This window comes from Rhinolophus hipposideros (assembly GCF_964194185.1).
Source record: "Rhinolophus hipposideros genome assembly, chromosome: 19".
Taxonomy (NCBI): Eukaryota; Metazoa; Chordata; class Mammalia; order Chiroptera; family Rhinolophidae; genus Rhinolophus; species Rhinolophus hipposideros.
In genome coordinates this window covers 28,395,116-28,539,163 of record NC_138065.1, presented here as the reverse complement: position 1 = coordinate 28,539,163, position 144,048 = coordinate 28,395,116, and the positions used below count along the sequence as shown (strand labels likewise).

The following is a 144,048-nucleotide window of genomic DNA, read 5'->3' as shown; positions in this document are numbered from 1 at the left end:
GATTTTGTGAAGAGTTCCACATAGCAACCACAAGAGGGAGATGTATTTTAGGTAAAAAGTTTGAAGTAAAAATGGAAATGAGAAAATTTCTAGGGACGTAGCCTAAACTGAGGCACTGAAGATCAGAATAAAAAAAAAAATAGAACCAAGATATCACAGTTAGTTTTCTTGTAGTGACACTTTGAACCTGAGACTAGGAAGAGAAATTTTTTAAAAAGTAGACCACTGATAATGATATACCCACGTGTGAAGAAAAATATTAAAACACAGCCAAGGACAAAAATAAGATCACTTGGTGTCACAGAAGGTAAGAAAGATGATTCCAATGGGGACAAAAGAGGTACCTATATCAGAAACTGTTGGGGAGAAAGGGAGCTTAGAAAGGGCTGTTGGATTTGGATTTAATAGGGATTATCAGATAATTTGGGAAAATGAGAAGATGAAATGAGAAAAGTAAAATTAAATAATGATTGTTATATCAAGTGAAGCATGGTGCTTTCTCAAACTTCTTGCCATTTCTTGCCCCAAAAGATCCTTTAGGGCTATGAATCAAACATTACTATTCATAGGATTATGGATAGTCAGGGTTGGAGGAAACATTTGACCATTGCTTGGCCAAAGTCTTGAATATCCTCTGCCACATCCTGATATTGTGACCCATGCTCTACCACCTCCAGTAGTGGGAACACCTGGTTGTTAGAAAGTTATTGAAATGAATCAAATATCCATCTTCCTGTTATGGCCCCCCTCTATTCACTTCTCACCCCTACTAGTTCCATTGTTCTAGATGCAGCTAAGCGAAACAAAATATAATACATCTATTTAAAAAATCCTACAAACTTTTAAAACATTTATTTTTTTCCTCCTACAGTACTCCTAACCTTCCTTTAATTATCCAATTTCTTTTTTTGTCCTTTCATTCTTTAAAAAAAGATTTTTATTAAAATATAACTAACATACAATATTACATTAGTTTCAGGGGTAAACTATAGTTTTTCAATATTTATGTACCTAAAGAAGTGATCATCATGTTAAGTTTAGCAACCACCTGACACTGTATCAGCCTATCACAATATTATTAACTATATTCCCCATGCTGTACATTACATCCCCATAACTTACTTGTTTTGTACCGGAAAATTTGAACTTCTTATTCCCCTTCACCTTTTCTACCCCTTTTTAAAATTTTTCAATTACAATTGACATTTAATATTATTTTATATTAATTTCAGGTGTACAGTATAGTGGTTAGACATTTACATAATTTAATAAGTGATCCCCCTGTCTAGTGTAGTATGTACCTGGCTCTGTACATAAGGATTACCATATTATTGACTATATTCCCTGTGCTTTACTTTACATCCCCATGACTGTTTTGTAACTATCAATTTGTACTTCTTAATGCCTTCACCTTTTTCGCCCTGCCCCTCAATCCCTCCCATCTATCACCCCAATAAATCTAGTAATATATCTGACTAATATATCAATAAATCTGACATGATGCATAGTTATTACAATGTTATTGACTATATTCCTTATATTATACCCTACATCCCCATGACTACTATGTAACAACCAATTTGTACTTCTTAATCCCTTCCTCTTTTTCATTAACCCCTGAACCCCCTTCTAATCTGGCAACCATCAAAATATTCACTGTATCTAGGAGTTTGTTTCTGCTTAGTTTGTTTGTTTATTTTGTTCTTTAGATTCCACATGCAAGCAAAATCATATTGCATCTGTCTTTCTCTGTCTGACATACTGCACTCAGCCCAATACTTGACCCATCCATGCTGCCACAGATGGCAAGAACCCATCCCTTCCATGGCCAAGCAATATCCTATTGTATCTATGTATCACCCCTTCTTTATCCATTCGTCCATCGATGGATACTCAGGCTGCCTTCACATCTTGGCCAGTAAACAATGCTGCAATGAGAATATGGATATATATGTCCTCTTGAAGTAGCATTTTGAGTTTCTCAGGATAAAAACCTAGAAGTGGGATTACTAGGTCCTTCTTTGAATCTTGTTATAGACTTTAAAGTCTATTTAGTCTGGTATAAGTATTGTTACCCCAGATTTTGTTTGTTTGTTTGTTTCCATTTTCATGAAATATCTTTTCCATCCCTTAACCTTCAGTCTGTGTGTGTCTTTTGATTGGAAGTGAGACTCTGGTTGGCGGCATATGTAAGGGTCTCGTTTTCTTATCCATTCAGCCCCCTATGTCTTTCGATTGGAGCATTTAATCCATTTACATTTAAAGTAACTGTTGATAGATATGTAGTTATTGCCATTTTATTATTCATATTGTGTGTTTTTTTCTTCCTCTTAAAGCAGTCCATTTAACATTTCTTATTATACTGGGTTGGTGGTGATGAACTCTAGGTTTTTCTCCTCTGGGAGCTCTTTATCTGTTCTTCAATTCTAAATGATAGCTTTGCTGGGTAGAGTAATCTTGGTTGTAGGTCCTTGCTTTTCATCACTTTGAATAATTCATGCCAATCCCTTCTGGCCCTTAAAGATTTTGTTGAGAAATAAGCTGACAGTCTTATGGGAGCTCCCTTGTAATTAACTGCTTTTCTTTTGCTGCTTTAAAGATTTTTTCTTTGTCTGCAACCTCTGGCATTTTAATTTTGATGTGTCTTGATGTGGATCTCTTTGGGTTCATCTTGCTTGACACTCTGTGCTTCCTGGGTTTGTATGTATATTTTCTGTGCCAGGTTAGGGACGTTTTTTGTCATTATTTCTTCAAATAGGTTTTCGATTTCTTGCTCTTTCTCTTCTACTTCTGGTACCCCTGTGATGCAAATTTTGGTACACTTGATGTTGTCCCAGAGGCCCCTTAAACACTACCCTCATTTCTGGGGGTTTTTTTCTTTCTTTTTGTCATTCTGTTTGGGTGTTTTCTGATACCTTAACTTCTAAATCACTGATTTGATCCTCTGCTTCATCTAACATACGGTTGATTTCCTCTAATGTATTCTTCATTTCAGTTATTGTAGTCTTATTTCTGACTCATTCTTTTTAATGTTTTCAATCTCCATTTTTATGTTTTCTATCTCTTTGTTGAAGTTCTGAGATCATTGAACATCCTTATAACCAGTGTTTTGAAATCTGTGTTTGGTAGTTTGCTTGTCTCCATTTTGTTTTGTTCTTTTTCTGGAGCTTGTTCTGTTCTTTTATTTGGGACATGTTTCTTTGTCTCCCCATTTTGGCTGCCTTCCTGTGTTTGTTTTTATGTATTAGGTAGGACTGCTATGCCTCCCAGTCTTAGTACAGTGGCCTTATGTAGTAGGTATCCTGTGGAATTCAGTAGCACAGTCTCCCTAGTCACCTAGGCTGTGCACTCTAAGTGTGTCCCTTGTGTGGGTTGTGTGTGTGTCCTTCTGTTGTAGTTGAGCCTTGGTTGCTGCTGACATGTCAATGGGAGGGATTGAACCTCAGGCTCATTGGTTGTGAGGACTGGCCATGACTACAGTGGAAGAGCTGTTGTGCAGGGGCTGACCCCACAGAGCAGGATTCATTTCAGCAGGGCTCTGGTGCTGTGCTAGTCTGTGCTTCAGGTGTGTCATCCTTGGAAGTTGCTGGGTGATGCTCCAGCTCGGTTCTACCTGGCTACCACGTGTTCCAGCACTGGGGCCTCATGAGAGAGGCCCTGTTGTAAGCCAAATTTAGCTGCAGCCTGTGCTGTGCCTGGGGCTGTCTGGTATAAGTCACAAAGCAATCTGCAAGTGGACACCTCCTGCACTGGGCTTGGAGATGCCTTGAAAGGTCAAACTGTGAACCAAGGTTGGCCGTCACTACTGCCGGGATTAGGACTGCTCAGCCAGATGTATGGACATGCCAAAGGCAGATACTTTATTTGGCTTTTCTGAACATTTGAGAGATTTTAGGAAAGTTCTCAACATGCGCCGAGACAGGATGTTTGTAAAAAAAAAAAAAAAAAGCCACTGGAAGCAGCTTGGGTGGGTCTGCAAGTTGAGCGGGATGGGCTCTCAAGGAATCATCCAGGTGGGGCGAACAGTGTTAGCCAGATTGATGGAGACTCAGATATAGCAGCGAAATGAGTCTGCACACCAGGGTGAGCGTGGGGCTCAACAAAGAAACAATGAGAAGCTTCTGCCAGCTCCTCTGTCAAAAAGAAAGCTGTCCCTCCAGCCCTCGTTCTGAAGCCAAGCAACTCAGTTTCCCCAACCCACCCCCAGATGTCCCTGTTGCCTCTCCAGCTGCTGCCCCAGTGATGGAGCTCAGAGCCAGTGATTCCATCAGTGAGTAAGTCCATGCATGGTCCCTTTAAGAGGAATGTCTGAAACTCCAGCTGCCCTACATCTCACTCAGCCACAATTTCTACTGGTTTTCACAATCAGAAATTATGGGGACTTCTCTTCCTGGCACTGGAACCATGGGCTGGGGAACCTAATGTGGCACTGGGATCCCTTGCTCCTTCCAGAGGAACTTCCACAGCCAAGATATCCCTCCCAGTTTTTTTTAAGAGGGTGCACCTCACAGTGGCCCATGTGGGTATCAAACCAGCAACCTTAGTGCTATTAGCACCATGCTCTAACCAACTGAGCTAATGGGCCACTCATCCCTCTCAAATTTTAAAGGTCACATGCAGGTGTGGGACCAACCTGTTCTCTGTCTCCATCCCTCCTACAAGTCTCAAGGTGGCTTTTTCTGTATGTTTTTAGTTGCAGGACTATGATTCAACTAGACTTCAGGTGATTCTCAATGAAGATTGTTCTGTAGTTTAGTTGTAATTTTGATGTGGTCATAAGAAGAAGCAAGCACAAAGTTTACCTACTATACCATCTTGACTGGAAATCTCCCTATTTTCTTTATAATAGACAAATTGCCCCTTCTTGCTTTCAGCATTTTTTGCCAGATATATGTGTGTAAGTGGGTGTGACGGGGATTTGGTAACAGCTTTGCAATAAGAACCAGAAGGGCTCTAGTGGGATTCTTAAGTTCTAGTGTTCTAATTGGTGTGCTATTCCATCTCTGCATAGTATCTACTGAAAGCCTGTCTGAGAACTGTGTTTCATGTTTCCTTGAGGTCTCACTGGGATCCCTAAGATGGATTGATGTAGTATCATAGCAACTCTTTACTTCCAATCATAGAGAAGGAGGAATCACAAATGATTTAGTCTTCAAAAAGGTACTCTTAGCCTAGAAAGAGTTTAAGTCAGCTGGGAAAATGAAGGATCAAATAGATCTGAATAAAGTGGTAAAAGGGAGATGGAGAAACAAAGGAAAACAGTGGTAAACTAAAACTGAGAATATATTTTAAGAAATATAGCCTCAAACACTTAAATAAGTGGTAGGAATCTTAAGAGTTCTTTTAATCTAATCCCTGACGGAATGTAGGCATCCCTCCAAGTGGGGTCACTTTAGCTAGAGTAACATTCCTGGCCTATCTCCACACCCCATTCCTCACTCACTCTAGCTCATGAGCTGTTTTGTGACTTTGGGAAGATGAACTGAAGAAGCTCAACTCAGCCCCTGCTGAGCCCCTTCTCTTGTCTACTCACAGCTGCTCACAAGGGCAGGCTGTCCTCTTGTTGGGAGGCTTGGGATTGCCAACTCATTATGGCCTCCTCCATCTTCCCCTACTCCTCTTTCTCCCTTGTCCCTCATCATCATCATTATAATGGTAATAGTAGCCAACATTTATGTACTACTTGCTAATTGCCAGGCATTTTCCTGAGTGCTAATCATGCTAACCACTCACCTGAAGCCACAGTTGCCAATCAACTTCATCAGTAATAGAGCTGATTCTTTTTCTCCATCTATATGACTTCAGCCTATCTCAAAATTGGTTCCAAACTCAGAAACAGAAGAGCAGGTATCATTTACTTCCCCCTCCCTAAAATCCCAACACTTTCTCTAACTCCCTGGTTAAGCATTCTCCAAGCCTTCCCTAAATTCTCTCCCATCATAGCTTCACATGTTCCATTTTAGAGAGCTCATTAAAATCTTTCTTCCAGAAATTTGCCTGTTTTCATCCTGGTTGTTCTCTCTGAATGGTCTAATTCTTCTTCCATGTGATAATTTTTCAAATATCTGAAAATAACTCATTTCTATATGACTTTTGAGTGTGGACAAGTCACTTGACATCACTAGGTTTCATGTCTTCACTAGTGCAAGTGAAGTATTGAGAAAGCAAACAAGATGGTTCCTAAGGAGGTGTCCTTTTCCTAAAATTCTCTTGTATCTAAGTCTCCTTTTTTTTTTTTTTTTTTTTTTTTTTTTAGTTTTCTATTACATGACACATGCCCCTTCGGCTCTCCTGACTACTCTCTTCTAAATACAGTCCTGTTTGTCAATGTCTCTTTTAAAAAAAAATTACTTATGTATAATTAATATAGAGTCTTATACTAGTTTCAGGTATACATTATAGTGATTCGACATTTATATACCTTATGATGTAGTCACCACACTAAGTCTAGAAATCATCTGTCACTATGGTGCCAAGTTATCACAATATTATTGACTGTATTCCTCTTCACTTTTTTCACACACCTCCCCACTCTGGAAATCATCAGTTGAGAAAAACAAATACCATGATTTCACTTATGTGTGGAATGTAAAAAAATAAAACAAACAAACAAAACAAAACAAAAATTGACTCATAAAAACAGAGATCAAACTGTCAATTGCCTTTTAAAACTTGCTGCTGAAGTAATATTTACAATAACCATGATATGGAAGCAACCTAAGTGCCCATCAATAGATGATTGGATAAAGAAGATGTGGCTCATAGGAGAGTGACGTCATAGGAATGGTGGCAGCGGGGCACATTTTCTGAGTTCTCCTCGGGATCTTATTACAAACGGGACATAGAACCCATCAAACAACTCTTTGCTCATCACGCAGAACAGCTAAGAGACTCCTAAGAGACTCGTGGAAGGATTACTTGAAGGTGCGCAAATTGGGCGAGCAGGGGAAGAAGGAAGGGAGTGGAGTGGAAACGCGCAGTCTTGTGGTGGAATCAGGCTGGCAGCGGCTGCGGCAGCGGCGGTAAACCGCAGCTCTAAAGACACAGGGAGATATAGAACACGCAGAACAGCGGGGAGACTCGTGGAGGCATTTTCTGAAGGTGTGTGCGGAATGCAAGCAGGAGAGGAGGCAGGACAGCGAAGTGGAAGCGCGCCCCCCCACCCCCACCCCTGCGGAGCCGAGGCCAGCGGCAACCGCCGCCGAGGCGCCCAGGACAACTGAGCGCAGACTCGTGGAAGGTTTGCTTTGGAGTGCGCTAGTTAGACAAGCGGGGGAGGAGAGAGGGGCGCGCAGTGAAAACACTAACCCCCCCACAGCAGAGCCCAGGCCGTACAGCAACCGCTGCGCTGCGCGCCTCCCAGGACTGAGCGGAGACTCGCGGAAGGTTTGCTTTGAGGTGCGCTAGTTGGGCGAGCGGGGGAGGAGCGAGGAGGGCAAGAGGAGCGTGCCCACAGGAGCAGCGGCAGGCAGCACCTGAGGCTCTAGAGTCCCACGGGAGCCCAGGGTGCAGCGGAGAGCGTAGGGTCCAGGACGTGGGCTCTTTCCCTGCGTCCCACAGCTGATCGCTCCCGCCGGGGCGGGCAGCTCGTGGGCACTAGGGCAGACAAAGAACTCAGACGCCACACCTGGGCCCCTCACCGCGCTTTTCGAATCCTCCCCCCGCCCTTCCAGAGACTTAAACTGACCCCTGAACTGAAGAGTAGTGTCAGATTACAGAGGGGCGTCTGTGCTCAGGCGCTGGGAAGATTGGCAGCCAGCTCCGACCTTCGGAAGAGGCTGGGAGGAGGGGATTTCCCCTGGACGAGGAGAGAGGAGACTCCCACACCTCCAGCCACCACCTTTTCAGGCCTGCGGGAGGAGTGTGACGTGGCTGGCCTGGGAGGGAGAAGACCCCTCCATCCCCAGCCCCCACCCTTTCTGGCTGGCCTGGGGCGGGGCAAGGGCAACCGCGGAAGCACTCCCTCAGTTCAGCAGTAAGCGGCAGACGCAGCTCCCGGCTTTCAGCAGCTTAGAGATCTCCCACCCGCCGCCTCCCACTCACCCATGGAAGGAGGGCCCTAAGACTCAGGAGTACTGGGCACAGGGCTGGTGGAGCTACTCTCAGCGTGCATTTGTGCAGGAAAGGACAGAAACTGCATGGTCTCTCTGAAAACTGTCATCCAGACCCCTCAGCCCCTCGCATTTAAATCTACACTCCCAAACTCACTCTGGGTACCAGGTGACTAGCGCTGCCTGCGAACTAGGCAGGGAACTCTTTGGCACAGCGGAGGACAACCTGGAGACTACTTGGTGGGCTTAACCCAAGACTGGTGCTACTTTATGTTTTGTTTGGCTTGGTGGTTTCCTTTTTTCTTTTTTTTCTTTTCTTTTTTTTTTCTTTTTTTTTCTTTTTTTCTCTTTTTTTCTTTTCTTTTTCTTTTTTTCTTTCTTTCTCTTTTTTTTCTTTTCTTTTTCTTTTTTTCTTTCTTTCTTTTCTTCTTCTTTTTTTTTTCTGCTTCTTGTGATTTGCTTTCTTCTGTCTTTATTTCTTTGATATCTTTGCCTATGTTGAGTGGGGATTGTTGGTTGTATTTTACATGTGAATGTACTTGATTTGTTTTCTTTGTTGTTGTTGTTGTTGTTGTACTTGGTAACTTGATTTGTGCTGAAACTGCCCTAACAGGGCCCAGCTTAAGAGGCACAAGATTCAACATATCCAGAAGCCAACTCTGGACCAAACCAGAGTACTACCGGGTTTGACCTAAAAGTCACACACCCAGAGGGAATTCTCTGAAGGCACAAGAGCCCATAGTGGCCAAACCTCATTTAAGTGGCCAACCCTCACCCAGCAGAACACCCTGCGGTGGGCAGAGCCAAGTTTCACAACTAGACGGCCTAGGAGTTAAACCCACCTACTCACAAGCAAAAAGCAATTAAAGTTCTTCTTGAACAGGATGATATACTAAACACACGAACCACCTGTGGAGCACATGCAGAGAAGAACGAAGTAGTCCAAGTCAAATATAAAGGACACATAATACATAAGATAACCCAGCAAGAACTAAGAGCTCTAGGGGATCTTCCTACTACATCAAAGCAAGCACAGAGAGTCAGTCACAATGGGGAGACAAAGAAACATGTCCCAAATAAAAGAACAGAAGAAACCTCTACAACTGGAACCAAATGAAGCAGAGGTAACCAACATGTCAGAGACAGAGTTCAGGACACTGGTGATAAGAATGTTTAAGGAGCTTAGAGAAGACATAAAGAAAGATATAGAAATCATAAAGAACAACCAGTTAGAACTAAAAAGGATGTAGAAATCTTAACGAACAACCAACTAGAACTAAAGAACACAATTACCGAAATTAAGAACTCACTTGAAGGAATGACCAGCAGGTTAGATGAAGTAGAGCATCGAATCAGCGACTTAGAAGACAAGTTAGCAGAGATCACTCAAACTGAACAACAGAAAGAAAAAAGAATAAAAAACAATGAAGATGGGTTAAGAGACCTCTGGGATAACATCAAGCGCAACAACATGCGCATCATAGGAATACCAGAAGGCGAAGAGAAGAAGCAAGGGATTGAGAACATATATGAGGTAATAATGTCCAAAAACTTCCCTAACCTGACGAAGGAAACCACATACAAGCCCAGGAAGTGCAGAGAGTTCCAACCAGGATAAACCCAAACAGGCCCACACCAAGACACATTATAGTTAAAATGGCAAAGCTTAAAGACAAAGAGAGAATCTTGAAAGCAGCAAGAGAAAGGCAGAAGCTTACATACAAGGAAACTCCCATAAGACTATCAAATGACTTTTCTACAGAAACATTGAAAGCCAGGAGGGAGTGGCAGGAGATACTCAAAGTGATGGAACACAAAGGCCTACAACCTAGATTGCTTTATCCAGCAAGGCTACCATTTAAAGTTGATGGAGAGATAAAGAGCTTCCCAGAAAAGAACAAACTGAAAGAATTTATTACAACCAACCCAGCATCACAAGAAATACTAAAAGGACTTCTGTAAATAGAAGAAAGATGAAAACAATTTACTACAAATCTAAAAATGGCAATAACTATGTACCTATAAATAATCACTTTAAATGTAAATGGATTAAACGCTCCAATCAAGAGACATAGGGTGGCTGAGTGGATAAGGAAACAAGACCCTTGTATATGCTGTATACAAGAGACTCATTTCAGATCAAAAGACACACACAGGCTGAAAGTGAAGGGTTGGAGTAACATATTTCATGCAAATGGAAGCAAAAAAAAAGCTGGAGTTGCAATACTTATATCTGACAAAATAGACTTCAAAATGAAGAACATATTAAAAGACAAAGATGGGCACTATATAATAATAAAGGGATCAATCCGACAAGAGGACATAACCCTAGTAAACATCTATGCACCTAACATAGGAGCACCTAAATATATAAAACAGGTACTGATGGACATAAAGACAGAGATCAACAGCAACACTATCATAGTAGGGGACTTCAACACACCTCTGACAACAAGGGACAGGTCCTCCAGACAGAAAATCAATATGGAAACAACAGCCTTAAATGATACTTTGGAGCAGTTGGACTTAATTGATATTTTCAGAGCATTTCACCCCAATGCTGCAGAATACACGTTCTTCTCAAGTGCTCATGGAACATTTTCTAAAATAGATCATATGTTAGGACACAAGACAAGCCTCGATAAATTTAAGAAAATTGAAATCATACCAATTGTCTTCTCTGACCACAGTGCTATGAAATTAGAAATGAACTACAGGGGAAAAAAACCAGGAAGATACACCAATTCATGGAGGCTGAATAACATGTTGCTAAATAATGAATGGGTCAAGCAGCAGATCAAAGAAGAAATCAAAAGGTATCTTGAGACAAATGAGAATGAGAACACGACGACCCAAAATCTATGGGATGCTGCGAAAGCAGTCCTAAGAGGGAAGTTCATAGCACTGCAGGCCTACCTAAAGAAACAAGAAACATCACTAATTGACAGTTTATCTTCACACTTAAGGGATCTGGAAAAAGAACAGCAAAATAAACCCAAAGGGAGCACAAGGAAGGAGATAATAAGGATCAGAGCAGAAATAAATGAAATAGAAACCAGAAAAACAATACAAAAGATCAATGAATCCAAGAGTTGGTTCTTAGAGAAGATAAACAAAATTGACAAACCTTTAGCCAGACTCATTAAAAAAAGGAGAGAGAGGACCCAAATTAATAAAATCAGAAATGAAAGAGGAGAAGTGACAACAGACACCACAGAAATACAAAAAATTTTAAGAAACTACTATGAGCAACTATATGCCAACAAATTTGACAACCTTGAAGAAATGGACAATTTTCTAGAGGCGCACAACCTTCCAAAGCTAACTCAAGAAGAAACAGAAAGCCTGAACAGTCTGATTACCACCAGGGAAATTGAATCAGTAATCAATAATCTCCCAACAAACAAAAGCCCTGGACCAGATGGCTTTACAGGTGAATTTTTCAAAACGTTCAAAAAAGAATTATCACCTATTCTCCTCAAGCTCTTCCAAAAAATCCAGAAGGAAGGAAGACTCCCAAACACTTTTTACGAAGCCACTATCACCCTGATCCCAAAAGCAGACAAAGACACCACAAAGAAAGAAAACTACAGGCCGATATCTCTAATGAACATAGATGCAAAAATTCTCAACAAATTATTAGCAAACAGAATTCAGCAATACATTAAAAAGATCATACACCATGATCAAGTGGGATTCATCCCTGGTATGCAGGGGTGGTTCAACATCCGCAAATCAATTAATGTGATACACCACATTAACAAAATGAAAAATAAAAATCACATGATCATATCAATAGATGCAGAAAAAGCATTTGATAAAATACAGCAACCTTTTATGATAAAAACCCTTAAGAAAGTGGGAATAGAGGGATCATATCTTAACATAATAAAGGCCATATATGACAAACCCACAGCTAACATCATACTCAATGGGGAAAAGCTAAAACCATTCCCCCTAAGATCAGGAACAAGACAAGGTTGCCCACTTTCTCCACTTCTATTCAACATAGTGCTGGAAGTTCTAGCCACAGCAATCAGACAAGAGAAAGAAATAAAAGGCATCCAAATTGGTAAGGAGGAAGTAAAATTATCATTATATGCAGATGATATGATACTATATATAGAGAACCCTAAAGACTCCACCAAGAAACTATTAGAACTGATAGATGAATTTAGTAAAGTAGCAGGATATAAAATTAATATTCGGAAATCAGTTGCATTTGTATATACCAATGATAAAATAGCAGAAGGAGAAATTAAAAAAACAATTCCATTTACAATTGCTCCAAAGACTATAAAATATCTGGGAATAAATCTAACCAAAGATGTAAAGGATCTGTACTCAGAAAATTATACAACACTGAAGAAAGAAATGAAAGAAGACATAAATAGATGGAAACACATTCCATGTTCATGGATAGGAAGAATTAATATAATTAAAATGTCCATACTGCCTAAGGCAATATACATATTCAACGCAATTCCTATCAAACTACCAACGACGTTTTTCACAGAAATAGAACATATAATCCTAAAATTTATATGGGACCATAAAAGACCCCGGATAGCCTCAGCAATCTTGAGAAATAAGAACAAAGTGGGAGGTATAACGATACCTGATTTCAAACTATACTACAAGGCTACAGTAATCAAAACAACATGGTACTGGCATAAAAATAGATACATAGATCAATGGAACAGAATAGAGAGTCCAGACGTAAATCCATGCCTATATGCCCATCTAATCTACGACAATGGAAGCAAGAATGTACGATGGGGTAAAGATAGTCTGTTCAATAAGTGGTGTTGGGAAACCTGGACGGACACATGCAAGAAAATGAAGCTGGACCACCTCCTTACACCATATACAAAAACAAATGCAAAATGGCTTAAAGACTTAAATGTAAGATCTGAAACCATAAAATATCTAGAAGAAAATATAGGAAGAAACTTCATGGACATTACCCGGAGTAAGATTTTCACTGATATATCCCCTCGCGCGAGCGAAGTAAGAGAAAAAATAAACATGTGGGATTACATCAAACTAAAAAGTTTTTTCACAGCAAAGGAAACCATCAATAAAACAAAAAGGGATCCTACTCTATGGGAAAAGATATTTGCCAATGATATATCTGATAAGGGATTATTATCACAAATCTATAAAAAACTTACTCAACTCAACTCCAAAAAAACAAACAACCCAATTAAAAAATGGGCAGAGGACTTGGGGAGACATTTCTCTAAAAAGGACATACAGAAGGCAAGAAGACATATGAAGAAATGCTCAACCTCACTAACCATCAGAGAAATGCAAATAAAAACCACAATGAGATACCACCTCACTCCAGTCAAAATGGCTATCATCAATAAATCAACAAACAACAAATGCTGGCGCGGATGTGGAGAAAAGGGAACGCTAGTGCACTGTTGGTGGGACTGCAGATTAGTGCAGCCACTATGGAAAACAGTATGGAGGTATCTCAGGAATCTGAAAATGGAACTACCCTATGATCCAGTAATTCCACTCCTAGGCATCTACCCGGAGAAATCCAAAACTCCAATTCAAAAATCTGTATGCACTCCTATGTTTATTGCAGCACTTTACACAATAGCCAAGATATGGAAACAACCAAAATGCCCATCGGTAGATGACTGGATTAAGAAGCTGTGGTACATTTATACAATGGAGTATTACGCAGCCATAAAGAAGAAAGAAATCTTATCATTTGCAGCAACATGGATGGATCTAGAGAACATTATGTTAAGTGAAATAAGTCAGAAAGAGAAAGACAAGTACCATATGATCTCACTTATATATGGAATCTAAAGAAGACTATGTGAATGAACTAATCAGAGTCAGTTTTGGGGACGCAGAGAAAAAACCGAGAGTGGTTAGATGGGTGTGTGGGAGGGGGTTGGGGATAAGGGGAAAGGTGAAGGGATTTGGAAGCAGCTGGTAACCACAAGATGCCCTCAGGGTTTTTCTTTTGAAAATTAATTTGGGGAAGGTATTCTATAATGTTGTAAAGATTTTGTTGGGTATCCGATGGACATGCGTCCTATTTGGGAGACCACCTCAGGGATACTGTGGATACCTGATCATGGCATTGTACATCAGAAGCTAAACATTAATGAATGCCAACTATAATTTTATATATATAATGTGATGGTTCAGTGTGAGGTCGGAGGGATAGTGGATGGGGGGAGGGGGGTTCACAGTATGAGGGATATAAATGATGAACGTCTAAGTATTACCTTGTTTTGTACACCTGAAACTAATAAATAAATTAATTAATAAAAAAAAAAGACTCATTTCAGATCAAAAGACACTCACAGGCTGAAAGTGAAGGGTTGGAATAACATATTTCATGCAAATGGAAGCAAAAAAAAAAGCTGGAGTTGCACTACTTATATCTGACAAAATAGACTTTAAAATGAAGAACATATTAAAAGACAAAGATGGGCACTATATAATACTAAAGGGATCAATCCGACAAGAGGACATAACCCTAGTAAACATCTGTGCACCTAACATAGGAGCACCTAAATATATAAAACAGGTACTGATGGACATAAAGACAGAGATCAACAGCAACACTATCATAGTAGGGGACTTCAACACACCTCTGACAACAAGGGACAGGTCCTCCAGACAGAAAATCAATATGGAAACAACAGCCTTAAATGACACTTTGGACCACTTGGATTTAATTGATATTTTCAAAGCATTTCACCCCAATGCTGCAGAATACACGTTCTTCTCAAGTGTACATGGAACATTTTCTAAGATAGATCATATGTTAGGACACAAAACAAGCCTTGATAAATTTAAGAAAATTGAAATCATACCAATTGTCTTCTCTGACCACAGTGCTATGAAATTAGAAATGAACTACAGGGGAAAAAAACCAGGAAGATACACCAATTCATGGAGGCTGAATAACATGTTGCTAAATAATGAATGGGTCAAGCAGCAGATCAAAGAAGAAATCAAAAGACATCTTGAGACAAATGAGAATGAGAACACGACGACCCAAAATCTACGGGATGCTGCGAAAGCAGTCCTAAGAGGGAAGTTCATAGCACTGCAGGCCTACCTAAAGAAACAAGAAACATCACTAATTGACAGTTTATCTTCACACTTAAGGGATCTGGAAAAAGAACAGCAAAATAAACCCAAAGGGAGCACAAGGAAGGAGATAATAAGGATCAGAGCAGAAATAAATGAAATAGAAACCAGAAAAACAATACAAAAGATCAATGAATCCAAGAGTTGGTTCTTAGAGAAGATAAACAAAATTGACAAACCTTTAGCCAGACTCATTAAAAAAAGGAGAGAGAGGACCCAAATTAATAAAATCAGAAATGAAAGAGGAGAAGTGACAACAGACACCACAGAAATACAAAAAATTTTAAGAAACTACTATGAGCAACTATATGCCAACAAATTTGACAACCTTGAAGAAATGGACAATTTTCTAGAGGCGCACAACCTTCCAAGGCGAACTCAAGAAGAAACAGAAAGCCTGAACAGTCTGATTACCACCAGGGAAATTGAATCAGTAATCAATAATCTCCCAACAAACAAAAGCCCTGGACCAGATGGCTTTACAGGTGAATTTTTCAAAACGTTCAAAAAAGAATTATCACCTATTCTCCTCAAGCTCTTCCAAAAAATCCAGAAGGAAGGAAGACTCCCAAACACTTTTGACAAAGCCACTATCACCCTGATCCCAAAAGCAGACAAAGACACCACAAAAAAAGAAAACTACAGGCCGATATCTCTAATGAACACAGATGCAAAAATTCTCAACAAAATATTAGCAAACAGAATTCAACAATACATTAAAAAGATCATACACCACGATCAAGTGGGATTCATCCCTGGTATGCAGGTGTGGTTCAACATCCGCAAATCAATTAATGTGATACACCACATTAACAAAATGAAAAATAAAAATCACATGATCATATCAATAGATGCAGAAAAAGCATTTGATAAAATACAACAACCTTTTATGATAAAAACCCTTAAGAAAGTGGGAATAGAGGGATCATATCTTAACATAATAAAGGCCATATATGACAAACCCACAGCTAACATCATACTCAATGGGGAAAAGCTAAAACCATTCCCCCTAAGATCAGGAACAAGACAAGGTTGCCCACTTTCTCCACTTCTATTCAACATAGTGCTGGAAGTTCTAGCCACAGCAATCAGACAAGAGAAAGAAATAAAAGGCATCCAAATTGGTAAGGAGGAAGTAAAATTATCATTATATGCAGATGATATGATACTATATATAGAGAACCCTAAAGACTCCACCAAGAAACTATTAGAACTGATAGATGAATTTAGTAAAGTAGCAGGATATAAAATTAATATTCGGAAATCAGTTGCATTTGTATATGCCAATGATAAAATATTAGAAGGAGAAATTAAAAAAACAATTCCATTTACAATTGCTCCAAAGACTATAAAATATCTGGGAATAAATCTAACCAAAGATGTAAAAGATCTGTACTCAGAAAATTATACAACACTGAAGAAAGAAATGAAAGAAGACATAAATAGATGGAAACACATTCCATGTTCATGGATAGGAAGAATTAATATAGTTAAAATGTCCATACTGCCTAAGGCAATATACATATTCAACGCAATTCCTATCAAACTACCAACGACGTTTTTCACAGAAATAGAACATATAATCCTAAAATTTATATGGGACCATAAAAGACCCCGGATAGCCTCAGATATCTTGAGAAATAAGAACAAAGTGGGAGGTATAACGATACCTGATTTCAAACTATACTACAAGGCTACAGTAATCAAAACAGCATGGTACTGGCATAAAAATAGACACATAGATCAATGGAACAGAATAGAGAGTCCAGACGTAAATCCATGCCTATATGGCCATCTAATCTACGACAATGGAAGCAAGAATGAACGATGGGGTAAAGACAGTCTGTTCAATAAGTGGTGTTGGGAAACCTGGACAGACACATGCAAGAAAATGAAGCTGGATCACCTCCTTACACCATATACAAAAACAAATTCAAAATGGCTTAAAGACTTAAATGTAAGATCTGAAACCATAAAATATCTAGAAGAAAATACAGGAAGAAACTTCATGGACATTACCCGGAGTAAGATTTTCACTGATATATCCCCTCGCGCAAAGGAAGTAAGAGAAAAAATAAACATGTGGGATTACATCAAACTAAAAAGTTTTTTCACAGCAAAGGAAACCATCAATAAAACAAAAAGGGATCCTACTGTATGGGAAAAGATATTTGCCAATGATATATCTGATAAGGGATTAATATCACAAACCTATGAAAAACTTACTCAACTCAACTCCAAAAAAACAAACAACCCAATTAAAAAATGGGCAGAGGACTTGAGGAGACATTTTTCTAAAAAGGACATACAGAAGGCAAGAAGACATATGAAGAAATGCTCAACCTCACTAACCATCAGAGAAATGCAAATAAAAACCACAATGAGATACCACCTCACTCCAGTCAAAATGGCTATCATCAATAAATCAACAAACAACAAATGCTGGCGCGGATGTGGAGAAAAGGGAACGCTAGTGCACTGTTGGTGGGATTGCAGATTAGTGCAGCCACTATGGAAAACAGTATGGAGGTATCTCAGGAATCTGAAAATGGAACTACCCTATGATCCAGTAATTCCACTCCTAGGCATCTACGCGGAGAAATCCAAAACTCCAATTCAAAAATCTGTATGCACTCCTATGTTTATTGCAGCACTTTACACAATAGCCAAGATATGGAAACAACCGAAATGCCCATCAGTAGATGACTGGATTAAGAAGCTGTGGTACATTTATACAATGGAGTATTACGCAGCCATAAAGAAGAAAGAAATCTTATCATTTGCAGCAACATGGATGGATCTAGAGAACATTATGTTAAGTGAAATAAGTCAGAAAGAGAAAGACAAGTACCATATGATCTCACTTATATATGGAACCTTAAGAAAAGACTATGTGAATGAACTAATCAGAAACAGTTTTGGGGACACAAAGAAAAAACCGAGAGTTGTTAGATGGGTGTGGGGGGGGGGATTGGGGATAAGGGGAAAGGTGAAGGGATTTGGAAGCAGCTGGTAACCACAAGATGGCCTCAGGGTTTTTTTGAAAATTAATTTGGGGAAGGTATTCAATAATGTTGTAAAGATTTTGTTGGGTATCCGATGGACATGCGTCCTATTTGGGAGACCACCTCAGAGATACTGTGGATACCTGATCATGGCATTGTACACCAGAAGCTAAACATTAATGAATGCCCACTATAATTTTATATATATAATGTGATGGTTCAGTGTGAGGTCGGAGGGATAGTGGATGGGGGGAGGGGTTTCACAGTGTGAGGGATATAAATGATGAACGTCTAAGTATTACCTTGTCTTGTACACCTGAAACTAATAAATAAATAAAAAAAAGAAGAAGATGTGGCTCATAAATACAATGGAATATCACTCGGTCATAAAAAAGAATAAAATCTTACCATTTGCAACAACATGGATAAACCTGGAAGGTATTATGCTAAGTGAAATAAGTCAAACAGAGTAAGACAAATACCATATGATCTCACTTATACATGAAATCTATAAAACAAAATAAATGAACAAACAAAACAGAAACAGACCCATAGATACAGAGAACAAACAGATGGTTCTTAGGGGGAGAGGCTGAGCAACTGGGTAAAAAAGGCAAAGAGATTAAGAAGTACAAATTTGTAGTTGCAAAACAGTCATGTGGATGTTAACTAAAGCATAGGGAATATAGTCAATAATATGGCAATAACTATGTATAGTGCCAGGTGGGTACTAATCTAATTGGGGAACAGGAGATCACTTTGTAAATTATATAAATGTCTATATAAATGCACTATGCTGTACATCTGAAATTAATATAAAATAATATTAAATGTCAACTGAATTGAAAATAAAAAAGAAAGTAAATTTTAAGAAAATTTTAATAAAAAATAAAAATACATTTTCACAGAATTGGGATATTTTGACCATAAATTGGATATCATATGTAAGAATTGTTATTAATTTTCTAAGGTCTGATCATGGCATTGTAGTTTTTTTTTAGTGTAAGACATCAGTTGGAGAAGCTTACTGAATTGTGAGGATTGTTGGACAAAACAATTTCTTTTTGCTATGGAGGCTCTTCTAGAGTCCAGCCTGTCTTACCAGCCTATACTATCACCTAAGTTTCACCTACTTTGTCCTTATTCTCAAGGTCTTGTTTATGGCAGGATCTCTCTTCTATTGGTTTGTACCCCAGACCAGCCTCCTACCCCTAAGCTATAGGTTCTGTGCTCTTCTATAAAGGGCACATTTCTCTCTGGAATTCAGTTCATGGAGGGGTTTTTGCATACACCACTCATTGTATGTCCCATAGAAAAGTATGATTTTTATTTTGGTTTTCTTATTGATAGCACAGAACAGGACTTTCATACCCTCCTACATCATATCAACAGAAAAAGTCTCAAAACCTAGTATCTTCTTGATAAAAGTACACTAGTTGTCTGGCAGCATAAGGATGAAAGACAGAGATAAGACAGTGGAGACACAGGAGATCAACACTTGAGTAAGATATAAATCTAGAATTTTTAAAGACGTAGACATGAGACCAAGCAAGAGTTTCAAATAGAAAGGGAAGAAGGAGAATTCCTACAGAGAAAAATGAAGGAAGAGAATACAAAGTCAGGTTTTCATCAGTTCTTGGCAACTTTATATTCTTTCTTCCTTCTCAGTGCAACTAACATATTATAGAGATGTGTTTTTTCACATGTAGTAATTACATGTTTTAGGAAGACCTGCTTGCTAAAACTGTGAAAATAATCTGATTTAATCTTGTGAAATGAATTAATTTGGGAAATTCCATTTTTATTTTCTATCTTTCCTCAGTCCCAAACTACTGCCTAGTTCACTATACAAAGTCTAACAATTAGGTTTGAGAACTCATACTAGAAAAAGTGCTACATACCTCATTGCTGAATATCACTGTGGTCCCCTTCAAAGTACTCCCCTTGGGAAGCTATGCACTGACACCAGCACCTAGTCCACCCTTCAAAGCAATTTGGAACTCTTTTTCTGGAATGTCCATCAGAACTGAAGTTGTATTACCCTTGATGTCCTGAATGCCATCAAAATGTCTTCCTTTCAATATTTCCTTTATCTTCAGGTAAAGAAAGAAGTCATTGGGACTGGATCCGGTGAGTATGGAGGGTGTTCCAATACAGTTATTTGTTTACTGTCTAAAAATTCCCTTACAGACAGTGCCATGTAAGCTTGTGCATTGTCGTGATGCAAGAGCAATAAATTCTTGGCGAAAAGTTCAAGCCATTTTTGTCTAACTTTTTCACACAGCCTTTTCAGCACTATCAAATAGTAAACTTACTTAACTGTTTGTCCGGTTGGCACAAATTCATAATGAATAATTCTTCTGATATCAAAAAAGTTTAGCAACATTGTTTTGACTTTTGATTTGGACTGGCGGAACTTTTTGGTCGTGGAGAATTAGCTGACTTCCATTGTGCACTTTGACGCTTTGTTTCAGGGTCGTATTGGCACACCCATGTTTCACCACCAGTGATACCATGGCCCAAACCGTTATCTTGCTTCTCCAAAAGGTCTTGACAAACTTTGACTCTCCTTTGCTTTTGTTCATTGGTGAGCTCCTTTGGGACTATTTTTGCACACACCTTTCTCACGCCAAGATTTTCAGTTAAGATTTTCCTAACTGTTTCTCTATCGATGTTTACTTGGTTTGCTATGCTTCTCACAGTCAGCCACTAATTTTGATGCACAATTTGACAAGTTTTTGTAATGTTTTCATCAGTTCTGCTTGTTACTGGCCACCTAGACCTCTCTTTATCCGCATTCTCTCCCCTCAGAAAAACATTGAATCTATTTGTACACTGCAAATTTCTTCATGGCATTATCCCCATAAACTTGGACAAACATGTCCCTGATTTCACTTCTACTCTTGCCAAATTTAACAAGAAATTTAACATTTATTTGTTGCTCTAATTCAAGCTCACACATTCTCACAACAGCATACAAAAACACGCAACAACAATAATGATGGCCACTCAACAAGACACCACCACACATCGACATGAACACAGCTGTGAGGTGTAGTCACACAGCAACCTAGCAGTCTGTCCCCTCCAATCTTTCCTTAGGGAAAGGTGACCCTGCGGGATTGTCCCTCACTGGGGTTGAGTTTATGCTACTCTAAGTCTCCATGTTTGGTCCTTGTAAGCAGGGTCTGCAGTCAAAGATGGGGAGATTTCTCACGGGAGAAACAACCTAAGCCAGACGGGGCCCCCCCAGGACCCCCATGAGCTAATGTAAAGTTAGGAGGTAGCTGTGCCCCTCCTCTTCTGAGAAGCTGCTGAGGCATGCCTCAACTATTGTCCTTTACCCTCAGGTGTAATGGACCCATTAGAACAATAGCATCTCGCCCCTCCTGTTTGGCTCATGGGAGAATCTTATCTTGTGAGACTTGTTCCCCCAGGGATTGTATGCACCACACCTTGGTCACTTGGGGGATGGTATGCATCTGTTGCTTTGGGACGATTATGGGATTTGGAATGAATGATTATTGTATGGTGTAAGAGTTTCGCAGACCCTGCCCCTAATCATGTGATTTGTATTGTAAAAAATCAATAAATACCCACGGTGACCGATTAGGGGCTCCAGTCCCTTGAGGCTGTGAGTCCCTTGGTCCTCTGTGATTTAACTATATTTGAGTCTCTGTCTCTTTATGATAGTTTAACCCTCGCCGCCTCCCTTGCCTTCCCATGGTTTGTGTTGTGCAGGACGCAACAGTGAGACACTGATACACCAAGGTTATGAAACCTTACTGAGCTGTTTGTACAGTGCTGCCAATGTAAGCACACAGTGGCAAGTTTGCAAACTGAATTGTCAGACCTCATACCTGCATAAAGGCACTCAATTATTCAATATAGAACAAGTATATATGGAGAATGATGAACAAGATTGTGTAATTAATGAACCCGAAGGCTCAGGTAACCTAGAAACTAACTAGCTGACTGTAGGGACCTGGCCCACAGGCAGATGTGTTGGCAGGCTGTCAAAGTCTCCCAGTTCCATGGGAACGCTGCTTATCAGACAGCCATTTCTGTACAATGGAGGGCAGTCGAGGTCTCCTAGCTTCTTGGGACACTGTGTACATGAAAGCAGGTCTGCAGAGCCTGCCAAATGATTTCTCCCACAGAATGCCCTTTGTTTTGCTCTACCTATATAACCCTGCTTCTTCTCTGCCGGTGTGTGGATCACTACCCCTCAGCCAGCCACCACTAGAGACTCTCCCAGTCAGAAAGCCTCAATAAACCTATGTCATGCACTCAGCCACCTGGTGTGTTGTTTGGGATTGCAGTTTCTCAGGCACAAATCTTAGAACACTGTCTGAACACTGGCGGAGGGCTCCTGTAAGGGGGAAAGGCTGTACATAATCTTATTTCACCCCAAGTCTCAGGGACTGGCTCCTCAGCTTCCTCAGCACTCCCCAAAAGAGCTGGGTTCAAGTTAAAATTGCTTGGCTTTGGGGCTGAAATATTTAACATATTACCATCCCTGACACCTCACACATAAAAAAGGCCTTTGTTATCTTCTAACAGGGAGTGGGGGGGGGCTCTATTAGAGAGTAATCCTGTGTTTCCTTCAGTTCAATCATAATATAATTATATATTATACACATTATATACATAATTTATGTAACATATAATTATATAGAATACAACTATTACATAAATAATTTTGTATAACAGAATTACATGTAATTCTATTGTGTACTATTATACAACTATAATTATATAATGTTAGTTGCTACCATTTATGAAGCTCCCGTCATGACAGCATATTCTTCCTATTCCCCATCCCCACCATCTTTTGCCTAATAACACTAACTTACTCTTCAGATCTGGCTCAGCTTGATTGTCAGTTCCTTCAGAAAGCCTTCCCCACACTCTCCCAGTTCCCCATATTTTCTCTATTGAAACACTTATCATACTATGTTGGAATTGTCTCAACAAGAGGAGAGATCAATTGCTTTGCTGCTCTTTATATTGCCAGTGCCTAGAATAGTGCCTGTCACATAGTAGACATTCAATAAATATTTGTTGAATAAATAATTAATTAATGCTAGACACTTTATGTTATATAATAGGAAAAAACACCATAATATATAGACCAATGTTTCCAAAATCAGTTAGTTTACACTTCCTTTTTAAAGCGCTGATAGGAACAAAAAAACTCAAGTGAAAATGACTCTGCTGGAAGTGTGCCATTCTAGGCACAGACCCTGGAAGAAGATGGCTCAGCACTACTTATGGATCTTGCTCCTTTGCCTGCAAACCTGTAAGTTATGACCCTTACTGATTCCTGCCTAGTTTCCTATTAAATTTTAGAGATTGTCCTTAAGGAAGACATTGAAATGTCCTTTTGATCTGTTTTAACAGAAACACCATGGGTTTCAAAAGGAATCCAACTGGATGAGGGGAGACTTAAGATCCTAATTGTTTTTCAGCTTTAGAGTTTATATTTCTGAATTTTGTCTGTGTTCAGTCTCTAAAGACCTGAGACAAACCCTTCTGCTCAGGAGAATCAGCATTTGGTAGACCCACTCAGAAAGCACAACAAAAGAATAAAAATCCAAAACTTTGAATAACTTAAAAACAGTTTCGTTTTAGCATTACAATGTGTTGTATAGTTTTTGACAGATATATATGTCCTTCCCAATTTTATTTCATTGCTCTATCAGATTATAGCGGTGCATTACTATAATTATCATTTTAAAAACTTCATCTCTAGAAGCTCCCTTTATTTTCAAAGCACATTCAGAGCGATTGTTCTGCTCTATCTTCCAAAAATTCTCTAAAACAAATGAGGAAACAGGTTATTTTCCCTATATTACAAATTCATTAGGCCTCAAAAAAATGGAGTATTTGAACTAAAAACTCTGTTTTTCTTACTTATGGCTTAACAGTAAACTATAAAGGACAGATGAATATTATTTGTTGTTAGTACAAAGAAAACTATGGAACACTAACAGTTCTGGGAGTGTTTTGTCATTGTATATATTATTTCATTAAATCTAAACAATTGCCCTGTTTATATAAATTTGACTATGTTTGGCACTTCTAAACATACTTGTATTATCTCTTACCAGCTCTGAAAGTGCACTAGCAAATTCCTGGCATGAGTTAGAAAACAGAAATCTAGTGGGTTAGGATTTCCTGAAAAGGTAGAATAAATGCACTTTCTGGTCTCTCTAGTTCTCTTGACCATTTAAAGTTGTAGCTCTTTTAATTTGATCTTCATGGAGATTGCAACCACTAGGCAAGCCAAGTTTTTGGAGTCTATGCTACTAACCCTGACATGGCAGATAGAAAATGCAAGTAGATAGGGAAAAGAGTTGGAAAGAACCTAAGTGGAAATCTAGGGATGTCCCCAATCTTCCAGAGAAGGGTGGCGTTTGCTATCACTTAATATGCAAAGCATTCTACAATTTTTATGCCTACATTCTCATGTGATCCATACTAAAACCACTGCAATAAGCAAGATAGATATTATTAATCCTATCATGCAGAAAAACATACAAATTAAGATTAAGTTAAACAATTTCACCTGAAATTTTACAACCTAAAATTGGTAAACCTGATAATGGATATTGGTTTCTCTAATCCCAAAGCTATAGTTCTTTCTGCTCCACACTTTTTCTGACCTCTTCACTCGTTAAGTTTTCAAATCCGTGATGCTCTTCAAGGCCTAACACATGCTAAAAGACGGCTGTATGATACACTTGCTTTATTTACTGAACCTGAAATTGAAGTTGTCAAATCAACTAGTAATGAATCATTCATTCATTAGCTTTGTGACGTTGGGAAATTTATATAAGCTCAATCTGTTGTTTTGACTTCAAATTGGGGAAACTTTTTTATTCCAGTAGTTGATACATACTACAGTAGGATTGTTTTGAGAATCAAAATGATAATTCATATATAACACTTGGCATAGTACCTGAATATAGTAAGTGCTTAACAAATATTAGCTAAAGCTATTGTTTTCCACACTCACTTTTCCCATAGTATTAGGAAGAGCCAGGGCTTTATTGTACAGAGATCCTGGGCATGGCTACTCTGTTTGGGATGATCCAAGGAACATGAGCAGGAGAAAAGGTGTTGGGAGTTTGAGCTCAGGTGTGGGTTGTTGGGGTTCTGGAAGAGGAAACCAGGCGTGAGATATTCATTTTGTCAGCGACCCATGAAATCAGGGGTGGAGGCTTATTTTTGTAGAAGTAAAACCAGAAGTACTTTCACATACATTTTCCTTTGCTGAATGGATCTGTTTGCCACTTAAAGGTTATTCCACAAACATTTCCTGGCAAAGGTGGTTCCTTATGTTTAGTATTGGGCTTATGAATCAACACTGATTTCATGCACTTGCCTGGAACTCAGAGCAGTTGAAGCAGTGGAGAAAGGAAGTTAGGAATCCCCCTTTTCCCTTGAAATCACTGAAATAAGAGAAGTCTGAGTGTGTGAACTCATGCCTTTCCATGTTGGAAAATTTTTCTCTAAGAACTAAGACTCAGAGGCTTATGTTCTGATCTCAACTTTCTCATCATGACTTGTGAACCCTGTTACTCTGGCTGTCCCTCCAAGTATCCTACCAGCCACTCACCTTCTAGGTTAGAAGACAGGAGAGCCAACCACGTTTGTTCCATGACCATTTTCCTCTACATGGGAAATGTTTTCTATACATGCAATTTTAATTCTTCCTTTTCACTATATCTTTCTTGCTTCAGTTTCTTCAACCCTTTCCCTTGCTCTCTTCTCCTCTCTCTCGTCAATAATAGTAATAACTAACCATTTATGGAGCAAATACTACATGTCTGGCATTACTCTAAGTAGTCTACATTTATTAATTTATTTAATCCTCACAATACCTTATGAGATGGGTACTATTAATATCTCAAGTTTACAGTTGAAAACATTGAGACACAGAAGACTGGAGGTCATTTAGCCAAAAAGTGGAGGAAGTAGGATTTGACTTTTTGTGTCTCTAGATTTAACCACTGTCTTTACCCACTGCAAAGCTGAAGGAGAATAAAATGTTGTCTTTACTATTGATTTTTACATTTGGGGATTTCTCAGTGATAATTTATTCCCAGCAAGACAGAGGTATTCAGGGAGAGACTGAGACTGTCTCTACACCCACCTGTAGAGGAGGGTGGGATTGGTGGGCAGACCTTCACCAATAACAAAAGTTTAGGCATGCCAACAAGGCAGAATATCCAAGTAAAAGACCATATCTAGACACTGTTCAAGCACCATTCACATCAATATGATTTGCTTTAACCTGAAGTACCTTCTTAAAAATAAAAAAGGGTCCAATATCAACAAGGTCTTGAGTTCTATCTAATATTGAGTACAGTCGTGGAGCATTTCAGCAGTTGATACTTAAAAGTCCAAGAAGTAGGGGCGGACAGGTGGCTCAGTTGGTTAGAGCGCGAGCTCTGGGCCAATGGGGCTGCTGGTCCAATTCCCACATGGGCCAGGGAACTGTGCCTTCCACAACTAGAATAAAGTCAATGAGTTGCCGCTCAGCTCCCAGGTGGCCAGGTGGCTCAGTTGGTTGGAGTGCTAAAGGCTCTTAAACACAAGGTGGCCGGTTTGACTCCTCGACTGTCGCAAGGGATAGTGGGCTGCATCCCCTGCAACTAACAACAGCAACTGGACCTGGAGCTGAGCTGTGTCTTCCACAACTAAGATTGAAAAGACAACAACTTGACTTGGAAAAGTCCTGGAAGTACACACTGTTCCCCAATAAAATCCTGTTCCTTTCCCCAATAAAAAATAAAATAAAATAAAATAAAATAAATAAAATAAAATAAAATAAAAATAAAATAAAATAAAAAGTCTAAGAAGTGAGTAGGCCCATCTGGATATCTGTCCATGAATAATTAAGCCCCGTCCATCATCCTGAGTGTTAGAGACAGAATTTCATGCCTGGAGAAGAGTCCTGGCAGGAGCTACTTGCCATTGGTCCAAAGTCCTTGCAGAGAAAACCTTCGAGACAAACATAAAGTCTCTGTACTAGAAAGAGTTTGAGCAGATACTCAGAAAGGGCTCAAAAGCAGAAGCCCAATCATAGAAATGGGAAAATATATTCTATACTTGAGTATCAGCTCAAAAATCCAGTTTCCAAATAGGCTGGGAAACTTGCATCCTTGTGATAACACAGGACTCTAGTAGGAGGGAGTGAAGACCCAACATGTCAGCTTGATAGTCGGAAACAGCCTTAGAGATCATGGTGACTGACAAAAAAGCCAGAGTGCCTTCACAGTAGGAACCCAAAGGTTAGTCCCTGGCCACTCAGGATACTCAAAAATTTCCTGAAACAAAACTTTCTTGTCTTGAACCTCAGAGAAGTATGAATCTGCAAGTTTGGAAGTAACTAGGCTCATTTAGGTGGAAACTGGAAAAGAAAGAGGTATGAACAATCAGTTTGGGAACTGAAGTAGTACCTACATTTTTTTGTTATACTCAATTTTTATTATATACCAAGAGAGGGAAGTAGTGATAAAAAAGTGAGTTGCCAAGATCTTATCTCTGTTTTGAGAATTAGTGGTTGTTTTGAAGAAGCAGATTCAAGTCAACCCAAATTTCAATAAAGGTGATACAATGTGTGATAAAAAAACATGGTGAATGCTTAAATTTAAAAAAAAAAAACAAAACAGATGATGTCATAGAAATGATGGCATGAGGTGAGCCTCTTGAAATCTCCCCTGGAATTTACAACAAATTGAACAGCTATTCCACAAAGGACCCCTGCACAGAACACAGGCAAGACTAAGAGATGCACAATTGAAATCATCTAAAGGTGGACAAATTGGGAGAGGGAAGTGGGAAGTGCACAGATGCAGGCCATGCAGGTGCATGAAGCAGACTGAGCTTGGAGCTCCAAGCTCCCTTCATTCTCGAGCTACCACAGTGACTGGAGAGGGAAGAATTCAGAATGCTAGCACTCCCCTTATGGCCCACAGTCCCACCTGAGCGATCAGCATATAATACAACTTAACCTAATGCGCTCACGGCAGAGACCTCAGAGCAAAGACTGAGGGAAGAAGGGTGAAAACCGAGGTTGTCAAGCTTATGGAAGCTTAGGCACAGAGCTAAGATGGAAGCCTTAGGTACAGAGCCCAGCCAACCCCTCTCTACCTCCTTCACCCTCCCACTGCTAAAAGCAGAATGGTAGCACTGTCACATCAAAAGAACAGAATATTTCCAGTTCTGAGAACTGCAGCATGCAGCCAGACTCACAGCCCAACTAGTTCTGGTGAAGGGCAGGGAGTCCTGGGTGCAGCACAGGCTGTGCTGGTAGTTGCTGCCATTGCTCACAACCCCACCCTGTTCGCACCCCCACATATCTGGGCAGATCCCTGCTGGACTAAACAGAGCCACTGAAACACACAGGCTCTGGATCTGGTGCAGGAAGAGCTTTGGAATTTCAGAAGCTTTCCACATCCCCCAACGGAGGCAGTGCCCTGAGTCCCAGGCATCCTGCTCACAGAGAAGAAGCCCACTTTCCATGGAATGCTCCCATTGTGTGAGAAGCTGGAACAGTGCAGAGAAAATGTAACGCTACAGCATGAGAGAGAATTAAAGGCTGCAGTTGAAAAGAAAATAAAGTATTCTACCAACACCTACAGGCAAGCAAAGGATAAACCTCTTCCTACCAACCTGTTGCAGAACCCACTCCTGTGGATGCCTAGGAAAAGAAATAATAATTTACTAACTGACATGAATAACCAAGGTAACAAGGCAACTAAGAAAGAAAATGAAAACTCTCCAGAAAATGAACTTAAAGACATGGAAATATGTGACTTAATGACAGGAGAATTCAAGATTGCAGTTCTGAAAAACCTCAACAAGATACAAGAAAAAACACACAAGCAGGTTAATGAACTCAGAAACACAATCAAAGAACATTTCACCAAAACGAACATTTCACCAAAGGGTATGAAAATTTAAAAAAGAACCAAATAAAATTTCTGAAGATTAAATACTCAAATAAAGAAATGAAGAATGAAATAGTCAACTTAAGTAATAGAGCTGACCAGATGGAGGAAAGAATCCTTGACATCGAAGATAGAAATCTGTAAATGACACAGATGAAAGAAGAGAGAGACTTGAGAGTTAAAAGAAATAAAAGAACTCTACAAGAACATTCTAATTCTATCAAAAAGAGCAATATAAGAATAATGGACATACCAGAAAGAGAACAGAGAGAAGGGAACAGAGAGTATATTCAAACAATAACCAATGAAAACGTCCTAAACATGTGAAAAGAACTGGATCCTCGAATCCAAGAAGCAAATAGAACACCTAATTATCTCAACCCCAACAGGCCTTCTCCAAGGCACATTGTATTGAAGCTGTCAAAATTACCAACAAAGAAAGAATCCTCAAAGCAGCCAGGGAAAAGAAGACGGTAACCTACAAAGGAAAACCCATTATGTTATTATCAGACTTTTCAGCAGAAACTCTACAAGCCAGGAGGGAGTGGACTCAAATATTCAAACAATTGAAAGACAGAATATTTTTTTCTTTTATTTTTTCTTTTATTTTATTTTTTTTTAATTTATTTATTGGGGTGACAATTGTTAATGAAATTACATAATTTCAGGTGTACAATTATGTATTACATCATCTATAAATCCCATTGTGTGTTCACCACCCAGAGTCAGTTCTCCTTCCATCACCATATATTTGATCCCCCTTACCCTCATCTCCCTCCCCCCACCCCCTTTACCCTCCGGTAACCACTAAACTATTGTCTGTGTCTATGAGTTTTTGTTTCTCATTTGTTTGTCTTGTTTTTGGTTTACATACCACATATCAGTGAAATCATAGGGTTCTCTGCTTTTTCTGTCTGACTTATTTCACTTAGCATTATACTCTCAAGATCCATCCATGTTGTCACAAATGCTCCTATATCATCTTTCCTTAACGCCGAATAGTATTCCATTGTGTATATGTACCACAACTTCTTTATCCATTCATCTATCGAAGGACATTTTGGTTGTTTCCATGTCTTGGCCACCGTAAACAAAGCTGCAATGAACATTGGAGCACCCGTGAAAGACAGAAATTATGAGCCAAGAATAATACATCCAGCAAAGATATTCTTTAGATATGAAAGAAGAATAAAGACTTTTCCAGACATTCAGAAGCTGAGGGAATTTTCTAACACACAACCTGCACTACAAGAAGTACTGGAGGAGGCTGTTTGATTAGCATAAATAGGGATAATTTGTGACAACAAAAACATAAAATGTCTGAACCAGCATAAGGGAATGGAGAAACTAAGCATGCTGAAGAAAATGGAATACTCTAAATATGAAACTTTCTTTTAAATAAACTTAAGGTAGCCACTCAAAAAAAAATCCAGAAATGAAATGTAAAACATAATTAAAGAACAGAGGGAAAAACCATAGAATACCACCACACTGAAAAAATAGACAGCAACGAAAAGGCAAAGAAACAATGGAAACACAGTCCTACCGGAAAACCAAAGATGGAATGATAGGAAATCCTCCTATATCAACAATCACCCTAAATGTAAATGAACTAAACTCACCAGTAAAAAGGCACAGAGTAGAAGATTGTACTGAAAAACTAAACCCAACCATATGCTGCCTCCAGGAGACACATATCAGCTACAAGGACAAATATAGACTTAAAGTATAAGGGTGGAAACTGACATTCCCAGCAAATGGTATCCAGAGAAAATCAGATGTAGTCATATTGATATCAGATGAAACAGACTTCAGTATAAAAAAGGTAACAGAGACAAAGATGGACATTTCATAATGGCAAAGGCGACTATACAACAAGAAGACATAACAGTCATCAATATTTATGCCCCCAATCAGGGAACACTGAAATATGCCAACAACTGCTAACAGAACTAAAGGGAGAAATTGACCAAAATGCAGTTATACTAGGAGACCTAAATACATCATTGACAGCTATGGACAGATCATCCAAACAGAAAATAAATTTTAAAAATATCAGCCCTAAATGACACATTTGATGAAATAAACATAATTGACATCTATAGAGCACTTCATCCTAGAACATAAGACTATGCATTTTTTTTCTAGTGTACATGGAACATTCTAAGGATACACCATATACTGGGACATAAAACTAGCTTCAGCAAATTTAAGAAGATTGTAATCATCCGAAGCATACTCTCTAATCACAAGGTTTTATAATTGGATATCAACTGCAAATATAAAACGGGAAAAACCACAACTATGTGGAGATTAAATAAAATACTTTTAAGGAAAAAATGGGTCAACATAGAAATAAAAAGAGAAATCAAAAAATACGTAGAAACAAATGAAAATGAAAATACATCCTACCAAAGTGTTTGAGATGCAGCAAAAGCAGTTTTAAGAGGAAATTTATATCATTACAGGTCTACCTCAAGAAACAAGAAAAATTTCAGATAAACAACCTCACATTACACCTTAAAGAACTAGAAAAAGAACAAATGAAACCGAAAGTCAACAGAAGGAAGGAAATAATAAAACTCAGAGCAGAGCTGAACTAAATGAAATAGAGAACAAAAAGACTATAGAAAAAAATTAATGTGACAAAGAGCTGGTTCTTTGAAAAGATTAATAAAATTCACAAACTCTTGGCAAGACTCGCTAAGATAAAAAGAGAAAAGACACAAATAAAACAAAATCAGAAATGAAAGAGGGGAAGATATCACAGATGCCACAAAAATACAAAGGATTATCTAAGAATACAATGAAAGACTATATGCCACAAAATTTAATAACCTAGAAGAAATAGACAAGTTCTTAGAAACATATAGCCTTCCTAGGCTGAACCATGAAGAACTGGAAAATCTGAATAGACCAATCACCAGTAATGAAATTGAATCAGTCATCCAAAACCTTCCCAAAAGCAAAAGTTTGGGACCAGATGGCTTCACTAATGAATTCTACCAAACCATCAAAGAGGATCTAATACCAATTCTGCTCAAACTCTTCCAAAAAATTGAAGAAGAGACAGTACTCCCTAACTCATTTTATGAGGCCAACATTACCCTGATACCAAAACCTGGTAAGGACAACACAAAAAAAGAAAACTACAGACCAATATCTCTGATGAATACAGATGCAAAAATCTTAAACAAAATTCTAACAAATCGAATATAACATTGCGTTAAAAAGAATTTACATGAGGACCAAGTGGGCACAAGCATGTTTCAACGTCCGCAAATCCATCAATGTGATACATCACATAAACAAAATAAAGGACAAAAATCATAGGATTATATCAATAGATACAGAAAAAGTGTTTGACAAGATACACTATCCATTTATGATTAAAACACTTAATGAAATAGGTATAGAAGGAAAATAACTTAACATAATAAAGGTCATCTATGAAAAGCCCTCAGCTAATCTCATAATTAATGGTGAAAAACTGAAGCCCTTTGCTCTACGTTCAGGAACATGACAAGGCTGTCCCCTATCACCTATGTTTTTCAACATAGTGTTGGAAGTCCTCGCCAGAGCAATCAGGCAAGAGAAAAAAATAAAAGGCATCCAAATTGGGAATGAAGAAGTTAAATTATCACTCTTTGCAGATGGCATGATGCTATATATAGAAAACCCTAAAGACTCCACCAAAAAGCTATTAGAAACAATAAACGAATACAATAAAGTTGCTGGCTACAAAATCAAAATACAAAAGTCCATTGCATTCCTATATACTAACAATGAAATCTCAGAAAAGAAATAAACAAACAATTCCTTTTGCAACTGCAACAAAAAGAATACCTAGGAATAAACTTAACCAAGGATGTGAAAGACCTATATGCTGAAAACTATCAGACATTTAAAAGAAATTGAAGAAGACACAAAGAAATGGAAAGATATTCTGTGCTCATGGATTGGAAGAATCAACATAGTTAAAATGGCCATATTACCCAAAGAAATATACAGATTTAATGCAATCCCCATCAAAATCCCAATGGCATTTTTTAAAGAAATAGAACAAAAAAAAACGCCACATTTTTATGGAACCATAAAAGACCCCAAATAGCCAAAGCAATCCTAAGAAAAAAGAACAATGCTGGAGGTATCACACTCCCTGACTTTAGCTTGTACTACAGGGCAGCAATAATCAAAACAGTATGATATTGGCAGAAAAATAGACACACAGACCAATGGAACAGAATTGAGAACCCAGAAATAAACCCACATAAATATGGACAGATAATTTTTGACAAAGAAGCCAAAAACATACAATGGAAAAAAGACAGCCTCTTCAATAAATGGTGCTGGGAGAATTGGAAAGCCACGTGCAAAAGAATGAAACTAGACTGCTATCTGTCACCATGTACCAAAATTAATTCAAAATGGATCAAAGACTTAAGCATAAGACCTGAAACAATAAATTACATAGAAGAAAACATAGGTATTAAACTTATGGACCTTGAGTTCAAAGAGCATTTTATGAATTTGACTCCAAAGGCAAGGGTAATAAAAGCTAAAATAAATGAATGGGACTATATCAAACTTAAAAGCTTCTGCACACCAAAATAAAACCAAAAAGCCCATCAACAAAATAAAAAGGCAACCAACCAAATGGGAGAAGATTTTTGCAAACAACACCTCCAATAAGGGGCTAATATCCAAAATATATAAGGAATTCATAAAACTCAATAACAAAAAAATAACAGTCCAATTAAAAAATGGGCAGAGGACCTGAAGAGACATTTCTCCAAAGAGGACATACAAATGGCAAATAGACATATGAAAAAATGCTCAACATCACTCACTAATCATCAGAGAAATGCAAATAAAATCACAATGAGAGATCACCTCACCACAGTCAGAATGGCTATCATCAACAAGACAAATAGCAACAAGTGTTGGAGAGGCTGTGGAGAAAAAGGAATCCTCATACACTGTTGGTGGGAATGCAGACTGGTGCAGCCGTTATGGAAGGCAGTGTGGAGGTTCCTCAAAAAATTACGAATTGAATTACCATATGACCCAGCAATCCCTCTCCTGGGTATCTACCCAAAAAATCTGAAAACATTTATCCATAAAGACAAGTGTGCTCAAATGTTCATTGCAGCTTTATTTATGGTGGCCAAGACATGCAAACAACCAAAGTGTCTTTTGATAGATGAATGGATAAAGTAGTTGTGGTATATATATACACTATGGAATACTATTCTGCTATAAGAAAAGATGAAATAGTATCATTTGCGACAACATGAATGGAGTTTGAGATTATAATGCTAAGCAAAATAAATCAAACAGAAAAAGTCAAGAACCATGTGATCTCACTGATATGTGGTATATAAAACTGAAAACAACAAAAGAACAAGACAAACAAATGAAGATACAAAAACTCATAGACACAGTGGTTACCAGAGATTAAGGGGGAGGGGAGTGGTAGATGAGGGTAAAGGGGTCAAATATATGGTGATGGGAAGAGAACTGACTCGGCAATGAACACGCAATGTGATATATATAGATGATGTGTTACAGAATTGTACACCTGAAATCTATGTAACTTTACTAACAATTGTTACCCCAATAAACTTTAATTTAAAAAAATTATTACACTAAAAGACACATTGCTATTAATCTCCCTCAGTATACTCCCCTTGCTTCGATCACACTTATCCTATCATTTTTGTCAGTTTCTGAAGCAGTTTTGGAAGTCCTCTTTCATGAGTGTCTTTGGTTGCACTATCATGGCTGCCTTGATGTACTGAATCATTTTGACATTAGGGAAGAGCCAGAAGTCGCACAGTGCCAGATCTAGTGAATAAGGTGGATGTGGACACACTGGAATATTTTTATTTGACAGAAATTGACATACCAGAAGCAACACATGACACAGAGCATTGTCATGATGATGGATGAAACAATTCGCCCATTTCATATTAATGTGTTGTTCGTGATCCATGATTTATGGCACACTTTAAAACACACTTTTGCTCAACCATGGCTCATACCCAACTGACTACACTGAACAAATTGAAACTTGTCACACACTGTTACTAAGGTTTGATTCCTCGATTCCTGCCTTTTCATTGGATGGCACTTGGCAGCAGCATTTACCACATTTTGAGACCACAGTGGTTAACATTCACTGTATTGTTTGATCACACCGCATATAAAGTTAAAAATGTAGCAGAATATACTATTGTATGGGGGTGGTAGTTTTCGTTCCTTAAAACCTCATGACCAAAGACTTTCCAGCCTCGTGGAGAATGAGGCTGGAAAACCAGCTACTCAACCTTTTGCTTTTTTTTCTCTCCGTTTCCCTTCACTCAGTATGGCTGGTTATAAACAACTCTTTTGAGTGCCACAGGATGCAGCTATCTTCCAGGCCTGCAACTCAGGGAGGTTCCATCATTATTTATTGATTTAGGAGGCAGTGGCTAAGATAAGAGGAGGGGAAGGTTAGCTAGTGCCATCCCCCCATAAAAAACAACAATAACAAAATACTTAGAGGATCCTTTAAAAAGGAGAGGGTTTAGGTAGCTGTTAAGCAACAATACACTCTTCCTCATATCCACTCTCATTAATAGATATACGTTGACATTCTTTAACATTTCCTCAATATTTCAACTCTTCTTTGTCCCTTAAGAATTGCTTGGGAGTATGATTTTAATCTCTGTAACAGTGCTTCTTTGTTTTATACAACAGGTACATAGAGTGTCTAGTATATGCCAGGCACTTTTCTAACAGTTTTATAAATATTAATTCATTGAATTTTCAAACACTTCTATGAGGTAAGTGCTCCTGTTAGCTTCATTTTAAAGCTGATGAAACTGACGCAGAGAGGTTGCTAACTTTCCCAAGGTCTTGTGGCTAATACATGACAGGGCCAGGATTAAACTCAGGTAATATGACTCTTTATCACTAAGCCATGGAGCCTCACACGGGAGCAGACAGAGGGTGATCCTCATGGCAAGACCCTCTATGGGGTCTCTAGATTCTTCTCCATTGGTATACACATTTGAGAGCACTTTCACTTCATTTCATCCTCATAACTCATCAAGTGAAAGGGCACATATTTTTTATTTAATTTACCAACTAGAATCCTGAGACAGCAGGTAGGTGATTTATTCATGTCATTTAGCAAGTTGGTAACAAAGACTTAACTAGAATATGTTTCTTGATCCTTAGTTCAGGACCCACATTCTGAATCCCCATCTTGTGTACCTATGCAAAAAACAAACTTTTTTGCAAATAGCATGAGAATATTGAATGGAAAGAAGTTACATTTAGCCAACTGTTTCTTCTTGTAAATCAGATCATAGCCTGAACTTTCCACAAGATACAGGGACCCGTAAACAGTTCTTTCTTGCGCTCACTCTTTCTCATGCTCTGAGTTTTTCTGCCTTGCTTTTTGTTGCTAGAAAAAGTTAATTGGAGAAAAAGCTGATCAAAATGGCGGTGGGAGGTGAGCCTCTGTAAAGCTCCCCAGGAATTTACAACTAATCAAATAACAATAACTCCAAAAAGGACTCCCTGCACAGCAGACAGGGAAGACGAAGAAGCCCACCACTGAATTCACCTAAAGATGGGAGAATCACGGGAGCGGGGAGGAAGGAAGGGAAAAGTGCGGAGACGGAGCCACACGGACACAGGACGCAGACCTAGCTCAGTGCTCCGAACTCACTGCATCCCGGAACTACCACAGCTGTGGGAGAAGGAAGAACTCGGACTGCTAGGGCTCCGCTTACGGCCCACAGGGCTGAGGGGGCAGCATATAACACGGCTAAACCCAACACTCACGGCAGAGAACTCAAAGAAAAGACTGAGGGAAGAAGGCTGAAAATGGTGGTTTAAGCCCTCACTGCTGAGCAGAGGACGAAAGCCTTGGGCACTGAGACTAGCTGCCCCCTCCCGACCCTCCCAGAGCTCACCCCGCCCCCACCTGCCCAGTGCTAGAAGCAGAACAGTAGCAGTGTCAGATCAAAAGAACAGAATATTTGCTGTTCTGAGAACTGTGGACTGCAGACACAGATTAGCAACCCAACTAGTTCCGGCAAAGGGGAGGGAGCTGTGGAAGTGGGACCAGCTGTGGTGGTGGTCGCCGCCATTGCTCTGGGCCATCTCTCACAACTCACCCCGCCCCTAAGCCCACCTATCTGGGCGGATCCCTGCAGTAGTAAACAGAACTGCTGAAACATACGGGCTCTGAATCTGGTGCAGAAAGAGCTTTGGAACTTCAAAAGCTCTACGCATCGCCACATGGACCTGGTGCCCTATGACCCAGGCGAACTGTTAACAGAGGAGAAGCACATTCCCCAGGGAATCCTCTCATTGTGTGAGAAACTGGAATAGTGCAAAGAAAACATAGCACTACTGTGTGAGAGAGGAAAAAAAAGGTTGCAGTCGGAGAGAAAATAAAACATTCTACCAACAAATATTGGAAAACAAAAGAAAGACCTCTTCCTATCAACCTGTTGCAGAAGGCAGTCCTGTAGATGTCTAAGAAGAGAAATAACAAATCAATAATTGCCATGAATAACCAAGGCAACAAGACAGCTCAGAAAGAAAGTCAAAAGTCTCCAGAAAAGGAACTTAAAGATACGGAAATATGTGACTTAAATGACAGAGAATTCAAGATGGAAGTTCTGAAAAAAACTCAACAAGATGCAAGAAAACACAGAAAGGCAATTTAATGAACTCAGAAACGCAATCAAAGAATAACATGAGCATTTTACGAAAGAGATTGAAATTTTTAAAAAGAACCAAATGGAATTTCTGGAGATTAAAAAATCAATAGAAGAAATTAAGAATGAAATAACCAGCTTAGGTAGTAGAGTTGACCAGATGGAGGAAAGAATCAGTGATATCGAAGATAGGAACCTGGAAATTCTACCTGGACAGAAACAGATGGAAGAAGAAAGAGACTTGAGACTTAAAAGAAATGAAATAACTCTACAAGAATTTTCTGACTCTATCAGAAAGATCAATATAAGAATAATGGGCATACCACAAGGAGAAGAAAGAGGGAAGGGAACAGAGAATATATTCAAACAAATTGTCCATGAGAACTTCCCAAACTTGTGGATAGAACTGGATCCTCGAATACAAAAAGCAAATAGAACACCTAATTACCTCAATCCCAACAGGCCTTCTCCAAGGCACATTGTATTGAAGCTGTCTAAAATCAACGACAAAGAAAGAATCCTCAAGGCAGCCAGGGAAAAGAAGACGGTAACCTACAAAGGAAAGCCCATTAGATTATCATCAGATTTTTCAGCAGAAACTCTACAAGCCAGAAGAGAGTGGAACCCAATATTCAAAGTATTGAAAGAGAGAAATTATGAGCCAAGAATAATATATCCAGCAAAGATATCCTTTAGATATGAAGGAGGAATAAAGACCTTTCCAGACATATAGAAGCTGAGGGAATTTTCTAATACACGACCTGCACTACAAGAAATACTAAAGGAAGCTATTCGACCACCATCAACAGGGACAATGTGTGGAAACCAAAACATAAAATGGGGGAGAGTAAAGGCCTGAACTGGAATATGTCAATGGAGAAAGTAAGCGTCCTGAAGAAATGCTCTAAATATCAAACTATCTTTTACATAAACTGAAGGGTAACCACTCAAAACAAATCCAGATATGAAATATATACTGTAATAAAAAAAGAAACACAGGGAAACATCATAGAATACCACCACACAGAAATAACAGACAACAACAAAATGGCAAAGAAACAATGGAGACACAGCCTTACCAGAAAACTAAAGATAGAATGACAAGAAATCCTCACATAACAAAAATCACCCTAATTATAAATGGACTGAACTCACCAATAAAAAGGCACAGAGTAGCAGATTGGATCAAAAAACTAAATCCAACCATATGCTGTCTCCAAGAGACACATCTCAGCTACAAGGGCAAGCATAGACTCAAAGTAAAAAGGTGGAAATTGACACTCCAAGCAAATGGTACCCAGAGAAAAGCATGTGTATCCATAATGATATCAGATGAAACAGACTTCAGGGTGAAAAAGGTAACAAGAGACAAAGATGGACATTTCATAATGGTAAAGGGGACTATACTACAAGAAGACATAACAGTCATCAATATTTATGCCCCCAATCAGGGAGCACCAAAATATACCAAGCAACTACTAACAGAGCTAAAGGGTGAAATTGACCAAAAAACAATTATACTGGGAGACTAAAATACATCATTGATAGCTGTGGATAGATCATCCAAACAGAAAACAAATAATGAAATAGCAGCCCTAAATGACACATTAGATGAAATGGACATAATGGACATATATAGAGCACGTCATCCTAAAACATCAGACTATACATTCTTTTCAAGTGTACCTGGAACATTCTCAAGGATAGACCATATATTGGGACATAAAATCAGCCTCAGCAAATTTAAGAAGATTGAAATCATACCAAGCATATTCTCTGATTACAAGGCCTTGAAATTGGATATCAACTGCGAAAAGAAGGCAGGAAACAACACAATTACATGGAGATTAAACAACATACTTTTAAGGAACGAATGGGTCAAACAAGAAATTAGAGGAGAGATCAAAAGATACATAGAAACAAATGACAATGAAAATACATCCTACCAAAATTTGGGATGCAGCGAAAGCAGTTTTAAGAGGGAAATTTATGTCATTATAGGCCTATCTTAAGAAACAAGAAAAATCCCAAATAAATGACCTCATGTTACACCTTAAAGATCTAGAAAAAGAAGAACAAGTGAAACCCAAGGTCAGCAGAAGAAAGGAAATAACAAAAATCAGAGCAGAACTAAATGAAACAGAGAACAAAAAGACTATAGAAAAAATTAATCTGACAAAGAGCTGGTTCTTTGAAAAGATTAACGAAATCGACAAACCATTGGCTAGACTCACTAAGATAAAAAGAGAGAAGACACTAATTAACAAAATCAGAAATAAAAAAGGGGAAGTTATCACGGACACCACAGAAATACAAAGGATCATGCAAGAATACTATGAAGGACTATATGCCACCAATTCAATAACCTAGAATAAATGGACAAGTTCTTAGAAACATATAGCCTTCCAAGGCTGAACCATGAAAAACTGGAAAATCTAAACAGACCGATCACCAGTAACGAAATTGAATCAGTCATCCAAAACCTTCCCAAAAGCAAAAGTTTGGGACCAGATGGCTTCAGTAGTGAATTCTACCAAACCTTCAAACAGGATCTAATACCAATCCTGCTCAAACTCTTCCAAAAAATTGAAGAAGAGACAGTACTCCCTAACTCATTTTATGAGGCCAACATTACCCTGATACCAAAACCTGGTAAGGACGACACAAAAAAAAAAACTACAGACCAATATCTCTGATGAATACAGATGCAAAAATCCTAAACAAAATTCTAGCAAATCGAGTACAACAATGCATTAAAGAGATTATTCATCACAACCAAGTGGGGTTCATCCCTGGGGCACAAGGATGGTTCAACAAATGCAAATCCATCAATGTGATACATCACATAAACAAAATTAAGGACAAAAATCATATGCTTATATCAATTGATGCAGAAAAAACATTTGACAAGATACAACATCCATTTATGATTAAAACACTTAATAAAATAGGTATAGAAGGAAAATACCTTACAATAATAAAGGCCATATATTACAAGTCCTCAGCTAATGTCATAATTAACAGTGAAAAACTGAAGCCCTTTGCTCTACGTTCAGGAACACACAGGGCTGTCCCCTATCACCTGCTTTTCAACATAGTGTTGGAAGTCCTTGCCAGAGCAATGAGGCAAGAGAAAGAAATAAAAGGCATCCAAATTGGGAATGAAGAAGTTCAATTGTCACTTTATGCAGATGACATGATGCAATATATGGAAAACCCTAAGACTCCACCAAAAAGCTGCTAGAAACAATCAACAAATACAGTACAGTTGCTGGCTACAAAATCAACGTACAAAAGTCCATTGCATTCCTATATACTAACAATGAAATCTCAGATAAAGAACTACAAAAGACAATTCCCTTTGCAATTGCAGCAAAAAGAACAAAATACCTAGGAATAAACTTAAACAAGTCTGTGAAGGATTTATATGCTGAAAACTATAAGACATTTTTGAAAGAAATTGAAGAAGACACAAAGAAATGGAAAGACATTCCGAGCTCATGGATTGGAAGAATCAACATAGTTAAAATGGCCATATTACCCAAAACAATATACAGATTTAATGCAATCCTCATCAAAATCCCAATGGCAATTTTTAAAGAAATAGAACAAAAAATCATCAGATTTGTTTGGAACCACAAAAGACCCTTAATAGCCAAAACAATCTTAAGAATAAGAACAATACTGGAGGTATCTCACTCCCTGACTTTAGCTTGTACTACAGGGCTACAGTAATCAAAACAGCATGGTATTGGCAGAAAAACAGACACATAGACCAATGGAATAGAATTGAGAACCCAGAAATAAAACCACATAAATATGGACAGATAATTTTTTACAAAGAAGCTAAACACATACAATGGAAGAAAGACAACCTCTTCAATAAATGGTGCTGGGAGAATTGGATAGACATGTGCAAAAGAATGAAACTGGACTGCTATCTGTCACTATCTACCAAAATTAATTCAAAATGGATCAAAGACTTAAGCATAAGACCTGACACAATAAACTGCATAGAAGAAAACATAGGTACTAAAACTTATGGACCCTGGGTTCAAAGAGCATTTTATGAATTTGACTCCAAAGGCAACGAAAGTAAAAGCTAAAATACATGAATGGGATTATATGAAACTTAAAAGCTTCTTCACAGCAAAAGAAACCATCGATAAAATAAAGAGGCAACCAACTGAATGGGAGAAGATTTTTGCAAACAGTGCCTCCGATAAGGGTCTAATATCCAAAATATACAAGGAACTCATGAAGCTCAACAATAAAAAAACAAAGAACCTAATTGAAAAATGGGCAGAGGACCTGAAGAGACATTTCTCCAAAGAGGACACACAAATGGCAAATAGACATATGAAAAAATGCTCAACATCACTAATCATCAGAGAAATGCAAATAAAAAACACAATGAGATATCACCTCACCCCAGTCAGAATGGCTGTCATCAACAAAACAAATAGTCACAAGTGTTGGAGAGGCTGTGGAGAAAAAGGAACCCTCATACACTGTTGGTGGGAATGCAGACTGGTGCAGCCATTATGGAAGGCAGTGTGGAGGTTCATCAAAAAATTACGAATTGAATTACCATATGACCCAGCAATCCCTCTCCTGGGTATCTACCCAAAAAATTTGAAAACGTTTATACATAAAGACAGGTGTGCTCCAATGTTCATTGCAGCTTTGTTTACAGTGGCCAAGACATGGAAAAAACCAAAATGTCCTTCGATAGATGAATGGATAAAGAAGATTGTGGTATATATACACAATGGAATACTATTCGGCGGTAAGAAAAGATGAAATAGGAACATTTGTGACAACTTGGATGGTTCTTGAGAGTATAATGCTAAGCGAAATAAGTCAGACAGAAAAAGTAGAGAACCCTATGATTTCACTAATATGTGGTGTATCAACCAAAACAACAAAAGAACAAGACAAACAAATGAGAAACAAAAGCTCATAGACACAGACAATAGGTTAGTGGTTACCAGAGGGTAAGGGGGATGGGGGGAGGGAGATAAGGGTAAAGGGGATCAAATATATGGTGATGGAAGGAGAATTGACTCTGGGTGGTGAACACACAATGGGATTTATAGATGATGTAATACAGAATTGTACACCTGAAATCTATGTAATTTCACTAACAATTGTCACCCCAATAAATTTTTTTTAAAAAAAGGTAATTGGGTCAGCAGCCAGTAAAGTATTCATTTTTTCAACAAACATTTAATAGTCATCTACTCAGTTGCGAGGGAAATGGTAGTGACAAAAACAAAGAGTCTTCATTCATGGTCATTATATTCTAGTGGGGTGGGGGCTGTGGAAGACGATAAATAGATACATACATACAATGCTTTCATAGTGATGCTATGAGGAAAAATAAAGTAAAGCAAGGCAATAGAGAGTGATGGGAGGGGATGGCTACTTCAAACATGGTGATCAGAAAACCTCCCTACGATGAGATGACATGGGAGCAGAGTTTCACAGTAAAGGAGTGCTGGAAAGAGTGTTGTTGAAAAGGAGAACAGCAAATGCGAAATCTCTAAGACAACAGCCAAGTGTTTCTCGCCTGTTTGAAGAAGGAGGAAGCCAGTGTGGTTAGAGTGAGGGAGGGAGACAGGGTAGGAGATGAAAGAGCAAGGGAGGGGCCAGAACAAGTAGGGCTTTAAATGATGATGGCAAAGAGTATGAAAAGAGACTAGGGAGCTCCCCATAACTCCAAGTGGACATTGTCTTTGTTTTTAATAGAATCTAAAGAGAACTATGAGGTTTTAGGTCTAATTGCCCTCTTCATTGTCATAAATGTTTTATATTTCAAAATATTTTTAAATTCTACCCAATACTTCTTTAGTAAGTTCCTCCTGCTCAACTCTGAAGAATTTCTCTCTCAGTTAAAGTCCTCCTACCCCATTAATATTTCTAACCCAGAGAAAGTTTCTGATTTTTTCCCCAAATACCTTTCTTTTTCTCATAATTTCTATTGCCTTCTTCCAGTTAGTGGTTTTTGCCAGCTACTTTTTCATGAAATGAACATTTGTAAAGTCCATCCATACACATGGATTCATTAAGGGAAACAGGAGTTACTATCTAATGCACAGAAAGGCATATTAGGCTGGAAAAGATGCCAACTTTCCTTCCAGGACGGGAAGGCCACCTCCAATAAACAGCTTGTCCACAGTGCTCTCTGTCCAAGCTGGTGTCATCCTTCCCCTTGGGTTCCCTCTCACCATAACTATCTAGGGGGCATAATGAAGGTATTTTTCTATTTATGCCCACACCCTAGGGTTCCATTCTTTTTTTGCCTTTGCTTCTCTTCAAGAAGCATTGCCTTTCTCCTAACCTTCCCTTCTGTGTTCTGGCATATGACAGGAAACTACACTCACTGAGAGATGCTATAAATGTGGGTCACCTCTTCTTCACTGAGCTCTCAAGGCTGCTCAGCAATCCTTTCATTCCCTTAATCAATCTTGGGTAGACTCCCTAGGGTGTTCCTTACAGTAACATTTCCTCAAAATTTGTACATTCATCAAATAATAATAGTAACTACCATTTGTATGTGTCAGGCATTTTGCTAAGTGCCTTATCTTCTTAACTGTAGTAATAGTTATCCATATTTTAGAGGTGAGGAACTTGAGGATCACAGAATGGTAATAATTTTCTCAAGATAATGCAACTAGGTTCAAAACCTGTGCTCCTAATCTTTTTACTTCCTAGCTAGTCCCACCCTGGCCTCTTTACACTTGTCAGATAGTCTCACCTCCTACATTGCTAAAGAGATGAAGGCCATCAAGCATAAGTGTCTTCTATTTTATCCACTCTATTATAAAGTGTCCACTATGTATCAAACACCTCTGTCTGTGTTCACAACAATCTATGAGGCAGGCACTATCATATCCCATCTTGTAGTAAAGTGAGACGAAGTCTCAGTAAATGGCAGGGACTGAGCCTGGCTCAAATCTGTGTTCTCTTCACCTCACCAAGAAGACCCTTCTTCTATTTCCACCTCCAATACCACCTCAAAACAGTCTTATCTTTTCACTCATCCTTTCCTTTTTCCCTTCCACTTCAGAAGAAGGTATGACCCTACCTGATTGGAAACCTATGCATATACCCTCCACTGCCCATTTACCTTCCATCTTTAGTTCCATAACAGGTATTTAGTGGCCTTTGTATAATGCACAGAGCTGGATCTGGGGATTTGAAGGTAATCTCCCTGAACTCAACTCATTCACAGTGCCCAGAAACAGACACACGGGTTCATAACTAGCACACAATTTGGCAAGTACTACGAGAAAGAAACACAGAGTTGCAGAGAGCCCATGAGTAGGAGCAACTAACCTAAGACAGGGCCAACCAGGGAAATCTCTATCTGCTGTCCCTTCATACCACCCTTCCCCACCAGTCTCTTCTATTTTGAAAAAAAAATCAAATAAATTAATTTTACTTGACTCTCTTGCTACTGTTCTATATGATCACCTGTCTTTCACTGTCAAGCTTCTTCACTTTCTTACCACCTATTCTTTCCTCAACCCTCTACACCCTGGCCTCCATTTGAATCATCTTACTTGCACTGTACTTTCAAAGGCCATCAATAACCTCCTAATAAACAAATCTAGGGGCCATTTTCAATCTTTATCCCACTTGAACACTCTGAATCAATTAGAAATCAGTAATAACCCCCTTCTTGAGACTCTTTCTCCTCTTGGGTCCCATGGCACTGTCCACTATTGGTGCCTGTCTTGACACTTGGTCTATTCAGTTTTTTGTTTGTTCATTTGTTTGTTTGTTTGTTTAGTGCTTCTTCTATAACTGAGCACTGTTCACAAGGCTCAGCCTTGGACTTCAGCCTTACTCTTCCTGAATGACCCTCTTCTCTTCAATCATCTCTCTCCACTTCCATTTGTTTGATAGCAAGTGACAGAGACTCAAAAATAACAATGGCTTAAAGAAGAAAGAAATTTCCTGTACATGTAAAAAATGTCCAGAGTTGGCAGTTCCATGAGTAGAATAGTTCACATGGTCATCAGGGATCCACACTTTTTCAATCCACCATTATCAGTACTTGGCTTCATCATCTTGATCCAAAACGTCTGTCTGAGATCCAGCTGCCATGACATTCAGCCTGCAAAAAGCAACAAAGAGATGAAGAAAGCAAAGTCCCCTATTCTTAAAGATACAAAAGTTATACACAACACCTATTTTCATTCCATTGACCTGAACTTAGTCATATGACCAAATTAGCTAGTAGAAACCTGGGCAATGTAGTCTTTATTCTTGGTGACTACATGCCCTGATGCAAATTAAGGATTCTTTTACTAAGAATGAAGGAGAGAACAAATGTTGGAAAACAACTAGAAGAATTGGCCACAGCCCCCCCCTTCCCAAATACTTCAAGCCCATTCCCTCTCCTTATTTTCTATCCTTCCAACTGTTTACTTGGACAGTCCCTCATCATCCTAAATTTAATATTTCTAACACTAAACTTGTCTTCTACTTTTGACTTTGTTCCAAAATAAACTGAATAGATTTTCCACTGACATGAAGTAGACTCTCAAAATATATTGTTGAACAATTGAATTCTATTAGATGCCTCCTTATTCCTTGCCTTTCTTTGTGCTATCTCTCAAATTTAGCCTTTTTTTTCCATTCCCATTATCATCCCCCAGTTAATGCCAAGACGGCTATGATAGCCTCTGAAATGGTTCTCAAGCCCAGCTTCTCTTTCCTCTTATTCTTCCTACACATCATTACTATATTACTATGATCCTAAAACATCATTTTAATCTCCATCCTCAAAAACTTTAATAGCTCCGCTCTGCCTGTGATGTAGATCTCAAACTCAAGGCTGTCCTAAATCTAAACCATATCTCTTTATATCTCCAGCTTTATCTCTCTCTACTCCATTATGTAAATCTATACTCATTTGAACTACATCACATGTTCTCCTGCTTCTAAACTTTTATTCAGGACCCAAGGACCTGAGAAACCCATCCTTTCCTTTTCTATCCAGCAAAATTCTACTTGTTTTTCAAGGTGTCCCTCAAATTCTACTTTCTTTAATAAATTTTCTCTAACTTCTACAGTTTAAAGTAATCTCTCCCTTCTTTGAATTCCTACTGCAATTACTGTTTCTATCATTCATTTGAATTTGTCATTTACTACCTTATATTGCAAAGGAGAGTTATGTGTATGTGTGTATGTTATTTTCTTAACCAGATAAGAAAATCCTGAAAAAGGCAGGGAACCTATCTTTGTCATAGACTTACATAGTGCATTTCATGGTAAGTCCTCAAGACTTGTGCCACAAGTTCTCTCTGAAATTGGGTTTTCCTAAGGTCACCACTTAAACGCTAATGTTTAAGTCCTTTCAGCACCTAGAAAACTAAATATTTGGGTTGGTTGATATAGAGATTCTTAAACAAACAAACAAACAAACAAAAACAAAACCTGAAGTTTTTAAGAGAAAAATAAAGTCCACCAAGTGGAGTGATACCTAAAACTATCTTCCTGGTCTTTACTTGAATTAGCCCTCAATAAGGGTTCTTTATACATTCTTCAATATGGCCTTGGTGTCACCAAGGCCATCATAGGGATATACTAGGGAAGGCTTCAAGGGCATGTACCAATTATTATGATAGTGACAAAAAAACATGATAGGGATGATTCTCATCCTCATTATTGTCATTATCAACCTCAGAACTAATATTTATTTTGCCTTGATGGTTAAGGAAGAATTTCCACTCATATATGATTTGCTAATCACTAATTAGATAAAGCAAAATTTGCAGCTATTATTTCCATTCTATGAATGAAGAAACTAAGACTCAGAAAGGTTTTCTAATTTTATTAGGGTTATCCAGCTCATAAGTGTAAGTACTAGAACTTGGGTCTTCAACCTCCCTATCTTTCCACTACATGCTATGGTTCTGCAGCTGCCAATCTCACACTACAGATGGAATGTTTGAAGGTGGCGGAATCTTTATCTTATGCCTGTACAAACCTGTGCTTTTTCTCAGCAATCCCTGAATTCTAATCAATGACATCAGCAGCACAAATAGCAGCAGGAACTTCCCACAGCTTATTCTATCACCCACCCTTTCTGCCTCATCACCCTTTGACACCCCAGCATCACTTTTTGAATGACTTGCTATGGAAAATATGACAGACTTCAAAAATAGCGATGCACAACAACCATTTTGTGGCTGCAAAACTGCTCTAATACTAAGAAGGTCCACCTTTGCAAACTGCCTACACACTTCCTGAGGTTTAATGAGAGAACCCACCAGAAGTATAAGTCTATGAAACCTACATCTCATCCATCTTCTCACACCTAACCTGAATCCAAAGAGCAGAATGGCAATTAGGCACTAGACCCTGACTTCAGAAAAGCCTTAAGGTAGACATGGGAGATCTGGCACCAGGAGCAGCTATGTAATTTGCAGAACCCAGTACAACATGAAAATGTGGAGCTTCTTGTTCAAATAATATTAAGAATTTCAAGATGGCACAGCAGCATTAAGCCAAGTTCAGGGTCCTTTTTAGCTCAAGGCTCTGTGCAACTGCACAAGTCACGTAACCATGTCTGGGACTACCAGGGATTCAGGCTGGGACACTCCACGTGACCCTCTATGAGACTTCATCAACCCAGTGGAATAATTTACCTGGAGAGAATTAATGTTCAAGAGAATGGATTTTGGTAAACTTACTCCTGCCACTGAAGGCAACCTTAGTCTCTCCTGTCCCCCAATGGTGTGTTCCTTCTGCACTTACCCCTTATCACTCATCACATTGTATTATTTTTCACTTATATACACACCTGTATCCCTTAAGACAGCAACCATGTATTATTTGTTCCTGAGTCTATAACACAGCATCTGGCAAATAGTTAACACTTAATAAATGTTTGTAAATGAGGGTCCTTAGTCTCACCCTCCCCGCAGGGCCCTGTTACATCTCCCTCTGTACTTAGCCCACACCATCAAGCCTTGCTGAGGTGGTCCTCTTAAAGGAAAATCTCAGTTGGTCTGAAAGGAAAAAGGTTTATATTCACAGCCACTGTGTTCATTAAAGGCCTACTGGGCTAGAGGGCAAATGTGACCTTAGTGAGACAGCACCAGCAGGTTAAAAAATCCCTTCGCTTTTCTGACACTTCAAAATGATGTATATTCTCAATAAACCATTTTCTTGCCCTCTTTATACCAAGCCCTGGATAAATTTTAGGGTCAGCCTTAACCCATTTATGTGGAAAACTTACATCGTCCTCTTTGGGGCTTACACATAGCCAATACTCATCAGAATGACCCTGTTATTGTTTATGGTTGATACCCTTACTGATGGGTCAGTGCCTGTGTCTACTGGTTATTAAATGTTTTGAATATCATCCATGGTGGCTCAAAACTCTACTTCTAAATAAATAGAGCTAAATGAGAATAACAAAGTAATGAAAGGAGAAAATAACATAATTATATTGCCTTTCATTTTATGAGTTATGTATTAAATCAGTTTATCTTCCATTAGGTGATGGAGAAGAAAATAAACCTTTCATTCTTGTTTCCATGTCAGATTTTTAAAATACTCATCCTTTAGCTTTTACTAGAAAGTATTCCTGAATTCCCAGAACAGATCAAGTTCCCTTGCTATTCTCTCTCAAAGCACTATATATCTCTCTCATAGCACGTATATATTTTGTATCTAATCAGTTGTGGTTATCTGATCCACAATGGTCTCTTTAACTAAGTTCTGGAGAAAAGCAACTATATCTATTTTTATTCACCATTGTATCCCCAGCTCCTTACATCATGCTTAAAAGAGTACAAACCTTTGTATTATAAATTAAGTTAATAAATACCTGCCATTGTATTCTGGATACAAAGCTTACCTTGGCAAAGGCGTGTTCTGACAAAGCTTACCTTGAATAATAAATACATGTATTCATTCATAAGTATATGAGTGAATAAATGAAACTTACTTCAGAAGTTGTTCCAAGAGATTATAAGCAAAACAGAAGTGAATTCCATTTATTAATTTGTCCCAGAAATATATACTAACCACGCATTATAAGAGATTGGACAATTAAGTTTGCAAACTCATCCTAGAAAAAGCACTACATACCTCATTGCTGAATATCACTACGGTCACCTTCGAAGGACTCCCCTTGGGAAGCTATGCACTGACACCAGCACCTACTCCACTCTTCAAAACAATTTTGGAACTCTGTTTCTGGAATGGCCATCAGAGCTGTCATCATATTGTCCTTGATGTCCTGAATGTCATCAAAATGTCTTCCTTTCAATATTTCCTTTATCTTTGGGTAAAGATAGTCATTGGGAGCCAGATCAGGTGAGTAGGGAGGGTGTTCCAATACAGTTATTTATTTACTGGCTAAAAACTCCCTCACAGACAGTGCCGTGTGAGCTGGTACATTGTCGTGATGCAAGAGCCATGAATTATTAATGAAAAGTTCAGGTCGTCTAACTTTTTCACACAGCCTTTTCAGCACTTCCAAATATTAATAGTAAACTTGGTTAACTGTTTGCCTAGTTGGTACAAATTCATAACAAAAAATCCCTCTGATATCAAAAAAAGGTTAGCAACATCATTGAAACAAGTTCATGAACTTCATTGTCAGACCTCATCTGTCAGGTACTCTTCCAGAGACTGGGGATATGTAGTAGTAAACAAAAAAGACCCCTCAAAATCACCAACTTGGGGAGTATTTACTCAAGAGTTTCTAAAGCACTCTCTACCTATATTTTCCAGGAATAGAGGCATAGGTGTAACTTTCTTTTTGAGAAGACTACAGTAGCCATCCCAGGCTCTTGCCCCAGCTCTTCCACCACTTAGATATATGACCTTGGAAAAGAAAGGCATTTAATATCTCAGACCTTGTGAAGGCTTATGGTCCTCATCTCTCAAATCCTTCCTAGCTCTCAGAGTCTGTAAGTCTAAATAAACATATTTTTAATGAAATGGATCCCTGGAAATTCACTGGGAAATTTTGTTTTTCTGTCTGTACCTGCCGACAAGACGAACAGTCCCTGAAGTGGGGAGTGAGGATTGAGAAAAAAGAAGAGAGACAAAGATGGGATCCGGAGGGCAGGCAATTCTAAGTAGACTGCAGCAGTTCTAAGTAGACTGCCTCAATTCTAAGTAGAATGCCTCACCCCAAGTTTATTTTTGCAGCTTATATACTGTGGGCCTCAAAAAAGTAACAGAACTGTCTGCAATCTAATAGTTACAATGTTTAGATAAACAAGGGGGTGTTTCCTGGTCAGCTCCGCACTTCCTGACCTTGTCAGTTTCTGTGTTCTCAAAGTAGCAAGTTTTGCCTTGCTGGGAGCACAAACCACTCAAGGAAGTCAAAGGTTCAACGTTACACAAAACAACATCTGCTAGCACTTCAGCACGGTTTCCCACATTTTTCGATGAAAATCCTTTAGAAAATTTAGCCATCATAATATATTAAATGTATCTAGAGTAGAATGCCAAAAAAATAAATGGCATCCTCAAGAAGTTGGATGATCTGCATCCATGGGAGCTTCTGAGGGAGACTGAAGCCTGGGGAGACAGGGAACTCTAAAAGGTGCAACAGCCAAATGGCTATGGTTTTCTATCTATGTCCTCAGGTCTGGAAGCAGCTGGAAGCAACACAAACATCCTCACAGTGAATGGGATTCTAGGGGATCCAGTTAGTTTCCCCTTGAATATCCAAGAATCACAGAAAATTGCCAACATTGCTTGGGTGAATTCCCAAACATCTGTTGCTCTTGTAGTACCAAGAGACCCAGGAACAGCACCCCAAGTTACTGTGACCCACCAAAATTATCAAAAACGAATAAACGTCTCACATGAGAACTACGACCTGGAGATCAGCAATCTGAGGATGGAAGACGCAGGGATCTACAAAGCCGACATAAATATAAAAACCCCTGAAATGAAGGAATTCACCACCATCACCAGGAGCTACAACCTTCAAGTCTATCGTAAGTTGTGGGAAGATAGAGGGCTTGTTTTTTATTTTTACTTTGCAAATTTGTTATTAAAAAACATCTATATTTTTGAAAACTGGGTACCCTAAAATTTTTTATACTTGTAAATATTTATATAACTACAGATTAATATTTATAAAAAGGATGTGGCTTTTCTTGTTTTTAGCTATGTAATGTTCCATCAGCAGTTTTTCCCGTGCTCTTGCTTTTTTTTTCTATAAAACGTGAATTATCATCCTATTCACTTCCCATAGTTACTGTGAAAATCAAGTGAGACTGTATGCAAAGTACTTTAAAATAATTTTGAAATAATTACAGATGCATAGAAAGGTGTAAAGACAATGTACAAAGATGTTCTGTGCACTGTACCCAACCTTTCCCAATGGTAATGTCTGACATAACTATAGTACAATATCAAAACAAGGAAGTTGACATTAATACAACAAATTGAGCTTATTTAGATTTCACCAGTTACACAGGCACTCATTTATGTGTGAGTTTATGTGTTGCTCTGAACAATTTATTCACATATATAGATTCATGTAACCACTACCACAATCAAGATACTTAATTGTATCATCAGCAAGAGTCCCTCATCCCTTTACAGTCACTCATTACCACCCTCTTTTCCCTTCCAAATTCCTAGGAGACATTAATCCATTCTTCATATCTATAATTATGTTATTTCACAAATGTTTCTTAGATAGAATCATGCAGTATGCGTGCTTTTGAGAATGGCTTTTTTCGCTGAGTATAATTTCTTTAGTCATCCTAATTATTGCAAGTATCAATAGTTTATATCTTTTTATTGCTGGATGGCATTCCATGGCATAGATATACTAGTTAGTTTAACCATGCACCTATTAAGAGATATTTTAGTTGTTTCCAGTTTGGGGCTATTGTAAATAAGGCAGCTATGAATATTTGTATACAAGTTTCTGCCTGAAATAAGTTTTTTGTTTCTCTGAGATAAAGGCCCAAGGGTGAACTCATATGGTAAATCCATTTTTCTTTTTAAAAAAAATTTTATTGTGATAAAACATATATAACATATAAACATATAAAACATATATATAACATTTAATATTTTAACCATTTTAAAGTGTACAGTTTAGTGGCATTAAGTACATTCACATTGTTGTGCAATCATCAACCACTACCCATCTCAGAATATTTTTCCCCCTTTTAAAAGATTCTACTTTTTTAGAGCAGTTTAATGTTCTTATAAAAATTTAGTAGGAAGTACAAGGAGTTTCCATGTACCCCCTGCCCCGCCACATCCACAGCCTCCCCACTATCAACATCCCCCACCAGAGTGGTGCATTTGTTACAAATGACAACATACATTAATGAATCATTATCATCCAAACTCCATAGTTTACATTACGGTTCACTCTTGGTGTTGTATAGTCTATGAATTTTGACAAACATAATGATATGTATTCAGCATTATAGTATCATATAGAAGAGTTTCACTGCCCTAAAAACCCTCTGTGCTCTACTAATTCATCCCTCCCTCACCACAACTCCTGGCAACCACTGATCTTTTTACTTCTCCGTGGTTTTGCCTTTTTTTTTTTTTTTGAGAGTGTCATGTAACTGGAGTCATACAATATAAAGCCCTTTCAGCTTGGTTTCTTCCACTTAGTAATATGCATTTAAGTTACCTCCATGTCTTTTCATGGCTGGATAGCTCTCCCCAGAACTCAGAACTTTAAAAGTGATTTTCAGTTTTAAAAGAATTGCCAAACCATTTTACATTCCCACCAGCAATATATGAGTGATCCATTTTCTCCACTTCCTCTCCAGTATTCAGTGTTATCACTATTTTTCATTTTGGCCATTCTGATGGGTGTGTGGTATCTCATTTTTTTAAAAGATTTTTATTAAAATATAGCTAACATACAATATTATATTAGTTTCAGGAGTGCACAATAATTATTCAACATTTATATACTTAAGGAAGGGATCATCATGATAAGTCCAGCAACCATCTGACACTACAACACTATCACAATACTATTGATATATTCCCTATGCTGTACAGTACATTCGCATGACTTATTTGTTTTATACCTGGAAATTTAAACCTCTTATTTCCCTTCACCTTTCCCCATCTTTTTAAATTTTTCAATTACAGTTGACATTCAATTTTATTTTACATTAATTTCAGGTGTACAGCATAGTGGTTAGATATTTATGTAATTTAACAAGTGATCCTCCTCACTTTTTTATTTCCACTTCTTCCGCCGCCGCACACACACACACACACACACACACACACACACACACACACTTCGGTTCAAGCCGTTGTTTCTCAGTCTAGTTGTGTAGGACACAGCTCCCTGGCCCATGCTGGTATTACGAGCCTTGCACGCCGTTGAGGCAGTCAGTCACCGTTGGCTGCTCATAGCAGCTCTTGCCAGCTGCCAGCCGTTCACTATGGCTGCCGGCTGCCGGCCACTCGCTGTAGCTCATGCTGACCTCCGGCTGCTCATGGAGCCCAGCTACAGGGAGAGCCATTGTTCACAATCTTAGCTGTAGAGAGTACAGCTCACTGTGGAATCTAACTGGCAACCTCAGTGTTAGGAGCATGCCTCTCCAACCACCGAGCCAGCCACTGGGCCAACCCCACTGGACCAACCCCGCCTTCACCTTTTCAACCATGCCCCTCAAACCCCCTCCCATCTATCACCCCAATAAATCTAGTACCAATCTGATACCATAAATTGTTATTACAGTATTATTGACTATATTCCTTATGCTATGTTCTATACCCCCATGACTACTTTGGAACAACCAATTTGTTTCTCTTAATCCCTTCTCCTTTTCACCCACCCCCAACCCCATTCCCATATGGCAACCATCTAAATGTTCTCTGAATCTATGTGTTTGTTTTGTTTATTTTGTTCTTTAGATTCCACTTATAAGTGAAATCATATGATATTTGTCTTTCAATGTCTGACTTACTACACTCAGCACAGTACCCTCTATGTCCTTCCGTGTTGTTGCAGATGCAAGATTTTGTTCTTTTTTATGGCTGAGTAATATTCCATTGTATATATGTACCACTTCTTGTTAATCCATTCATCCATTCAGGAGCACCCAGGTTGCCTTCATATCTTGGCTTATGTGAAATAATGCTGCAACGAACATATGGATGAGCATGTCCCCTCGAAGTAGCATTTTGAGTTTTTTCAGATAAATACCCGAAAATAGGATTATTAGGTCCTTCTTTGTATTTTGTTATAGCCTTTGTTTCAAAGTCTATTTAGTCTGGTATAAGTATCATTAACCCAGCTTTTGTTTGTTTGTTTTCATTTTCATGAAATATCTTTTTTCATCCCTTTACTTTCAGTCTGCGTGTGTCTTTTGATCTGAAGTGCATCCCTTGTAGGCAGCATATGTAAGGGTCTTATTTTCTTATCCATTTAGTCACCCTATGTCTTTTGATCGGAACATTTAATCCATTTACATTGAAAGTAATTGTTTGTTTGTTTTTTTCCCCTATTAAATGTTTTATTTGAATATATGTGTGTATATATACATATATAATGTATATTTTATATTATATTCAATACTCATAAAAATTTATATTTATATATACACTTGCTTTTTTTAACTCCACCTAGACCTTTTTGATGGTCTCTTTGCTTTCTCATATTTTAATTTTACCTTTTGATTCTACAAGTATATTGAATATATTTTTTATATTATGCATTCGATAATTCCAATAATTACAGTAATTTTTGTTCTGATTGTGAAATTTATTTTTTATTTGGTAATTATAGCTTTCATTTCACCAAGTAAAGCATTTTACAATTGATGATCTACAAGCTAACTAAGCAGCAGAACAGAAAAAATAATTGTGCTTCTTTACTGTTAGTTAGATTTTAGTTTCATCATGTGATAATTGTTTCACAGGCTTACTTTTTCCCCTATACTTTATTTTTTTTTATTTATTTATTAGTTTCAGGTGTACAAGACAAGGAGGGGGGCTCACAGTGTGAGGGATATAGATGATGAACGTCTGAAAGTAATTGTTGATAGGTATGTAGTTATTGCCATTTTATTATTCATATTTGTGAGTGTGTGTGTGTGTGTGTGTGTGTGTGTGTGTTAAAGAAGTCCCTCTAGATTCCTTGTAAAACTAGTTTGGTGGTGATGAACTCCTTCAACTTTTTCTTGTCTGAGAAATTCTTTATCTCTCCTTTGATTTTAAATGATAGCTTTGCTGGGTAGAGTAATCTTGGTTGCAGGTCCTTACTTTTCATCACCTTGAGTACTTCCAGCCAATTCCTTCTGGCCTGCAAAGATTCTGTTAAGAAATCAGCTGGCAGTTTTATGCAAGCTCCACTATAGTACTTAACTGCTTTTTTCTTGCTGCTTTTAAGATTCTTTCTTTGTCTTTAAACTTTGGCATTTTAATTATGATATGTCTTGGTATGGGTCTGTTTTGGTTCATCTTGTTTGGGATTCTCTGCACTTTCTGGGATTGTATGCCCATTTCCTTTGCCAGGTTAGGGAAGTTTTCCATCATTATTTTTTCAAATAGGTTTACAACTTCTTGATCTTTCTCTCCTCCTTCTAGTACTTCTATGATGGGAATGTTGGTGTATGCTTGATGTTGTTTCAGAGGCCCCTTAAACTCTTATCGTTTCTTTAGATTCTTTTCTCTTTTTGCTGTTCTGTTTGGGTGTTTTCTTCTACATCACTGATTCAATCTTCTGCTTCATTTAAGCTACTGTTGATTTCCTCTAATGTAGTCTTCATTTCAGTTATTGTAGTCGTTATTTCTGACTAGTTCTTTTTTATATTTTTTATCTCCATTTTTATGTTTCCTATCTCTTTGTTGAAGTTATCCCTGAGATCACTGAGCATCCTTATAACCAGTGTTTGGAACTCTGCATCTATTAGATTGCTTGTCTCCATTTTGTTTAGTTCTTTTTCTGGAGCTTTGTTCTGTTCTTTTATTTGGGACAGGTTTCTTTGTCTCCCCATTTTGGCTGCCTCCCTGTGTTTGTTTATATGTATTAGGTAGGACTGCTATGTCTTCCAATCTTAGTAGATTTGCCTTATGTAGTAGGTGTTCTGTGGGGCCCAGTGGCACAGTCTCCCTGGTCACCAGAGCTGAGTGCTCCAGGTGTGTCCCTTGTGTGGGTTGTGTTTGCCCTCCTGTTGTAGTTAAGCATCGGTTGCTCTTTGCACATCAATGAGCGAGATTGACCTTCAGGCTGGGTGGTGTGAAGATTGGCCATAACTACAATGGAGGAGCTGTGATGCACAGGCTGAACCTAAAGAGCAGAGTTCACTTTAGCAGGGCTCTGGTGCCTGCCCTGTCTGCCCGTTGGGTGTGTCATCCTTGGAGGCAGTCAGGTGATGCTCTAGCCCAGTCCGAAGCTGTCCACTAGGTTTGCCAGCCCAGGGCCTCCTGTGAGAGACCCACTATAGGCCAAGGTCAGCAGCAGTCTATTTCCTACCCAGGGCCACCTGGAATAGCCACAAAACAATCCAGAAATGGCTGCTACCTGAGCTATGCTTGGAGGCCAAGCCACAAACCCAATGTGGCTGTTGCTAGTGCCAGGCTTAGGGCTGCTCAGTCAGAGGAACATGACATGCCGAGCCAGATGATGCTTGTTTGGATTTTGTGAGCATTTGAGAGATTTTAGGAAAGTCCACAGCATGAACCAAGGCAGGTGGTTTGTGTGGAAAAGCCACTGGAAGCTGCTTGGGTGTGCCCAAAAGTTGGGTGGGGCAGGGTCTGAGGGAATAACTTGGGCAGGGCAGATAAAGGTGATAGCCAGTTTGCTGGAGACTCTGATATGGTGTCTGCTTGCATTTGCATGCAGGGATGGGGAGGGTTCAGCAAAGAAACAATGATTTTCCCAGGCTCCTCCCTCTGGGAAAAAGCTACCCCTCCAGCCCTCCCTGTAAGTCCCTGGCACCTTCAAGCTACTGCCACAGTGTTGGAGCTCAGAAAGAATGAGTCATCAGTGATAAGTCCATGTGGAAGCCCCTTAAAAGAGCACCTAGGGTTGCAGCCACTCTCAGTCTCAGCCACAATCTCCACTGGTTTTCACAACCGGAAGTTATAGAGACTTCTCTCCCTGACACTGGAACCCTGGGCTGGGAAGCCTGTTGTGGGGTTGGGACTCCTTGCTCCACTGGGGGGAACCTCTGCAGCTGAGATATCCCTGCTGATTTTCAACGGTCACACATGGGTATAGGACTAGCCTGCACCTGGTCTCCGACCCTCCTACTGTTCTCAAGGTAGCTTCTTCTGTATGTTTGTAGTTGTAGGGCTTTGGTTCATCTAGACTTCAGGTGATTCTCAATGATGGTTGTTCTGTAGTTTAGTTGTAATTGATGTGGTCCTGAGAGGAGGTGAGCACCACATTTTCTTACTCTGCCATTTTGACTGGAAATCCTCTCATTTTGGTTTTTATTTGAATTTCTCTAATATCTAATGCAAAGTACTTTTAAAAGGTAAAATATTAGAACTAACATCATTATTTAAATTTCCACAATTCAAAGTGAGGTCTGTGCCCTGGCTGCATCAGCATCATCTGAGAACTTGTTGGAAATGCAAATTCTCAGGGCCCCACCCCTTACCTTTGGTTGTGAAGCCCAAGAATCTGTTTATTAACACTCTCTCTGGATTATTCCTATGTGTGCTAAGGTTTGAGAAGCACTAATCTAGAACTGCCCTAGATAATGAACAGATAATCTACTATGGTAGCCATTAGCCACATATGGCTCTTGAGTATTTGAAATGTGGTGAATTCAAATTGAGATGTGTTGTAAGTGTCAAATACGCACCACATTCCAAAGTCTTAGCACAAAAAAAGAACATATTTTTATATTAGTTTCAGGTTAAGATAGCATTTTCAATATATTCAGTTAAATGAAAATACATTATTGAAATTAACATCACCTGTTTATTTTCACTATTTTACTGTGGCAATTAAAAATTTTAAATTACATAAGTGTTTCACATTTTATTTCTATTGGGCAGCTCTAATTTCTAGCATAGAGAATATTTGAGCCATGTCTCAAGGATTTTACTGTCAATTTGCCCCACAGCATTAAAACTACAGACATATGGCTAATCCATGTTGTGATAGATGCAATTCAGGAACATAGTTAATCCACTAAAATTTAAATTCCATAAAGTCAGGGCCTTTGTTTATGAAACTCATCACTGTATCTCCAGCACCTACACTGTCAGGAATATAGTGGGTGCTCCAGAAATATTTTTTGAATAGAAGAATGAATCACAATAGTCCCATGTCCTACACAGTGCCTGACAATTGTAAGTGCTCAATTAATATAGCATGATTGAATCAGGTTGTATTTGAGTGGAAGGCATAGCAGAAAGAGCATTAATGTTAGAATTAGGCCTCTTGCCAGGTGTGTGACCTTGAGCAAGTTGTTTACCCTCTCTGGGTCTAAATTTCCTCATCTATAGAATGTAGACTATAATAGGTGGGATTAAACTATATGGTTTTAGTTGAGCTCCTAGTACAATGAATGCCTTAAAGTAGATGGTGAATAACTAGTAGTCACTGTTAATTTTTAAACCCTTCGGCCTCTCTTAAATTGTATTTGTAAAGGACTTCCTAGATGAAGAAGGATTTGAATTGGACACGAGTGACATAGTCAAAGAACTATACCCAAGTGTGAACAATTTAGAAAATATTTAATTCATTTAAGAACTTTGGTTGAGAAAATAAAGAGGGTGTTAAATTTTTAAATGTTTGTTTTCATCCCTTTATATATGTATTTTAACCCACTTGATCTTTGAGAGGTGTTGTATTATTTGCAATTAGGGCAGACCACTGTAAAGTCTTAGAGAAAGCTGTACTGCCCACATAACAAAATCTGTACTTTTTGGGTGTTTAGCTGAGAAGATAAAGAGAAGGGCACTAACATTTATTGAACATTGTCTATGTGCCTGGCAATCTACCACCTAATTTTTGAAAATATATAAAGATTATACATATTTAAGCGATATATGCAGAAACAGAGCAAAAGATAATAAAATGAAAGGCAACTCTCCCTTCTCAGAGACTATGGCCATACCACCCTGAAAGCGCCCGATCTCGTCTGATCTCAGAAGCTAAGCAGGGTCAGGCCTGGTTAGTACTTGGATGGGAGAGATAGTCACTACTGCTAGTTTATTTTGTCTTTTCCATAGATAATTAATGTACACACAATCACAGGTGATAGATAGATGATAGATTAGATAGATGATAGATAGATAGATAGATAGACAGACAGACAGACAGACAGACAGACAGACAGACAGATAGATAGATGATAGATAGATAGATAATAGACAGACAGATGGATATTAGAGTGGTCTTCATATATAATAGCTCATTTAATCCTCACAACAACCCTAGCAGTAGAACATTGCTATCCTCATGTTATAATTGAGGGAACTAAAGCTCAATGAAACTGTAAACTTTCTCCACCATGCTACAGTTAGAGAGTAGTGGAGCCTGTATTCTGAACCAGGTCTCCAATAGTTTCCATAGTCTTTGTCTTAAAAGGATGAAGTCCTGTCTGTCACAACTCTGGCCTTCTCTGCCCAACAGCTTTGTGCAGGTAACATCTCTGTTCCTGCTGAGAAAAATGAGATGGGATCCTATTTTTCACCTCAACAGCCCACAAAAAAAGTCTTTCAAAAAATAAGTAAACACCAAGCACAAATACAAACATTCTTGTAAATCAAGTTTCTAAAGAAACATACACACACAAACAAACACACAAAATTCGGTTCATTTTGCACTATACATATCTATAGCTATTATTGTTATAGCTATAAAACTTGCTTAGGAGTTTTCCTGCCAAGTTATCACTAATTCTAATCAGGAATAGATAAGAGACTCTTAAAACTAGGGTTTTTGGTTAAGTTGGAATTGAAAAAAATCTCATGTACTCCTCCAGAAGTACAAACAACTGGTTCCTATATTTACACTGCTGAACGTATAGCCTTTATAAACTACATTAATTAGAAAGTTATGTGCCAGTTCCTTTTGACTCCTTTATTCCCTTTCTCACGCAGATGGGGTGGAAGGAACAAATCCCATCATAGCAGCTTTGACAAAAATGAACTAAACTTATCAACTCTAAATGTAGTCACTTTCTTATCTCCTGATAAAAGATGTTCCCCTTTATTCTGCCAGCTCCAGATCTAGACAGTTTAAATAAATTGTTCTTTGGTAACCCTTTGTTAGCCTACAACTTTTACAGTTTACCTTTTGATTGCTTTAATGAAAACATTTTTTTTTCATTTTTTAACTTTTATTTTTATTTTTATTTATTTATTTTTTTTATTTATTAGTTTCAGGTGTACAAGACAAGGTAATACTTAGACGTTCATCATTTATATCCCTCACACTGTGAACCCCCCTCCCCCCATCCACTATCCCTCCGACCTCACACTGAACCATCACATTATATATATAAAATTATAGTTGGCATTCATTAATGTTTAGCTTCTGGTGTACAATGCCATGATCAGGTATCCACAGTATCCCTGAGGTGGTCTCCCAAATAGGACGCATGTCCATCGGATACCCAACAAAATCTTTACAACATTGAATACCTTCCCCAAATTAATTTTCAAAAAAACCCTGAGGCCATCTTGTGGTTACCAGCCGCTTCCAAATCCCTTCACCTTTCCCCTTATCCCCAACCCCCCCACACACACCCATCTAACAACTCTCGGTTTTTTCTTTGTGTCCCCAAAACTGTTTCTGATTAGTTCATTCACATAGTCTTTTCTTTAGATTCCACATATAAGTGAGATCATATGGTACTTGTCTTTCTCTTTCTGACTTATTTCACTTAACATAATGTTCTCTAGATCCATCCATGTTGCTGCAAATGATAAGATTTCTTTCTTCTTTATGGCTGCGTAATACTCCATTGTATAAATGTACCACAGCTTCTTAATCCAGTCATCTACCGATGGGCATTTCGGTTGTTTCCATATCTTGGCTATTGTGTAAAGTGCTGCAATAAACATAGGAGTGCATACAGATTTTTGAATTGGAGTTTTGGATTTCTCCGGGTAGATGCCTAGGAGTGGAATTACTGGATCATAGGGTAGTTCCATTTTCAGATTCCTGAGATACCTCCATACTGTTTTCCATAGTGGCTGCACTAATCTGCAATCCCACCAACAGTGCACTAGCGTTCCCTTTTCTCCACATCCGCGCCAGCATTTGTTGTTTGTTGATTTATTGATGATAGCCATTTTGACTGGAGTGAGGTGGTATCTCATTGTGGTTTTTATTTGCATTTCTCTGATGGTTAGTGAGGTTGAGCATTTCTTCATATGTCTTCTTGCCTTCTGTATGTCCTTTTTAGAAAAATGTCTCCTCAAGTCCTCTGCCCATTTTTTAATTGGGTTGTTTGTTTTTTTGGAGTTGAGTTGAGTAAGTTTTTCATAGGTTTGTGATATTAATCCCTTATCAGATATATCATTGGCAAATATCTTTTCCCATTCAGTAGGATCCCTTTTTGTTTTATTGATGGTTTCCTTTGCTGTGAAAAAACTTTTTAGTTTGATGTAATCCCACATGTTTATTTTTTCTCTTACTTCCCTCGCGCGAGGGGATATATCAGTGAAAATCTTACTCCGGGTAATGTCCATGAAGTTTCTTCCTGTATTTTCTTCTAGATATTTTATGGTTTCAGATCTTACATTTAAGTCTTTAAGCCATTTTGAATTTGTTTTTGTATATGGTGTAAGGAGGTGGTCCAGCTTCATTTTCTTGCATGTGTCTGTCCAGGTTTCCCAACACCACTTATTGAACAGACTGTCTTTACCCCATCGTTCATTCTTGCTTCCATTGTCGTAGATTAGATGGCTATATAGGCATGGATTTACGTCTGGACTCTCTATTCTGTTCCATTGATCTATGTGTCTATTTTTATGCCAGTACCATGCTGTTTTGACTACTGTAGCCTTGTAGTATAGTTTGAAATCAGGTATCGTTATACCTCCCACTTTGTTCTTATTTCTCAAGATTTCTGAGGCTATCCGGGGTCTTTTATGGTCCCATATAAATTTTAGGATTATATGTTCTATTTCTGTGAAAAACGTCGTTGGTAGTTTGATAGGAATTGCGTTGAATATGTATATTGCCTTAGGCAGTATGGACATTTTAACTATATTAATTCTTCCTATCCATGAACATGGAATGTGTTTCCATCTATTTATGTCTTCTTTCATTTCTTTCTTCAGTGTTGTATAATTTTCTGAGTACAGATCTTTTACATCTTTGGTTAGATTTATTCCCAGATATTTTATAGTCTTTGGAGCAATTGTAAATGGAATTGTTTTTTTAATTTCTCCTTCTGCTATTTTATCATTGGTATATACAAATGCAACTGATTTCCGAATATTAATTTTATATCCTGCTACTTTACTAAATTCATCTATCAGTTCTAATAGTTTCTTGGTGGAGTCTTTAGGGTTCTCTATATATAGTATCATATCATCTGCATATAGTGATAATTTTACTTCCTCCTTACCAATTTGGATGCCTTTTATTTCTTTCTCTTGTCTGATTGCTGTGGCTAGAACTTCCAGCACTATGTTGAATAGAAGTGGAGAAAGTGGGCAACCTTGTCTTGTTCCTGATCTTAGGGGGAATGGTTTTAGCTTTTCCCCATTGAGTATGATGTTAGCTGTGGGTTTGTCATATATGGCCTTTATTATGTTAAGATATGATCCCTCTATTCCCACTTTCTTAAGGGTTTTTATCATAAAAGGTTGCTGTATTTTATCAAATGCTTTTTCTGCATCTATTGATATGATCATGTGATTTTTATTTTTCATTTTGTTAATGTGGTGTATCACATTAATTGATTTGCGGATGTTGAACCACACCTGCATACCAGGGATGAATCCCACTTGATCGTGGTGTATGATCTTTTTAATGTATTGTTGAATTCTGTTTGCTAATATTTTTGAGAATTTTTGCATCTGTGTTCACTAGAGATATCGGCCTGTAGTTTTCTTTTTTTGTAGTGTCTTTGTCTGCTTTTGGGATCAGGGTGATAGTGGCTTTGTCAAAAGTGTTTGGGAGTCTTCCTTCCTTCTGGATTTTTTGGAAGAGCTTGAGGAGAATAGGTGATCATTCTTTTTTGAACGTTTTGAAAAATTCACCTGTAAAGCCATCTGGTCCAGGGCTTTTGTTTGTTGGGAGATTATTGATTACTGATTCAAATTCCCTGATGGTAATCAGACTGTTCAGGCTTTCTGTTTCTTCTTGAGTTCGCCTTGGAAGGTTGTGCGCCTCTAGAAAATTGTCCATTTCTTCAAGGTTGTCAAATTTGTTGGCATATAGTTGCTCATAGTAATTTCTTAAATTTTTTTTGTATTTCTGTGGTGTCTGTTGTCACTTCTCCTCTTTCATTTCTGATTTTATTAATTTGGGTCCTCTCTCTCCTTTTTTTAATGAGTCTGGCTAAAGGTTTGTCAATTTTGTTTATCTTCTCTAAGAACCAACTCTTGGATTCATTGATCTTTTGTATTGTTTTTCTGGTTTCTATTTCATTTATTTCTGCTCTGATCCTTATTATCTCCTTCCTTGTGCTCCCTTTGGGTTTATTTTGCTGTTCTTTTTCCAGATCCCTTAAGTGTGAAGATAAACTGTCAATTAGTGATGTTTCTTGTTTCTTTAGGTAGGCCTGCAGTGCTATGAACTTTCCTCTTAGGACTGCTTTCGCAGCATCCCATAGATTTTGGGTCATCGTGTTCTGATTCTAATGAAAACATTTTTTAAATGACTTTTAAAGAGGTTTTAACTTTTCACCATGAGCATTTTAAAACAAAAAACTTAAAGAAAACACACATACACCAGAAAACAAAGCCAAAATTTTTTTTTGAAGATTGATGCAGTGGTGTGCTGATAAATGTTCAACTGGTTCTCAACGGGTATTTGTGTGTATATATACCCTAAATATATAAATTTTATTGACATAAAGGATGTGTGGCACACAATTTCATAAAAGACAATAAAATACACTTGTTTTCAGTGGGATTTATAGATGATGTAATACAGAATTGTACACCTGAAATTATGTAATTTCATTAACAATTATCACCCCAATAAATTTTAAAAAAAATAAATACACTTGTTTTAACTTTAAACAAATGTTTATTACACAAAGGTTGTCATAAAGTTGGATATTTCTCTACTGCGTACACAATTATTCTTTCTATCCACAGAAAGGCTGCTTTTTAACTTCTCATCAGTTGATAGCAAGCACTAAAATCCTTATTTTAACAGAATAATAGTAAAAATGCCTCAGTGATTTAACTTGAAAGGAGAGGCTGTGGAAAAAAAGGAACCCTCATATACTGTTGGTGGGAATGCATATTGGTGCAGCTGCTATAAAAGGCAGTGTGGAGGTTCCTCAAAAAATTAAGAATAGAATTACCATATGACCCAGCAATCCCTCTCCTGGGTATCTACCCAAAAACTCTGAAAACGTTTATCTTTAAAGACATATGTGCTCCGATGTTCATTGCAGATTTATTTACATTGGCCAAGACATGGAAAGAACCAGTGTCCTTTGATAGATGATTGGATAAAGAAGATGTGGTATATATACACAATAGAATAGTATTCTGCCATAAGAAAAGATGAAATAGTGCCATTTGCGACAAAATGGATGGATCTTGAGATTATTATGCTAAGCAAAATAAGTCACACAGAAAAAGTCGAGAACCGTATGATTTTACTGATACGTGGGCTATAAAACTGAAAGCAACAAAGGAACAAGACAAACAAACAAAGAAACAAAAACTCAAAGACATAGACAATAGTTTAGTGGTTACCAGAGGGTAAGGGGAGAGAGGAGTGGTAGATGAGGGTAAACAGGGACAAATATACAGTGATAGAAGAACACACAATGGTGAGCACACAATGTGAAATATAGATGATGTATTACAGAATTGTACACTTGAAACCTATGTAACTTTACTAATCATTGTCACCCCAATAAACTTTAATTAAAAATAAAAAAGCAGGGGCCAGCCCAGTGGCTCAGGTGGTTGGAGTGCCACGCTCCTAACACCGAAGTTGCTGGTTCGATTCCCACATGAGCCAGTGAGTTATGCCCTCCCCCCACAGCTAAGATTGTGAACAAAGGCTCTCCCTGGAGCTGGGCTGCTGTGAGCAGCCAGTTGCCAGCGTGAGTGGCCGGCAGCCATCGTGAGGGGCCAGCTGCCGTGAGCTGCGGTGAGTGGCCGACCAACGACCAGCCAACCGACTGCCTGGGGGGGGGGGGGGGGAGCACAAGGCTCGTAATACCAGCATGGGCCAGGGAGCTTTGTCCTACACAACTAAACTGGGAAACAATGGCTTGAACCGGAGTGGTAGAAGAAGGGGAAAAAACAAAAAAAAGCAGTACATTGGTAGACAGTTCTTGCACTTAGTTATTAGAAATGTACAAATGTCTTTTTATTCAAAAATACAAAATAAATTATCTGTATGCAGGGACAATGACAGCAGTAAACCATTATATGTTGTCAACTGAAAACAGTAACTGATGGTTACAGTGATTTTTCTTAAACATCAGCCAGCCTTCAGTCACTTCCTTTAACTGACTTCTCTGAAGTTATAGGTGAGGAAGCCTTGATCTTCCTCTCACAGATCTCATTAATATTGGTAAAGCACTATTATAGGAATTAGAACATGCCATCATTCATACCACCTCCCATTCCACCCATTCCCAGGTGCTCTACGCTTTCAGAAAAACTTCTCTAGTAACAAACTATAGAAATGATCCTGAAAGTATAGTCTTTACAATAGTCTTTATTGTAACTGCTATACAGCCAATTGTTCTCACAGAATGCTTCCATTGATTTTTGTTAAACATTTATAAGTTTGATAAAAAAAAATACGGTGGATGTTTAAAATTTTTAAAATGTATTACAGTAAAAGATATATTGCCATTAATCTCCCTCAAAATATTCCCTCTCACTTCGAACACACTTATCCCATTGTTCTTGCTACTTTCTGAAGCAGTTCTGGAAGTCCTCTTTCATGAATGTCTTTAGTTGCACTGTCATGGCTGCCTCCATGTCCTCAGTCGATTCAAAACATTTACCTATCATGGTCTTTTTAACTTTGGGGAAGAGCCAGAAGACACATGGTGCCAGATCCAGTGAAAAAAATGGATGAGGACACATCGTAATGTTTTTATTTGACACAAATTGCTGTACCAGAGGCAATGTATGATATAGAGCATTGTCATAATGGAGGAGGAAACCATTTGCCCATTTTATGTTAATGTAATGTTTAGCGATTTACAGCACACTTTAAAACACACTTTCTCTCAACTATAGCTCACACCGAACTGACTGCACAAAACACGTTGAAACTTGTCACACACAGTTATTAAGGATAGATACCTTGCTTCCTGTATTGAAGATCGCTGCCTTTCCTTTGGATGGCACTCAGCAGCAGCATTCACCATATTTTTTGATGACAACAGGAAGGCTTTGTGACACACATCACTTCTGGTATGGAAATTTCTGCCTAATAAGAACATTGCCGGGGCAGGCGTGTGGCTTAGTTGGTTAGAGCGCAAGCTCTGGACAACGGGGCTGCCAGTTCGATTCCTACATGGGCCAGCGAGCTGCGCCCTCCGTAACTAGAATGAAATCAATGAGCTGCTGCTCAGCTCCTGGGTGGCTACATAGCTCAGATGGTTGGAGCGCCGGCTCTCAACCACAAGGTTGCCGGTTCAACTCCCACAAGGGATGGTGGGCTGTGTCCCCTGCAACTGGACCTGGAGCTGAGCTGCGCCATCCACAAATAAGACTGAAAGGACAACTTGAAGCTGAATGGCACCCCCCACAACTAGGATTGAAAGGACAACAACTTGACTTGAAAAAGTCCTGGAAGTACACACTGTTCCCCAAGAAAGTCCTGTTCCCCTTCCCAAATAAAAAACAGAAACAAAAAACAGACTTTCATGAAGAGAATACCATATGAGTATGTGATTAATGGATCATGAAAACAATTATTAAAAAAAAAAAAAGAATATTGCAGTGTGTCCTCATCATCCACCTTATTCACCCGATCTGCCACCGTGTGACTTTTGGCTCTTTCCCAAAGTCAAAAGGTCCATGAAAGGTGGATGTTTTGAATTGATTCAGGACATCAAGGCAGCCATGACAGTGCAGCTAGAGACACTCACGAAAGAGGACTTCCAGAACTGCTTCAGAGAGTAGCAAGAACAATGGGATAAGTGTGTGCGAAGCGAGGAGGAGTATTTTGAAGGGGATTAATGGTAATGTGTCTTTAACTGTAATAATTTTTTTTATTTAGACATTCACCGTATTGTTTGATCACACCTTATATATCCCTATCCAACCTACAGTTGCAATTCATGAATGAGCCAACATGAATACTGGTTGATGTTTTCATTTAAGTTAATTAATAAGGAAAAGATGTCAATAAAAACATATATATTTGAACTTCACTTGTTTGTCAATGATGTGAGCAACTTCTTTGCTGAATTGGATAGTGGGAGAATACATCCTAGTTTGTTTTCTTGGTTTGGGGGTTTGGTTTTTTGCTATTCACAATGTAACGGCTACAGACAGAATGTAATTTTAAGTTTAATCCACTTTAGTAACCTTTCCTCCTTGCTTTCTTAAGTTTGGAGTAGCAATCAACAAGGCAGTAAATCAAGCCCCAGTTCGTAGCATTTGATAATTCCTGTGGTGTAAATACTCCTACCATAACTGATTTTTTAAATTAAATTTATTGAGGTAACATTGGTTAATAACACTATATAAATTTCAGGTGTACATCTTCATAATACAACATCTATATACACTATTGCACGCTCACCCTCCAAGTCTAGTTTCCTTTCATTGTGCGTTTAAATCCCTTTACCCTCTCACCACCTCCTTTCCCCTCTGGTAATTTCCATTCTGTTGTCTGTGTCTGTGAGTTTGTTTTTGTTTTGTTTTGATAGTTCGTTTGTTACTTTTTGTTGTATATTCCCACATATGAGTGAAGTTATATGGTTTTTGTCCTTTCCTGTCTTACTTATTTTACTTAGCATTATACCCTCAAGATCCAGCCATGTTGTCAAAAATGGCTGATTTTAAGACATGCAAAGTTGAAAAAGAAATTTTCCTTCAAACAATCCAGACATGACTTGGGCAGAGAGTAAATGTTAGTTGAATTAAAAAATTTTTTTCACTAAAAGAGGTTGTCTGCATAATCTAGTTCAACTATTTTCTGGGGAAAAAAATAACAACTCTTGGAAGTGAAAGAACTGGTCTGGATGAAGCTCCAGGTCTTCTGATTTCCACATCAATGCTAATTCCATGGCAATAAGCAGGTAGAAAAAAAAAAAGACATGTAAAGTTTGAAAGACTTCCTACATCATTACAAAGGACAGATACATAGATGTAAATAACTTCTATAGAGCATAGATAATGGTAAATTGTAAAAAAAGAAAAAAATGATGCGTTTTGAGTATTGATTAGCTTTGTTTTTAACATATGATTTCTTTTATTGTAAGTTTGTATATTTTGATTTGTAATGATGTCTGTGTTTAACAAACATCTTGAAAATTTAATAGTTGTTTCTCACAAACTGATATAGGCCAGCTCCAGCTTACCATTGGCTAATGTGTTTTCCCCTCATAGGTAAGCTAGGGAAGCCGAAAATTACTCCGAGTTTAATGACATCTGTGAACAGTACCTGTAATGTCACACTGACATGCTCTGTGGAGAAAGAAGAAAAAAATGTGATATACAGTTGGAGTCCCCTGGGGGAAGAAGGTAGTGTCCTTCAAATCTTCCAGACTACTGAAAACCAAGAGCTGACTTACACGTGTACAGTCCAAAACCCTGTCAGCAACAATTCTGACTCCATCTCTGGCCAGCAGCTCTGTTCAGGTAACCAGCTCTGTCCATCTCTCCTAGAGTTTCACAAATCACTCTGAAGAGCTGTAAGACCTGAATGTGGGCCTCATTCTCCAGGGCAATATGCCTCCCTTATGCCAGGCCTTGTCCCCACGGGCTTCTCCCAGAAAGCCCTGGAAAGTCCAAAGTCCAAAGCCTTCTGAGAGATGCCAGGCATTTCAGTGTGTGCTGAGGTAGCCCCGATGGGTTCCCTGATTCCATTTGTAATCCTGACTTTTAATAATCCCTCAAAGCTTTGGTACTCACCCGGGGGGCACCCAATTTTGATAGTGCCTATTGAATGTGGACAAGCTTACGCAGCATCTTGCACCTATTTTCTGATCATCTCACAGCATCTTCCATTTCCAGGTATCACAATGGGCCTCCATATTCGCCATGTGGGGTTGCTGAGTGGACTGGCTGTGCTCTCTCTGTTTATATTCATTCTACCGTCAGTGCTTTTGTTCCTTTTGTGCAAGAGAGAACAAGGTAGGATTTTCCAATGTGGAAATGCACCATCCTTCCTGGGACTGAAATCATTTATCCAACTTGGTGTAGAGAACTTCTTTGTCCCAGGGAATCTACAAACCCCACCCCACAATCTCCCAGAATGATGGCCCTGAGGACTGTATTACATCACCCTGTATGGTCTTCAGAATCTGTTTATGAGATCACTAGTATCTGATGGAGCCAGCGTTTGGGTTCCAGTTTAGCACTGCATTAACAAGCTGTGCTTCATTAGACATGTGTCTTTACCTCTCTGGCTCAGTGTTCTCACATGTGAAAAAAGGTTTGGACCAAAGGGTCTTCAGTGTCACTTTCAATTCCATCATATTTGACTATGACCTTTGGAGAGTCATTGAGGGTCATGTACTAATTTTGTATTCCATGGTTGTCACATGGATGTCCTTCGGGATCCCTCTGGATCATTCTGTAATTGCTCCATTCTCAATTCAGAAAACCTGATCTTAGCACCCTAGGAGATCATTGCATCCTCCTATTCCTCCTAACCCTATCTTTACCCCAAATCTTCCTTTCCCACCAATCATAATAACAAGCTTGGACTTAGAGAGGCTCTACCTCTGCTTCCATGTTATTGACTCTCCTTTGGTCTGACTCCTCTGGTTCCTAATTGAATACTTTCAGTAAGAAACCTGGTAAGTTCTCAGCCACAAGTTTTCCTAGATGACTATTGGGAGAGATGAATTCACAGCAGAGTGGTTAAGACTAAGTTTGTGCTTTGCATGCAGTCTGGGGTGAAGGTCCCAGCTTGACCATTTATGGCTACCAGTTATTTTTTCACTCTCAGTTTTCTCAGTTATAAAATAGACTTAATAATAGGGTTGCTGCATATATTCATTAAGTGGGTTAAATGGAATTACACATATAAACTACCAGGCCTGGGCCTGGTACTCAGTATATGTTAGCTACTATACTTGTAATCGACAGGCCCGGGCTTGGCCTCATAATGAAAAGTTACACAACCTGCTCAGGCAATAGGTGATCTTCAGAGTTCCACAAAGTGACATCTATCTTTAATCCCTCCGGGCCTCTTGGGAAGGAAGAAAGACTATTTTTTATCTATAAATGAGATAAGAGAGTGAGCACACTCAGTCTGACTCACTCACCAAGTCTGAGTCAAGGGTTGAGACAGAACTAAACTCTGAAACGTTGGATCCTTATGATATTGCTCAGCTCAGACCTGTTATGTGTAGATACATTAGTACCCTGCAAAATAAAGGCCCCAAATTCTGGCTATCTCTTTTCAACTTGACCTTAAAATGTTCCACGTTAGGAGCAAAAAATAGGCGTACACTAGGATGAATGTTTCTGCCACCCCACAAATTATTAAAAGTAAGGACTTATCTCTTCTGTCTATTTTTTCCTGTGGCCTCACACAGAGCCTGGTACATAGAGGAAGCTTAATAAATGCTTGACTGTGAATCAATCAAGGAAGCCACACATGTTTGTGGAGTATCTGCTATGTGCTTAACACTGAGGCTATAACAGTAATATATGCACCAGAAGAATCCAACACAGTGTATAACAAGAGAGAATCAATCTAGTTGAAAAAGCAAGACCCTCACATGAAAAGACAACTAACCAGGCAAGGGCAGTCAATGCTAAGTGCCAGAGACAATAAGACAACACTGGATGGAATTGGGGAGAGTCTTTTTAGCCTAATGTGGACTCTAGAGTAGAAAAAGATTTCCCACTGAGCTCTGGGTGAGGCTTGAGCTGGGTGCCTCCCATACCACATGCAATCCCTAAAAAAGGGACATAAGGTCCAAGCATCCATCTCAAAAGGATAGGAGCCATTTAATCTCTTAGGGCTTCATCTTAAAAAGAAAACATTAGAACTGATCATTTCTAAAAATTCATCTGCCTTTCACATACTGTGGTTGTTTATTTGTGGCACAGATGCTGTCTCGAAGAACACAATATACACATATGTAATGGTTTCAAGAGACACCCAACCAGAAGAGTCCAGAATCTACGATGAAATCCCCCCATCCAAGGTAAGCTGATGCTACTCCTGGATCTCCACCAGCACCCTCAGGACAGGGAGTCATGGGCAGCTGGTCTCTGCATACTGTTGTTTAGACAACAGTCACAGCCCAGGTCCAAACAAGAAATACCACATCAAGAAAACAATGTAATGATCTTCTCTATAAAGACAGGAATATGGCCAACTGTCACCCCATGGCATCCTCCAAGGTTGAGACCCTAAACTTTCACATGGGGGCCTAACTCAGGGTTAGATGAGAATTATGACTAAGAGTGAAGTGCCCTCTACAGAGACAAACAAGGGAGACCCTGGTGTTAGATGTCAGCTGTTATGTGCCCACTGAAACAAACAGGTTGCTAAGGTGACTCCAAGGGCACAGAATTGAGAGAGGTGCTCTTGAACACAACTTCCTGCTCTGGCTACAGCAGCAGCTTACTTTCCTCAGGCTAAGAGACACTCGACCACATCCTTTCCCCACAACCTGTCTTTCACCTTCCTGCCCCTCTCTCACCTCCACCCTGAATCAGGATTCTACATGGTATCACCTTCCTCTGTGTCTTCACCAGCCTGCTCCCCTGAAGTCTACAAGGAGTGAAGGGGGAAATTGACGTCTGCCTGGTGAATCTAGCATTGTGCTTGGACTGATAGGGCAGCTGGGTCTATAGAGCCCATGTAAAGCTAACATCCTGACTGAGAAAGACTCAGTCTCAACCATGCAGACCCCTTCTCTTAGCTCCTGAGGTTTCTGACCAAATGTTACCCAGTCTCCCACCCTACCCCCACCTGACCCTGATTCTCTCCAAAGTTGGGTAGAAGTAAACCTGAGGCCTGGAGAGACGGCCATCTAGTGAAAATGGGACCAGGGAGGGCTGATGGAAAGAGGCAGAAGTAAGAAGGGGGATTCATAACATTTTCCCTGGGCTCCCTTACTGAGTGGAGATGGGTGCTCCCTACCAAGGAGAAGCTAGTAAACACGATTTATTCCATAGTGCAGTACTCTGATAAAGTAAATATTTTCTGACTTTTTATCCCTGTTGTCCTATCTGTACCAGCCATCCTGCTGTAGCCTGTTCTTCTAAGGAAGGGCCAGCTGGTTCCCTTGGGGCTCCTTGCTAGACTTCTCAGGACTAATTGCCAAAGGCTTAGCTCTATAGGTACTTCCACACATGCACAGAGCCCTGCTCCCCAAATCCATGGCCATCCACAGGCTGACCTGCCTGGGGTGTTGATTCCACCCTTGAAGCGCAAGATCCCCTAAGTTCCTATTTAATAGCTTCTACAACACCCAGGGCCACTGTTAGCTCACAGTGTAACAATAAGAAAACAGGTGTCTCCCTGTAGACAGAGATAGGCTCACACCAGGTGCACAGATCGGCAAGTAAAACATCGGCTTAATTTCAGTTCCCATTTGCTCCCTCAGCTGACCTTTATGGTATGCAACCTGCACAAGCATTTGTAGTGGCCTAATGACATTCACACGTCCCTGTGCTTCAGTGTCCTTCCCTGGAATGTGCAGAGGGACAGTAAGCCCTGTCCTTTAACAGGATTTTCAGTGTGGGGGATCTGCTGACAGGTTGTCACTGTCTGAGGGTCCTCATTCCTGTTACAGTCAGAAGGATTGCTTTGGCGTCTCTTGGTGAATCAAATGTTTTGTAAGTGTTCCTATTTAATAGCTGAGCTAATAGGCTGGAAGCTAATCATGAAAGATAAATTTGAACCCAGGAGTCTAGAGGGATGGGAAAGTAATGACAAAAAATGAATAATGAGAAGATATATTGGGAACTTGAAATGAATGCAAATGAATCCACAAATAAGAATTAAGAGCTGATTCTATAAGGCATATGTGAGCTGGACAAGCAGTCAGGTTGTAAAGGAAATTAATGCAAAGGACAGTTTTAATTTAAAGATAAGTCAAGTGTCCTGGAGAAAGAGACAGGACCTTTTCTTCCTCAGTGATCTGGAGAGGGAAGAAGAGAGAAGGAAAAAGGGGGGGCAAGTGACTGAAGGGGAGGGGGAGGAAACAGAGAAGGAGATAAAGTTGGAAAGGACTAGATTTGAGGAACTAATAAGAGAGCCTAGGAATGACACATCTCAAAGTAAATCCTCTAGACAAATTGGATGACAATTGTTAATTGGTCAGTATGTAATTTAAAACTTAAGAATCCTCAAGCCAATAAGAAGGTTGTCTGCAGTACTCCAAACAACTAGAACTCATGAGATGCTAGCGAAGGTGACTCACCACTGCGTATAGGCAAACGTACAGTTATTGGGGTACAGAAGAAACTAGGGATCAACTAGGAACAGGTAGACAGATAGCTTGAGCCTGCATGTTGCCTCAAACCTGTAATCAAAATCAATGCAAGTACCCCCATTTCCTCGTGTTTTTTCTGGGTGAAGAAGTTGATGATCCTAAGGCTCCCAAGAGTGGCTGAAGCAGAGGTGAGGGACTCAGCAAAGAGCAAGACCCTGCTGCCCCAGATTTCACCAGCACTGGAGAAATCTAAGGCATCTCCCTGTGCTATTTGCACAACTCTCCTGGGTGCCTCATGGGACTGTAATTCATTCCCCAGCAGCACCTTTCAGTTAACATGTCCTCCACCTCTGTCTTGAGCACAGATGGAAAAAACCAGCACTCAGGACAGCAAACCTTCTGGTACTTCAAGCTATGAATTTGTGATCTAGGCTGCGGGACAGCATTCTCTCCATGGAAACTGAACTACAGCCATCGATAATGGCAGATGCCCTGGACTTACACTTGCTCTGCCCAGATCTTACCTGGAGTTTGCAAATCACCACTTCCCAACATGTAAGCAAAGCAGGAAACCCTCTGCTGTTCGGCATAGTTTGTGCCTAGATAGGCAAATGAACATGTGCCCTTTCTGAAATGGCTGCCTTCTGGATGAATGGCATAGTGCTTCCCAACCTTCTTCACATCACAGCACATGCAGAAAATATTTTCATTGCACAATGGGGTAAATAATCAAGATTGCTTGTGTCCAGAAGTTGCATGTGGCTAAAGACTTCTCGTGACTGCAGGTGATGACCCTTCTCGGCAACACCATACAGAAAAAGAATCAGTGTTCTGCACACCTGTCATATACCATGACACACTACCTAGGATGCTCTGCTCACACTCAGCATACATAAGGAGTCCTGGTTTCATGGCTTCCACCAGTCCACACAGCACCTTGGGTACATTAGGCAAAGGCACCTTTCCCCTCGCCCAAGTATATGGCTTGGCAAGTTGAGTGTGGGTTGCATTTCAGCCTCCACTTGGCCCTTTGCCAAAGAACCTTTGTTTAGGGTACAACTGGCTGGACCAGTGCAATGATACCTGATCATGTGGCAGGGGAAGCCATCAGAGTTGTGGCTGTCGGTAATGCAGACACAATGATATGTTGGAAAACGCTTTCTGTAGGGACTAACTGCTGGAGCATTTTACTTCAGGCTCTACTTCAGAAGCCTCATAAGATTTTCTTTCTGGCCAGACTTTCCTTCTGTATCACTCTGTGATGGTTAATCTTATGTGTGAATTTTATGAGGCCATGTGTACCCAGATATTTGGTTAAACATTACTCAGGTTGTGTCTGTGAGGGTGTTTCTGGATGAGATTAACATTTCAATTGGTAGACTGAGTAAAGCAGATTAATCCCCTCTTCCTGGGTGGGCATCGCCAAATCCATTGAAAGCCTGAATAGAACAAAAAGGCAGAGTAAGGGAGAATTCATTCATTCTCTCTCTCTCTCTCTCTCTCTCTCTCTCTCTCTCTCTCTCTCTCTCTCTCTCTCTCTCTCTCTCTCTCCTGACTGTCTTCGAGCTGGGACATCAATCTACTCATGACTTCAGACTTAGGCTTGAACTGGAACTTATGCCATCAGTTCGCCTGGCTCTCAGGCCTTTAGACTCAGACTGGAACTATGCAAGTATACCACTGTCTCTCCAGACTCCACATCTTGGAATTTCTCAGTTTTTCGTAACCACATGAGCCAATTCCTTACATCTGTTTTCTGTTGGTTCTGTTTCTCTGCAGAACCACACCAATATACATTCCAAGCAGCCTCAGCAACAAGAAAAAGCCATACCCAATACCCTATTCTCCAAAAGGAATTGACAAGCTATATTTTTGGCACTTTAGGGGAACTGAATATAACCCAACCATCAAAACAAGAGAACTTGAAAGAAGCAAAGTCATTCTCCAGAGGGAACTTGGGGAAATGATGTTACAGATGATGAAACTGGAATCACCCTAGTTCCTAAGCCTCTGCTCAAAGAGTCACGGAGTTCTAGATGAGATTAGGTGCCCCTCCCTGTCCCCTGCCATGGCTGAGCAGAATAGTCAAGTGAGTGTTTGAAGAATTACTTCCCTTATGAGTTAGCAGACAAAACGAGTTAGATCCTAAACCCCCTTGAATAATCTCAGGCTGGATAGCAGAAATAAACTGCATTTAGGCAGAATGAGAGTGTTAGTCCCAGTGAATGGGTCCATAGAACCATCTAGCCCCAACTACTATTAACATTGTGTTGGGGCTGCAAGACCCCCAAAGTCTTGCAGCCTAACGTCTGCCCTGAGGTAGCTGAGGAACTAATTCCAGCACAGACACTACAATTCAATCCTTAACCACGTACTGCCAGGAGTGGCACAAGCTAGCACAGTCAGAAAAGACCTTATGTGGGAAGCGAGGCTAAAGCTGGGCCTTGAAGGATGATGGATGGGATTTGGCAGAGAATGAAAAAGACAGAGGGCATCTACATGATGAAAGCATGAATAACAATAACAACAACAAAAAAAAAAAAAAACACTGGCCTGGATCTATGTGCTGTATTTGAGGCAACCTCCCAGATACATCATGCATGTTCACAGTTCCTTGCCTATGTGTGGCATAGTGCCTCAGCTAGAATGTGTGCCCCCTCTCACTATCCATTTACACAACCTTCAATGTCCAGCTCAGATGTCATCTCCTCTATGAAGTTTTCTTGGTATCACTAGTCAAATAATTATGGCTCTTTTTGCACTTCTTCCCCCCCCCACTTTGGTCCTTCAATCACTTAACTCATTTCATTCTGCCTTATGGTATACACAATTATTTGTTTCCCTCCATATCGTACATTACTAAAGGGGAAGATACATGACTTCATGATCATGAAAAGGTGATAGCTTTATTAATCTCTGCCTCCACCATCAGCCAACATAGTGCCTTGTATCCTGCTTGGGAGCGATAAATGCTGTTGCAGAGAATTGAAAGTGACCAGCTAGCTCAAATAGAAGGAACATATTGGAAGTATCAATAGATAAAAGCTGATGAGTACAGTGGAATAAAATTATGGCAAACATTAAATATCAGGATGCAGACAGCAGGAGCTATTCCCAGCATAAGGGCATTTTGGAGGGAGAAGACTTTCAGAATTAGACAGACCAACAGGAAGTCAACTGAAGCAATGAACCAGGTGTGAGGAGGTGAAAGGTAGCTACCCTCGGGAGAGACATGAAGGAAGAAATAGACGCTTGGTGATAAAGGATGGAGAAATTCCAAAGTGACACTGAACAAGCTGAATTTCTCCTAAAATAAAAGCGCTCCTCAACTTTACATGAGTTGAAGGATCCCTCTTGAACATCCTCATTCTCTAAACTGCTTCTGCCTCGCTCTGATGTGCTCACTCAGTCAAATTCCTAGTGTCCTAATGCCACAGTGAAAAGTGGATGGGTGGGGGTGGTAGAAAGAAAGAGAAAGAAAAGAATCAGAGGCAAGAGTTTCTTAGATTTTCCAGGAGAACAAATCTGGGATGGAACCAGTGCACAGCAATTCTTAGAATTCTTAAAGTGGCCTTTGGGACTCAGGACCACTGTGTTCTTATCTCTTATTTTTTCTTTCCTATGTATCTTCTGATTTATAAAAAAAAGTAAGCTAGTCACCCCATTTCCCAAGGCTCAGTTCTCAGATTCTCTTTCTGTAAAATGAGTGTGATTTTATTTCCCCCTCCACAGCTTTCCAGACAAACCAGTCTATGACCAACAGGTTTATAAAATCAAAATATTCTTTTAATGGCAAGGATTTGTATGAGACCAAAGACATGTCAGTTTTGTTGAAATGTGTTTACGCTGCAATCTAAGGGGCAGGGCCCCTATTGGAAAGAGCTGGTAACCCAGGACAGCCCCTCTGCAAGTCACTGTGGGCTTTGTCAGAGAACTGAGAAGATGAGAAATGTTGCAGCTCATGCTTCTCAGAAAAAGAAAGTGAAGCTGATTTAAAACATAATTAAAGAAATGAAAAAAAAAGCTATGCAACACTCTAAACTACCCATCCCACAAAAGAAGAGCTTGGCTGGAAACTGAGCACGGGAAAAAAGGAGCCTGACTTGTCCAATGTCAATAGAGAACACTTCTTAGGTTCTGCCTGGAGAAAAGAAATGCCTAGGCTTTATTTTCTCCCAGATCCAATGCTTTACTTCTATTTGACTTTTCCCTGAATTTCCCTTGATTTGCATTACTTTCTCAAAAATAATTAGTGACAGTCTCTACTAGCTGTAGCATGAAGCTTGAAAAAAGAAATAATAAAAAGAAGTATAATGAGGGTGACAAATGTAGGCTCTGATGCTAGAGTGCCTGGGTTTGAATCCTGGTTTCTCACCAATTTGTGCCTCAGTTTGCCCATCTGTAAAAGAGGGATACTAACAATTCCTATTTTGTAGGGATTAAATGAGGTATTACATGCCTGCACATGGTAAAGCCCTGGATCACTGTATTAGCTGTTCTTATAGGCCTGACACCTTCATAAGATACTGAAAGAAACTTACGAAATAAGACTCTTGCAACAGAAATGCATCTTATATTATGCTAAATTAATGTTGCATATCAAAATTTTAACTCTCAATCCCCCTAACTCAATGCCTGTTCCTTGTATTATTTCACTTACCACTCTACAATCTAATTACCTTCTATACCTGTCTCCCCAGCTAGACTGTGATAGGAAAATTGGGTACTTATATCACATGCTTTAAGGACCATCTCCCTCCAGACAAAAGCTTTGTCTTATTCATCTTTTCACCTACAGCACCCCATCACAAAAGCCAATGACTAGTAGAGCTTAATAAATATTTGTTGAACTGAACTTGGATTGGGACCCAGACATCTGGAGAAGAAGGGTACTAGAAACCACTTTCAGAATCTGGGTCTAGGGAATTGGAGAGTAGGCATTGTCTTAGTCACCCACAGTGCCACCTAGAAAAAAAGGATAAAAGGACCTGGCTTCTGAACCATAGTGCAGGGCTTTAGTATATTTTGTAAAACCATGAAGAAAAAATGACTTGCTAAGTGGTGGTGTTTGAGATAGCAAACAGAAGCATCTAAATCTGACACCACTTCCCTTACTTCTTGCTTATCAAAGAACTACTCTGAACAACTCTTTGCAGATAAGCTTGAACTCCCAGCTTCCCCACCTCCACCTCTTTATTCTCTTCTTGTTGAACTGAAATTGAACCACTACCCTGAAGAATTTTAGAGCCCCTCTGCAGAAACTCTGTAATCAGATACTGGAATTACTTGAGAAAATAAAAACAATTTTGATGGTGTTTTTCCAGTACTCTCAGAGGTTTGGGCAAATTTCACTTAATTTAATCTACACATTAGCCCTAGGATTCTCCCTCTGCCTGAAATGACATACCTCCCCCCTCCTTTCCCTCACTACCTTTAATACACCTCTTTACCTATTAATGCCCACTCATCCCTCAGGGTGCAGCTCAAATGACCCTTCCATATTTTGCTCTCATTGTACTACCTCTTTCCTTCATAGCAGTTTTCAAATTTTGTCTTTAAATATTTCTCCTGTGATTATTTGATTAGTGTCTCTCTTTCCCTACTAGACTATGAGCTCATGTCTGGTTTAGCTTACCATTTGTATCCACAGTGGCTGAACATGTGAAAATTACAGAAGTCCTCAATGTATAATATTTTGATTAATTAATAAAAATGCAAAAGTTCTTACAACTTCTGCCTTACCTGGAATGTGACAATCTTGCCACATGTCTCAGTGACAAAGCTATTTACTCCAAATATATTCCCTTAATACGTTTCCAAACTTTGGATAAAAATTCAGAGCAAAAGTATTGACTTCATTTCCTGTGCAGAAAACATAGAAAAGAGTTAATATTGTAGGTCTAAGACTGCTGTCCCTGAAAGGTGTTCTTAACAAGGTTGGCTCTTGGCTGGTGTCTGGGAACTTGGATTTTGGGAGAGTTAGACTATTCCCTGATAAGAGTGGTTTACTGAGCTTAAACTGTTTGAACAAACAATTTGGTTTGTGCTGAACACCTGCTTTTCTTCTAGGATTCTGGAATTTTGGTACGTGCTAGACAGGCAGTACCTACATTACTGATTGTTAATAAAAACCTTAGAATCCTAGGCTCGGGCAAGCTTCCCTAGTAGACAGCATTTCACATGTCTTGTCATGACACATTGCTAGAGGAATTAAGCACATCCTGTGTGACTCTACAGTGAGAAGACTCTTGAATGCTTGTACCTAGTTTTTTTCTGGACATCACTCCATGTACCAATCCCTTTTGCTGAATTTGCTTTGCATCTAGTCACTAATAAATCATAGCCATAGGTATGACTATATGCTGAATCCTGTAAGTCCTCCCACTGAATTGTTGAAACTGGAAGTGGTCTTAACCACTTCCTAACACACCTCCTAAATGTTTTTACAATCTGTCTAACTTTTCTTCTTTCATCCACCAGTAGATGCAGTAGTCTAATCCACCGTCATCTCTCACCTAGACAATAACACTTTACTTCCTGCAGTCACACTTGCCCCAGTTCCATCCATTCTCTACACCACAGTTGGAGTAATGTTTCCAAAACACAAATATGATAAGGCCATATGGTGGCAAAAAGAACCAATGGATCGTTCTGATGTATAGATTTATATCTATAATAGTTAATAAATTAAAAGCTTATAACTGATAACCAAGATGGCACAGTAGATAAACACTGTGTTTACCTTCTCTCAAAACCACATCAAAATTACAACTAATCTACAAAACAACCATTATTGAGAATCGACTAAAGTCAATCTGAACTAACGTCTTTCAACAAAGAATGTGCAGAAGAAGCCACCTCCAGACTATTAGGAAGGTCAGAGATGCAGAATGGACTGGTCCCACACCCACGTGTGACCGTTAAAGATAGGAAAGGCTATTTCAGTTATGGGGGTTCCACCCCATCCTCTAAAGGAGTGAGGGATCCCAGCCCCACCTCAGCCCAGGGTTCTGGTGCCGGGGAGAGAAGTCCCCATAATTTCTGGCTGAAAACCAGCGGAGATTGTGATTGAGTGAGACAGAGTACAGCTGCACTCACAGGCACTCCTCTCAAAGTTACTGTGTGTGGACTTACCCACCAATGAAATAACTCACTCTGAGCTTCAGTGCTAGGGCAGCAGCTGAAAAGGTGGCAAGGACAGATGGTGGGGAATTGAGTTGTCTGGCTTGGGACCGGGGGCTGGAAAGGTGGCTTTCTCCTAGACAGGGGAGCTGGTGGAAACCATTGTTTCTTTGTTGAGCCCTCGCCCTTCCCAGTGAACGAACACAGGCAGCCACCATATTTGAATCTCCGCAGTTCATTCACCACACCCTGACAATTCAAGACCTGGCCCCGCTCAATTTGGGGGCACACCCAGGCTGCTTTCAGTGGCTTTTTCATGCAGACCTCCTGCCTTGGCTCAAGCTGCAGACTTTCCTAGACTCTCAAAGTTTTGCAAAACCCAAATAAGCAGCATCTGGCTTGAGCATGTCCTGTGCCTCTGGCTGAGCAACCCTAAGCCAGCACAAGCGGCAGCCTGCCTACATTTGCAGGTTTGCCTCTCAAGGTGATTCCAAGCACAACATGAGCGGCAGCCATTGGCGGATTTCTTTGTGGTTCCTGCCAGGTGGCCCCAGATGGGGCACGGTCTGTACTTGACCTACAGCAGATCCCCTCCAAGTTAGTCCTGAGGCTGGCACCCCCAGTGGCCAGCTTCAAAACTAGCTAGAGCCCTGCACAACAACTCTTTCACTGTAGTCAAGGCCAGTGCTCACAACGAGTGAGCCGAAGGGTCGGTCCCTCACATTGATGTGCAATTATCAACCAATTCTCAACTATAAGAGGAGGGCACACACAAACCAAAAAAGGGACACACCTGAAGCGTATGGTTCAGGTGACCAGAAAGATTGCGCCACTGAACCCCATAGCACACCTACTACATAAGGCCATTCTACTGAGCCCGGAAGATAGAGTAGCTCTACCAAATAAATAGAAACAAACACAGGGAAGCAGCCAAAATGGAGAGACAAAGAAACATGTCCCAAACAAAAGAACAGAACAAAGCTCCAGAAAGAGAACTAAGCGAAATGGAGATAAGCAATCTATCAGACGCAGAGTTCCAAACACTGGTTATAAGAATGCTCAATGATCTCAGGGAGAACTTCAATGGAGAGATAGGAAGCATAAAAATGGAGATGAAAACCATAAAAAAGAATGAGTCAAAAATAAAGGATACAATAACAGAAATGAAGAATATACCACAGGGAATCAACAGTAGATTAGATGAAGCAGAGGATCCAACCAGCGATATAGAAGATAAGGTAGTAGAAAACACCCAACCAGAACAGCAAAAAGAAAAAAGAATCCAAAAAATTGAGGAGAGTTTAAAGGGCCTCTGGGACAATATCAAGCATACCAACATTCACATTATAAGGGTACCAGAAGGAGAAGAGAAAGAGCAAGGAATTGAAACCCTATTAGAAGAAATAACGACAGAAAATTTCCCTAATCTGGTGAAGGAAATAGACATTCAAGCCCAGGAAGCACATAGAGTTCCAAAGAGGCCAACACCAAGACACATCAAAATTAAAATGCCAAAAGTTAAATACAAAGAGAGATTCTTAAATGCTGCAAGAGAAAAGTAGTTAGTTACCTACAAGGGAGCCCCCATAAGACTGTCGGCTGATTTCTCAACAGAAACTTTGCAGGCAAGAAGGCAGTGGAAGGAAATATTCCGAGTGATGAAAAGCAACAACATACAACCAAGATTACTCTACCTAGCAAGGCTGTTATTCAGAATAGAAGGACAGATAAGGAGCTTCCCAAACAAGAAAAAGCTGAAGGAGTTCATCACCACCAAACCAGTATTACAAGGAACTTTAGAGGGACTTCTTTAAGATGGGAGGGGGGTTAAGGATGGGTGAAAGGTGAAGGGATTAAAAAGTACAAATTGGTTGTTATACACTAGTCATGGGGATGTAGGGTATAGCATAAGGAATATAGTCCATAATATTGTAGTAACTATGTATGGTGCCAGACAGGTACTAGATCTATCAGGATGATAGTTGGGAATGGAGTTGGGGGCAGGGTGAAAAAGGTGAAGGCATTAAGAAATACGAATTTATAGTTAATGCAGTATGGGGTATATAATCAACAATGTTGTAAAGATCATGTAACGTGCCAGATGGGCACTGAACTTATCAGAGGAATTATGTCATAGACTGTGTAGATACCTGACCAATGCACTATACACATGAAGCTGAAGTAGAATAATATTGAATGTCAACTACAACTAAATATATAGGTATATATAGTCACAAGATGTAGAACATAACATAGGGAAGATAGTCAATGGCATTGTAACAGCTATATAAAATGTCAGGGGGTCGTAGCTCGAGGGGTGGGTTATCACTTTCTGAGGGGTTTAAATGTCCATCTATTATGTTGTTTTGTACACCTGAAACTAATTTTAAAAAGTGTATAAAAAAGTTTATAACTAGAAAATCTTGTTTAATCAGAGAAAAAATGAAAAAGATATTCAGTGATATAATTTCCAAAACTATACCAAGCTTCGGTGGTATTATGAACAAGTTTTACCACATTCAGTGAAAGAATAATTCCTATATAATTTTAACTGTTCCAAAGCATAGAAAACAGTGGGAAACTTCAAAATTCATTGAGCACTGACTCCAAACTAAATGACAGTGATTCCCCAAAAAGAAAAATATAGGCCAGGGATCAGCAAACTATAGCCTGTGGACAAATCCCACTTACCAAGTGTTTCTATATAGCCTACAGGCTAAGAATAGTTATTACAACTTTAAAAGGTTGAAAAACACTCTAAAGAAGAATAATGTTTGGTGATATGTGAAAATTATATGAAATTCAAATTTCACTGTATATAAATAAAATTTTATTGAAACACACTCAACACCTATTCATTCATGTATTGACTATGGCTGCTTTCATGCTACAACAGCAAAGTTGAGTAATTACAATGGAAACTGTATGGCCCACAAAGTCTAAAATATTCACTACTTTGACCTTTACAGAAAAAATTTATCAACTCCTGGTAGACCAATCTCACTTATAAAAGTTAAAACTTCTAATTTAAATTTTAGCAAATTGAACCAAGCAATGCATTAAAAGTAAAAAAAGGAAGGAAGGAAGGAAGGAATCAAGTATGGTTTATCTCCAGAATATAAGGGTTATTTATCTTTAACCTTTTAGAAGGGTTATTTATCTTTAACCTTTTAAGAAGTCTTCTATTGTAATTTATTGTTTAAACACATTGAAGGGGGAAAAACACAATCATCTTGACAGATTCCAAAAAAATGTATTTGGTAAAATTCAACACACATGACTGGTTAGAAGAAAAAAAAAAATAGCAAGCTTAAATTAGAAGGTCAGTTGATGTTTCAGTTCATGTCTGATTAGAAAAAATGAAACCCTCTTAAGTATTGCAAATTTAGCAAATTGAATGTAGGAAATTGAATACAAACGTAATGGAAGAATTTGAGGAGTAAAACAGAGGAGATGAGGCTACTACACAATTAGTAATACCAGGAAGTTTTTAGCACTCTGAGGGGAATTTTGCCTTTGGAACAAATGCTGCCACATTGCAGGATCCCACCAAAACCATAAGAATCTCGGAGCCTAAAGTCACTCACCACTGCTATTGCCAGCACTGGAGCCACACTGCCAAGACTTCTGGAATGACTACTGGAAATGCATTGCCAGACCAGGAATCCTGGAGCTGCACTCATTTTCCATTATTGCTACCACTGCTGAAGACATCAGAAATCAAAGTGAAGAAAAAACATAATTTCTCCCTTCCTCCTACCTTCCAATCTTTCACCAGTACCACCTATTGATAAAACTACAAAACAATATCCTAATAAATATTGATGCAAAATTTCTCAACAAAAATTAGCAAACCAAATTCAGCAGCATATGAAAATTATACAACATGACCAATTGGATTTATTCGTGGAATGCAAGGATGGTTCAACGTACAAAAACCAATCTGTGTAATAGAACACATTAACAGAACACAGGGGGGAATGAATGATCATCTCAATTAATGCAGAAAAAGCACTTGACAAAGTTTAGCAGTTTTCATGATTAAAAATATTCAAAAATTAGGAATACAACATTTTGAAGCCACATATTCATTTGCTAGAGCTCCAATAACAAACTACCACAGACTGGGTGGCTTAAACAACAGAAATTTATTTTTTTCAGAATTCTGGAGGCTATAAGTCTGGAATCGAGGTGTCCACAAAGTTGGTTTTATTCTAAGTCCTCTCTCTTAGGCTTTTAGAAAGCCGCTTTCTCCCTGGGTCTTCACATTGTCTTCTCTGTGTGTGTGTCTGTGTTCTAATCTCCTCTTCTTATAAGGAAATCAGTCACATTGGATTAGGGCCTGCCTATATGACCTTATTTTAAATTAATTACCTCTTTAAAGATCTTATCTTTAAATACAGTCACATTCTTGAATAATGGGGATTAGCCCTTCAATATATGAATTTGGGGGGGACACATTTCAGCCTATATTTCTGCCTTCTGCACCATCAAAATCCATGTCCTTCTCACAAGCAAAATACAAAATACATTCACCCCTACTTTAACAGCCCTCCCTCCAAATTTTAACCCATTCTGACATCTACTCTAAGCCAAAATCTCATCTAAATATTATCTAAGTTAGGTATGAGGGAAACTCAAGTAAGGATTCATCCTGAGGGAAGACTCTTTTCCAGCTGTGAAACCAGGAAAGTTATATGCTTCCAAAATACAATGGTGGGATAAACAAAGGATAGACATTTCCACTCCAAAAAGGAGAAATAGAAAAGAGCAAAAGGTCACAGGTCACAAGCAAGTCCAAAACCCAGCAGGGCAGATTCTATTAGATTTTAAGACTTGAGAACAATCTTCTTTGGCTCAGCGCTCTGTCCTCTGGGTCCACCCGAAACTGGATAAAAAATAGCCCTGAACTCTGAACCTGTGACCTAGGGCCCATGGTGGAAGTACAAGCCCTGCCAACTTCTGAAAAGTTGAGAGCTCATTTTTCTCTTTTCTTAAAGGATAACGCATGTTTGCCGCTAGATACTCTATTGGCCTGTCCTGTAGAATTTCAGACATCCAGTGGCCTTCCTTATCTAGTCCTGTCTCTGTCCCCTTTAGCACAAGCTAACAGCATTTCTGCTAGTATAAAAAAATGTATAGGTATGAACTACCAATGCAACCCACACTCAACTTGCCAAGAGATAACATCAGGTTCTACAATTTAAGGGTTCCGTCCTTTACAAGACTGCCCCCACCATCCCCATACTTCAGATGTCAATTGTAAGTGCAGGTCGTCACCTGGGCTTCTGACCAACTGGTTGTAGATTAGAGGTTCCTACAACTTCTTGCTTGGGTTTGATTAATTTGCGAGGGCAGTTCACAGAACTCAGAAAAATATTTCAGTTACTAGATCACTGGTTTATTATGAAAGGATATAACTTAGGAACCATCAGATGGAAGAAATGCATAGGGCAAGGCATGGGGAAAGGATGAGGAGCTTCCATGTGCTCTCCAAGGACAGCACTCTCCTCAGATCACCACGTGTTAACAAATCCAGAAGCTCTCTGCACCCTGTCCTTTTGTTTTTTTGTGGAGGCTTCATTTCATATACACAACCAATTAAATCACTGGCCACTCGGTACTGATTCAACCTCCAGTCCCTCTCCCCTCCTTGGGGAGGAGGTAGGGCTGAAAGTTCCAATCCTCCATTCACTTGATTGGTTCCACTGCCAACCTTAGGTGCAGTCTAAAAGTTACCTCATTAACATATACAAAGTTGGGGTAAAAAGGGGCTTGTTATAAATAATAAGACATCCGTTTCATCTTTATGGCTCTGAAGATATTTCAGGAACTGAAAACAAGAGACCAAATAGTAAAACAAAATTTCCCCCTATTGCTCAGGAAAAAAAGTAAATAGAATAATTTTTAAAAATAAAATTAGAACTGTTATGATGCATGCCTGTGTACAGCACCCCTGGAAGCTGTTAGAATGAGTTTTTAATGGGAATGCACATTTGATTTCCAGTAGAATCTTTCCTTCAAACCAGTATCATCAGGCTTTTTTAAAGATGATCTAATTTTTCCTTGTCTTTGTGAGGAATATTATTACCCTATGACAATAAAGGTCTTTGTAGTTTCTATACAAGACATAAAATTTTAATATTTCTTTTCCAAACTGAGAGCTCAAGAAGTAGAATTTGTTCACATTTTGCTAATCAATACATTTAGATACATACAAAAAAAAGAAAAGAATGAATTTTGTGTGAGCATATTGAATGAGCAAGAGTAACTCCATTTTGGACATGAACAGAGAATTTAGCAGACAATGCCCAGGGAGCTGCCCGGTTGCCCTAGTAATTGGATGTAACCAGCTGCATTCCTAAAGGTCTGCCACTGAAGATGAGAGGACGTCAGGGTTGCAGGCTGGCTGCTCTGATAAGGTGACGTCAGAAAAGCACTCAGAGCTGCATAAGAACTGGAGACTTTTGCAGCTCAGACAGCGAGTCTTGACTAAGAGGTGACCACGCTGCTCCTCTGCTCCAAAAGCCTGCTTACTTCATCAGACTCAGATTGAACTTCTACCAGAACGACCTCCAGGACCAGCCACCATTCCTGGCTCCACCATGATTTTTACTGACTTTGGGACTGGTTCATTACTCTGTTTTACCCAATTATTGTATTACTCTGTGTGCTCTACTGTTTGGTGTATTGATGATTGATGTTTGAGTAAAGAGCATATTGAAAGGCGTTCAAGATCTTGCATGCTCTGTTCTTCACTCATGCCGTGGCTACCATAGAAGGCTCAGTCAGTGCTAGGTAGATCCTGGGGGTCTGAGAGTCTCTTGGGGGTTAGTCCTGACTTGCAGGAAGAGACTGCAGCACAGACTGTGAGCCTAGCAGTCACTCATGACAACACTTCTGACAGGAAGGGGAAGTTTGAGTAAGAAGCACTTTCAACAGAGGACGAACTTGACTGCCTTGAAGTCTTCAGCACCAGTCTCCAGTGCTAACAACATGATTTGGCTGTTCCAGTTTCTCACGCTTGTCTTCTGCCTTGGCCCAGGTAAATGATGAAATGGACCCATATAGTCACCGAGTGACTCCCAGATTTTGTTTAGCTTACTCAGTCTAGATCACCTATATACAAGTGTCTGTCTGTCTCTGCCTGGTGCAGTTCACAGTCATGCTTGATAAGCTGCTACGTTCTCTCCAACTTTAATTGTGTCTGTATTTAAGGGAATTTTCTGCTGGGACATGGGAAATGAGCTTTTCTAAGACAAGACTCTTTGGGGTTTATTAACAGCATGTTTTAATAAGGAATACTAAGTTTAGGAAAATGAATCCTTTTACCAAACTAGCTGCTATCTTGCTGTGTAACCTCAAGTACATTACTTATTCCTCCTGGGCCTCACTACGCTCGTTTAAAATATTGAAAATCTGTGGGATCAGTTTCGCCAAAATTTCTGGGCCCAACAGAAAACACTAGAAATAGTTCTCTTAGTTTCAGCTTGCTGTGAAAAAAAAAGCTCTCTAGCTCTCCCATCCTTTAATACAAATTGGGGTTCGTTGGTCTGGCAGTACTTTATGTGAGAGAAAGGAGTTAGCTGATCCTGCCTGCTTCTCATTTCCTGCTGTTTATTACAAGGAAAACATGAAGGTGAATGTCATCTTGGGGCACAAAAAGTGGTCCGTCGAGGCCAACGTATAGGATTCAGGGGCAGATGGGGTAGGAAACAAGACAGAAAAGCTAGGCCAGAACTAGCCCAGGGAAGCAGATACAAATAGCTAATATTCACTGAGGGTTATTCTGTATCAGGCACTGGGCCAAGTATTATACACACATACATATAAGCCTCATGTCTTATGAGTCTGTACTATTGTTATCTCCATTTTTACATGAGAAATTCAGATAATTTAAATAACTTGCCCAAATTTCATCAGCCAGCAGATGGCAAGTGCTTGTGATAGTTCTGAGAAACACTGACAGTTGAACAAACATGGCAGCAGCACAAGAGGAAAGACAGAAGCAAGAGTCACCATAGACATAGAATTAACTAGATTAATTGGCATTGGCAATGAGGGGGGAGGTGAATTCATTAAGTTATCCAATAAATATTCGTTGAGCACTTACTAATTCCTGCCATTGTTCCAGTTTCTGGGGATACATTATGCACAAAGCAGGCAAAAATTCCTGCCCTCATAGAGTTAACATTTTAGCAGGGGAGACAAATTATAAACAAGATAAATAAGTGAAATAGTATATTGTAGAGTGGTAAATGATAAGAAGGAAAAAAATCAAGCACAGAAAGGGGATGGTGCAGGATGGAGGGCAGTGAAATTTCAGACTGGGTAACCAAAGAAGGTGACAGAGTTGAAGGGATGAAGGAGCAGACAAGGAGAGGAAGATGAGTTAAATTTTGGACCTATGAATTTTAAGGCATCAGTATGAAATCCATGAAGAGATTTCCTGAAAGCAGCTCGAAATAAGATTAGAGGTAGGGCTGAAGCTGGAGGCTTGGAAGTCACAGCAAAGAAATAATAAGTGAAGCTCAAGAGAAAAGCGGAAAGAGGACAGAACCTTTGGAAATATGTATAAGATGCAGAAAGTGGAATAATTCATTTATACATTCAAGAGCCATTTCCTGGCCTGGGAACAAAGATCGACATCTTTGTCTCATTTTTACGTCCTTACAAAAATTGAACCCACCTCTAGAATCAAATATTCTGAAGGTCCTCTGATTAAAATTCCTCTGCTTCTCCCCATTTCCCTTGATACTCTTCATATGACTCTATGAAACATATTGTTCCTATCCCCACTTCAAGGAAGAGGAAAGAAGGCACAGACCCTTAAGTAACTTGCTTAATGTCACATAGAGAGGTGACACTGTGGATGGTGTAGGAAAACAAACATATTTGAATGTATTTGTAGTTGTTTTGAGGCCCACGAGGAAAGCAGTGATTGCCAGATTTGGAAATCAGGGAACCTGGCTCCAGAGTCTATTCCACTTAGTTTACACACAGCTACATATTCACATATATATATATATATATATATAATTACTAAAATGTGATTGCTAGGAAGAAAATAGGTTACCATGGGAGAGAAAAACAAGGGGATCTGCTTTGGATGGGGGTAATGTGGATTTTCTGGAAAGCTGGCATATCATCTGATATTTAAAGGATGATGTGCGAACTCAAGTCGGGGGAGCCTCATGAGGAAGCATCCAAGGCAGAGGGAATCACGTGTGCAAAGACCCTGATGCAGGGAAGAGCTTGGAGTTATTAAGGAAGGAAAAGAAAACCACTGTGGCAAGAGTGTGGCACAAAATAAATCAACATTGAAAACAAGTATGAAGGAAGACAACTCACACCAGCCCACATTCTCTCAAGTGGGTTGAGCATTATAACTTGCTCCTTTTAGAAAATTTAGCTGGAAAGATAAACCACATTGAGAAATAATCCTAATAAGTATAACTAGAATCAGGTATCATCATGCCCTGGGACAAATGAATCTCATTTGTCTCTCCATTATTCTTCCTAGATGAGAGCTTGTCAAATGTTAATATGCATACAAATTACTAGGGAATCGCATTATAATGCTGATTCCGGGATGGAGACTAAGATTCTGCATTTATTACAAGCTCCAAGTAAAGCAAGTGCTGCTCCACGGACTACACTTTGAGTAGCAAAGTTCTATATTTCATGGGATTAAGTCATATTGGGTCTGGAGGAAAGAAGAAATGGGAATTCTCTGATTGGGTTTGCAAGAAGCAGATACACATATTCTGCTGTCCAGGAGAGAACAGTGGTTGGAAATGGAGGCAGAGCCAATACACATGGGCTAGCCAAATGAGGTTGTGCGTTAAAAATTTGCAGGCTCTTCTGCTAAGAGATTGTATCCAATGACTCACCTTCTGCTGAGAAGTGTTATCTACTTCTTACCAACCTTCCACACTTTCACATGTTTATTGTTACTCACCACAGACAGCAAGTTGTTTTATATTTTGTCATTATCTTCAAAAACAACTGTTTTTCTACCTCTCAGAATCTGCGATCTGTCCTCACTGTGACCTCCATCCTTCCATGCCTCTCAGTTTTTTATTCAGATCTACCCTCAGTTGTGTCTCCATCCACAGTCAGACTTTTTGCCTTTCTTTTTTATCATCAAGGTGAAATTCAAAAAACATAAAATAATAATTTCAAAGTGTACAATTTTATGGCATTTAGTAAATTCACCACTTCTATCATTCCAAAACATTTCATTGCCCCAAAAGGAAACCCTGTAGCCATTAAGCAATCACTCCACATTTCTCCATCCCTCAACCTTCTACACATAACCAGTCTGCTTTCTCTCTATGGGTTTACCTATTCTGGATAGTTCGTATAAATGAAGTTATACAATATGTGACCTTTTGTATCTAACTTCTTTCACTTAGTACAGAGTTTTCAAGGTTTATTCATGTTGTGTCATCTATCAGTAAGTACTTCATTCCTTTTTGTTGCTGAATAATTTTCCATTGTACGTATATACACATTTATTATCCATTCATCTATTAATGGACATTTGCATTTTTCCACCTTTTTGTTTATGTGAATTGTGCTGCTATGAAGATTTGTCTACAAGTATTTGAATATCTGTTTTCAGTTCTTCTGGGTATATACCTAGGAATAAAATTACTGGATCTTATGATAATTCTATGCTTAATATTTTGAGGAATCACTAAATGGTTTTCCACAGTGACTGTACAAGTTTACATTTCTACCAGCAATGTATAATTTCTCCACATCTTTACTAACACTTACTTACTGATTATCATTATTACCATTTTAGTAGATGTAAAGATATTTCATTATAATTTTAATTGGCATCTTCTTTGGGAATAATAATGTTGAGCATCTTTAGATTTATGTGTTTATTGGCCTTCTTTGGAGAAATATCCATTCAAGCCCTTTGCTCATTTTAATTGGATTATTTATCATTTTGTTGTAGAGTTGTAAAAGTTCTTAAAATATTCATAATGCTAGACCTTTATCAGATATATGGTTTACATATATTTTCACCCATTCTGTAGGTTGTCTTTTTATTTTTTTGATAATGTCCTTTGAGAAACAAAAGATTTTGATTTTGATGAAGTCAAATTTGTCTTTCTTTTGTTACTCGTGCTTTTAGTGTCATATCTAAAAATCCATTGCCAAATCCAAGGACATGAAGACTTACTCCTATATTCTCTTCTAAGAGTTTTATAATTTTAGCTCTCATATTTAGGTCATTGAAACATTTTGAGTTAATTTTTGTATAAGTATGAACGCGTGGTCCAACTTTCTTCTTTTGTACATGAATATCTAGTTGTCCCAGCACCATTTATTGAAGCAACATCTTTTCCCATTGAATGACCTTGCCACTCTTGTTAAAAGTTAATTGTCCATAAATGCATGGATTTTACTTATGGACTCTCAGTTCAATTCTATATAGGTATCTATATGTCTATCCTTATGTCAGCACCATACTATTTTGACTACTGTAACTGTAAATTTTGGATTTGGGGGAATATGAATTCTCTAATTTTGATTTTCTTTTTCAGTATTGTTTTAGCTATTTGGGGCCCCTTGCAGTTCCGTATGAATTTGAGGATTGGCTCTTCCATTTCTGAAAAAAGTCATAAAGGTCATTGGAATTTTGATAGATATTGCATTGACTCTGTAGATTGCTTTGGGTAGTATTGCCATCTTAATATTAAGCTTCTGATCCATGAACATAAAATGTCTTTCCATTTATTTAGTTGTTCTTTAAGTTCTTTTAGAAATGTTTTCTAGTTTTTCAGTCCAAAGTCTTGAATCTCCTTGGATGAACTGTTACTGGATATTGTATTACTTTGGATCCAATAGTAAATGGAATTGTTTTCTTAATTTCCTTTTCAGATTGTTCATATTGCTAGTGTGTAGGAATACAACTGATTTTTGTATATTGATCATCTATGCTGCAACTTTGCTAAATTTATTTATTAGATCTGATGATTTTTGTGCGGATTCTTTAGGATTTTCTATCTATAAGACAGAATGTCATATTCTGTCAATAGAAAGTTTCACTTCTTCCTTTCCAATTAAGATACCATTTATTTCTTTTTTCTTGCCTAATTGCTCCAGCTGGAACTTCCAGTACAATACAAGTGGTGAAAGCAGGCACTGTTGTCCTGTTCCTGGTTTTGATGGAAGGCTTTCAGTCTTCTTGAGTAGAATGTTAGCCTTTTGAGGTGAAGAAGTCCTCTTTTACTTTTATTTTTATTAGTTTCAGGTGCACAAGACAAAGTAATAGACGTTTATCATTTATATCCCTCACACTGTGTGAACCCCCCCTACCGCCATCCACTATCCCTCTGACATCGCACAGAGCCATTACATTTCCACTGTCTCTCTTCCTAATGCTGTACTACGCTTCTTGTAAGTATATACATACATATGTACACATATATATGTAAAATTATAGTTGGCATTCATCATTCTACAGCTTCAGGTGTACAGTGCAGTGATCAGGCATCTACATCATCCCTGAGGTGGTGTCCCAAATGGGACACGTGTCCATCGGATACCTTACAAAATCTTTACAACATTATTGATTACGTTCCCCAAATTAATTTTCAAAACCCCGTGGCCATCTTGTGGTTACCGACTGTTTTCTAATCCCCTCACCTTCCTCCTTATCCCCACTCCCCCGCCTATCTAGCAACCCTCAGTTTTTCCTCTTTCTCTCCAAAACTGTTTCTGATTAGTTCATTCACTTATTCTTTTCTTTAGATTCTGCATATAAGTGACATCATATGGTATTTGTCTTTCTCTGTCTGACTTATTTCGCTTAACATAATGTTCTCTAGATCCATCCATGGTGCTGCAAATGATAAGATTTCTTTCTTCTTTATGGCTGTGTAATACTCCATTGTACAAATGTACCACAGTTTCTTAATCCAGTCATCTACAGATGGGCATTTCGGTTGTTTCTATGTCTTGGCTATTGTGTATAGTAAACATAAGAGTGCATAAAGATTTTTGAATTGGAGTTTTGGATTTCTCCGGATAGATACCTAAGAATGCAATTGCTGGATCATAAGGTAGTTCCATTTTCAGATTTTCGAGATACCTCCATACTGTTTTCCATAGTGGCTGCACCAATCTGCAATCCCACGAACAGTGCACAAGCAGTCCCTTTTCTCCACATCTGTGCCAGCACTTGTTGTTTGTGGATTTATTGATGATAGCCATTTTGACTGGAGTGAGGTGGTATCTCATTGTGGTTTTTATTTGCATTTCTCTGACGGTTAATGAGGTTGAGCATTTCTTCATATGTCTGTTTGCCACCTGTATGTCCTTTTTAGAAAAATGTCTCTTCATGTCCTCTGCCCATTTTTTAATTGGGTTGTTTGTTTTTCTGGAGTTGAGTTGAGTGAGTTTGTTTATAAATTTGTGATATTAACCCCTTATCAGATATATCATTGGCAAATATCTTTTCCCATTTAGTAATATCCCTTTTTGTTTTATTGATGGTTTCCTTTGCTGTGAAAAAATTTTTAGTTTGATGTAATCCCACATGTTTATTTTTAACCTTACTTCCCTTTCGTGAGGGGATATGTCAGTAAAAATCTTACTCCGGGTAATGTCTGTGAAGTTTCTTCCTATATTTTCTTCTAGGAATTTTGTGGTTTCAGATCTTACATTTAAGTCTTTAAGCCACTTTGAATTTATGTTTGTATATGGTGTAAGGAGGTGGTCCAGCTTCATTTTTTTGCATGTCTGTCCAGGTTTCCCAGCACCATTTGTTGAATAGACTGTCTTTACCCCCACCGTACATTATTGCTTCCATTGTCGTAGATTAAATGGCCATATAGGCATGGATTTATTTCTGGCTTTTCTATTCTGTTCCCTTGATCTATGTGTCTGTTTTTATGCCAGTACCATGCTGTTTTGTTTACTGTAGCCTTGTAGTATATTTTGATGTCAGGTATTGTTATACCTCCCACTTTGTTCTTATTTCTCAAGATTGCTCAGGCTATTCAGGGTCTTTTATGGTCCCATATAAATTTTAGGATTATATGTTCTATTTTTGTGAAAAACGTCGTTGGTAGTTTGATAGGAATTGCGTTGAATATGTATATACCTTAGGCAGTATGGACATTTTAACTATATTAATTCTTCCTATCCATGAACATGGAATGTGTTTCCATCTATTTGTATCTTCTTTCATTTCTTACTTCAGTGTCTTATAATTTTCTGAGTACAGATCTTTTACTTCTTTGGTTAAATTTATTCCCAGATATTTTATAGTCTTTGGAGCAATTGTAAATGGAATTTTTTTTTAATTTCTCCTTCTGATGTTTTATTATTGGTATATACAAATGCAACTGATTTTTGATTATTAATTTTGTAACCTGCTACTTTACTAAATTCATCTATCAGCTCTAATAGTTTCTTGGTGGAGTCTTTAGGGTTCTCTCTATATAGTATAATATCATCTGCATATAATGACAATTTTACTTCCTCCTAACCAATTTGGATACCTTTTATTTCTTTTTTTTTTTTTTTGTCTGATTGCTGTGGCTAGAACTTCCAGCACTATGTTGAATAGAAGTGGAGAAAGTGGGCAACCTTGCCTTGTTCCTGATCTTAGGGGGAATGGTTTTAGCTTTTCCCCATTGAGTATGATGTTAGCTGTGGGTTTATCATATATGGCCTTTATTATGCTGAGATATGATCCCTCTATTCCCACTTTCTTAAGGGTTTTTATCATAAATGGCTGCTGGATTTTGTCAAATGCTTTTTCTGCATCTATTGATATGATCATGTAATTTTTATTTTTCATTTTGTTAATGCGGTGTATCACATTAATTGATTTGAGGATGTTGAACCACCCTTGCATACCAGGGATGAATCCAGTTGATCATGGTGTATGATCTATTTAATGTATTGCTGAATTCCGTTTACTAACATTTTGCTGAGGATTTTTGCATCTATGTTCATTAGCGATATCGGCCTGTAGTTTTCTTTTTTTTGGTGTCTTTGTCTGATTTGGGAATCAGGGTGATAGTGGCTTCGTAAAAAGTGTTTGGGAGTCTTCCCTCCTTCTGGATTTTTTGGAAGAACTTGAGGAGAACAGGTGATAATTTTTTTTTGAACGTTTTATAAAATTCACATGTAAGGCCATCTGTTCCAGGGCTTTTGTTTCTTGGGAGATTGTTGATTACTGATTCAATTTCCCTGGTGGTAATCAGTCTATTCAGGTTTTCTGTTTCTTCGTGAGTTAGCCGTGGAAGGTTGTAAGCCTCTAGAAAATTGTCCATTTCTTCCAGATTGTCAAATTTGTTGGTATATAGTTGCTCATAGTAATTTCTTAAAATGTTTTGTATTTCTGTGGTGTCTGTTGTCACTTTTCCTCCTTCATTTCTGATTTTATTAATTTGGGTCCTCTCTCTCTCTTTTTTAATTTGTCTGACTAAAGGTTTGTCGATTTTGTTTATCTTCTCTAAGAACCAACTCTTGCATTCATTGATCTTTTGTATTGTTTTTCTGGTTTCTATTTCATTTATTTCCCCTCTGACCTTTATTATCTCCGTCCTTGTACTCCCATTGGGCTTATTTTCCTGTTCTTTTTCCAGATCCCTTAAGTGTGAAGATAAACTGTTCATTAGTGATGTTTCTTGTTACTTTAGGTACGCCTGCAATGCTATGAATTTCCCTCTTAGGACTGCTTTCACGACATCCAATAGATTTTGGGTTGTCGTGTTTTCATTCTCGTTTGTCTCAAGATATCTTTTGATTTCTTCCTGATCTCCTGCTTGACCCATTCATTATTTAGTAACATGTTATTCAGCCTCAATGAATTGGTGTGTCTTCCAGTTTTTTCCTGTAGTTCATTCCTAATTTCATAGCACTGTGGTCAGAGAGGACAATTGGTATGATTTCAATTTTCTTAAATTTATCAAGACTTGTTTTGTGGCCTAACATATGGTCTGTCTTGGAAAATGTTCCATGTGTTCTTGAGAAGAACGTGTATTTTGCAGCATTGGGGTGAAATGCTCTGAAAATATCGATTAAATCCAAGTGGTCCAATGTATCATTTAAGGCTGTTGTTTCCACATTGATTTTCTGTCTGGAAGACCTGTCCCTTGCTGTCAGAGGTGTGTTGAAGTCCCCTACTATGATAGTGTTACTGTTGATCTCTGTCTTTATGTCAGTCAATATCTATTTTATATATTTAGGTACTCCTATGTTGGGTGCATAAATGTTTACTAGGGTTATGTCCTCGTGTTGGATCGATCCTTTTATTATTATATAGTGCCCATCTTTGTCTTTTAATATGTTCTTCATTTTAAAGTCTATTTTGTCAGATATAAGTATTGCAACTCCAGCTTTTTTCTCATTCCCATTTGCATGAAATATCTTACTCCAACCCTTCATTTTCAGCCTGTGTGTGTCTTTTGATCTGAGGTGAATCTCTTGTATACAGCATATACAAGGGTCTTGCTTTCTTATCCACTCAGCCACCCTATGTCTTTTGATTGGAGCATTTAATCTGTTTACATTTAAAGTGATTATTGGATTACTTGAAGGTGCGCAAATTGGGCGAGCAGGGGAACAAGGAAGGGAGCGGAGTGGAAACGCGCGGTCTCGTGGTGGAATCAGGCCGGTGGCGGCTGCGGCAGCTGCGGTAAACAAGCTGATATAGAACACGCAGAACAGCGGGGAGACTCGTGGAGGAATTACCTGAAGGTGTGCGCGGATTGCAAGCAGGGGAGGAGGCAGGACAGCGAAGTGGAAGCGCGCCCCCCACCCCCACCCCTGCGGAGCCGAGGCCAGCGGCAACCGCCGCCGCGGCGCCCAGGACGACGGAGCGCAGACTCCTGGAAGGTTTGCTTTGGAGTGCGCTAGTTAGGCAAGCGGGGGAGGAGAGAGGGGTGCGAAGTGAAAACACTAACCCCCCCACAGCAGAGCCCAGGCCGTACAGCAACCGCTGCGCTGCGCGGCTCCCAGAACGGAGCGGAGACTCCTGGAAGGTTTGCTTTGAGGTGCGCTAGTTGGGCGAGCGGGGGAGGAGCCAGGAGGGCAAGAGGAGCGTGCCCACAGGAGCAGCGGCAGGCAGCACCCAGGGCTCTAGAGTCCCACGGGAGCCCAGGGTGCAGCGGAGAGCGTAGGGTCCAGGAGGTGGGCTCTTTCCCTGCGTCCCACAGCTGATCGCTCCCACCGGGGCAGGCAGCTCGTGGGCCCTAAGACAGACAAAGAACTCAGATGCCACACCTGGGCCCGTCACCGCGCTTTTCGAATCCTCCCCCCGCCCTTCCAGAGACTCAAACTGACCCCTGAACTGAGGAGTAGTGTCAGATTACAGAGGGGTGTCTGTGCTCGGGCGCTGGGAAGATTGGCAGCCAGCTCTGACCTTCGGAAGAGGCTGGGAAAAGGGGATTTCCCCTGGACGAGTGTCACGCAGGGGACCCTGCTCGCTGCGCCATTTGTCGTGCAGGGTCTCAGCTCCCACTCCCCGCCCAAGAACGCAGGACACGGTAAGGCCAAAAAGGAACACCCACGGAGCCATAGGTAGGGAAGTCAAACCAATATATTCTCGCTGGCGGCTGGGCTGGAGACACAGGAAGCAGGATCTACATAATCTGCCTAACAGCAGTCCGCGCTTGCCAGCCACCATCTTCTTGCTAGCCCCCATTCCATTCCTGCTAGCGTAGCCACAGCCGTTATATTAGTGGCCAATGGCCTACGGGTTACAGCTGACGGCCAACTAGCCACAGCTGCTGGCATCTGATCACAGTTGATGGCCATTTACTACCCGAGCCAGCACCTTTCTATGTGAGGCCGAGAGCCTGGAAACTGCTTTTTTGGGGTTTTGTCCCCACAACGAGGAGAGAGGAGACTCCCACACCTCCAGCCACCACCTTTTCAGGCCTGCGGGAGGAGTGTGACGTGGCTGGCCTGGGAGGGAGAAGACCCCTCCATCCCCAGCCCCCACCCTTTCTAGCTGGCCTGGGGCGGGGCAAGGGCAACCGCGGAAGCACTCCCTGAGTTCAGCAGTAAGCGGCAGACGCAGCTCCCGGCTTTCAGCAGCTTAGAGATCTCCCGCCCGCCCCCTCTCTCACACCCACGGAAGGAGGGCCCTAAGACTCAGGAGTACTGGGCACAGGGCTGGTGGAGCTACTCTCAGCGTGCATTTGTGCAGGAAAGGACAGAAACTGCACGGTCTCTCTGAAAACTGTCATCCAGACCCCTCAGCCCCTCGCATTTAAATCTACACTCCCAAATTCACTCTGGGCACCAGGTGACTAGCGCTGCCTGTGCACTAGGCAGGGAACTCTTTGGCACAGCGCAGGACAACCTGGAGATTACTTGGTGGGCTTAAGCCAAGACTGGTGCTGCTTTCTATTTTGCTTTCCTTGGTGGTTTTTGGTTTTTTTTTGTTTTTGTTTTCATTTTTGTTTTTTTTCTCTCTCTCTTTTTTCTTTTCTTTTTCTTTTTTTTCTTTCTTTCCTTTCTTCTTCTTTTTTTCTTTCTGCTTGTTGTGATTTACTTTGTTCTGTCTTTATTTCTTTGATATCTTTGCCCATGTTCAGTGGGGATTGTCGGTTGTATTTTACATGTGAATGTACTTGATTTGTTTTCTTTGTTGTTGTTGTTGTTGTTGTTGTTGTTGTACTTGGTAACTTGATTTGTGCTGAAACTGCCCTAACAGGGCCCAGCTTAAGAGGCACAAGATTCAACATATCCAGAAGCCAACTCTGGACCAAACCAGAGTACTACCGGGTTTGACCTACAAGTCACACACCCAGAGGAAATTCTCTGAAGGCACAAGAGCCCATAGAGGCCAAACCTCATTTAAGTGGCCAACCCTCACCCAGCAAAACACCCTGCGGTGGGCAGAGCCAAGTTTCACAACTAGACGGCCTAGGAGTTAAACGCACCTACTCACAAGCAAAAAGCAATTAAAGTTCTTCTTGAACAGGATGATATACTAAACATACGAACCACCTGTGGAGCACATGCAGAGAAGAACAAAGTAGTCCAAGTCAAATATAAAGGACACATAATACATAAGACAACCCAGCAAGAACTAAGAGCTCTAGGGGATCTTCCTACTACTTCAAAGCAAGCACAGAGAGTCAGTCAGAATGGGGAGACAAAGAAACATGTCCCAAATAAAAGAACAAAAGAAACCTCCACAACTGGAACCAAATGAAGCAGAGGTCACCGACATGTCAGAGACAGAGTTCAGAACACTGGTGATAAGAATGTTTAAGGAGCTTAGAGAGGACATAAAGAAGGATATAGAAATCATAAAGAACAACCAGTTAGAACTAAAAAAGGATGTAGAAATCTTAACGAACAACCAGCTAGAACTAAAGAACACAATTACCGAAATTAAGAACTCACTTGAAGGAATGACCAGCAGGTCAGATGAAGCAGAGGATCGAATCAGCGACTTAGAAGACAAGTTAGCAGAGATCACTCAAACTGAACAACAGAAAGAAAAAAGAATAAAAAACAATGAAGATGGGTTAAGAGACCTCTGGGACAACATCAAGCGCAACAACATGCGCATCATAGGAATACCAGAAGGCGAAGAGAAGAAGCAAGGGATTGAGAACATATTTGAGGTAATAATGTCCGAAAACTTCCCTAACCTGATGAAGGAAACCAACATACAAGCCCAGGAAGTGCAGAGAGTTCCAACCAGGATAAACCCAAACAGGCCCACACCAAGACACATTATAGTTAAAATGGCAAAGCTTAAAGACAAAGAGAGAATCTTGAAAGCAGCAAGAGAAAGGCAGAAGGTTACATACAAGGGAACTCCCATAAGACTATCAAATGACTTTTCTACAGAAACATTGAAGGCCAGGAGGGAGTGGCTGGAGATACTCAAAGTCATGGAACACAAAGGCCTACAACCTAGATTGCTTTATCCAGCAAGGCTATCATTTAAAGTTGATGGAGAGATAAAGAGCTTCCCAGAAAAGAACAAACTGAAAGAATTTATGACAACCAAGCCAGCATTGCAAGAAATACTAAAAGGACTTCTGTAAATAGAAGAAAGATGAAAACAATTTACTACAAATCTAAAAATGGCAATAACTATGTACCTATCAATAATCACTTTAAATGTAAATGGATTAAACGCTCCAATCAAGAGACATAGGGTGGCTGAGTGGATAAGGAAACAAGACCCTTGTATATGCTGTATACAAGAGACTCATTTCAGATCAAAAGACACACACAGGCTGAAAGTGAAGGGTTGGAGTAACATATTTCATGCAAATGGAAGCAAAAAAAAAGCTGGAGTTGCAATACTTATATCTGACAAAATAGACTTTAAAATGAAAAAAATATTAAAAGACAAAGATGGGCACTATATAATAATAAAGGGATCAATCCGACAAGAGGACATAACCCTAGTAAACATCTATGCACCTAACATAGGAGCACCTAAATATATAAAACAGGTACTGATGGACATAAAGACAGAGATCAACAGCAACACTATCATAGTAGGGGACTTCAACACACCTCTGACAACAAGGGACAGGTCCTCCAGACAGAAAATCAATATGGAAACAACAGCCTTAAATGATACTTTGGAGCAGTTGGACTTAATTGATATTTTCAGAGCATTTCACCCCAATGCTGCAGAATACACGTTCTTCTCAAGTGCTCATGGAACATTTTCTAAAATAGATCATATGTTAGGACACAAGACAAGCCTTGATAAATTTAAGAAAATTGAAATCATACCAATTGTCTTCTCTGACCACAGTGCTATGAAATTAGAAATGAACTACAGGGGAAAAAAACCAGGAAGATACACCAATTCATGGAGGCTGAATAACATGTTGCTAAATAATGAATGGGTCAAGCAGCAGATCAAAGAAGAAATCAAAAGGTATCTTGAGACAAATGAGAATGAGAACACGACGACCCAAAATCTATGGGATGCTGCGAAAGCAGTCCTAAGAGGGAAGTTCATAGCACTGCAGGCCTACCTAAAGAAACAAGAAACATCACTAATTCACAGTTTATCTTCACACTTAAGGGATCTGGAAAAAGAACAGCAAAATAAACCCAAAGGGAGCACAAGGAAGGAGATAATAAGGATCAGAGCAGAAATAAATGAAATAGAAACCAGAAAAACAATACAAAAGATCAATGAATCCAAGAGTTGGTTCTTAGAGAAGATAAACAAAATTGACAAACCTTTAGCCAGACTCATTAAAAAAAGGAGAGAGAGGACCCAAATTAATAAAATCAGAAATGAAAGAGGAGAAGTGACAACAGACACCACAGAAATACAAAAAATAGTAAGAAATTACTATGAGCAACTATATGCCAACAAATTTGACAACCTTGAAGAAATGGACAATTTTCTAGAGGCGTACAACCTTCCAAGGCGAACTCAAGAAGAAACAGAAAGCCTGAACAGTCTGATTACCACCAGGGAAATTGAATCAGTAATCAATAATCTCCCAACAAACAAAAGCCTTGGACCAGATGGCTTTACAGGTGAATTTTTCAAAACGTTCAAAAAAGAATTATCACCTATTCTCCTCAAGCTCTTCCAAAAAATCCAGAAGGAAGGAAGACTCCCAAACACTTTTGACGAAGCCACTATCACCCTGATCCCAAAAGCAGACAAAGACACCACAAAAAAAGAAAACTACAGGCCGATATCTCTAATGAACATAGATGCAAAAATTCTCAACAAAATGTTAGCAAACAGAATTCAGCAATACATTAAAAAGATCATACACCACGATCAAGTGGGATTCATCCCTGGTATGCAGGTGTGGTTCAACATCCGCAAATCAATTAATGTGATACACCACATTAACAAAATGAAAAATAAAAATCACATGATCATATCAATAGATGCAGAAAAAGCATTTGATAAAATACAGCAACCTTTTATGATAAAAACCCTTAAGAAAGTGGGAATAGAGGGATCATATCTTAACATAATAAAGGCCATATATGACAAACCCACAGCTAACATCATACTCAATGGGGAAAAGCTAAAACCATTCCCCCTAAGATCAGGAACAAGACAAGGTTGCCCACTTTCTCCACTTCTATTCAACATAGTGCTGGAAGTTCTAGCCACAGCAATCAGACAAGAGAAAGAAATAAAAGGCATCCAAATTGGTAAGGAGGAAGTAAAATTATCACTATATGCAGATGATATGATACTATATATAGAGAACCCTAAAGACTCCACCAAGAAACTATTAGAACTGATAGATGAATTTAGTAAAGTAGCAGGATATAAAATTAATATTCGGAAATCAGTTGCATTTGTATATACCAATGATAAAATAGCAGAAGGAGAAATTAAAAAAACAATTCCATTTACAATTGCTCCAAAGACTATAAAATATCTGGGAATAAATCTAACCAAAGATGTAAAAGATCTGTACTCAGAAAATTATACAACACTGAACAAAGAAATGAAAGAAGACATAAATAGATGGAAACACATTCCATGTTCATGGATAGGAAGAATTAATATAGTTAAAATGTCCATACTGCCTAAGGCAATATACATATTCAACGCAATTCCTATCAAACTACCAACGACGTTTTTCACAGAAATAGAACATATAATCCTAAAATTTATATGGGACCATAAAAGACCCCGGATAGCCTCAGAAATCTTGAGAAATAAGAACAAAGTGGGAGGTATAACGATACCTGATTTCAAACTATACTACAAGGCTACAGTAATCAAAACAGCATGGTACTGGCATAAAAATAGACACATAGATCAATGGAACAGAATAGAGAGCCCAGACGTAAATCCATGCCTATATGGCCATCTAATCTACGACAATGGAAGCAAGAATGAACGATGGGGTAAAGACAGTCTGTTCAATAAGTGGTGTTGGGAAACCTGGACAGACACATGCAAGAAAATGAAGCTGGATCACCTCCTTACACCATATACAAAAACAAATTCAAAATGGCTTAAAGACTTAAATGTAAGATCTGAAACCATAAAATATCTAGAAGAAAATATAGGAAGAAACTTCATGGACATTACCCGGAGTAAGATTTTCACTGATATATCCCCTCGCGCGAGAGAAGTAAGAGAAAAAATAAACATGTGGGATTACATCAAACTAAAAAGTTTTTTCACAGCAAAGGAAACCATCAATAAAACAAAAAGGGATCCTACTGTATGGGAAAAGATATTTGCCAATGATATATCTGATAAGGGATTAATATCACAAACCTATGAAAAACTTACTCAACTCAACTCCAAAAAAACAAACAACCCAATTAAAAAATGGGCAGAGGACTTGAGGAGACATTTTTCTAAAAAGGACATACAGAAGGCAAGAAGACATATGAAGAAATGCTCAACCTCACTAACCATCAGAGAAATGCAAATAAAAACCACAATGAGATACCACCTCACTCCAGTCAAAATGGCTATCATCAATAAATCAACAAACAACAAATGCTGGCGCGGATGTGGAGAAAAGGGAACGCTAGTGCACTGTTGGTGGGATTGCAGATTAGTGCAGCCACTATGGAAAACAGTATGGAGGTATCTCAGGAATCTGAAAATGGAACTACCCTATGATCCAGTAATTCCACTCCTAGGCATCTACGCGGAGAAATCCAAAACTCCAATTCAAAAATCTGTATGCACTCCTATGTTTATTGCAGCACTTTACACAATAGCCAAGATATGGAAACAACCGAAATGCCCATCGGTAGATGACTGGATTAAGAAGCTGTGGTACATTTATACAATGGAGTATTACGCAGCCATAAAGAAGAAAGAAATCTTATCATTTGCAGCAACATGGATGGATCTAGAGAACATTATGTTAAGTGAAATAAGTCAGAAAGAGAAAGACAAGTACCATATGATCTCACTTATATGTGGAATCGAAAGAAAAGACTATGTGAATGAACTAATCAGAAACAGTTTTGGGGACACAAAGAAAAAACCGAGAGTTGTTAGATGGGTGTGGGGGGGGGGGTTGGGGATAAGGGGAAAGGTGAAGGGATTTGGAAGCAGCTGGTAACCACAAGATGGCCTCAGGGTTTTTTTGAAAATTAATTTGGGGAAGGTATTCAATAATGTTGTAAAGATTTTGTTGGGTATCCGATGGACATGCGTCCTATTTGGGAGACCACCTCAGGGATACTGTGGATACCTGATCATGGCATTGTACACCAGAAGCTAAACATTAATGAATGCCAACTATAATTTTATATATATAATGTGATGGTTCAGTGTGAGGTCGGAGGGATAGTGGATGGGGGGAGGGGGGTTCACAGTGTCAGGGATATAAATGATGAACGTCTAAGTATTACCTTGTCTCGTACACCTGAAACTAATAAATAAATAGAAAAAAAGAAAGAAAAAAAGTAAAGTGATTATTGATATGTACATAGTTATTGCCATTTTTAAATTTTGTAGTTAGATTGTTTTCATCTACCTTTTATTTACAGAAGTCCTTTTAGTATTTCTTGTAATGCTGGCTTGGTGGTAATAAATTCCTTTAGCTTATTCTTTTCCGGGAAGCTCTTTATCTGTCCATCAACTTTAATTGATAGCCTTGCTGGATAAAGCAATCTAGGTTGTAGGCCTTTGTTTTCCATCATTTTGAGTATCTCCTGCCACTCCCTCCTGGCCTTCAATGTTTCTGTAGAAAAGTCATTTGATAGTCTTATGGGAGTTCCCTTGTATGTAACCCTCTATCTTTCTCTTGCTGCTTTCAAGATTCTCTCTTTGTCTTTAAGCTTTGCCATTTTAACTATAATGTGTCTTGGTGTGGGCCTGTTTGGGTTTATCCTGGTTGGAACTCTCTGCACTTCCTGGGCTTGTATGTTGGTTTCCTTCATCAGGTTAGGGAAGTTTTCGGACATTATTACTTCAAATATGTTCTCAATCCCTTGCTTCTTGTCTTCGCCTTCTGGTATTCCTATGATGCGCATGTTGTTGCGCTTGATGTTATCCCAGAAGTTTTTTAAACCATCTTCATTGTTTTTTATTCTTTTTCTTTCTGATGTTCTGTTTGGGTGATCTCTGCCAGTTTGTCTTCTAAGTCGCTGATTTGATCCTCTGCTTCATCTAACCTGCTGGTAATTCCTTCAAGTGAGTTCTTTATTTCAGTAATTGTGTTCTTTAGTTCTAACTGGTTGTTCGTTATTTCTACATCCTTCTTTATGTCGTCTCTAAGCTCCTTAAACTTTCTTATCACCAGTGTTCTGAACTCTGTCTTTGATAGGTTGGTTACCTCTGTTTCATTTGGTTCCACTTCTGGAGGTTTCTTCTGTTCTTTTATTTGGGACATGTTTCTTTGTTTCCCCATTCTGGCTGACTCTCTCTGTTTGCTTTGATGTATTAGGGAGATCCCCTAGAGTTCTTATTTCTTGCTGGGTTATCTTATGTAGTATGTGTTCTTTATATTTGACTTGCACTACTTCGTTCTTCTCCTCTGCATGTGCTCCAAAAGTGACTCTTGTGTTGTGTATATTGTCCTGTTAAAGAAGATCTTTAATTGCTTTTCACTTGTGAGTAAGTGGGGTTAACTCCTAGGCTGACTAGTTGTGAGACTTGGCTTGGCCCACAACAGGGTGTTCTGCTGTGTGAGGGTTGACCACTTAAATGTGGTTTGGCCTCTATGGCCTCTTGTGCCTGTAGAGAGTTCTCTCTGGGTGTGTGACTTGTAGGTCAAATAGGTCAAACCCAGTAGTACTCTGGTTTGGTCCAGAGTTGGCCTATGGATATGTTGAATCTTGTGCCTGTCAAGCTGGGCCCTGGTAGGGCAATTTCAGAACAAAGCAAATCACCAAGCACAACAAAAACAACAACAAAGAAAAACTCAAATACATTCACATGTAAAAACAACCGACAACCCCCATTCAACACAGGCAAAGATATCAAAATATAAAGACAACACAAAACAAAACTAAGTAAAACAAAAAGCAGCGCCAGTCTTGGCTTTAGCCCACCAACTAATCTCCAAGTTGTCCTCTGCTGTACCAAAAAGTCCCCTGCGTATTGTGCAAGCAGAGCTGGTCACCTGGTGCCCAGAGTGACTTTGGGACTGCAGATTTAGATGTGTGGGGCTGAGGGGTCTGGATGGTAGTTTTTACAAAGTCAGTGGAGTTTCTGCCCTTGCCAGCACATATGCAACAAGTTCTGTTTTAATCCTAGGTTCTTAAATGTGAAATGGTGTTGGATTTTGTTAAATAATTTTTCTGCATCAATTGAAATGATCATGTGTCTCTTTTCTTTCATTCTATTAATGTGGTGTTATGCATCGATTGATTTTCATATGTTGAACCACTCCTGCATTTCTTTCTTTTTTTTTAATTTATTGGGGTGACAATTGTTAGTGAAATTACATAGATTTCAGGCGTGCAATTCTGTATTACATCATCTATAAACCCCATTGTGTGTTCACCACCCAGAGTCAGTTCTCCTCCCATCACCATATATTTGATTCCCCTTACCCTCATCTTCCTCCCCCACCCCCCTTGCCCTCTGGTAAACACTAAACTATTGTCTGTGTCTATGAGTTTTTGTTTCTCATTTGTTTGTCTTGTTTTTGGTTTATATACCACATATCAGTGAAATCATAGGGTTCTCTGCTTTTTCTGTCTGACTTATTTCGCTTAGTTTTTTCTGCATCAATTGATATAAGCATATGATTTTGTCCTTAATTTTGTTTATGTGATGTATCACATTGATGGATTTGCAGATGTTGAACCATCCTTGTGCCCAGGGATGAACCCCACTTGGTCGTGATGAATAATCTTTTTAATGCATTGTTGTACTCGATTTGCTAGAATTTTGTTTAGGATTTTTGCATCAGTATTCATGAGAGATATTGGTCTGTCGTTTCCTTTTTTGTGTTGTCCAACCAAGTTTTGGTATCAGGGTAATACTGGCCTCATAAAATGAGTTATGGAGTACTGTCTCTTCTTCAATTTTTTGGAAGAGTTTGAGCTGGGTTGGTATTAGATCCTCTTTGAAGGTTTGGTAGAATTCACTGAAGCCATCTGTTCCTGAACTTTTGCTTTTGGGAAGGTTTTGGATCACTGATTCAATTTCATTACTGGTGATCGGTCTGTTTAGATTTTTCAGTTCTTCATGGTTCAGCTTTGGAAGGCTGTATGTTTCTAAGAACTTTTCCATTTCTTCTAGGTTATTGAATTTGGTGGCATATAGTCCTTCATAGTATTCTTGCATGATCCTTTGTATTTGTGTGGTGTCCGTGATAACTTCCCCTTTTTCATTTCTGATTTTGTTCATTAGTGTCTTCTCTCTTTTTATCTTAGTGAGTCTAGACAAGGGTTTGTCGATTTTGTTAATCTTTTCAAAGAACCAGCTCTTTGTCGCATTAATTTTTTCTATTGTCTTTTTGTTCTCTATTTCATTTAGTTCTGCTCTGAATTTTGTTATTTCCTGTCTTCTGCTGACCTTGGGTTTCACTTGTTCTTCTTTTTCTAGATCTTTAAGATGTAACATGAGGTTATTTATTTGGGATTTTTCTTGTTTCTTAAGATAGGCCTGTAATTATATAAATTTCCCTCTTAAAACTGCTTTCGCTGCATCCAAAAAATTTTAGAAAGATGTATTTTCATTGTCATTTGTTTCCTTATATCTTTTGATCTCTCCTCTAATTTCTTCTTTGACCCAGTCGTTCTTTAAAAGTATGTTGTTTAATCTCCATGTATTTGTGTTTTTTCCTGCTTTCTTTTTACAGTTGATATCCAATTTCAATGCCTTGTGATCAGAGAATATGCTTGGTATGAGTTCAATCTTCTTAAATTTGCTGAGGCTGATTTTATGTCCCAAAATATGATCTATCCTTGAGAATGTTCCATGGACACTCGAAAAGAACGTATAGTCTGATGTTTAAGGATGAAGTACTCTATATATGTCAATTATGTCCATTTCATCTAATGTGTCATTTAGGGCTGCTATTTCATTATTTATTTTCTGTTTGGATGATCTATCCATAGCTGGTAATAATGTGTTTAATTCCCTTAGTATAATTGTGTTTTGGTCAATTTCTCCCTTTAGTTCTGTTACTAGTTGCTTGGTATATTTTGGTGCTCCCTGATTGGGGGCATAAATATTGATGACTGTTATGTCTTCTTGTTTTATAGTCCCCTTTACCATTATGAAATGTCCATCGATGTCTCTTGTTACCTTTTTCACCCTGAAGTCTGTTTCATCTGATATCATTATGGCTACACCTGATTTTCTCTGGGTACTATTTGCTTGGAGTGTCAATTTCCACCCTTTCACTTTGAGTCTATGCTTGTCCTTGTAGCTGAGATGTGTCTCTTGGATACAGAACATGGTTGGGTTTAGTTTTTTGATCCAATCTGCTACTCTGTGCCTTTTTATTGGTGAGTTCAGTCATTTACATTTAGGGTGATTATTGATACGTGAGGATTTCCTGTCATTCTATCTTTAGTTTTCTGGTAAGGCTATGTCTCCATTGTTTCTTTGCCTTTTTGTTGTTGTCTATTATTTCTGTGTGATGGTATTCTATGATGTTTCCCTCTGTTTCTTCTTTTATTACAGTATATATTTCAGTTCTGGATTTTTTTTTTGAGTGGTTACCCTTAAGTTTATGTAAAAGAAAGTTTGATATTTAGACCATTCCATTTTCTTCAGCACGCTTACTTTCTCTAGTCCCATATTCCGGTTCAGGCCTTTACTCTCCCCCTTTTTATGTTGCCACAAATTGTCCCTGTTGATGGTAGTCGAATAGCCTCCTATAGTATTTCTTGTAGTGCAGGTCTTGTATTAGAAAATTCCCTCAGCTTCTGTATGTCTGCACAGGTCTTTATTCCTCCTTCATATATAAAGGATATCTTTGCTTGGTATATTATTCTTGGCTCATAATTTCTCTCTTTCAACACTTTGAATATTTGGTTCCACTCCCTTCTGGCTTGTAGTGTTTCTGCTGAAAAATCTGATGATAATCTAATGGGCTTTCCTTTGTAGGTTACCGTCTTCTTTTCCCTGGCTGCCTTGAGGATTCTTTCTTTGTCGTTGATTTCAGACAGCTTCAATACAATGTGCCTTGGAGAAGGCCTGTTGGGATTGAGGTAATTAGGTGTTCTATTTGCTTCTTGGATTCGAGGATCCAGTTCTATCCACAAGTTCGGAAGTTCTCATCAACAATTTGTTTGAATATATTCTCTGTTCCCTTCTGTCTTTCTTCTCCTTCTGGTATGTCCCTTATTCGTATATTGCTCTTTCTGATAGAGTCAGAACGTTCTTGTAGAGTTATTTCATTTCTTTTAAGTCTCAAGTCTCTTTCTTCTTCCATCTGTGTAATTTTCAGGTTTCTATCTTCGATCTCTTGCTATCTTTCCTCCATCTGGTCAACTCTACTGGTTATTTCATTCTTAATTTCTTCTATTGAGTTCTTAAAGTCCAGAAATTCCATTTGGTTCTTTTTAAAATTTTCAGTCTCTTTCGTAAAATGCTCATGTTGTTCTTTGATTGCGTTTCTGAGTTCATTAAATTGCCTTTCTGTGTTTTCTTGCATCTCGTTGAGTTTTTTCAGAACTGCTATCTTGAATTCTCTGTCATTAAGTCACATATTTCCATATCTTTAAGTTCCTTTTCTGGAGACTTTTCACTTTCTTTCTGAGCTGTCTTGTTGTCTTGGTTATTCATGGCAATTAATGATTCATTATTTCTCTTCCTAGACATCTACAGGAGTGGCTTCTGCAATGGGTTGATAGGAAGAGGTCATTCTTTTGTTTTCCAATATTTGTTGGTAGAATGTTTTATTTTCTCTCCGACTGCAGCCTTTTTTTTCCTCTCTCACACAGTAGTGCTGTGTTTTCTTTGCACTATTTCAGCTTCTCACACAATGCGGGTATTCCCTGGGAAACGGGCCTCTCCTCTGTTAAATGTTCACCTGGATCACGGGGCGCCACATCCCTGTGGGGATGCAGAGAGCTTTTGAAGTTCCAAAGCTCCTTCTGCACCAGATTCAGAGCCCGTATGTTTCAGCATTTCTGTTTACTCCTGCAGGATCCTCCCAGATAGGTGGGGTCAGAGGCAGGGTGAGTTGTGAGAGTTGGCCCAGAGCAATGGCGGCGACCACCACCACAGCCGGTGCCACTTCCACAGCTCCCTCCCCTTTGCCAGAACTAGTTGGGCTGCGAATCTGTGTCTGCAGGCCACAGTTCTCAGAAGAGCAAATTTTCTGTTCTTTTGATCTGACACTGCTACTGTTCTGTTTCTAGCACCAGGCAGGTGTGGGTGGGTTGAGCTCTGGGAGGGTGGGGAGGGGGCAGCTAGGCTCAGTGCCTAAGGATTCCGTTCTCTGCTCAGCAGTGAGGGCTTAAACCACCGTTTTCAGCCTTCTTCCCTCAGTCTTTTCTCCGAGGTCTCTGCCGTGAGCGTTGGGTTCAGCCTTGTTATACGCTGCCCCTTCAGCCCTGTGGGCCATAAGCGGAGCCCTAGCAGTTCGAGTTCTTCCCTCTCCCACAGCTGCGGTAGTTCCGGGATACAGCGAGCTCGGAGCACTGAGCTAGGTCTGTTTCCTGTGCCCACGTGGCTCCCTCTCCTCACTTCTCCCTTCTCTGCTCCTCCGCTAGCACGATTATCCCACCTTTAGGTAAATTCAGTAGTGGGATTGTTCTTTTTGCCTGTCTGCTGTACAGGGAGTCCTTTGTGGAGTTATTGTTGTTTGATTAGTTGTAAATTCCAGGGGGTCTTTACAGAGGCTCACCTCACACAGCCATTTTGATTTTGTCTACCCCACTCTTGTATTCTGGAGTAAATTCCACTTGGTCATTTGTAATCCTTTTATTTTTTTAATTGTTAAAAAGATTTTTATTAAAATATAACTAACATATAATATTATATTAATTTCAGAGATATATCATAGTTATTCAACAGTACCTGAAGAAGTACTAGCACTATACAAAATTATTACCACATCATTGATTATATTCCCTATGCTAAAGAAGTGATCACCATAAGTCCAACAATCATCAAACACTGTACCACAATACCACAATATCACAATATTATTCTTTTCCCCTTTTAAAATTTTTTAATTAGAGTTGACATTCATTATTATTTTATGTTAGTTTCAATTGTATAGTTTAGTGGCTAGACATTTACATAATTTAGGAAGTGATCCCCCTGACTAGTACCACCTACCACTATACATAATGATTAGCATGTTATTTATTATATTCCTTATAGTTTACATGGCTAATTTATAACTACAAATTTGTATTTCTTAATCCCATCAACCTTTTCACCCTGTCCTTAAACCCCCTCCTATCTATTACCCCAATAGATCTAGTACCCATCTGGTAACAACCATACATAGGTACTACAATATTATTGACTATATTCCTTATGCTATACCCTACATCCCTATGACTACTGTGTAACAACCCATTTGTACTTCTTAGTCCCTTCCCCTTTTCACCCAACCCCAACCCCACTCCTGTCTGGCAACCGTCTAATTGTTCTATGGATCTAAGAGTTTGTTTCTGTCTTGTTTACTTATTTTGTTATTTAGATTCCACTTATTAGTGAAATTATCTGACATTTGTCTTTCAATGTCTGACTTACTACTCCCAGCACAATATCCTCTATGCCCATCCATGTTGTCGCAGACGGCAAGATTTTGTTCTTTTTTTATGGCTGAGTAATATTCTATTGTATATATGTACCACCTCTTCTTAATCCATTCATCCATTCAGGGATACCAAGGTTGCTTTCATATCTTGGATGTAAATAATGCTACAATGGGCCGGCCTGGTAGCTCAAGTGGTTGGAGCTCCATGTTCCTAATGCCGAAGGCTGCTGGTTCGATTCCAACATGGGCCAGTGGGCTCTCAACCACAAATTTGCCTATTCAACTCCTCGACTCCCGCAAGGGATGATGAGCTCTGCCCCTGCAACTAAGATTGAACACGGCACCTTGAGCTGAGCTGCAGTTGCTCCTGGATGGCTCAGTTTGTTGGAGAGCATCCTCTCAACCACAAGGTTGCCGGTTCAACTCCCGCAAGGGATGGTGGGCTATGCCCCCTGCAAGTAACAATGGCAACTGGACCTGGAACTGAGCTGCGACCTCCACAACTAAGATTGAAAGGACAAAAACTTGACTTGGATCTGATGGACACAGGTCCCATTTGGGAGACCACCTCAGGGAAGATATAGATGCTTGATCAATGTACTGTACACCTGAAGCTGAACAATAATGAATGCCAACTATAATTTTATATATATAATGTGATGGCTCGATGCGATGTCGGAGGGATAGTGGAAGGGGAGATGGGGGAGGGGGGTTCACAGTGTGAGGGATATAAATGATGAACGTCTAAATATTACCTTGTCTTGTGCACCTGAAACTAATAATATAAATTTAAAAAAAAAACTTGACTTGGAAAAAGACCTGGAAGTACACACTGTTCCCCCAATAAAGTCCTGTTCCCCTTCCCCAACAAAAAATTTAAATGATAATAATAATAATAATAATAATAATAATAATAATAATACAATGAACATATGGATGAGCACATCCCCTCGAAGTTTTGGGTTTGTTCAGATAAATACTCAGAAGTGGGATTATTAGGTCTTTCTTTGTTTCTTGGTATAGTCTTTGTTTTAAAGTCCATTTTGTCTGGCATAAGTATTGAGACTCCAGTTTTTTTGTTTGTTTGTTTGTTTGTTTCCATTTTCTTGAAATATCTTTTTCCATCCCTTTACTTTCGGTGTGTGTGTGTCTTTCAATCTGAAGTGCATCTCTTGTAGGCAGCATACGTAAGAGTCTTGTGGGGTTTTTTTGGGGTTATTTTTGTTTTTTTTTAATTTTTTTTTAATTTATTAGTTTCAGGTGTACAAGACAAGGTAATACTTAGACGTTCATCATTTATATCCCTCACACTGTGAACCCCCCTCCCCCCATCCACTATCCCTCTGACCTCACACTGAACCATCACATTATATATATAAAATTTTAGTTGGCATTCATTAATGTTTAGCTTCTGGTGTACAATGCCATGATCAGGCATCCACAGTATCCCTGAGGTGGTCTCCCAAATAGGACGCATGTCCATCGGATACCCAACAAAATCTTTACAACATTATTGAATACGTTCCCCAAATTAATTTTCAAAAAACCCTGAGGCCATCTTGTGGTTACCAGCTGCTTCCTAATCCCTTCACCTTTCCCCTTATCCCCAACCCACCCCCCGCCCCCCGCCCATCTAACAACTCTCGCCCTGCACCTTTTGATTGGAACATTTAATCCATTTACTTTGAAAGTAATTGTTGATAGGTATGTAGTTATTGTCATTTTATTATTCATATTTTTATTATTATTTGTGTGTGTGTGTGTGTGTGTGTGTGTGTCTTAGTCTTAAAGAAGGCCCTCTAAGATTCCTTGTAAAACTCGTTAGGTGGTGATGAACTCCTTCAGCTTTTTCTTGTCTGAGAAGTTCTTTATCTGTTTTTCAATTCTAAACGATAGCTTTGCTGGGTAGAGTGACCTCGGCTGTAGGTTCTTACTTTTCATCACTTTGAATATTTCCTACCAATCTCTGGTATCTCTATGATCCGAATGTTGGTACACTTGATGTTGCCTCTGAGGCCCTTTAAACTCCCCTAAATTTTTTTTTTTTATTCTTTTTTCTTTTTGCTGTTCTGGTTGGGTGTTTTTTGCTACCTTATCTTCTGCATCACTGGTTCTATCCTCTGTTTCATTTAATTTACTCTTGATTCCCTGTAATGTATTCTTCATTTCCATTATTGTAGTCTTTATTTTTGACTGGTTCTTTTTCATGTTTTTTATCTCTATTTTTATGTTTCCTATCTCTTTGTTGAAGTCCTCCCTGAGATAAATGAGCATCTTTATAGCCAGTGTTTGAAACTCTGCATCTGGTAGGTTGCTTGTCTCCATTTTGTTTAGTTCTTTTTCTGGAGCTTTGTTCTGTTCTTTTAATTGGGACATGTTTCTTTGTCTCCCCTTTTTACCTTCCTCTCTGTGTTTGTTTCTATGTATTAGGTAGGGCTGCTATGTCTTCTGGTCTTAGTAGAGTGACCTTATGTGGTAGGTGTGCTGTGTGGTTCAGTGGCATAGTCTTCCTGGTCACCTGAGCCATGCACTCCAGGTATGTCCTTGTGTGGTTTGTGTGTGCCCTCCTCTTATAGTTAATCCTTGGTTGATATATGCACATCAATGAGAGGAATTGACCCTCAGGCTCATTGGTTGTAAGGACTGCCTATGACTACAGTGGAGTAGTTGTGGTGCAGGGGCTGACCCTACAGAGCAGGATCTGCCTCACCAGGACTCTGGAGCCTGCCCAATCCACACCTTGTGTGTCATTCTTGGAGGTAGTTGGGTGATGCTCCAGCTCATTGCAAAGCTGGCCCGTGGATGTGCCATCACTAGGACCACCTTTGGAGGGAATCTGCTGCAGGTCAAGTTCAGCTGCCGCCTGTACCTCATCCAGGGTAACCCAGCAGGAGCCACAAAAAACTCTGCAAATGGATGTCACCTGTGCTGTGCTTGGAAGTGCTTCAGGAGGCCAAGTTGTTAACAAAGGCCTGCTGTCGCTAGTACCAGGCTTAGGGATGCTCACCCAGAGGCAGAGGACATGCTTAAGCCAGATGCTGCTTGTGTGCATTCTGAGAACCTTTAAGAGACCCTAGGAAAGTCTGCAGCATGGGCTAAGTCAGGCAGTTTGTATGCAAAAGCCACTGGAAGCAGGTTGGTTATGCCTGAAATTTGGGGAGAGGGGGTCTGGAATCACTAGGGAGTGACCAACAAGTGATTTTAGTCAGTTTGATGGAGACTCAGATATGGCGGTTGCCTGCCTATGCACTATGGAAAGAGGGAGGACTCAACAAAGAAACAATGACCTCTGGCAGCTACTCTGTCCAGGAGAAAGTTGCCCCTCCAGACCCCATTCCAAACCAGACAACTTAGTTCCCCACCATATGTCCCTGCCACCTTTCCAGCTTCTGCCCCAGCACTAGAGCTCAGAGCCAGTGATTCTCTCAGTAAGTAAGTCCTTTTGTGGTCCTTTTAAGAGGAGTGACTGGAACTCTAGCCTCCTTCTGTCTCACTCAGCCACAATCTCTTCTGGTTTTCACAACCAGAAATTATGGGGACTTCTCTCCCCAACATTGGAACCCTGGGCTGGGATGGGCCTGAGACCTCTCACTTCCCTGGGGGTGGGGAACCTCCATAGCTGAGATATCCCTTCCAATTTTTAATGGTCACCAGTGTGTTCTGCATCTCTGCCCCTCTTACCAGTCTCAAGGTGGCTTCTTCTGCATGTTTTTTTGTTGTAGGGCTTTGGTTCAGCAAGATTTTATGCAATTCTCAATGATAGTTGTTTTGTAGTTTAGTTGTAAATTTGATGTGATCATAAGGGTAGATAAGCACAGCATTTACCTACTGTGTCATCTTGACCAAAACTCTCATTTGTAATCCTTGTATAATGCTGCTGGATTAAGTTTGTTAGTATTTTGTTAAGAATTTTTCCATCAGTATTCATATGTGATATTCTTCTGTAGTTTTCTTTTTGTGTGTATGATGTCTTTGGCTCAGGATAATGCTGGCCTCATGAATTAGAAAGTGCTTTCTCCTCTTCTATTTTTGGGAAGAGTTTGAGAAGGATTGGTGTTAATTATTCCTTAAATAATTGGTAGAATTCACCAGTGAAGCCTCTGGTCCTGAGCTTTTCTTTGCCAGTAGGTTGTTTTTTTTTTTTTTTTTTTTTTTTTTTTTAGTTTTATTTTATTTTATTTTATTTTTACATCCCTCACACCGTGAATCCCCCTCCCCCATCCACCACCACCCCGACCTCACACCGAGCCATCACATTATACACATAAAATTATAGTTGCCAGTAGGTTTTTGATTGCTGATTTAATCTCTTTACTTGTTACAGCTCCTCTTAGATTTTCTATTTATTCCTAAATCAGTCTTGGTAATTTGTTAGTTTCTAGGAATTTGTCTATTCCATCTAAATTATCTAATCTGTTGCCATACAGTTATTCATGATATTCTCTTATAATCCCTTTTTATCTCTATAAAATCTTCAGTTATTGCCATTCTTTCATTTTTAATTTTAGTAATTTGAGTCTTCTTTAATTTTTCTTAATTAATCTAGCTAAATGTATGTCAATTTTCTTAATCTTTACAAAGAATGATTTTCTTTATTGGTTTTTATATTCTCTATTTTGGTTATTTTTGCTCTAATCTTTGGTATTTCCTTCCTTCGGGCTTTGGGATTATTTTGTTCTTCTTTTTCTAGGTCCTTAGGCTGTAAAGTTAGGTTATTGGTTTGATAATTTCTCTCTTTTTTTTAATGTAGGGTCTTACAGCTATAAATTTGCCTCTGAGTACCATTTTTGTTGCATTCTTTAAGTTTTAATATGTTGTACTTTCATTTGTCCTTTTCAAGATCTTGCCTTGTGTTTCTCTTCCCTCTCTATTAAATCTCTTGAAAAATCAGCCCCAACCCCGAACTTGTTTCATGCTGAGCTGAAATAGCCCACTATGTGCCTCTTTCTTACAGACAGCCAGTCCCCTAGGTTAGAAATCCCAAAGTTTCTCTGACTTTTCTTTTTCAGAATCAACTCAATCCTACAGTTCTCCTCTCCTTCCTAAAACACTGCTATTTTTTCATACCTCCCCGTTTCTTAAAACTACCCCGTGTTTCTTAATACCTTTCAAAAAAATTATTCAGTAACCATTTAAGACACTTTACATCCTCATCTCAATCTTCTTAGTATTCACTGAGTTCCCTGGGCCAGGTTCTGGGGGCATAAAGAGCTGACTAAGACATTATTCATTTTCCCAGAAGCACATCATCCAATAAATGAACCATGTCAGCAAACATACCCCAAATGTCTGCTGACTCGACATGCTCACCAGAAAATGGGCAGGACCTCAGTACCACCCCCATGCTCCAAGTGGTCCCCCAGTGACCTAAAAGGATCCCCAAAGATATGCTTCCCTGGGCCACCTAAGTAGTCTCTAGTTGCAGTTGTGAGATATCCTTTCATCCAATCTCCTCTTCTGGTTCTAGTCCTCCATACCAGCACAGCCAACCACCTTGAGAAGACCCCCAATACCTTACTCTGAAAACATCAATATCCATGACAAGGATGCTGGCCTAGGACATTCCCAAAGCATCAATGTAGATTCCAGGGAGAGTAAAGGACTTCCTTGTGTTCTCTGGGCCACACCACATCACCTGTGCCCCTTCTCCTTCCCTAAGCATCATGGCTCAAATCTTATTTTTCTACTTATACCTGCAGAGAACTATTCTACTTCTCCTGCTTCTACCACCTCCTCCTCTTCTCCCACCACAAACTCCTTTCTCTTCCCCCAGAACCAATGTACACACACACACACACACACACACACACACACACACACACACGCAGAGGCAAACAGATATTTGAGCTCATCTTTGAAGGATCAATAGGAGCTCACCTCTTGGAAAAGGTGGGGAAGAGTGTTTCAGGTCAAGAAAACAGTTCTTTTAAAGAAAGAACAGGGCATTCTTGGAAGAATCACAAATAATTGAGCAATGGAGAACCTCTTGTTTATATTCAAAATTCTGCTACAATGTTATCTCCTTCGTGAAGTGTTCCCTGACAACCCCCAAATCTCTCCAACCATCATGTTCACTATTTGTGCTCCCATGGAGCACATACCTCTATCAATTCAACATTTATTGAGCTAGAAATTGTGCTAAGTGTTAGGAATACAGATAATAAACATAATCCCTACCCTCAAGATTATGGGAAAGAGAGGAAAACAATCTCATAATTACAACAAAGGGAAAGAAGTACTTGATATTGAGTGCACAAGGTGCAATTAGTGGTATAAAGTCAATGTGGAGGCAAGCCCTATCCTAGGTCGATGCCTAACTTATGCACCATAACTATTGTCTATCCGTCAGGCTCCTCTACCACATGCTGAGTCCAGAGGACCAATATGTCTCATTCACATTTGTATTGCCAATCTTCAGTCAAGAAACTGGTGCATAAAAGGAACCTAATAAATACGGTCTGAATTCCATGACTTCTAAGGCTTTCCTAACTAAATTGGCATAAAATTGAGCATATAATAGAATGACTTGTTAAATAAACAAATAATTGCAGTCTATGAAAACAAAGGAACCTTAAAGGAATGTGTTCAGTGAGAGAAGAACAGTTCCTGGGGAGCACTTGGGCCATAGATTATGCCCAGACTCCTTGCAAAGGGGAATTTGTCCTTAATATCCTGGACAGAGAACCTCCAAGAGAAGGGATGGAGATGTGTCCAGTCACTCAACAAATATGCACTAGATGCCTACTATGTGCCAAGCACTGTTCATAGGTATTTACAACAATGAACAAGACAGTCAAAAATTCTTGCTTTCATGGAGCTTACATTCTAATGGAAGGGAAAAAGAATTTTTAAAAACCAAATATGCAAATTATAAAGTATGCTAGATAGTAGTATGAAGGAAAATAAATTTGAAGGCAGTTGTACAGGGGTCAGTGTTGGTGATAAGGAAAGAGTGGGCACAGAAGACCACTCTGAAAGGGAATGTTTGCATTATAGACCTTATGAAGATGAAAGAGTGAGCCACATGGACACCTGAAAAACCACATTCCAGGGAGAGGGAATTGCAAGTGTACAAACCCTGACCATCTCAAGGAATAGCTAGGCCAGCGTAGTTTGAGCAAAGTGAACACGAGAGTGTTGTAGGAAATTAGGTCGAAGAGAGAAAAATGACCAACATTTTGGTCTTTATAGGCCACTGTAATTATTTTGTTTTGGTTTAGTTTTTGTTGTTTTAACCTCTGTTCCTGAAATTTAACATCCAGAGGGAAAACTGTATAAATCCTAAGTGTCAGCTCAATGAATTACGTGTGTATAAAATGAATAAACACATGTATCCAGACACAGGTCAAGAAATAGAACATTACTAGCACCCCAGAATTCCCTTTTATGTTCCCTCCTACTTGCCATTCCTCCTACCTCCTCAGAAGTAACCACTATCCTTATTTCTAGCAGCATAGATTTGTATCGCCTGTTTTTTAACTTAAAATGAATGGAATCATACTATTATGTTTTATTTGTATCTGGATTTTTTTTCTCAAGATTTTGCTTGTAATGTTCATCCATATGGTTCCAAGAGAGAAGAGTCACGATGACAAATAACAGCATGTTAAAGTGCTGATGGGAAAGACGTGGTACAGAGTGGGGATTGATGATGGCAGTGTTCATGTGCCTGGCATCCACATGACATTTCAGGGAAGAAAGAGGAAGTGTGAGCTCATCCAGGAGCTGAGTGTCAACCTTCCTCTCTTACTCAGATTCTCTCCTAAGAATTAAGAGATCTCAAGACGGTTGGGGTCATGGTTATAGTTATTTATTCACTCAAACATTTCCAGGTACTATTTTGTGTCAGGCAGTGCTGAGATACAAAGATAAATGAAACATGGTCGGTTAGACAAGCAAGTAAACAGAGGGCTGCAAAATGCTGTGACAAGTGCTAAGTATTTGGCAAAGGATGTTAAGGAAGCATCTCCTTTAAAAATAATTGTGACTATTTCATCTTTTTGCTCAAACATTAATGACTCTGAGATAGGCTCACAATATGAATATGGCCCTTATATGTTCCTTTGAAATATTTATTACTTTTATGTTTATCTCGTCAATTACTAGACTATAATCTTTTTGAGGAGAGAAAAGATATCTTCTGGTATCATGAAAAAAACACACAGTGTTATAGTTGGTGTCAAAGTAGTTGGATTTGAACCTTGACTCATTCTTTAGCTGCATAACCCTGAGAAAATTAGTTAACCCCTCTGTGCCTCAGTTTCTTTATCTATAAATGGAGATAATAACATCCATCCTACCTACCTTACAGAATTGTCAGCATCAAATGAAGTAATGCATAAAAAGAACTATAAATTCAGATTATTAGTCCTCTAAATCTCATAAACCCACGATGTTGAACACATACTAGTAGGTAATCAGTAAATGTTGAGCTTTAATTATACCTTATCAGCAAACACTTGTGGTTTTGGAGTCTATGGCAAGGAGTTGATGTAGTTCCCTGCCTCTCACCCACATCTTATGCCCAGAGAACTCAGAGGCTGGGCTCAGAGAGTGTGGCCACCACCCAGCGCAACCAGCTAGTGGGGGAGGGTGGACTGGGCCAGATCATCTGGGCCAGCTGCCTATTATCCAAGAGTGCCAGACATTTTGTTGGGGATGGAGCCTTCCTGATTGTCCATTTCAACACTTTTTCTAACCTTTTCCTTCTTCATCATATCTCTGGGTTTCAGCATCAGAGACCTCTAACAGACAGGCCGTGTTACGGGTGAGTTATAGCGGTTTCCCTTCTGTGTTTACAGGGAACACAATTTCTCAAACCTCATTGACAGGGGTGCTAGAAGAGTCAGTAACTCTTCCCCTGAAGTTTCCTGCAGAAGAGGAGACCCAGTCCATCACCTGGCTTCATAATGGAACATCTATCATCTTCATACAGCCAAAAGAAGCACTAATTCAGGTGACTGATCCAAAATGGAAAGATCGACTGAAAGTCACCGAGTCCTACTCCTTGCAAATCAAAAACCTGATGATGGCAGACACAGGACTTTACCGCGCCCAGATAACCACAATGACCTCTTCGGTGATTTCCGATTACAGTCTGAGGATTTTCAGTGAGTCAGAGCTTGGGGTTAAGCTCTGTTAATTAAATATGTAAAAAATATTACATATTTGAATTCTATGTGACTGCAAATGTAGGCTCGTGGTAAAGAATATGGCATTTGGAGCCAGACTGAGTTCCAGTGGTAAAGCAACTCAACGGCATTGCACAGCCAGTTAGAGACAGAGCTGAGAATATAACCTAAGGCTTGTGACTCCCAGCCCAAAATCACTTCACTCCCCTTCACACTATAAAATAGTTCCTTTCAACTAGAAATGTAGTGGTAGTAATGGAAGTGAAATATCTATAATTTTGTTACCATGTACATTACATGTTACCTGTCATGTAATCCTCACAAAAGCTTCATGAGGTTAAGTACTATCCTTATCCCTGAGGCACAATGTCAGTCACAGCAACCTCCCTATAGTCACAGAGATAGGAACTAACTGATATAGTATCTCCCTATACATAAAGTCTCATCTGACCCAATAGTCAGTGTACAGAACTACCTAGAAAATGTTCTATAAGGATGAGCTGGAAAAGAGAAACATCTTTTCTATTAATAAAATAATATTTTCCCCAGATAGCTAATGTCTCAACATCAAATTATGGAAACTATAAGGACACTGCTTATGAGTCAATACCAGAAAAAAAAAATCCTTCTAGCAATCAGTGATGTTCAGAGATGCCATGGATGGCAGGAATGTTGTACAGGAGATTTAAGCATTAAACTGATAACTTTAAAAGCCACTGAGATTCCATAATTTTTATCTACTAAAAAACCCATAGTGTCTAAAATTCACTCAGAGTCTTTTGAGTTAAGACATGGTATCCAAAAACAAAACAAAACAACAAAAAATGTTAAAATAAAATGTAGCCACAAGTAGGTTACATGTTAACCTTTAATATCCTGTGAATATTTGACAGGTTTACCATGCTAGTCAGTCATGTTCCTGAAAGAATAGGACACATAACAGGTAAATGTCACAGGAAAGAAAGAATGTCTGGAAAAGTTCTGAACAGAAATTCGAACTAAAGGGGCAAAATCACCCTGGGGCAGTATATTAGCTTCCTGGGGCTGCTAAAACAAAATACCACAAATTTGGTGGCTTAAAACAACAGAAATTTTATTTTCTCACAGTTCTGGAAGCCAAAAGTACAAAATCAAGGTGTGGGCAAGGCTACATTCCCTCTTGAGGACATAGCGGACCATCTGTTCTTTGCCTCTTACATCTGTTGGCTTTTCTTGGTATTCCTTAGCCTGTGGCTATATCACTCTAATCTGTCTCCATGGTCACATTGCCTCTTCCTCCTCCCTGTGTTTTCTCCTCTTCTGTCTACTTTGAATATCTCTCTTCTTTTCTCATATGAGAACACTTTTCATTGGATTTAGGGCTCTTCCAGATAATCCAGGCTCATTTCTTCATCTAATTTAACTATATCTGCAAAGACCCTTTTACCAAATAAGATTCTGGGAATTAGAATATCTTTGGGAGGGCGAGGTGGTCATCATTCAACTCACTACAGGCAGAACCATTCTGGGTAATCAGAAATCATTAATGTAGTGCTAGGACCCTGGGAATAAGAGAGACACATCCAGTGGAAAGTGAAAACAGACACCATATCAGACTCCATAACACTTTAAACAATGTTCTCCTGCCACCATTCAGAAGACCAAGCATGACTTCTGCAACAGCCACACTCCTGAGGCTCAATGTAAGTCCCTTCTCAGCACCTTCTAAAGTACTTCTCCTTCAAAGGTGTGTACACAAAAATGTGTGAGCTCCACCAACATATTTTAAATAGTGCAAGGAATTTCAAGACATGAAATATATAGGTTTCTTAAAACATTGACCAATTACTCTGTATGTACCAGGCTAAAGATAGGAAAGATTTTATCTTATGGGCCAAGATCAATTAATTGTGAGTAACTGCCTACAATTCAGTGTAAAGAAAGATGCTAAAGCCCTGTTAAGTTCATTCATTGAGTCAACAATATTTGTTGAAAAAGTATTTTAGGCACTTGAAATATATAAGTGAGCAAAACAGAGAAAGATCCCTGCCCCATAGGACAGACATTCTGGGTGGGGAATAGGGGGAGATAATAAACAACACACATAATGTGTAAACAAACAACACAGGAGGTAAGAAAGCCATGAGTGCTATAAAGAAAAAAGAGATTAGAATGACATAAGGAGTATCAGAAGAGCCATCAGGGAGCAGGGATCAATTTTAATTAGAGTGGTCATAATAAGAAGATGACATTGGTCATTGAGAAGGTGCCACTTGAGCCAAGACCTGTTGGAAGTTAGGGAGAGAGCTGGGCATATATCTGGATGAAGAGCCATCCAGCACATGCACTTTCTATGTCTGGTGTGCTCAAGGAACATCAAGGAGGTCAAACACCAAGGAGCAGAATGGGGAGAGGGTAATAGGAAATGAGGTCAGTAAGGAAATAGGGGCCGCATTATGTAAGGTTCTGTGAGCCAGCATAAGGACTTTGGCTTCTAACTCTCAGATTGAGAATCATCAGAGGGCTTTACAGAGAAGTAATACAATTTGACTTACTTGTTTAAGATCCCTTTGATGGCTCTGTTGAGAATAGATTGTAAGGGACAAATGTAGAAGCCACTGGACAAATTAGGAGGCCATTGCAACAATCCAAGCAAAAAATGATGCTGGCTTGGACAAGAATGGTAGTGAGAAGTGGTTGGATTCTGAATACATTTTGGAGGTAAAGCCATCAGGAGTTCCTGGTGTTTGGGTTATGAAATAAAGAGATGAGTTCAGCGATAACTCCAGGGCTATTGACATGAGCAACTAGAAAGACACAGTTGTTATGAGTTAAAACAGGGGAAGGCTGATGATGGAACAAGTTTTGAAGACAAAAACAGGATTTCTTTTGAACATGTTCAGTTTGAGATACACATTCTATCCAAGTGAAAATGTCAAATAAGTAGTTATATATTCATCAAGTGTAAAAGGGCAATAAGATAGATTTTTGAGGTCAGCCATGGACCAACATCTCCTTTAAGGGAGATGCCAAATATTTGGCATTCATGCCAAACATTTGCCATTGCTGTGTTAGGCACTGTCTCGTGTAATCACCATAATTACCTAAGAAGTAGGTATTACAGAGGCTTTTACAGAGACTTGACGAGATTAACAATGTATCAATCCATGGTCGTACAGCCAGTAAATGACAAATGATCCTAACCTAGGTTTTCCTAACTCCAAATCCAACACTCTTGCTGTTACATAAAAGCTCCATTCTGGCAAGATAGGTTCCACCACTCCTACTCAGTTAGCTAAACTTAAAGCATTACTCTGTCTCTTCTAATCAGACAGCTAGAGTCATTTTGCTCTTTACTGGGTCACCTTTATGTCAACCCTCAGGCCAAGTCTAACTCAGTGAACTTTTCTGTACTGTTTCCATGTCCCCTTGATTCATAGCTACCAACATCTTACTAACCAATATTTTCTGGTCTCTGCTATCAGAAATTTTTGCAGTAAAAAAAATAAAAAATAAAAATAAATGAAAGAAAGAAATTTTTGCAGTAGATGTTTTCTCAAATGCTTGAGTATATTACACTTCTTTGCTTCCTGGAATTGTTTGCTCTCTCAATTTCTTCACTTCTTTTTTCCCCAACATTTTGGTTCTCAACTTGTCTCTTTCTGTCTTGCTTACATTCCGTATCAGTATCTTTATCACCATTAGAGCCAGCATCAGATACAATGAGGATCAGGATTCCCACAGATTTGAGGGAAATATGGTTCTCCAAGAAAGTTAAGCTTCCATCTTCCACCCCAGCTAGGGAATTCTGATGATCAAGGAAACAGGGCTCTTGTGCCTGGTTTTGGTTTCTGACCTGGCTAAGATAGGGTTGGCCCTCAGCTTAGTCTCCAAATTGTCTTTACACAATGGACAGTGAACAAGGACTAGAAAAGACCCCAGGAATAAACTGAAGCCTAGAAAAGTAAGGTAACCAGCCCCTAATCACCCAACTAGTGGGTAGCAACCCATCTTTTCCTTCTAATTTCTCATACTGATGTCCCTCATCTAGTTGTCCCAGACCTCGATCCCATCAATTAAGCAACACAAGCAGTTATTTACAGAGTATATAGACCATAACATACAGCAGAGTGTCAGGTGGAATACATTGAGGGGAAGGATGTTTTTCACAGAGGGCTGATCCATTTATCCTTAATCCAGTCCTTTTCTCTGCACACAGGAAGACTGAGGAACTTACAAGTTTCCAATTACATGCAGCTGTATGAGAATGGGACCTGTGAGATCCACCTGACCTGCTCTGTGGAGAATCCAAACGACCATGTCTCATTTAGTTGGCAGGTCTCAGGAAATATACTCTTAAAGGAAGCAAACTTCACAATCTTCTGGGACCCTAAGATTTCCAGTGAACAGACCTATTACTGCATAGCTGAAAATCCTGTCAGCAATTTATCCTTCTCTTTCTCCATCCAAAATCCCTGCAAAGGTAACAGTCTGTCTCAGGTCTTTCCAAGAGCCTTGAGCAACTATGGGGTATGGAATGTCCTCATGACCTACATGATTCCCAAAACAGTGACCCAGTGGGAGGCAGCCAAAGATGATGAGAGAGGGCAAACACCCTCTGGTGCTCTGTGCTTCTCACTATCCTCAGAGGTCTCACCTTCCTCCCTCCTCTCCCCTTCCACAATCCCTCCGCCAACACACTCAGAGCCCAAAAACAAACTCCTTGGTAAAGAAGGATTGTTTCCTCTGCTTGGCTCTACCAGGCCCCACCCTGTCCTATCTGACAAATGGGACTCCTACTCTTAGAAATCCTTCCCAGAGCCCCAGAGCTTCTGAGTATAGATGAACACACTCACCCCACAAAGGTGACCTAAAAGAGGTTAAATGGAGACTCTGAGAAAAACACTGTGGGCTTTACTCAGTGTATCTTAAGTGCAATTTCTTTTTTTTTCTTTTCAGGTGTTTTTAATGAGAAAAATCAACACCTGAAAATCATATGGATTACAGTAACAATAGTATTTTCTTTGATTGCTATCGCTGTGTGCTTATTTGTTTCAAGGAAAAAACTAGCAGGTTACCTTTCTTTCTACTTGTCTCTTCTCAAAGGTTTCAGCGACTTAGAGTCTGGGGCTTCAGGTTAAGGGAGGGAGGATGCAAACCCTGGCTCAGCTAGTCTAGTGGGACAATACCTGTAGTACGACCACATACCTGCTAATCTCCTGAGGAAGGTATCCTACTGGGAAATGTAGGACCCGACCTCAGGACCTACCTGCCCTTCCCTTTCTGGTCCCCTCCCACCACATTCTCTAGAGAGACACTAGGGGTTGGGGGATGGAAGGCATCTCTCACTACAGTCACAAGTTTCAATTGCCCTGATTTTATTTTTCAGGTTCCTCAAGTTTCTCTATTCAGCAAACCCAGAGTCCTGGTGAGCTTCCAGACTCTTAACTCCCAATCATAAAACAGATGGAAAGAGCCAAATGGAAGAAGAAGGGCCAGTCAGAGGGCTGTATAATGAGAAATGATGGAGTCAGAATATCATTACTCAGATGGACCAGATAACGCAAGGGGAGAAGCTGTAATTGTCCAAGTCTGTCTCCTGTGGGACCTACAGGGTTCCTTACAAGCATGTGAATCAGTCACTGACACAATTTCTTGGAGTGGGATTAGGGTCGTTGGCCACCCTGCTGATGGAGAAACTAGGTGTCAGTGAAAGGGCTCATAGCCTGTCCATTATCACCTAGCAAGTACAGGGCAGGGATAGGATTAGAGCATCAAAGGCCCAAAGACAAACTGCCTGACCCCATCACTCTATTCATCCAAGATTTGGACATTGAGTAGACACATTCAAAAGAGAAAGTGTGATGTAGAGATTGGAAGGCAGACTCTGGACTCAGCTGGCACTGAGTCTCGTTTCATAGGTGAGAGATATATGACATCATGTGTAGAAGACAATGCATGAGGTTTAGAGTCAGAAGGCACACATTCGAGTTCCTATTCAATCTCTTCCTATATGATTTTGTGCCAAGTGAATTGAATTTTCTGAGCCTACAGTTCCTCATTTCCTATGTAATCAAAGGACTGTGGACTTAAGGACTTCTGAAAAGTTTAATAATGTGTACATGAAATAATCTGGGTCCGTTATGCCTGCCATTGAGGTTCTCTAGTCTAGCTCTTGTGTATGCAGTACTATTTGGTCCTAGGAGCTTCATGGCTTACATGCGAATTTAGAGGAAGACTCTGAAACTTTAGGGTATCTCAAGACCTTGTCCCCCCAAGAGATGAGGTCAGAAATAGATAACATGACTGAGAAGGTTCAGGTTCAAGCCAGAATTCCAAAGATTGTCAAAAATGAATGAACACTAAGGAAGGGCAATGTCTCAAACAACTGCATCTTTGGGGCCAGAAATTCCCCTGGGTTAGTCAAGGTCCCGGGAAAGCATACCCAGAGTCCTTCTACCACTAACTGAATCTTCCTGGGTTTATAGCAGAGACCCTGAGAAACTCAGAGTATGATCCATTCTCTCCAGGGAACACTGTGTATGCTCAGGTCACTCATCCAAACATGGTGAGTTCTTTCAGCTTTATACTCTGGCATTGTCATTATTTTCAGTCATTATTCACAAACTTGTCAGCACAATTATCTGACTAATCCAAAAACTGATGTACATATTGAGGAGAGGAGAAGGCAGCCACAGGAGCTATAAAGTTCTATACAGGACCTTTCCAGCCCCCGCTGCTCTCACCCCAATGGAATGTTTACTCATACTCTGCTTTACAGTGCTCTCTAACTGCTTAATGCATTAGTTAAGTCTTGTCTCTTCAGCTTAATTACAAGTTGCCTGAAAGTGAAAATTATGTCTTCCTCTCTCTTCCTTTATGCCTTAGCATGTATTTATTCAGTAGATACTTGCTGAGTGGATCAGAATTCAATTATGTTTGAGAGTTTCCAAAGGAGACAATTCTGTAGCAGGGGGCTTCTCACCCTGGATGTAGGGAAAATAGGGGTGCTCAGAAGTAGTCTCTCAAGAGAGGAAGGGCAAGAATTTGCAACCCCTCCACAGTAGAGGATATTAAAGGCATGAGCAGCCCTCAGTCGTCTCTTTTACTCTAGCAACATAACAGGATAGATTTGGTCAGGTAACAATTCCCTACCACCTGCAAGAGGAACATTTCTAAGAATACTACACTTCTTGGGGGCCAGTTTCCATTTCTTCTGAAAAATAAGCCCAGAAAACTCATTATTCTCCAACTGATGGAAACAATGTCTAGCTAGAAATCTTGGATTCCCCCAAGCATATCTCCCCTCTTAGAGCCCCTAACAAGTATTTGCAAAGCAGGCTACTTAAAGAGAGGGAGCACGAAAGGGTTCTCTTACTTATTCAGATATTTCTATTGCCTTTCCAATTTCCTCTTGAAGACAAGATGAATCACCCTCAACAAACCAAGAAACTAATGTCTGCAAAATTGTTAACTTTTTCATTAGTATAAAATTGTACTTTGGAGAGTTTTAGAGGTCTTGATAATGCTGTAAATGTTCCTTAATTAATTTTAACTGTTAAAACCTCTGAACATGGGGGATTTCTGCTGTTACTGCTATACTTTGTATTCCAAGCAGAACTACTATTGATACCAGGTGTTTCTCGTACTGTACCAGTTCCCCATCTTGTGGAGAACCCAAAGATTTGAGACCAGGCAATTAGAATCAGAGACAAAACAGAGCAGGTAATTTCTCCAGTTATCAGATCTCCTACAGATCTGGTCAAAAGGTGTAATACAATAAACATCTGGTATATACGTTAATTCTTTAAAATGGAAGATGGAGAATAGAATTGGATGCAGAACAAGAATGCTTTTTTTCCTTCACACCACCTGCCAAGGTCACCCTTCTGTCTCTCATTCTTGAGCCCACTGGTTTGCTTGTTTGGGGCACAGAAAATGCCGCTAAACTTTTACAGTTTTGAGAACTGGTGGTGTTTGGTCTCCAGTTCCTCTTGCCGAACATTCCCTAGACTTCCTCCTGAAGAACTTTGACATCATCTCTATGTTTTTCATACTACTTTTCCCTGAGACTATATCTATGCATGAGTATCTCTTTGTGTGAGCCAAATGGGTATGATTCCTTTTTATAGAGAATGGAAAGCCCAACACCTATGAAAAACAATGATTCCTCCACAATTTACTCCACAATTTATCAATCCAAACAGGTAAGCCCATGATTGTTCAATGTTCTTACATTCTTACCTCTCTTCTCAGACCTTTGACTTTGCAAATGAAATAAAAGTAAAGGGGCCATTTAACAGATGCACAAATACCAGTAGGTTATAGAAAATCTCAGGACACCACCAAAACATATCAAAGATGTTACCTTGTATTAACATCACCATGTATAACTGAGTTTTCAACCTGATTGTTTTTTAATATAATCCAGCCTTATGCTATTAATACCCCTATCTGCCTGCTCGTGCTCTCCAGATTTCTTCTATAGCCATGAGGGATGACCTGAGGTTCTTGTCCCTATTAAACTATTTCGTTTTCCTCTTTTTGTTATTAAAATAAACCCATTTCTTCCAGAGCAACTGCCCTTGACAATGTCATCTAAGTTGCTGAAAGGCCTCAAAGGAATTCAAGAACGATGCATCTTCTCCAGTCCTTCAGACTTGAACCTGCTTTCCTAGGTCAAACATTTAAGGAATAACATCATTTGCAGCCTGTGATCCAAATAGCATTTTCTAATCTGCTTCAGGCCAAAACATGCTTCAGATAACATACCTGGATACTGACTTTCTTTTCGGTAACTAAGCAAATGGAGTTATGGTTGACAGACCATAATTCAGAAGACAACCATGTCTCTCCTTTTAGAAAGCGGAATTGTGACTCACTGGGAGAGAGTACAATGTATTGGTTACATGTGTTTTCTCTGGAGTTGAATGGAACCATTCTCAAATCCTCATACTTCATTTCCTAGACATATCTCCTGGGACATGTTACCTAAGCTTTTGGAGCTTTTGTCTCCTAAACTGAAAAAGGAGAATGGTAATACATCAGCCCCATTACTCAAAACAGGAACCTGAGTTATCCTTGACTTCAGCATCTTCCAAATATATGCACTTCTCTCCAAACCTTCAACCACGATCCTATATCCAACCACTATCATCTCTAACCTGGAATATTACAATAAACTTTGAACAACTCTCCCCAACTTTTCTTCCCTCCACTCCATTATCCACAAGACAGCCAAAGTAATATTTTTAATATAAATCAGGTCTTTCACTTGCCTGCTTAAAACCCTGAAAGATTACCCCATGCACTCAGAATGAAACTGAGTCGCCATGGCCCTGGATGGTCTAGCCCATCTCCAGACTCAGCCATTATCATATGCCCACCACTATCTCCATTTAGCCTCCCTGATCTTCTCTCAGCTCCTTTATTAGAGGAAGGAGTTACCTATGTTAGAGTTATTCACATCTGCCTCAAGGCCTGGTTCCATCTTATTCTTTAAGTCTCAACTTACATATGCCACCTTCTAAAAGAGACCTTTTCAGACCACTCTATCTGAAGTAGACCTCCCCCCTCCCCCAATTATTCTGTCACACTTGCCATGTCATTTATCACGTCACTAAATATTTATTTTTATTTGTTTAATGTGCGTTTCTCCAACTCTACCATAAGCTCTCTAGGAGCAATGACCATAATGATTTTATTTATCACTCTATCCCTGCATGGTATCTAGCACATGGCAAATGTTCAATAAATATTTTTAATAAATAAATGAATGTATAATAAAGTTTTATGAGAATTAACTAAGACAATGTAGGATGTCCCCCATGGCCCCAGGCCAATGGGGCCGCCAGGTCGGTGGACAGGGGGTGACCAAGGGATGGCTGGGTGGGAGGACACCTGTGGCTGCAGCTATGCCTGGAGGGTTCCAGGTGTCAGATCCAGAAGCAGCCTCGCTGGCTCTTGCCTCCCAGACATCGTTGCTTCACGGGACACCCTAAGAGTGAGAACAGGTACCCCTACCTGTCGGGAGTTTGGCGACATGGGCATGATCTGGCAGCAGCACTATTACTGCAGCTTGGTGGCCAGGGCAGCCAAATTCACCCTTGCTGCCCTCCCTGTAGCAGGTAGGACACCCCATGGACTATAGCCAGAACCTGCACCTGAAAATGAGCAAGAAAATCGCACAGCTCACTAAGGTAATATATACTTTGAACACTGAGAATGATGAGCATTAATCTGCAACTCAAGCCCTCAAAGATGTTCATGAAGAAGATAGCCAACAAATTCTTGCCAAAACAAAAGAAAAAACATTGCAGTATAAAAGCAAAGTAACAGAGAAGTTAGACCTTAATAGAAAGATTCCAGTTTTAGAAGCATCATGAGATCACATAAAAATGAAGCAGCAGGCTTTGACAGAACTGGAAGCTTATAAGCACAGAGTTGAGGACATGCAACTTTGTGCAGAAGCCCACAGCATGTCCAACACATAGTAATCATGTCTAGAGAGGCTGAAGAGATTAGAAGGAAATTTGAGGAAAGATTACAGAGTTTTGGACAACTCCAAGTACAGTTTGAGAAAAGACAAATTGTTAAGCATTGGAAGATTTGCAAAGTGTTCACAGACGGGAGATCCAAGAGCTGTTGAAATCACAGCAGCATCATAGTGTCTTGGTGAAAAGGGGTCAGGTGAAGGCCGAGGAATTGCACAGAATAAAGGTGGAGACCTTAAAACCCTCGAAGAACTAAAACTTGAACGGAGAAAGCTACTTAAGGGTTATGAAGACAAGTTGAATAAAGCTCTTTTATGAATGTGAGCTTGATGCTTTGGAAAAAATCACAGCTTTTCACAGTAGAAGGCCTACAGACTAGCAAAGAAAAGGAAGCTGATCTTAGAAAACAATTTCAGGGACAGGAAGTAATTTCCAGAAAAACCATAGAGAAATTAAAGACAGAATTGCAGCTAGTACAGAATGAAGCTGGAAGTCTGTGACAAACGTCAAAATCTTCAGATAGCACTTGTTATAGCAGAAAATAATGTTCAGTGTATTGTTTTTGAATACCCCTGGTCATTCGCAGAATGTGAAAATATTCATAAGATTCAGAAAAGTAGTAAAGCAAGAAAAGGTTTATTGGAAGTCGGGAAGCAAGGATGCCCATGGCAGTGTCTAGAGAAGATGGCTGCACTTGTGAGGAAAAGCACCAGTAGAGGAGTTGCCGGGGGCAGAGTCTAGAGTAGACAGCTGCTGAAGTGTGGGGACAGAGTCCTGGAGAGCAGTTTCCAGGCTCTCGGCCTCATGTGGAGGGGTGCTGGCTCGGGTGGTGGATGCCGTCAGCTATTACCGGTTAGCCATATAACTGCCTTGGCTAAGCTAGCAAGCATGGATTGCAGTTAGCAAGTGGGGTCGATTGGAAGAGAAGCAGACAGCAAATTGTGGATCATGTGGCTCCTGCTTCCTGTGTCTCCAACCCAGCAGCCAATGAGAATATAGCAGTATGACTCCCCTATCTATGGCTCCGTTGTTGTTCCTTTTTGGCCTGACCATATCCTGCATTCTTATGCAGGGAGTGGGACCAGACACCCCGCATGACACCCTGAGTGACACATGGTGCAGCGAGCAGGGTATGGCGCTGGCCAGAATGCCAAGAGGGGTAATGGAGCAGTTTATACATGCTCAGCTTCAGGAGGCCCGTGAGGAGCAGAGCTGGAAACTGGAGGTGCAGTCTGCCTGGGAGACTCGAGCCTCCAGATGGCACACTACCCTCTTGGCAATAAAAGGGGTCGCCTTCCTTTTGGTAGTCTGCTGCTGCTGTAGGCTCCAAGGATTGTGGACATCTTGCACCAAGGCCACCACCCACTCGGACATCTGGCATGACGAGCAGGATTCCAGTCAGGTAGGAATGGAGTCTGACTCTGGGCAGGAGGGCATGTGGCCCCCATACAGTGTGTGGTACCCGGTAGCCACTGTTCTCAGAAGTTGGACCTCCCACCCCAAGAAGGGGTGGGAGGACGTGGATGGCTCTCCAGCCAGTGTGGAGAGGGCCCTGCAGGCTCTGGCTGAGCCGTTGCCAGAGAAGGCGAAGGGTACAGCCGGCCATGTGGGCTGGATGTTCCTCACGGCCTTGTGTCGTAACATGGAGGGCACATTTAATGAAATAACTCAGAGGCAAGACAGCAGCCCCAGCGGAAGAAGTGCTGGAAGCTCGGGACCATTGGGTGGAGGAGGTTCTCACCAAAGTGCATCATAACTCGAGGGAAGTGCTTGCTGGAATAGCCCAGGTGAGGGACCAGATGTTCCAATGGGAGGCACTGGAAGCTCAGGTCCACCTGTTAGAGGATGAGCCCCACTGTGGAGACTCTGAGACAGAGGCGGAGGAAGCGAGTGGAGACAATGTAGCTCCCAACCCCCAAGCCTGGCCAATCTTGAAGCAAAGGGTAAAATGTGAGCAACCTGTGGGCCCCGGGGGCATTGCTGCCAGCAACCCAGCTGTGACTGAGTTCACAACCTACACCCCTTACACTCCCACTGAATTGCAGGAGCAGGAGAGACAGTGCCGACCGCGCCCTGGAGAGCCAATCTCGGCTTGGCTACTACGTTTATGAGATGAGGGGGCAGACAGCATTCTCTGCTTCCCAGGCGAAATGGAAAAGCTAGCCTTTGTGACGGGGCAACCATCCCTGCAACAAAGGTTACAGAACTGCCATAGGTTGACCCAAGACCAGGGCAACCACACTCTAATGGAGTGGCTCACTGCTGCAGTACGCACAGTAAGGGGAGAGGCAGGTGACCTGCCAGACACTATGAGTAAATGGCAATCATATACGGAAATTAAATCGTCCGTGAAATGGGTATGAAACATGCTCTGTTCCACCCTAATATGCAGGAGCTGGATGATGAACATTTTACAATTTGCATGAGAGATCTGGTTTTGGATATTGCACCTGCGAGTGCTTTTGGATCCTTAGTTGCCATTCTTATGCCCTGTATGGGGCGGCAGATCCATGAAGTTACCATTGCCACGGCCACCCTTGGGGATGCTGAAAGCTGGCAATGAGGGAAATTAAGACAAAAGGTCCAAGAGGTCGAGACCTGGCAGCCCAAGTCAAAAGTAAGGGGGCAAGGTCGCTGACCTCAGAGAGTAACACAGACTCAGATGTGGCGTGATCTCGTGGCAACAAGTGTTGATGGGAGGGGGGGGAGAGACCAACAACCCAATGCACTCTTGTTGGAACTCTGGAAACAATTGCATCCAGAACAGCAATTCCAGTGAAGCCTAAAGAAGAAGTCTGGGAATGTGCGACCTGTGTTCCTCTAGGATTTCATTGGGCCGCTTGAGGCCGACTCCTTTCAGCTTGATGAGGAGTGGGGCCAAAGTACCCGTCAGAGGGGATAAGCAGGGACCCGAGGCCCCACGTGGAACTATCCATACATTGGTCCCCTTCTAATGTGTAGAGGGTTTTTGCCCTAGTTGACACTGGCGCAGACTGCAGTCTTGTTTATGGGAACCCAGAACTGTTCCCCCGACCAGCAATCTGCATTGATGGCTATGGGGGAAAGACTGTGACTGTAAAAGCTGTTTCCTTACTACTGGGTATAGGAAGGCTACCTCCCCAACCCTCCTACCTACAACGTGTATCTCTTCCCCGTTCCAGAATATATTCTACGGGTGGACGTACTACATGGCCTCAGTTTACAGATGTCAGTTGGAGAGTTCCGTCTCCGGATCCGGGTGGTGAAAGCAGTGACACGTGGGCATGTTCTCCACCCTCCTCAATGTTGCCGCAGCCCCAGCGCATGGTTACGGTGCGACAGTACCGCCTGCCAGGAGGACAGGAGGAGATTGGTCATGCAGTTTTTTGGAATTGGAGAAGGCACATACTGTGTGGCCGACACATAGTCCCTGTAACTCCCCAGTATGGCCTGTCAAGCCAGATGGGACCTGGAAAATGACTGTGGACTATAGGGAGTTAAATAAGGTGACACTACCATTGCACGCTGCAGTGCCTTCAATTCACGATTTGATGGATTGTCTGACTGTCCGCCTGGGAACGTATCACTATGTAGTGGACTTGGCAAATGCCTTTTTCTCCATTGACATTGCACCTGAATGTCAAGAACAGTTTGCCTTTACTTGGGATGAGTGGCAATGAACTTTTCAAGTCCTTCTGTAAGGATACTGGCACAGCCCTACTATCTACCATGGGGTCATAGCCCAGGATTTGGCACAGTGGGATCACCCGTCCTCTGTGGCCTGTGTTTCATTATGATGATGATATTTTTTCTTTTTCTTTTTTGATTTGCCATTGTTGGACTACTGTTTCTTTCTGTCCGTAGGTGCCCGTAGGCTAATATGGCACAGGGACCCTCGTGGAAGATGCTTGTCACGTAGATTGTGAGGCGAAACCCTGTAGGGGTAGAGTGTGGGGACAGAGTCCCAGAGAGCAGTTTCCAGGCTCTCAGCCTCACGTAGAAAGGTGCTGGCTCGGATAGTAGATGGCCATCAGCTGTGGCTAATTGACCATCATCTGTAACCAGTTAGCCAATTAGCCACTGATATAACTGCCGCGGCTGTGCTGGTTGGTCAGTTGGTTGGTTGGCAGGCAGAGAAGCAGACAGCAGGTTGCAGGTGGAGTGGATCCAGCCTCCAGTGAGACTATAGTGCCTCCAGTGAGACTATAGTGGTAGGACTCCTCTATCTATGGCTCTGTGAGTGTTCCTTTCTCGCCTAGCCATATCCTGTGTTCTTATGTGGGAAGCAGGAACAGAGACCCCGCAGGCCGCCTCGCACAACAAATGGCGCAGTGAGCAGGGTCCCCTGCACAACACCCAGACTCCACCAGGTTCGACCCCTGGTGTGAGAGCCAAGCCCAGACACCACTGGGTTTGACCCCCAGTGTGGAAACCAAGCCTGGGAATCACGCCGAGAAGCGCCCCCCTCTCCGGTAACAAAACTGTTCTTACCCTTTTCAACATGGCTGTTCCCAGATTTTGTGCTCCTTTAGGGTGCTGAACCTTTCAACTGGACTCGAGGTCTCATAAAGGAATTTTTGTATATGAATGGTTGTAGGGACAGAGTCCCAGAGAGCAGTTTCCAGGCTTTTGACTTCACATGGAAAGGTGCTGGCTCGGATAGTAGATGGCCATCAACTGTGATCAGATGGCCATCAGCTGTAACCAGTTATCCATTAGCCACTAATACAACTGCCGTGGCTATGCTAGCAAGCGCGCACTGTGGCTAGCAAGTGCGGTTAGCAAACAGATTGTGGATTTTGGATTGTGTTGATCCTACTTCCTGTGTCTTGCCCGGCCACCAGTGAGACTGGGGTGCAGGAAGACCCCTCGTTGGGGTACTGGCGGGTGTTTGCTTTTATGTCTCGACCAGCTGCCATTGAGAATGTAGTGGTATGATTCCCCTATATATGGCTCTATTGTTCCTTTTTTGGCCTCACTGTATCCTGCATTCTTGTGCGGGGAGTGGGAGCTGTTAAGTTGTTGTTTCTGTGAGACAGCAAGGGCTAGGGTCTCTTACTCCAACATCTAGTTGATGTCACTCTGATATGTCTTTATTTTTAAGATTTTATTGGGAAAGGGGAACAGGACTTTATTGGGGAACAGTGTGTACTTCCAGGACTTTTCCAAGTCAAGTTGTTGTCCTTTCAGTCTTAGTTGTGGAGGGCACAGCTCAGCTCCAGATCCAGTTGCCATTGCTAGTTGCAGGGGGCGCAGTCCACCACCCTTGCGGGACTCGAGGAGTTGAACCAGCAACCTTGTTGTTGAGCCCACTGGCCCATGTGGGAATCAAACCGGCAGCCTTCGGAGTTAGGAGCTCGGAGCTCCAACCACCTGAACCACTAGGCCGGCCCTATCTTTTTTTTTAGTGTCTTTTTCTGATGCCCAAAATAATAAATGCATGATCATTGTAAATAATTCAAATATTCTGCAAGTAAAAATCCACTAAAACCCTTAGATAACTACTATGAATGGTTTCATATTAAAAGAATAACTTTTTTACCAGAATAAAATATTTTTTAGAATTTGCTTGTTCTTAAGAATATCTTAGACAACTTTACAATGTCAGAACATGTAGTTCTACTACATTCTTTTTGCTTTTGATTAATTTTTGTCAGTTTTACCTACAAATAGCTAAGTGTAAAATAGTGCTTTTAAAATGCATATAACTAACGACAGTCTCTTATTTTATATTCCTCTCTCCCATACTTTTCATTCTTCACACATACACATAAAATACATTGTCTATCGACTTATTTTTGTTTAGATTTATTTTTTCCCTGCCCCGCCCTCTTAATATAAAGACGTCTCCATTTTTGGTTAAATACATATTCAAATGCTTTCATCATAATGATTGTGTAAAATACTGTTTGGTTACTGAGCCAAGAAATGAATACTACATTTCCCTTCATGAATAGCTTTTAGTTTTTCTTGAACTGAATTGCCTCATGCCTCATTTTTCCCTTTGCATTGTTTTCATTAAACATTTGACTATCTTCCCACACCTTCTGTTACCTCTATAAAAGTTATTCTTGGGCCGGCCCGGTGGCTCAGGAGGTTGGAGCTCTGTGTTCCTAACTGCAAAGGCTGCCGGTTTGATTCCCACATGGGCCAGTGGGCTCTCAACCACAAGGCTGCCAGTTCGATTCTTTGAGTCCCACAAGGGATGGTGGGCAGCACCCCCTGCAACTAGCAATGGCAACTGGACCTGGAGCTGAGCAGCGCCCTCCACAACTAAGATTGAAAGGACAACAACTTGAAGCTGAACAGCACCCTCCACAGCTAAGATTGAAAGGACAACAACTTGACTTGGAAAAAACAAAAAAGTCCTGGAAGTACACACTGTTCCTCAATAAAGTCCTATTGCCCATCCCCAATAAAAATAAAAATAAATTGTCAATTAAATATTAAAAAAAAAAGTTATTCTTGATATAATTTTCCACCCATTTAAGTCTGTTAAATAATTTATCAGCTTCATGTTCTAAACACATTCCTACTGGAGCATCTGACCACATCTTTCATCCTGAGCTGGTTATTTTCTATGTCTGATGCATAGCAACTGTCTTGGGACTTCCCTTTACCATCACCTTAGACAACCCTTTTATCTGTCTCCTCTGTGACATACCCCAACTTTTGTATCTCATGACTTTTTCTATATAGCTCTGAATTGTTTAAATAGTTACAGTAATAGCATATTGTTTTGTGATTTAAAACTATCAAATTTTTCTAAAAATTTAAATAAATTTTCAAAGTTAATTACAAAATTTTGAACATCTCTGGACTGTTAGAGAGAGCCCATGTGCTAGAGACTATGTAATGGGGACCAACTCTCAAGACCTCAAGATTCAATGGGAAGTGGTGGGGGAGTTGGAATAGGAAAGAACTAAAATAATGTTTGCAAACAATAGATGAACAAAATAAAACTCACCAAAGATTTCCAGAAATAGAGTCCAGACAGAAGAGGGTTACTGCCATATCCACCACACAAGATGACCTAAAGCTCAGGGGGAATCTCTTTGGGTAGGTAAAAGAGTGCCTTCCTTATCAAGGGGATCGGGGGGGGGGGGAATGTAAAACTTTCAAGGCTTTTCAGAGGGGAAGAAGGAATAATCTGTGAAAGCAGAGCAGGTAGAGAAACGTTTTCAACATCTAGGATGCCCAAAACCAACTAGAAAATTAGGTACCATGTCATGAAAGGGATCTCTAATCCATCTAGAACAGGAAATCTACCATATTCCACCCTGAAGATCACTACTAAGACAAGAACTAGGAATATATCCATGAATATCGAAGAGGTTAGTAAGAAAAGAGCTTACAAGAAAAATTAAGCTTACGTTTCACCATAGACCAGGTAAGAAAATACAGACTTTTTTTTTTTAATTGGGGAAGGGGAACAGGACTTCATTGGGGAACAGTGTGTACTTCCAGAACTTTTTCCAAGTCAAGTTGTTGTCCTTTCAGTCTTAGTTGTGGAGGGCACAGCTCAATTCCAAGTCCAGTTGCCGTAGTTAGTTGCAGGGGGCACTGCCCACCATCCCTTGCGGGAGTCGAACTGGCAACCTGGTGGTTGAGAGGACACGCTCCAACCAACTGACCTGTCTGGGAGCTCAGCAGCAGCTCATTGACTTTATTCTAGTTGCAGAGGGCGCAGCTCACTGGCCCATGTGGGAATTGAACCAGCAGCCCCGTTGCCCAGAGCTCACGCTCTAACCAACTGAGCCCCGTCTGCCCTAGACTTCAGACTTCTTTTTTTTTTTTTTTAGAGTTTTACCAATTTTATTGATCTTATTAAAAAACAGCTTTTATATTCAGTTGATTTCCCAAATCATCTTTGTTTCCTTTTCTACTACTTTTGTTTTTTCCCTATAATTTCTTTTTTTTTTTAATTAAATTTATTGGGGTGACAATTGTTAGTAAATTTACATAGATTTCAGGGGGTGGGGGTGGGTGATGAGGGTAAAGGGGATCAAATATATGGTGATGGAAGGAGAACTGACTCTGGGTGGTGAACACACAATGGGATTTATAGACTTCTTGATTCTTATATTTTCCTGAACCTTTTAAACATTCTCCATATTTATTATCAAAGCCACACTCTCTTCTCTTGGCATCTGTAACACCACATTCCCCTAGTTTTCCTCTTTCCTTCTGAACCTCTTTCTCTTCTGTAGGATCAGTAAAGACTGGAGCTAATGCTCAGATGTAGGCCTTTTCACTTCCCCATGTACATGTTCATCTTATGTGATGTCAACCATTCCCATTGCTTTAATACCATTTACATGATAATGTTCCCAAATTCATATCTTTAGCCCTAGCAATGGTACCAATTGCCTACTTGGCATTTCCACTTATATGTCTAAATACATATCAAATTTAAGATGTCAAAAAAAGAAAGCAAAAAGAAAATCTCTGGATTTCCTTCTCACAGCCTTTTCTACTACTACTCTTATATCAGTAAATAGCACCTTTATATCAGTAAATTACTCTCTCCCTTATATATACTACTCTCCCTTATATCAGTAAATAGCACCATTGTTATGGGAAACTCTTGATCAGATCTTTTTTTTTATTAGTTTCAGATGCACAAGTCAATGTAATAGTTAGACATTTATCATTTATATCCCTCACACTGTGTCAACCCCCTTCCCCCCATCCACTATCCTTCTGACATCGCACACAGCCATTATAGATCTACTGTCTCTATTCCTAATGCTGTACTGAGCTTCTTATAACTATATCCATATTTACATATACATATATATATATACATATATATATATAAATTTGTAGTTGACATTCATTATTGTTCAGATTCAGCTTCAGGTGTACAGTGCAGTGATCAAGCATGTACATCTTCCCTGATGTGGTCTCCCTAACAAGACAAGTGTCCATCAGATACCCTACGAAATCTTTACAACATTATTGATTACATTCCCCAAATTAACTTTCATAACCCTGTGGCAATCTTGTGGTTACTGACTGTGCTTTCTAATCCCCTCACCTTCCCCTTTATCTCCACCCCCCCATCTAGCAACCCTCAGTTTTTCCTCAATGTCTCTGAAACTGTTTCTGATTAGTTCATTCACTTATTCCTTTCTTTAAATTCCACATATAAGTGAGATCATATGGTATTTGTCTTTCTCTGTCTGACTTATTTCACTTAACATAATGTTCTCTAGGTCCATCCATGTTGTTGCAAATGGTAAGATTTCTTTCTTCTTTATGGCTATGTAATACTCCATTGTACAAACGTACCACAGTTTCTTAATCAAGTCGTCTACCGATGGGCATTTCAGTTGTTTCCATGTCTTGGCTATTGAATATAATGCTGCAATAAACATAGAGGTGTATAAATTTTTTTCAATTAGAGTTTTGGATTTCTCCAAATAGATACCTAGGAGTGGAATTGCTGGATCATAAGGTAGTTCCATTTTCAGATTTTTGAGATACCTCCATAATGTTTTCCATAGTGGCTGCACCAATCTGCAATCCCACCAACAGTGCACAAGGGTTCCCTTTTCTCCACATCCTCGCCAGCACTTATTGTTTGTTGATTTATTGATGATAGCCATTTTGACGGGGGTGAAGTGGTATCTCATTGTGGTTTTTATTTGCATTTATCTAATGGTTGGTGAAGTTGAGCAATTTTTCATATGTCTGCTTGCCATCTGTATGTTCTTTTTAGAAAAATTTCTCTTCATGTCCTCTGCCCATTTTTTAATTGGGTTGTTTGTTTTTTTGGAGTGGAATTGAGTGAGTTTTTTATAAATTTGTGATATTAACCCCTTATCAGATATATCATTGGCAAATATCTTTTCCCATTCAGTAGGATCCCTTTTTGTTTTATTGATGGTTTTCTTTGATGTGAAAAAACTTTTTAGTTTGGTGTAGTCCCACATGTTTATTTTTTCTCTTATTTCCGTTGTCCGAGGGAATATATCAGTAAAAATCTTACTCCGGGTAATGTCTGTGAAGTTTCTTCCTATATTTTCTTCTAGGAATTTTATGGATTCAGATCTTACATTTAAGTCTTTAAGCCATTTTGAATTTATTTTTGTATATGGTGTAAGGAGGTGGTCCAGCTTCATTATTTTGCATGTCTGTCCAGGTTTCCCAGCACCATTTATTGAATAGTCTATCTTTACCCGACCGTAAATTCTTGCTTTCATTGTAGTAGATGAAATGACCATTTGGGCATGGATTTATTTCTGGCCTCTCTATTCTGTTCCCTTGATCTATGTGTCTGTTTTTATGCCAGTACCATGCTGTTTTGATTACTATCGCCTTGTAGTATAAATTGATGTCAGGTATCGTTATACCTCCCACTTTGTTCTTATTTCTCAAGATTGCCGAAGCTATCTGGGGTCTTTTATGGTTCCATATAAATTTTAGGATTATATGTTCTATTTCTGTGAAAAACGTCGTTGGTAGTTTGATAGGAATTGCGTTGAATATGTATATGCCTTAGGCAGTGTGGACATTTTAACTACATTAATTCTTCCTATCCATGAACATGGTATGTGTTTCCATCTATTTGTATCTTCTTTAATTTCTTTCTTCAGTGTCTTATAATTTTCTGAGTACAGATCTTTTACTTCTTTGGTTAAATTTATTCCCAGATATTTTATGGTCTTTGAAGCAATTGTAAATGGGATTGCTTTTTTAATTTCTCCTTCTGATGTTTTATTATTGGTATATACAAATGCAACTGATTTTTGATTATTAATTTTGTAACCTGCTACTTTACTAAATTCATCTATCAGCTCTAATAGTTTCTAATAGTTCTTGGTGGAGTCTTTAGGGTTCTCTCTATATAGTATAATATCATCTGCATATAATGACAATTTTACTTCCTCCTTACCAATTTGGATGCCTTTTATTTCTTTTTTTTTCTTTTTTTTTTTTTTTTGTCTGATGGCTGTGGCTAGAACTTCCAGCACTATGTTGAATAGAAGTGGAGAAAGTAGGCAACCTTGCCTTGTTCCTGATCTTAAGGGGAATGGTTTTAGCTTTTCCCCATTGAGTATGATGTTAGCTGTGGGTTTATCATATATGGCCTTTATTATGCTGAGATATGATCCCTCTATTCCCACTTTCTTAAGGGT

At 39.6% G+C, this 144,048-nt stretch overlaps 2 protein-coding genes across 2 annotated transcripts; both read left to right on the top strand.

Annotated features, from left to right (window-relative positions):
• Positions 1 to 23,429: 23,429 nt before the first annotated feature.
• Positions 23,430 to 88,433, top strand: CD84 (CD84 molecule). Its single transcript, XM_081026555.1, has 6 exons — positions 23,430 to 23,489; positions 51,500 to 51,856; positions 69,564 to 69,815; positions 70,191 to 70,310; positions 72,243 to 72,340; positions 88,071 to 88,433. The coding sequence occupies exons 1-6, from the start codon at positions 23,444 to 23,446 to the stop codon at positions 88,080 to 88,082; spliced, it is 885 nt and encodes a 294-aa protein (XP_080882681.1). The 5' UTR covers positions 23,430 to 23,443; the 3' UTR covers positions 88,083 to 88,433.
• Positions 88,434 to 88,671: 238 nt separating this feature from the next.
• SLAMF6 (SLAM family member 6) lies at positions 88,672 to 132,217 on the top strand. Its single transcript, XM_081025934.1, has 8 exons — positions 88,672 to 88,748; positions 122,124 to 122,432; positions 126,652 to 126,915; positions 127,392 to 127,505; positions 127,822 to 127,860; positions 128,921 to 129,000; positions 130,565 to 130,639; positions 131,007 to 132,217. Exons 1-8 carry the CDS (start codon positions 88,700 to 88,702, stop codon positions 131,019 to 131,021), a joined length of 945 nt encoding a protein of 314 aa, XP_080882060.1. The 5' UTR covers positions 88,672 to 88,699; the 3' UTR covers positions 131,022 to 132,217.
• Positions 132,218 to 144,048: the final 11,831 nt, after the last annotated feature.

What these genes read in the sequence shown, in the direction of transcription:
- CD84 (XM_081026555.1), top strand. Translation starts at nt 23,444, where the DNA reads ATGGCTCAGCACTACTTATGGATCTTGCTCCTTTGCCTGCAAACCT. An exon ending in CTACAACCTTCAAGTCTATC is followed by an intron (nt 51,857 to 69,563) that starts GTAAGTTGTGGG and finishes TTCCCCTCATAG; the next exon opens with GTAAGCTAGGGAAGCCGAAA. An exon ending in TGGCCAGCAGCTCTGTTCAG is followed by an intron (nt 69,816 to 70,190) that starts GTAACCAGCTCT and finishes TTCCATTTCCAG; the next exon opens with GTATCACAATGGGCCTCCAT.
- SLAMF6 (XM_081025934.1), top strand. Translation starts at nt 88,700, where the DNA reads ATGATTTGGCTGTTCCAGTTTCTCACGCTTGTCTTCTGCCTTGGCCCA. An exon ending in TGTCTTCTGCCTTGGCCCAG is followed by an intron (nt 88,749 to 122,123) that starts GTAAATGATGAA and finishes CTGTGTTTACAG; the next exon opens with GGAACACAATTTCTCAAACC. An exon ending in TCAGCAAACCCAGAGTCCTG is followed by an intron (nt 127,861 to 128,920) that starts GTGAGCTTCCAG and finishes CTGGGTTTATAG; the next exon opens with CAGAGACCCTGAGAAACTCA.